This window comes from Phacochoerus africanus, chromosome 8 (genome assembly GCF_016906955.1).
Source record: "Phacochoerus africanus isolate WHEZ1 chromosome 8, ROS_Pafr_v1, whole genome shotgun sequence".
Classification (NCBI taxonomy): Eukaryota; Metazoa; Chordata; class Mammalia; order Artiodactyla; family Suidae; genus Phacochoerus; species Phacochoerus africanus.
In genome coordinates, this window is record NC_062551.1 from 2,230,654 (window position 1) to 2,372,201 (window position 141,548).

The following is a 141,548-nucleotide window of genomic DNA, read 5'->3' on the forward strand; positions in this document are numbered from 1 at the left end:
GCACGTGTCCCAAACCACAGGGAAGCCTTCTGGTAGTTTGACCCCCGGAACAGGAGTTTCTGGAGATATCAGCCGCCAGCCAAATGGGCAAGGCCACGAGTGGGCAGGAGGGGGCGCAAGAAAGAGAAGGAAAGGCCCGGCCCGGCCCCGGAGCCTCTCGGTCAGCGGGGCGCTGGGGTCGTGGGAGACAGCGCAGGAGGCAGGGCGAGTCCCAGCATGGGGAGCGTCACGGTCAGGAACCCTGCGGGGTCTGCAAGGCGGGCCGTGAATTGGGTTCTCAAGGAACCTCACAAGTGCAGTTTGAGCCAAAGGGTGAGATTCCTACCATCGTCGTCATTTTCGGAGCAGAGGCAATGGTGCCTGGCAGTACAAGCCCCAGGTCAGGCTGCCCACGAGTGGACAGGGGACAGCCCAGTTCCCCGTCTGTGAGGGACTTAAGAGAGCGCCTGCTTCGTGGATCTGTTATGCAAATTCACATGTTCAGCGTGTGTGATCTTGGGCAAGTTGCTTCATCACGCTGCCCGTTTCCTCGCGGGCGAAGTGGGGGTCACGAGGATAGACCTAGCTCCTGGGGTTCACTGAGGTCCTCCCTGCAAGGCCCGCGAGCACAGTGCCTGTGGAGTACTTGTTAGCACTTTGGCCCTAAACTTGGCACCTTAGGAAGTGTTTCTCTTATTGGACGTGGCCTCAGGTGGGGCACGAGGACCCGAAGCACAGACGCAGACCCAGCGCAGAGGACTCTTAGCATCTCCATCCCATCCAGGGGAGGAGGCAGGCAGGGCACTGGCCATCATCCCGTTTTCCAGGTGAGGGAGCCGAGGCTCACGGCAGGGGGAGATGCCGCTTCTCTCATGGGGCTCCTCAGTGTCCCATCTGTGAAATGAGTGTAAGACCTTGTCCTGGAGGTGCCGTGCAAGTTCCGGGAGCTGACTCACACGGACGGTTCATGCACAGTGCTGCCTGGTACACAGCAGGCGCTCGGTAAACAGAACCTGCTACTGGCTATTATGGGGCAGCAGGATAGAAGGAGGCTGAGCTGAGGAAGACCTGTTAATCCAGACTCACACAGGGGCCCTGAGCCATCAGCCCAGGGTCAGGGACCACCAGCATCACTAGGGGAGAGTGTGCCCCTGCGAGGGTCAGGACCCCTGCAGAATGGCCAGCCTGGGGGTGGCGGATGCCTCCACACCAAGACCTGGGAACTGGAGTCTTTCTCAGAAAAGCTCAGGTTCAAAAGTTCAAGCCTGCCGCTCTCCAGAAGGCAAAAGGGACGCCCAGACCTGCAGCCACTGCAGCTGCTGCCTTCCTAGGTTCTGACAACAGCAGATGCCACCGTTTCACAGAGAGGGCTCATTTTCCAGAGGGATGGCTGGAGAGGAACATTCTACTCTTGGGAGTTCCTGTCGTGGCTCAGTGGTTAACGAATCCGACTAGGAACCATGAGGTGCCGAGTTCGATCCCTGGCCTTGCTCAGTGGGTTAAGGATCCGGCGTTGCCATGAGCTGTGGTGTAGGTTGCAGATGCGGCTTGGATCTGGCATGGCTTTGGTGTAGGCCAGCAGCTACAGCTCCGATTACACTCCTAGCCTGGGTATCTGCATATACTGCAGGTGCAGCCCTGGAAAAGACAAAAAACAAACAGAATATTCTTCTCTTGCCTTTCTAGGCAGTGTTAGCAAGTGACTGAAATGACGTGAGAATCTTTTTGTTTGTAAGATTCTGAGAGTAACATGTGCTCGCAAAGTCGGTCACTTCCTTCTGAGCGTGGACACCAGGGCCACACCTCAGGGCTTGAAATAAGAGTGGGCCCATCACGTGCACTGCTCCCAAACTCGGTATTGACCCTCGACAGTACACAGGGGTGTCTCCTGTCAGTGCACGCGTTCACTCAGCATCTGTTGAGCACCTACTGTATACTTGACACTGTTCTAGAATCTGGGGACGTAGCCAGTCAATGGCCCATGACCCCTGCCCTGTGGAGCCCCTGGTATGATGATCAGTCCTATTAGTTCAGTGCCCGCAAAGGTCGAGTCGCGGGGATGCATCATAAAGGACATGGGCGCACAGCCCCAGAAGATAGTCTTAGGGTGCAGTGGACTCGAGTACGCGGATCATCAGAGCTTGTCTTGGGATAGATGCCGATCCCCGTTGTGTGCTCGGGGTGGGGTCTGCGTTTCCCATGGGCCGTCGATGCTGCCGTGCACAGACCACGCGGAGCAGCCCCCAGTCCACGGCGTTGTCCTCCTCGGGTGGCAAGGACACGGTGGCCTAGAAGAGGTTGTGTGGAGCCCATTCTGAGCGCAGGGTCTGGGGCCATGGAGACCCCATTTCCATACGCCTTGAAGAAGCAAGTGGGGACCCCTCCATGTTCCTGTGTACGCAGTGGGCTGATGCCAAGCTCTGCACGGCCTCAGGGTTTCAGAGACTTCCAGAAAGCCTCTGGGGAAAGAGCAAGCAACTGCTTTTGTGCAGCCGGCTAGGCCACCTCCTGGGGGCTTGCCCTTCAGGAACCAGCCCACATTCCAAAGGAAGGAGGTCTTTCTGCCCAAAGCGATTTATGGCTGAGCAATTTGTAACTAATTACCCGATGTGCAGTGCTTAGACGCTTGCATAATAATTGCAGGTAATTGCCTTTTGACACTGCGGAGGGATCCCCTGAGAATGTCTCAGAATGTCTTCTCAAATTAACATTGGCCACCTTGGGGGGCCCTGGGAGGGAGCCGCTCCATCCGGCTTCTCTGACACTTGCGGGTGAAGTCCCGCCTGGGGGATCGTCAAGTGGGTGCCAGGCTCTGACAGCGACTCCAGCCTTCCCTCAATTGGTTCCAGATGCAGCCATGCAGCGGTCCTCCAGGTCTATAAATAGCTTGTCCAGTCTGGGCCCGTCAGCGGAGACGGACAGCTCTGCCGTCCCGCGGGGCCTGCGCAGTGGGGGCCGTTGAACCCGTCAGGCATCCAGGGGCCACACACCCGGGGCCAGTCCTCCCCCGTTCCTTCTTCACGGAGCACACCTGAATGCTCACTGCGCTCTGTGCCCCAAGAAGCAGTTTGCCTTTCCGACAGCCTTTGGGGTGTTTTCTTTTGAGCTGGGAGGAGGAAGGAGTTGTAAACTCCAAGTGAAAAAACCACCGTGCCTTGTTGGGGACCGGGTCCCTGCATCCACGACAGAGCCCCACAAAGATGTCTTATTGAAGAACAACCCCTTGGAGGAAAAAGCAGGGGCAGCCCGCGTCTCCGGACACTGCTGGCTCTAGGGGTGACTCTGGGTGGTGGTCAGTGTTCTGGCACATTCTCTGCCCGGACTCCCCTGGGGACTCCAGCTGGCAGTCTGCGTGCCGTGTGGGCGAGGACAAACCGCCAGGAGCTGCGGCGTGGAGGCCGGAGCCGGGGCTGAGCACTGAGCTGTCAGACGGAGGCTCCTCAATCCTGGCCGGCTCTCCCCTGCTTTCTGGGCCGTGTTTTAAAGACAGCCGGGGTCTGAGTGGTACATGTGGCAAACATCAAGTCTGGAGCCTGCTTTTGTAGAAATCACTCCAAATGGGTGGTTTCCCTCATTTTCCTGCAGTGGTACCCAGAAGTGGCGGGGGGGCCCCCAGAATCTTTGAGCCGCCTCTACCTCTCCCGCCCATCGGATGCGTGGATCTATAAACACGTCAGGAGGACAGTTGTAAAAGAGATGGATTTTGCCTTCCAGCAGTATCCCCATCGGTCTGTCGCCAGATAATTCATGACTAGCTTTTATGGTCGAGCTCCCTGCTTGTATGTCCGGCACCGTGCGACCCAGGGCTGAGGGCACAGCCCAGAGCCAGGTCCGCTGGCCTGGACCCTGGCTCTGTCCCCATCAGCTCCACGGCCTGGAGCAGATTACTCTGTCTGTGCCGCCATCTCCCCACTAATAGTGGGAGGGAGGATAAAAACAGAAAGTTTAGAAGCGTGTGTGAGGTGTGAGGTGGGTAGTACACCCTCGGTAGTTCTTACTGTGGTCATTGTTAGGTGGGAACCTTCTGTAGACCACGCAGGGTCCATGCACAGTGGAGGCATCTGGGCCACACAGGGAACAAGCACGTGACTGGAAGTAGGTGGGGAGTAAATGCAGATCTTTTCAGTTCACCGCCTTGTAAATACTCGTATGAAAGTTAAAAGTTTGTCTAAGTCCATTGGGCTCTGGCGTGCCTTCTGGGGTAGAGCTGTTTCACTCTTTCCTGAGGCAGATGAACAGGAGACGGGCACCTGCCTTCTGCCTCTGCACGGACTGAATCCTGAGCCACTGCAGCTGCGGGCCTTCAGCACCCCCTGAAAGGAGCTCGGGCTGGAGGTCAGGAGTGAAGCCCTCTGTGCTCTGGGAAAGCTGGCAGAAGAAGCCTTCAGATACGGAGATGTTTTCAGGAGAAGATTTTATGAGCCCATTTTTCGCATCTGCTTGTAGCTACAAAGCACTAAAATCCCTCCTGGCGGCGCCTCCTCCGCGTGGCCATCGGAAACCAGCCTGAGACCAGCAGCGACCTTCTGGAAAAGGTGTGCTTGGGTGCGGGCACTGCCCCTTCAAGAAAATTGCCTCCGTGTGGACCGTCCTCCCTTTCTCTCCCGAGCAGCATTTCAGCGCCCTCTGAAATGTCGTCTCCCAGGGCTACAGTCCTCGTTTTGCCTCAGAGAGAACTTCCTCTCAACTCTCAGTTGTGCTGACTTGTTTGTAAGTTGATACCAAGTAACCACCGCCCAGGCCAACCCCTGGAGGTTTGCAGCCCCAGCGGGCGCCCTCCTGCCTGCTCCAGCCAGCACCTCCTCCTTCCACAGCGAGGAGACGTCCGTCTGATTCCACACTCTGGACCAGCCTTCTTGGTTCTTGCATTGCCTGGGATGGGGCTGCCCAGAATGTTCTCCTCGTGTCGGCTCCTTCGCTTTCGTGGCGGCCTGCGAGAATCACCCCGTTGGAGCACCACAGAAATTACTCATCTTTTACAGGCCTTCCTTGGGGCCTTTGTCAGCGTCTTCCCTAGCATTTCATTCCATGAAACTTGTAAGGGAGACGCCTTTACGAAATTCACTTGTAGGTGCCAGGAACAGTGTTAAGCGTCGACATCCCCCGGTTGTCCCGAATGTGCGTGTTTATAGTGCATCTCAAAGACGCGAGTCACCCAGCTGAGCTCTAACGTAAGGAAATGACACCAAGCCAAAGCACACTGGCTAACAGCAGGTGCCTCCGTGTGCAAGAGCCCTCGGCGGCACAGAAACCCGTCCTCAAAGGTGCTCAGGCCTGAAGGAGAATTGCCATCCACTTGTCAGCACTTGTTTATGGAGCACCTACGATTGCCAGGCAGTGTTTGGTCCTGAGGTCCTGTCAGCAAGCGAGTTTTCTCTGGGTAGTGGGCGAAGGGCCAGCTGCATCCAGTAGCAGGAAATAGTAACCTTGTGGCCCATCTCCCTTTCTCTCTTTCAGACACACACACACACACACACACACATTTATCCTTCTGTCTGTCCATCTACTTATCTATTTGAGAATCGGCTCCTGTGATTGACTGGGAAGCTGGCAGGTCCCCAGTTGGCAGGGGGGACTGGAGGCCCAGAGGAGAGTTAGTGCTGCAGCTGGAGTCTGAAGGACGTCTGCTGGCCGAATTCTCTCCTGCTTCGGGAAAGTGAGTGTCTTGTTCTCTTGGGCCTTCAGCTGGTTGGACATGGCCCATTCCCATTGTGTTGGGTAATCTGCTTTATTCAAAGTCTACTGATTTCAGTAGGAACCGATTTAAATTATCCAGACTAGGATTTGACCAGATGTCCGGGGACCATAATTTGGGTACCAGATATCTGGGTGTCAAGTGTGCACTTAAGGTTAAGCTTCCCAGCAGACCTGTCTCCCAGCACTTCACAAACTGCGCTGTGGACCCCAGAGATCCCATAAAGGGCCATGAGAAGGGCCAGGGGGGGGGGAGTCTGGGTGCAGCACCTGGGCCCCTCACCTTACCAGCTGAGAGCAGTTCAGTTCCTGAAACGGCTCCCTATGCATCTTCTGCTTGAGTCCTAGCCCACACCCTAAAGCCCCAGGGCTTTGCTCTCAGTCTCACTGCCCAACTCCTGCATCCTGCTGTCTGTCTTCTGGGCTTCTGGATGGCCACTGTCACAGCCTCATGCTTTTTGTAGTCACCTAACACTTGGAGGCACTTCTCTGCCTGCCGGGCCCCCCTTGTCTAGCCTGTTCCAGCTGCCTGGATTGAGTCCTCTGTGCTTGCTTCTATCTATGCCTCTAGCTGCCCTGGACCTGGAGAAAGGGTCTCAAGGTCCCTCAGGCCATGCTGCCCCCAACAGCCTCGGGGTGGACACCCCGAGTGGTTCATCTCAACTCTAGATCCCACTAGCCCACCTGCCCCTATAGTGACCCTTGCCTCACCCCTGGGCGTGGGTCTGGAAACCACAGTGGAGCCGTGTACAAGGGGTGGCTCGTCCCTAGTGCAGGCCGCTTAGGTCCCCGGTGACCGTCCCACCTGGAGCAGGTGAGGAACCTAAGCAGACCCTCCCTCTCGGAGACCTAGAGGGGACCGAGTACCACGTTGCCACTTGCGTGACAGATTCTTGTGCAATTCCTGAGGGCGCTCTGGGGACAGGCACGTGCAGAGGGAGGGTTTTACAGGTGTTATTCTTTAAACTTTCACTGACCTTGTATCTGTGTCTCTAGCTATGCGACCTCTGTATCTTTATATCTAGATTTACATAGAAGCCTCCCCATGCTGCACACTGCTGTGATCCAGAAAGGGAGCACCGTCCACTCCTAGGGCCCCCAGCCCGCCAGGAAGACTGCTCCCTGGCTTCCAGCCCCAGAGTGAGTCTCACCATTCGAACCCGGCGTGTACAAGCGGCCACACGACAGGCCCGCTCTTCTGGGCTTGGCCCCCATGGTGGGGGGAGCCGGGCTGTTTCCTGTCGTGACACGTTGTTCCTTCCTGCTGTCAAGCGTCTGTCACATGAGCATCACAGGTTGACCCGCCGCCTCTGCTGTGGGCATGCACTGGGTGCTTCCAGTCGAGGAGCCATTTGGAGGGTCGTGGGCTGTGTCTGGCAGGGAGCCTGCCCCTGGCCGGCGTGAGCCCAGGATGAGAGGTGTGCACAGGGCACACACAAGGTCTGAGATCTGTGTCACTAGAACATGTTACTGCGTTGAATCCTTCCACCAAGCCTGAGATGGGTTTCACGTTGTTATTGGGTGTTTGTTTACACAGAAGGACCTGCAATGCGGGCGAGTGAAAGCAATGGCCCACGTTTGCTCTAAAAAGTCAGGGAGCTGGGTTTGATCTCAGGCAGTCACATCTTGGACTCCGGGGCTGAACTTTTAACCATCTCAATACGCTGGGACAGACTGGCTGGCCCCACTTAAAGGGGAGGCCTGGGTCACTCTTGCTCTGAAAGCCTTGATCTGTATCTTAAACTCACAGTTTCCTCTCATGAAGGGGGTCAGTCTCTGAGGACACAGCCCTTTTGTAGGAAAAAAATATATTTTTAGCACACCCGGGATCAAATTTTGGCACGGGGACCCAGTAGCTGTGTGGCCCTGGACAGTTTCATGTGAGCAGGTAACTAGATAAACTGCGCATTGTGAGGCTTGTCGTGATATCCTTTGATATGTTCCTCAGATCCACAAATAAAGACATTTTCCTTATGATTCAGGAAACATTCCTAAGCCCCTGGGAGCAGGCCAAGGTTTCTTACCCATTTCTTTGCATGTGTTTGGGAAGATTGTTCTTGTGAGGCTGCGGATTAAAACCAGAGCATGACGTGCACGTAGTACAGCTTGGTGCTCACTGATCTGCTGCTGCGCGTGTTGCGTGTTCTTAATGTTTCGAGACCCTGAAACTGTCTCCCTTCTCCCTCACAAAAGAACTCTTATTTAAACCAATGAAAGATTAAATAAGACAACGTGAAATCCATTGCAGAAAAATTCGTTTTGCAGGTGACTTGTTCACGGGTGAGTCGTAAAGCTGTGTTGCTTGCAGGGAAGGCTGGCGCGGAGTCCACCTGCATCGGGGGCACCGTCTCTAAGGGCCTGGGCGAGAAAGGATGGATGCCGTCTAGTCTCACCAGAGGAGGCTCCCGACTTTGACTCTGGAGGTCAGGCAGGATGTGGGTAGCCAGACGTGAGTGAGGATAACCAGGTAGCCGGAGTAATGGTGGGGATCGCATGTCTGGATACAGCTCAGGGCTCCTCAGTCGCTTGCCGCTCGCCCCTCGCCCCTCCACGCATCCATCCGTCGTCCACCCAGCCCTCCTTCCTGCCTTCCTTCTGCCCGTCCGTTCGCAGGGCCCACGCCCTCATGCTTTTAGTAAAGAGCACCTCTCAGGAAGCCCTTCCCAGTCCACTCCATAGAATTTTCACCTCTCCCAGCCTCCACATTTCATATGTTCCTCCTCCTACTTTTTTTTTAATGAATTTTATTTTCTCCATCGTAGCTGGTTTACAGTATTCTGTCAATTTTCTGCTGGACAGCAAGGTGCCTCCTCGTATTCCTGTTTTCTTTTTTAATTGAAGTATAGTTGCCTTAAAATATGGTAGTATTTTCAGGTATACAACGTAGCGATTCAGTATTTTTATACAAGACACACCCTAGAAAGCTATTACGGTATTATTGTTTATACTCCCTGCGCGGTACCTTACAGCCTTGTGGCTCTTGTAGCTGGTCGTTTGGATCTCTTACCCCCTTCAGCTGGTTCACTCATTCCCCCCGCTCCCTTCCTGTCTGGCAACCACTAGTTTGTTCTCTGTATCTGTGGGTCTGTTTCTGTTTTGTTAGTTCATCTGTTTTATTTTTTAGATTCTGTATATAGGTGAAAACATACAGTACTTGCCTTTCTCTGTCTGACTTATTTTACCTAGCATAAAACCCTATAGGTCCATCCATGTTGTTGCAAATGGCAAGATTTCATTCTTTTTTATGGCTGCATAGCATTCCCTCCTTTTATCTCTATCTATCTGTCTATCCATCCATCCATCCATCCATCCATCCACCCATCTGTATCCCATTTTCCTTATCAATTCATCTGTCGTTGAACAAACACTGAGGTTATTTCCTTATCTTGGGTATTATAAAGAATGATGAAATAAACACAGGGGCACATATATCTTTTTGAATTGGTGTTTTCATTTTCTTCGTGTAAATACGCAGAAATGGAATCACGCTGGATCCTAGTCTCTTGAGGAGCCTCCGTGCTGTTTTCCCTAGTGCTGCGCTAAGGTCCATTCCCACTGCCAGTGCACGGGGTTCCCTCTTGTCCACGTCCTCGCCAACACCACTTCGTTGTTGTCTCTTGGGTAACAGACATTCTGACAGGTATGAGGTGGTAGTTCACTACGGTTTTGATTTGCCTTTCCCTGTTGATGACTGATGTTGAGCATCTTTTCATGTGCCTGTTGGTCATCTGTATGTCTTCTTTAGAAAAAAACCTATTCAGATCATATGCACATTTTAAAATTGGATTTTGGTTGTTTGATACTGTTTGAATGAGTTTTTTATATATTCTGAATATTAACTTCTTATCAGACATATCATTTGTAAATATCTTCTCCCATTCAGTCAGTGGCCTTTTCATTTTGTCCATGGTGTTCTTTGCTGTACAACAGCTTTTTAGTTTAATGCGATTCCAGTTGTTTATTTTTGCTTTTGTTGCCCTTGCCTGAGGAAGTGGATCCCCCAAAATATTGCCAAGAGCAATGTCAAAGAATGTACTGCCTGTTTTCTTCTAGGAGTATTATGGTTTCAGGTCTTAGATTTGTCTTTAATCTGTTTTGAGTTTACTTTTGGTACGGTTAGGAAAGTAGTCCAATTTGATTCTTTTGCATAGAGCTGTCCAGTTTCCTTGACACCGTTTTTGAAATGGCTGTCTTTTTGTCATTACATAGTCTTGCCTCCTTTGTCATAAATAGTTGACCATAAAAGTTTGGGTTTATTTCTGGGCTCTCTGTCCTGTTCCATGGGCCTGTGTGGCTCTTTGCGTACTCGCACCATACTGTTTTGATCACTGTGGCTTGGTAGTATAGTTTGAAGTCAGGGAGCATAACACCTCCAGTTCTGTTCTTCTTTCTCAAGATTGCTTTGGCTCTTTGGGTTTTTTGTTTGCTTGTTTGAAGTGGCCATGAATCTTCTCATTAATGTTCTTAGCACAGAGCATATGCTGTGAAACCTATTTCCTTGTTCACTGACTGCCTCCCCAACCAGAATGGGAGCCTGAGAGGTCAGGGCTCAGAATGGCCTGGCACACACAGTATGTACTCAGAATAATTTGTTGTCAAGTCCAGTCAAATCTGCACTCTTCACTCATTCACTGGGCACCTGCTGCGTGTCAGGCCCTCGAGCTGAGCCCTGGAGCTGCCGAGGAGATGAAGGAGCACATGCTGGGGAGGAGAAGGCCTCCCTGGGCAGGGGCATCTGAGCTGACCCTGGTGGCCGAGCCAAAGTCAGCAGGTGTGGAAGAGACTGAGGAGGGCTCTGGGAGGAAGTGGCCTGTGCTCGGGACCCTCGTCACCAAGAGGATCTCGAGCAGCGGCCTGGCTGGTGAAGGCGAAGCTGCCAGGGTGAGCAGAACCCAGACCAGAGACAACTGCACGGGGCTCTGGCCGACCTGGGTTGCTGCGGAAGCCCCGGCGGCTCTCAGAGGGCAGGGCACGTGTGTGTGGCGATGGCGGTGGGTGCTGGGAGGGGGACCTGGCTCAGCAGAGCTCCTGGACCTCGGCTCGCCCTCTCCCTGTCTGTCTTCAGAAGCAGGTGTGGCTCCAGGTGTTCTGGCCTCCTTGGCTGTGCTCCTCCACGAGGAGCCACCTCCAGCACCGCACACGCCCAGGACCCCTTTGGGAGGCCTCTCATTTTTGCCTCTTCCTGCTTCTGCTGGGCTTCCGGAGGCCTTCTGTCCTCAGTCCGGACTCCCCAGAGGCTGCCCAACAGCTGGGACATGGCTGCTGACAGCCAGAGCCAGAATCAAGCCTGCAGCAACGGCCTGTTCACTGTGTGCTTCTCTTGTGCTGAGATTGTGGCTCTTGTACCTGATATTGTCCGCTGGGGACAAAAGTAAGTATTCCTCCTTTTGAGGATGAGCAAATGCAGCTCTGAGGAGTTAAGTGCCTCCACCAAGCTCGCCCCCGTCAGTGGCAGAGGTCACCTTCTAGCGCAGTGGGGTGACCCTGGCGTGGCCGGGACCGCCTCGCCGTGTTGATTCCTCCCCTTTGTGGGGACTCGGGCCTGGCCTGTCGCTGCCGGCTGTTTCAGGCGGGGCCGGGTCCCTGTGAGTCTCGGCTTTGTGGTGAAGGCACTAAGTGCATCTGGAATCTGGACTCCTCAGCGGCGACGTGTTCCTGGGAGCAGATGAGTGGCAGTCAGGGGGCGTGCTGCCTGCTGTGCCGCTGGACTGGCCTGGACGCTTCAGCTTCCAGCTATAGAGGGAGTGCGTCCTGGCTCAAGCTCCATCTCCAGGCAAGGCGGCGGCCTTCCTGGGGAGGTGGGAAGGCTGATACCAAGAACCCTGCACACGAGAGAATGTGGGTGCCTGCCCCGCCCTCCTGTGCAAGTTACCGCTGCCTCCGGCGGGCCAGAGGCCTCCCGTGCGTCGTCTCTGCCTCTGCCGACGGGAAACGCACCACCTCGCGTGCCTGGAGAAAGGACGGGTGAAGGCCGTTTCATGGAGAGGCAGCTGCGGCCAGCGCTCCAGCCACCAGGGTTGACCCTTCCCTTCTCCTGAGAGCTGAGCCGGGCCAGTCCTTGGAGCGGACCCGTCCCGGTGGCATCCTGGGGCTGCCGTGGCAAAGACGCACACGGGGGCTTGAAACGACAGACATGATTGTCTCCCGACCCTGGAGGCCGCAAGTCTGAGGTCAGGGCGTCGCAGGTGCCGTTCCCTGTGGAGGCTCCTTCCTGCCTCTTCCAGCTTCTCGGGGCCCCCGTGTCCCTTGGTTTGCGGCCACTTCCTTCTGTCTCTGTCGTTGTGTGGCCTGTCATGATAGATGTAGGGGTATCGTGCTCCAGTTTGAGCTCCTCTTAACCGATTACTTAGGCAAAAGCCCCATTTCCAAATAAGGTCACATCCACAGAGACCAAAGCTTAGGACGCAGCCGTTTTGCGGGGGGCGGGCGGGGGGAGTGCTGTTTCACCCACTGACATTATCTTGGTGAAGCCGTGAGGCAGAGTCAATGCTCGGGGCCCGGTTGATAGCCCTCAAGAGGAGTCTGAGGCTCCTCTTCCCACGGTGGGGACGCAGCCTGTTGGCTCCCCTTCTTCCCACGGTGGGGACGCAGCCCGTCGGCTCCCCTTCGTGGGTGCTCTTGCTCCCTGTCCCGACGATGAGGAGGTTGGACCCGGCTCAGGGTTAGACTCCTGGATGTCCGTCGAAGCCCCTCAGAGAGCATTTGAAAAATACACACAGCTGGGCCCACCTCCTGCAGATCTGCAGAGTCAGAGCACCTTGGAGCCTGCCTGGGGCGAGGGGGACGGATCGTGCGTCCCTCAGACTGCGAGTTTCCCGGGTGACTCCAAACATCCACCTAGGGCTTGGTGTTGGAAAACTTCCAGTACGAGTCTTCTCCAGGGATTGTTCCCGCTTGGACCTTCTGGAATTCTGTGGCATGAATGTCTCTCCCACCGAGCAGTTTGCTGTGAGCCCCAAGTCTGAGACCTGGTTCCCTAGTACTGTCCAGTATCCTTAATCCAAAAATCTTTAGGGAAATGCTGGAATTTCAGTAGGAAACACATATCAAACACAACATCAAGGGATTTTTAATGTGAGCACAAAGTCAAAATTTGCTTTAAATTTCAGACAGTTTGGGATGGAAACTTGTCAATGACAAGATGTTAGACATATTTCTTAAACAATGTGAATATTGTGCTGATATTTTTTCTGGCGTTTGGGCAGAGGTCTTTTCTATGGCGATGGTCCCTACTCAGGATGTACAAAGGATGTCACGGAGGCTCCCAAAGTCTGAATTACATCGGGCCCTGCCGAAAAATAACAGCAGTTGACCTCAAGGTTACTGACAATGCGAAAGTATATTTTTTTGTTTTTCTGAACATTTCGAGTTTGTTGTTTATGACTATCTGGATGTTGCGGTGATGTTTCATTGCTTATTTTAAAGAAAGCAACACTCGAGATTGTGGCCATCGAGAAGAATCTGTGATGCACCATCAGGGCCGAGGTGTCCCAGTGCCTGGGGCTGCCGTCTGGCAGGGCCCCTGGGGCTGGCTCTCCGGCCCCGTCAGCGCCCCTCCTGCCCCGACATCTGTTTTAGCTCTGGCACCCACCTGTCTTCCTGAGTCAGCCCTCGTGATGGATTGTACCACGTGTCCACCCGTCAGTCACTAGGCGGCCAGTGGGCTCATGCGGGGCAACCCCTGCTGGGTCATCGTAAGGCCTCAAGTAGTTTACCATGTCTGGCTCTCTCCTCCATGAACACCGAGTGGAAAAACAGTTTGCGACGGGTTCCTTTGCTCCGTGGGCACCTCAGCGGACATCTGAGTGAGTCCACTTAGTGGAGAGGGCATCTCGAGGTGTGTTTAGAGTCCCTGCCTGTGGCCCCTGTGTCATCATCATCATGAAGTTTATTGTATTAAGTGGCAGAAGATCCACTTCTCACACCTTGTCTGGGCGTAATTTCTGGCGTTTCCTCTTTGGGCATCTCCATGGCTTTATGCTGATGCTGCCGGCCAACCCGTTCTCTGTGGACTGAACTCTGTCCACCCAGAGGCAAACGTTGACACCCTGACGTCCAAGGCGGTGGCATTTGGAGATGGGCCTTTGGAAGGAATGAGAGGAGTGGTCTTGCGGGGAGGCTCCCTTGATGGGATCAGTGCGCCTGTGAGGAGAGAGAGACACAGGAGAAGGCGGCCATCCGTGTGCCCGGAGGAGGGCTCTCGCCGGCACGCCACCTGTTGCCGCGCCGACCATGGCCGCCCACCCGCTGGAAGTGGAAGAAGACGCGTGTCTGGGGTTGAAGCCGCAGGCTCTGGCGTGTTGTCACGCAGCCCGAGCCTGAGCCTGAGCCGACCGAGCTGCCCTTCTTGATGCACAACTAGGCTGAGTGTGTGAGCAGCTGTCAGTCCTCCTGCCCAGGGGCCGACGCAGGCCTGGTGGCCCTGGCCTCGCACGGGCCAAGGAGCCACTGGCAGGCCTGCAGACTAGCCCCAGGGAGGTCATTGTGCGGCCAGGCGGAGTGCCTCGGACCGTCCGTGTGGGTGCGCGCCCTGCGCCCGTCCCTCCATCTGCAGGTCACATCCCTGGCTTTTGGTGGGACCTGGGCTCCGCCCGCCCTATCCAGCTGGCTGGGTTCTAGGGTGGATGAGTGGCTGGGGCAGCCCAGCCAGAAGATGCTTGGAGACCATGCAGGGAACACTGGGACAAAACACTTCCTCTTTCCTGCTGGACTGGAAGCTGAGCAGCGGCAGCCCTGGGAGCGGCGGGCTGCCGTGTGGGACTGGGACAGGCCGAGCACGGATCCCCAGGTGAGGCGCCGACGATCGGGCTTCAGCTGGCCCAGGTGTCCGTGAAGTGGCTCCACCCTGGGGCTGTGCGATTATGTGGCCCACTTAATTCTCTGGTTTCCGTAGGCAGGTGAAAGTTGGTGTTCCATCAGTCGTAATGGCTTCCTCATAGACGCATCCTTTGTTTACAGCAAAGGAAAAAAAAAAGAGGTGCAGAGAGGTTGATGAACTTCCCCAAGTTGCCGTTTAAAAAAATCCACAGCATCTTAACAAAAGAACACAGCTACCAGTTGTTGAACCGGGTATAGGACTGGCAAAGCCTGGCTGCCCTGTTCACCGGCTGGGGGCCTCTTTGGCTCTTAGCGTCCTCCTCACCAGCAGAGCAAAGGTTATCAGACCTGCCTTGTCAGATTCTCACGTGGATGGAATCTGCGGGTTGCATCAGTCGTATTAGGGCGGAGAAAAACGTCTCTCCTTCTCCACACGACCACTGTGTCTGGCTGCACGGAGGGATGCCTTAATGTGTGTCGAGTTAGTGAGTGCTGGAAAGGGTAGCCCCGGGGTGGCCTCTTGGGAGCACTCAGGTTTGTTAATGCATAGCATTCAAATTAGTTCCTCTTCCAGTGATGGCTTTTAGTAACAGGAGGCTGTCCTGAAAAGGGCTCCTGGCTCTGAAGTCAGATGGCATTCAGCTTAATCCCTACTCTGCCTTTGAGCAAATTAAGTAACTCTCTGAGTCTTAATTTTCCTCATCAGTAAAATGGGTATGTAGAACCCACTTTGGAAAGCAGGTAAGAGCCTCAAAGTAGATCAAAACAGGCATGAAGTAGGCACTTCATAAATAGTACTTATGATTATTCGTTAAATAAAGTTTCCAGACACAGGACTTCGAAAGCCAGAGGGCCAAAATCAAAATATTAATTTGTGTCCTTAGCTATAGTAGCCATTTTTGTTATTTGTGCCCATAGCATAGCATTTTGTGTGTGTGTGTGTGTGATATCCAGAAAAATTCCCCTTTCCCTGACAAAAGGTATCACAAGTCCTTGAGCTTGTGGTGTAGTCCAGAAATAGAGATGAGGTCAGTATCTGGAGACATTGTTTGAATCCTGGAGCAAGCCATGCCTGAAACCCTTAAATTACTCTTGGGCTGTTATATAAGCCAATAAGTTCCTTTTACAGAGGAACAGATAAAAATGTTATTGCCCCAAACCTGTGGTAAGACAGATCCCAGCGCATGGGATAGGGGCCCAGATATGGGGTCGGGGCTCCCACACCTCTTCATCCTCTACTTTGCTCACTCCTGTCACCCACCTCTGTGGAATCTTGCCCACTCTGGGGGTACCTGAGATGAGAATCAGCAGCAAAGCTGCTCTGGCTAAGACTGTCCTCTGGAGCCCAGGGTAGGGCCACAGGCATTGGCTTCCAATCCGATAAGGCGCGGGTGGGTGCAGACACCACCCTTCCACAGGGCACGGCGGGCCAGGTTCACAGGCCGGACACATTTATAACAGCACGGACTCTGTGAAGAGAGTAGAAGGAGGGCAGGCAAGGGCCAGCGAGAGATTTATCACCGTAATAGTGGCTCTGACAGGCCTTGGAGTGAGGTGTCCGTGGGGGTGCAGGCGGGGACAGGGTCAGGAGCTGATCTGAAACATAAATTTGGGGAGAGCAGCTGGTGGCAGCTGGGCCAGCTCTGTGGAGCCGCGGAAACGACAGAGCCGTTGTGTCTTGAGATGCCATGAGAGATGTGCTGTTGTTATATCAATATACTTTATCTCCCAGCAGCCCTAAGTAGTGGCTGCTGCTCTCACGCCTCTTTTACAGATGAAGTAGCTGAGGCCCAGAGAGGTTAAGTGACTTGCCCCAGGCTATACAGCTAGTAAGCAGCTGAGCTGGGACGGTCTTTCTCCTTCAGAGCTGTTCTTGAACTGACCATAGGAAGATTCGCAGCACTTGGTCAAGTGTGTTCCATAAGCTGTAACAGCCCGCCACCACCAGCCCTGGCTATCCTGGGCAGCGCTGGCTTTTCTGGGCAGCCCTGGCTATCCTGGGCAGCGCTGGCTTTTCTGGGCAGTGCTGGCTGGGGAACGTGTGAGTGCTGCGGAGTTGGGTGGGCCTGGGTGCGAACCCTCCATCCACCCACTCCCACTTGGCTTTGCAGCGTTGAGTAAGTGAATTTGCCTCTCTGAATGGTAGACCGTACTCCCACACACCAGTTAGGGTTGTGAGGCTAAAACCTAAAGAACCCGGAATCCTAATTTGGAAAACTGGTATAGCCAGCTTGGCCCTGGGCTCAGCCGTGGGTTCTTGCCCTCCGCCAGGCAGACTTGGGTACGGCACGACCCCGGCTTTGCAGACAGCCTGTTGCTGAGGGCGTGGCCGGACCCCCAGAGGGAGCTCAGTTGCAGGCTGCCCTTGCCAGCAGGTGACCTGGACCTCTCATTCCTTTTTTGGAGCCTCCGTCTCACCACATCCGACAGGCTGGGGCAGCCGTCCACGGAGCCTCCCCTTATGCACCCGCTTTAGTTGAGCAGGTAGGACAGGGCTTTGAGATCTTGTTTTAAATCAGGGGCTGAATTGTGTCCCCTCCAAAGGATGTTGAAGTCCTATCCCCCCCAATAAGGTCAGCTGTGAATGTGACCTTACTGGAAGTAGTCTCGATCAGCAGATGAAGATCAGGTCAAGGTTAAGATTGGAGTGGGCCGAATCCTGCACGACTCGTGTCCCTTTAAAAAGGGGACATTTGGACACAGAGTCGCAGGGAGATGCCACTTGAGGATGAAGGCAGAGATCAGGGTGGCCTACAAACCACCGAGCCCACGGTTCCACGGCAGACCCCCCCAGAGCTGGGGACGGACCTGGAGCAGAGCCTCCTCACAGACCCCAGGAGGAGCCGGCCCTGCTGACACCCTCACCTGAGGCTTCAGGCCTCCAGAAGCACCAAGCTCCTGCTGGTGTTTAAGCCGCCCGGCCTGTGGTCCTCTGCCATGGCTGGCCCAGGACGTCACACACCAGCTGGTTCTAATGCGCTGGCTTATTGTTTCCAGAAACAGCCAAGGTTCCTCCTCACTCGTAAATGCTCACGTCCCTGTGGCCCTTTTTTGGCAGTGACAGGGTTCTGGGGCACTCTGGGGACAGAGGCAAATTCTATCAGAGGACCGGTCTTTTGAGGGTGGCCCACTGCAAGGCCAGTGGAGGGAGGGGGCCTGGGACTCGGGTACAGACAGGTGGGCATGAGAAAGGTCACTGCGAGCTTCACCCCCTCAGCGGATGCTGTGGCTGCCTGTGATAACCACCGTAAGGGGACAGGGAACACAGGGGACGGGAGGTAATATTGGTGCAGGACACTCAGATAAGGCAGAGCAAACAGGCCTGGCTATCATTTCTGGCTGACCATCAAAGCCCGTCACCCACCGAGGTAGCTCGTGTTCCCGGAACCTGTCTTGGTTTGCAGCTGGTCACAGGGCCCAAACAGTCCTCTCGCCTCCCTCGTACCCACCATCCATGCTGCTGGACATGGGAGGGACCCAGAGGGGGCGTCAGGGATAGAGCTGGGAGGCGCAGGGGGCCTCAGACGTCAGGAAACCAAGGGTGGGAGGGGCCAGCCTGCACAACCAGCCCATTTCATCACTGGTTCCACCAACGGGCTGAGAAATCTGTGGGTCCCAGTGCAGGCCACTCGCCGAGGCCTCAGAGCCAGGTGGTCCCTGACGATGACCACCGGGGGGACGGGGATCTAGGAGCAGCTGGGGTTTCCTGGGTGCCAGGCCCTCTGGTCACCGGAGGCCAGGGAGGCCCTCTCAGCCCCACCAAGGTCTGAGGGCTGACGTGGGTGCAGGGAACAGGAGCCCTGTGCCATGCTATACCGTGCCGGCCACCCTCCTCCTCCCAGACGGGGGTTCTGACTGGGTGATGGCACCCAGAGGGGACACGTGGTGCCTGCAGGCAGTGTCAGTTGTCGTAGCTGGGGGGCTGCTGCTGGCATCTAGTGTGAGGGGTCAGGGATGCTGCTCAACACCCCACAATGCCTGGAACACCCCCCACAAAGAATCCTCTGGCCCCAGATGTCAGTCGTGCTGCGCAGGGAAACTGTTCTTGGCTCAAATTCCCATTTTATAAGATGCTCCAAGATGGGGTTCACAGGTTGTTTCAGGTGGTAGCAGCGATTTGGCACAAGGACAGAGGTGGGTAATTCCCAGTGACTCCTGAGTGGCCAAGTCAAGTCTGTGGGAGTCTCCATTCAGCCTCTCACCGTGCAGCTGAGGGTCCAGGGCCAGACACAGGTTCGAGCTTCGCCCAGGGCTGAGTCACAGGCCATGCCGCCCACCGCCCAGAGCCTCCCTGCAGCTCCCTGCTTATTCCACCTTGGACTCTACTGTCCACTCACCATCCAGAGTCACCCCCTTGAAGGCAAATCCAAGTCTGTTGCTTGTTGCTGGAAACCTTCCAGCAGCTTCTGTGCACAGTTAGAGAAAATTCCAAAACCCTCCCTGGGGCTCCCCAGCCCCTGCATGACCCTGCCCCACGGACCCCCTGGGGTCCTCACTCAGTTATATATATATTTTTTTGGTATTTACAACCATGCAATGTATTTATTTATCCATTTATTCTCATGTTCGTTTATGGCCTGTCTCCCCTATCAGCACAGGGACTCGGAGAGGGGCCGGGCCTCGGTCCCTGTGGTTCCTGCTGGGTCCTCATCTCTGAGAACAGGGAGGTGGTGTCGGGACCAGGATTGCCTGAGGGTGCAGACCTGGGGTGACACTGTGCCCCTGCCGCCCTCCAGCTCAGTTCCTCGCTGGGGGGCAGCTTGGGGAGGCGACTGTCCTTTGTGCACTTACTCGCAAGAAAACCCATGGTAGAGGGTGAGCAGCCCCTCCCTGAAGATACGTCCATCCCTAGAACCTGCGGACGTGACCTTATTTAGAGGTGGCATCTTTGCAGATGTGCTTAAGCTAAGCTTTTTTTTTTTTTTTTTTTTTGCTTTTTAGGGCCCCGCCTGTGGCATATGGAAGTTCCCAGGCTAGGGGTCCAATCAGAGCTACAGCTGCTGGCCTACACCACAGCCGTAGCAACTCAGGGTGCAAGCCATGGCTGCCACCTACACCACAGCTCGCAGCGATACTGGAGCTGGATCCCCAACCCACTGAGCAAGACCAGGGATCGAACCTGCGTCCTCATGGATGCTCCATTCACGTCTGTCACTGCTGAGCCATGACGGGAACTCCAAGCTAAGCATCTTAAGATGAAACTGTCTTGGATTACCTGGCCAGGCGGCAAATCCAATGGCAAGTTTCCTGTGTGAGACATAGAAGAGACACAGAAGAGGCCGTGTGAAGGCAGAGGCAGAGGGTGGAGGGTTGCAGCCATGAGCCAAAGATGCCTGGGGCCTCAGGGGCCGGAAGAGGCCAGAAGGACCCTCCGCTAGAGCCCTGCCCACACCCTGGTTTCAGACTGCTGGCCTCCAGACTGGGAAATAGTATGCTTCTGTTGCGGGTGTTTTCTGCAGCAGCCCTAGGAAACGCACACCTTAGCTCCTAGGTGCTCAGGATTCGACTGCTTCTCTGAGTTGCCCTGTAGTCCGTGAGGTGCACACGCTGGATGGGATCTTGGCTCTCAGCCTGGTGTCTGCGAGACACGAAGGAGTTGCCGAGAAATCAGCCAGCGCCACATTCCTGCAGCGGAGGGCAAGCAGAGTTGAGGGCTTGGGATGGGGAACAGACTTCCTTGTAATCAAATCCAGAAGCTGCCTTGTAAACCTTATTCCAAGAGCCCCTCTGGGTCCTGAGCATGGGCAGCGAGACGGGGGATGTGCTTCCTTCAAGCAGGCAGATCCCTGGGGCCTGGCTGTCCGGTGATTCCAGCTGAGGAACGTTCCAAAAGGGTCACTGAAGCAGCGCTGATCTCCCTGGGGCCAGAGCGAGCCGCTGGCTGCCGTCCTTCTCACCGAGCACCTTGGTGCTGGGCAGCCCCTGGGGCCAGAGCAGGCTGGGGGCTCTGACCAAAGGGCGGGGACCTGCTCCGCATGAGCCTGCAGGGAGAAACTGGAAAAGGGATGATGCCCACGAACCTGCTACCCAACAGTAACGTGACAGTAGGTGTCTCGGGACTCCCGGCCAGAATCCCCAGGTCTGGCGCCGCCCTGCTGGGTAGAGAGGATGGGCCCTGGAACAGGGCCCCCTGCTTGAGCCCCCTGCTGGTGTCTCGCAGGCTTGAGCGTGTCGTTTGTCCCCTCTGAGCCTCGGTTCCTCCAGCTCTCTGTGGAGCGGGTGCCAGGAAGGGCATGACAGGGACCTAAGGAAATCACAGCAGCGAGAGCGGGAGCCTGAGGCCAGGCCTGGGCTTGCATGGGCTCTGCCCACACTGTGCTCCGGGTGGCTCGGAGGAGCTCACCACCAAGAAGGAGGTGGCAGCGGGGCCTGCTGATACGGTTGTTGTAAGCTTCAAAGAGAACGTGTGTATCCGCTACACACTTAGCATCTCCGTGTAGCCTAAAAAAAGGAAAGACTTTTTACTGCCTGTGTTGCCAGAGTCTAAGTGTGGAATGATCTGAATTCTAATGAGTCGTTACTGCTGACAGCTGTGTGACCTTGGCGGGTTTACTTACCTCTCTGGTGTTCCATTTTCCTTTTCTGAGAAATGATGGTTAAAGGACCCATCTCGTGGGCTGACTGCAAGGATGAAGGGAGATTGTGACCTAGCACGGTGCTTGCACACTGGTAACGGCTGGTACCTGTCGTGTGTTGTCACAGTGGTGCTCCGCCCCCACTGACATGCCTTCTCTGCATGAGGGGTGTGCAGTCTGTGCAGGATGTAGCTCGACTTTGCAGAGTTAGGACATGAGGAGCAGCTGGCACGGTCACCATCAGCCATATCTGAAGTGATTTTAGCTACTCGTTTGCTAACTGCTCGTCTGTCTTCCTCCCTGGAATGTAAGCTTCGTAGGAGCCGCCCGGCTCTCAGTGGCGGCCTGAGTAAGAGTGGGAGAGACGGGGATGGAGGAATCTTCCCAGCCCCTCCCGAGGAGCCCGGTCGTGTGCATCCAGCCTCCTCGGAAGTCTTAGGAAGGGGGCAGTGGTATCATCCGCCATTTCACTTACGGGGAAGCAGAGGCACAGAGAGGTTAAGTCACCTTCCCAAGGTCGCATGGCAGAGGCAGGAGATGAACCAAGACAGCATGGTTGCAGAGCCCCGTCTTCTAATCATCTTGCTGTGTGGTGGTGTACGTGAGTGTGTGCTTGCGTGTGTGTGACTGTGCACATGTGCCCGTGTGTGTGTGCACAGCTGCGTGTATGTGCACACATGTGGGTATGACGCCGAGGGCACATCTTTAAAGCGTGCGACCGGAGGAGGCTTATCAGAAGAGTTGGCGTTTGGGCTAAAACGAAGTGAGACCAGCAGAGTGAGACATGGGAAGGTCTCAGACCAAGGACTGGCGAGGGCAAAGCCCTGGGGAATCAGCTGCTGGGCTTTGCAGAACCGAGAGTTGGTGGTGCCATAAGCCCGAGTGCCTGTGTGGACGACCCCATCCTCCCTTGTATGCGGGAACCCCGGCTGGGGGTGAAGCCCGGCTAGCGGGGTCTTTCACCACGCGGGCTTCCCTGATCCCTCGTGGTGGCCTAGGGCTGCTCCTGGCCACTAGGTATGTCTTTTCCGTGGCTCTGGACGTGGAACCCGCGTCCTGGCGCCTCCTGTCATAGGTGCTGTCAGCAGTGTCCCCACACCCAGCCTTCATGGCCTCTCCCCTCTCCACCGTGGGCACCCAGCTCCTGCCAGGCTGCGAGGCCTCCCCTCTGGGCACTCAGTGCTGGCCCCTGAAACCTCTCTGACTGTCCACCAGGATCCGCCCCCCCCGCCCCCCGGCTGCTAGACGGCCACCAAGGGACTGGTGTGTTTCACATCCTTGCTCCTTCTCAGCAGGGAGTGGCGGTCTCCAGACACTGAGCATGAGGCTCGTTTTTCAAATTCTTTGACAGAATGCTTTTTTCAGGGCCGAGGGCTGGTCAGCCTTCCCCCGTCCCGCCCGGCTGGGCCTCCGTGAAGTCTTGATGGGAACAAGTGGGCTGCGGGCAGCTCCCTTTCCTCCCCGAGCACGCGGGTGAGCTGGGAGTCGGGGGCGGAGGGCCGGGCCCTGCTCTCAGGAAAGGTGCGTTACCTCTCCGGAGTCTCTTGAAGGAGACCAGAAATCCTAGAGCAGGCCCAGAGGCTGGGGGCTGGGGAGCAGAGCTGGCCTGGCAGGCTTGCCCTTGGGGACTCCAGTCCAGCTGGGGGAGACAGACACTCAACTTATACTCCGTGGAAAACCGCGACTGCTTGTGGAAGCCCCCTGATGCCAGCTGGGCCCTTTCTGGGGGGCCGACTGCCCTGTAAAGAAGGCGGGCCGCCATGTGCAGGAATAGGCCTGGGGGGTAGGGGTGGAAGATGAAATCCATTCATGAGGCAGGACGAGCCCTGCCTCTGCCTTGTGCGCTTTAACTCCCTGTGGGCGCCGTCGCATGCACGCTTGGTGGGCAGAGAGGCAAGCTGTGCACTTTTGAAGGGTATGCCTTTCCCTATGTATGCACTGGGTAAAGAGTTCAGAAAGCGTTTGTCACCCGAAACGTCTGGAATCACACCAACCTTTTTAAAACGTGTGTTGCTTCTGGGTGTTGAGAGTCTCTAGAATCTGCCTGCTCCCCCAGCCCCTTGTTGCTCACCTCCGCTCCTGTGCTCTGTGTTGGCTGCCTTGATCATGAACGTGTGGTCTATGAAGTGTTTAAAGGTGTCCCACTCTCCTGGGTGAAGCCCATCTGCCTGCCACCCCTCGTGCCCCTGGGATTGGCATTCCTGGACGCAGGGTCTCTGGCAAATGCCGACAGACACCCTCACCTCCTTGAGCTCTGCAGCTGGGCCTGGAGGACCTTCCCAAGACAGTCTTGGGGAGGGACAGGCTGATGGCCGTGGCCAGGGAAGCCCGTCAGTGCAGAGGGGGATGGCGTTACCTGGCCGGCCCTTGCCTTTAGAACTCAAGATCAGCTGCTGCTCTGCCGCTCCATCGTTCACTCGTCCAGCAGGTGCCGGCTCTGCGTCTCCCGAGAGCCAGATCCTGCTCCAGGTGCTGGGAACATGGCCGTGAGTCAAGTCCTGCTTTCCGGGGGGCTGTAGCGGGGTGTGGGGTAAACGTTCTGAAACGTGGGGGCCGTAAGTTCTGCAAACACTGACAGGCCGAGGGAGGGGTGGAGAGAGATGGGATGTTCTTTTCGCCGCGCGGGGAGGCTGCCCTCTTTGACAAATTGAAGTTAGAGCAGAAACTTCAGGGAGGGAGAGGGGCCAGCCAAGCCAGGGCCCCGGGGCGGGGGTGTGCCTGTGCGCGGAGCCCGTGCACAGCTGAGCAGCTAGCGTGGCCTGAGTGGGGGGGGGTGGCCGGAGGGTGGCAGGGGCGGGGATGGCAGAGCAGATGGTCGTGGTTTTCTTCTGAATGCGATGGAGGCCACTGGGCCCTACAGGATGTCCCTATGTGGTGTTTCACACACAGCTGCCAACACCACGCCTTGCAGAGGCGGGCCCACGACCCTCCCCTGGAATCCGGCGGTGGGGACAGGAGAACGCAGTGGGAGTGATGCCTGTGTCTCCCAAGGCTGGGCACCAAAGGCCGCGCATCTGCCCCCTTGTTTGTGGAAATAAGTGTTCTCGCAGCCCCGCTGGCCACGAAGTCCAACCACTCTGAGGCCACCGTGCAGTCAGGAAGCTCCAGACGTGTGGAGTTCATAGGTTTACACTCTGGCACACTCCCAGGGGGTGTCCTCTTCCCAGTCATCCCAGGCTCGCGGCTAGGTGTGTGACTAAAGAAGCTTCCAGAAGATTCAAGTTCTTGGTGTCTGCATTTCCCCACCTCACTCCAGCCATCCGAGGTCCCCAAAGGTGTGCATCAAAGAGAAGTATTCCTGCTGTGGTCTAAGCACATTTCCCACCTGCAAAATCCAGGATCATCCCAGTTGTTTCGTGGCCCTGGGTTTTGGCGTGGCTTGAGACCCAGCTGTAAATGAACAGAACCCCTGTTTAGGGTAGGAAAGCCCTGGGCTGCAAAGCTCTTCTTGGGTTTTAATGGTGATCAAGCCCCGAGGCCTCAATGCGTGCCGAGGCTTTGGGTGCTCCCTCTGGGCCCCACGCTGCTGAGCCGAGTGTTTCGGATCCATCATCCTGTTTAACCTTCACAGCTCCCATGGGCGGTGGGCATCGTTACCGCGGTTCAGACGGAGAGAAGGAGGCCTGTGACAATGAAGTGGCTGCCTCGGGGCCACATGACGGCATGAAGATAGGTGAATGCACCCACGACCTGGCTCTCGACCGCCGCCCCTTGGCAGCTCTGTGTCTTCATGGCTTTCGGTTGCCTCCCTCTGGCTGGACGTATCTCCTCCCCGCTCCTCCTCCTTCCAGCTTGTTATGGGGTGAGGAGGCTTCAACCAGCCTCTCGACTTAGAAAGAACCATCGTCCCTTCTGTCTTGGTGCCTCGTTGCGCAGAAGAGGAAACTCAGGCTCAGAGACGTGACACAACTTGCTCAGGGAAGTGGGGCTGCAGCCAGGACTCTAAGCCACCCCTTTGCATGACAGGTCTGAGGCCACTGCTGGCACATTAGCTCTGTCTCCAGAAATGCTTGAGGGTTAAACATAGGCCTACACTGCGAGTGACTAGGCCCAGAGTGAGATGCCTGGGACTTCGCTTTGGTCCCCGACTTTGAGGTCCTGAGAGGCCTTTACTTTCGTAGTTGACCAGATTCCTGGAAGAAGGGGGTCGACGGCACTGTTCACAGCGAGGATGGTGGGAGCCACGATGCCCCCAGGGAAGGGAGCTCTCCCGGGCTCTTTGCGAGAGCGCCCGGTCGCCGAGTCCCAGCTTTAAGGAGCCGGCCCGAGAGTGTGCAGGGCTCCTCGCGGACAAAGCAGGCCCTGCGCCAGCTCCCAGCAAGGTCGGAAGCCACAGCCCAGGGTGGCCAGAAGGCCTAGGCCCAGGACAGCGGTCTAGCTCTTCCCCGTCAGGCCTCTGGTTCCCACCCCATCCCTTCATTTATGCCACATGAAGCTTCTGTCATGTTTCCAGAGTGTTCAATGGAAGAAAAAAATGCTGAGCTCCATGAGGGCAAATGCCAGCACTCTAATCTATATCCTGTTGGACTGGGAGACTCTGTACGTACCATTGTGGCTTATGGATCTGACAGTGTGCCCCCCACCCCGATTCCTCCTCCATGATTTTGTTATCGACAGAGAAAGCGAAATCGGACAGAGCCGGCTCTGGCAGCTATGGCTGTGGGCAGCCAGACTTCTAAGTGCTTTGCGTGCCTGACTCACGGGTCCACTGTATGATGAGCACATGGCAAAGAGTTCTGCGCTAAAGGAACAGCAGTTGCAAAGCCTCTGAGCTGGAAAGTGTTGCTTTGGTTTCTCTAAGACGGGAGTGCTCATCCCTCGTGGACCTTGCTGTTGGGTGAATGAGGTGAAACTGGGCACACCCCCTGCTCAGGGATGGGGGGACTCCCTCACCATGAAAGGCACACACTCCAGAGGAGAATTCTACATGGAGGGCAGCAGATGTGCACACAGCCCATCCGCACAGATGCCAGGCACTCCCTCAGAGCCCCGGGTCAGACTGGAATCTGGACGCGGGGACATGTGTCCCCACAGGGGGGCCTTTCTTCTGCCTCTTAACCCCAGAATTATGAATGGCTCCACTGTGCTTTTCCAACACCGAAAACAGCCCTCCACATGGCGCCCGTCAATAACGGTGTATTTTTAACAGCAGCCTGCTCTGGGGAAGCGGAAAACCTGCACTTGAAAGCGCAGGCATGGCCTCCCAGCTGCCGGGACAAGGACTTGGGGGCCTGGATTTGGGGGCGGGTCAAAGGGGAGATGAGTGAGCCGGAGGTCAGGGGACAGTCACCCTGTTTCTCAGGCCAGCCTCTGGGTAGCCTCTCTTGAGGAGGCAAGAGGCTGAGCTGTGGCCCTCATGCCTCTGCCCATCCATTGCCCAACCCGGGGCCCAGCCTGTGACTGTGAGGCCCGTGGGTTGCTTGTGGACGTGGCCGCCGGCTGCCGAGGTGTGGGCTCTCCGTGTGCGGGGTCCTGTCTGGTCTCGCGTCTGCTGCTTCCTGGACTCCATCAGGGCTGTGATTGCAAAGGAGGTTACAAGCCCCAGGGCAGGGGTCCCACCCCATTCCTCCCTCCAAGTAAGACCAGGAAGCATCTAGAACCCGCGGAAGGGGAGGGACCAAGAAGCTATCCCACCCACATGCCAGGCAGACCGGTGGGCAGGCCTACCCTTGCTCTTCCAGGTACCTTCTGCTTCTGGCTTCACTGCTTCACTGGCAGGCAACTTAGAGGAGATAATCAGCATTCCTCTTCTTAAATTAAGACAACTGTGATTTTTCTATAAGCAAGTGACAGATACTCATTAAACCTTTTCACCGAACAGTCTAAAGGAATAAAAGTGAGTTCTTCCCACTGATCGGAGAAGACCGCCTTTAGCCGTTTAGTGTTTACGGCTTCAGGCCTTTATGTATTTTCCTCAGTGTTTCTTCTGCTCTTCATGCGTATTTCCTTAACAGGCACAAGCTGGAACCCAGCCTGCGCTCTCCTTTTCTCGCTCTTCGCCTGTGCCCGGGTCCAGTTCTCCCCCCCACTCCAGTACCCCCCTCAGAATTTCGCTGAATTTCCCCGAGTGAGCCCTGGCCCAGAGGATGCTGGGAGAGGGAGGCAGCGGGGGAGGGGAGCTGCAGGACAATGGGGCCTTGTTTTCCCTGCGAGCGAAACCCTGCTGGACCCCACTGGCGAGCGCACGGGCTCCTTGCGGAGTCAGCATTCTGCCCAGAGTGAGTGAGAGGCTAATTAAGAGGGGCTTGCACTGGTGTGAGCGCTGGCTGCACATCAGAGGGCCCACGGCGATGACTGTTTTGGTCAGGAAGCTGGGGACATTGTCATGAGGGTGGACAAAGCAGGCCCTCCCCCCAGCCCCTGCCCTTTATCAGTTTCCTCCTCCCCCTGGCTGCAAACAAAAGGCCGCCAGTACCTGGGGGCCGGGGAGACACTGTGACACAGGATGTTCCCAGCATTTTGGATGTTTCCTCCGCCGTCTGACTGATATGTCCTAGAGAGAGCACTGGGATTCTCCAGGGAGCGCGGGGCTGTAAAAACTCCAAAACACAGTAATAACAAAGCCATAAATCTCGGCCTGCCACAGCAGCTCCTGACCGAGGACGTCCTGCCCAGGCCGCACGACGTGGCCTTGGGAGGCCCAGGGAGTCAGAAGTGGTCGGGGGCCAAGCGACGGAGCGTGGCCCAAGTGATGCTGTCCGTAGCTCGGGGTCGTGGTCGGGGCCGCCCCACCAGGCGCATGAACACGCGCACATCACCCCCCCTCGAGGCACAGACGGGCTGCGGAGCCTGGGCACTTGGGACAGCAGTGGGGTGGAGGGCCAGGAGCTCCAGGTTTGGTGCCCATAAGAGCAAGGTCTGGGTCTCATCTCTCTTCTCTGCCGACGAGCAAGTTGCTTGACCTTCCTCCTCATAAAACGGGGCTCATCGCACCCATTTATGGGGTTTCCTTGGAGGTGGAACGAGCTGACGTCAGGCAGGCATCTAGGGTGATGCCAAGGAGATGGTCTGTGCTTCCTGCGCCTCCACCTCCCAGGTTCTTCTTGTGAGCTCTGTTTCCCTTCCACAGTCAGCAGCCACTTCAGGTGTTGTGCAGAGAGGATTTAATTCAGGGATGTTGGTTTGTAGGCGATGACTGAGTGAAAACATCCAATAGGGGTGGTGAGGTGCCACGTGGATTAGCAAGAGGAGAAAGTCACCAGCACTCCTTGGGTTTGAGGGACAAAAGAGGAGTTGGTGTCATGGACCCCAGGAACGAGAGCCACGTGGTGAAAGCTGGCAACTTTGTAGTCCTGTCCAGTGGGAACAGGGACCATGGAGGGAGGGACTTCCCACAGGAGACAAGCCGAGAGAGAGAGAGAGAGAGAGAGAGAGAGAGAGAGAGAGAGGGACTGACTCAGAGAGAGAGAGACTCAGAGAGAGAGAGAGAGATACTCAGAGAGAGAGAGAAAGAAATACTCCAGCTTTTTCCTCTACTGGCTGCACCAGTGCCTCCCATTGACTGAGCTTAGCCGGATGTCTGAGAGCAAGGGAGCCTGGGAGATGTAGTTCACTGAGATCCAAAACAGCGAGAAGGGGTGGTGGTGGTGGGGTAGCCCAGCCCAGCCCAGATCAAAGATCCGGTGGCTAATGATGGGGTTCTGGGGAGAGATTTCCTAGCTTGAGTCCCAGCTTCCCACTTCTTAGCTGAGTGACTTTAAGTGACTTATATAACATCTTTTGGCCTGAGTTTGCTTGTCCACAAACAGGGGATGTTGAAAAGTTTTAACGTATTGGGTTGTTATGGAGAACAAACGCGACAGCATCCGTGAAGCCAGCAGCACACATCAATAAAAGTCAGCCAGCACAGATTTCAGAAAACTGGGTTCCAACAGAGATCAGATCAAGGCCTGTATATGACGGCAAATACTGTCCAGCTCTCAGCATGGCACTGGCACATTTGGGCTTGGGTCCCTCTTCAAAGAAGCAGGTATAACAACCACTTTCTTGGGAAAAGAAATTTCTTGGGAAGAAATCACTCATAAAAGTTCACCACATCCTCTGCCAAGAATGACCTAAGCTCCCTGCTGCAGGTGGCTTTGGAGGGAAGAAAACAGGCTGAGGGCATCTCCCCTGTCACCCACATTCTTCAGGGATTAGAAAACCATTAGCTGGAACCACGGTGGAGACATTCAGCAGTGGCCACCCATCATTGGAAACGCGGGCATATGCCTGCGTCTCATGTCCCTGTTCAGGGATCTGCACGTTCCTGACCCCCTGGCACAGCCTGTCGGCCTGGCTTCTCGTCCTCCCTGCGTACACGCTGAGCTCCCAAGTGGGAGCAAAACGTTCCGTTTCTGGACAGGAGCCTCTGCGGCGACTTCTTTACTTCCTGGGCAGGTCTTGAAGGAGGCCATGGAGTGAGTAATTCTCACCATGCCCTGCCTGGCCAGCCAGTGGGCATCTCTGCCATAGAGGGGGAGAGGGCGGTGTTGCTGAAACCACCCACCTGCTCCAGAGTACAAGGCAGGACCCCCAGGGATCAGAGCGTGTGAGGCACTGGCTCTTCTCTGGGCCTCCTGCCTTTCTCATGCTATTTAGCAAGTGCGTGAGCTAAATGGGACAAGCTGGGGAGCTGGGGACAGCCAGATTTCAGATGTGTTTTGGACTGCTTTTCAACTGGCTCTAGGCTGAGCCGCGATGGCTGATGTGCGGTGTGGCCTTTGTCTGAGCAAAGTGTCCGTTGAGGCGGTGGTGATGGGAGGAGGAGGATGTTGGTGACACCTGCCGTTTTCAGGGTGTTTGCCGTTAGCAGGTGCTGTGTCAAGTGCCCTGTATGGTCCATTTAATTCTCCCAAGAGCCCAGTGAGCTGGAGGCTCTTCGGTAAAGCCGTTCCCGTGGTGCAGGGGAGGAAACTAGGGCTCAGAGGTGTGCAGTAACCTGTCTGTGGCCACACCGCTGCTGGGTGGTCAGTATGGTCACAGCAGGTCTGCCTGGTGGCAAAGCCCACAGGCACCTGTACTGCTTGCTGGCCCCGTGCCAGGCACAGTGCTAGGCCCTGTGAGCATTAAGATGCAGGAAAATGAGATAGGGAACTTGAGGTCGTGGTGCAGTGAACTGAGACTTGCTGAGGGGCAGACTCTACTGTCCCACCAAAGCCACTAGGGCTCCCCAATTCCAGGGACCACCTCCACCCAAGAGCGGAGAGCACTGGCCGCCATCTTGGCAGAGGGTGGGAGGGTGTAGGCACCCTTTCCTCCCATCTCTCTCCACAAGAGTGGCTGGGAGATCAGTGGGAGGAGTGGGGGGACTGGCAGGGAAGAGGGCAGGAAAGACCCCAGTGTGGAGGTAGGTGTGTTGGGAGCTGCATTTGCTGGTTTGCAAGGTGCAGACAAAAAGCACTGAGCCATGGCTTTGCCAGCCTTGGAGGTGTGTGCTCAGACCTGTGTGATGTGGGCTTTGGGGACTCAGGATTTCAGAACCTCTTTCCTTTGTCCCAGGACTTCACCTGAGAGCCTGCACCACTCCCCGCTTCAGTTTCCTCTTCTGGACCCAGAAACTGATGGAGTCGCAGCTCCAAGAGTTATCACAGGTGCAAACGAGCCAGTGTACAGGATGCTCCTGACTTGCTGTCTGTGTGGGAGCTCGTCGGGGTTCCAGAGCCCTCCAGCTCCGTCAGGATGGGGGCCTTGCCCTCCTGTGACAGATCCAGAAACAGGCCTGGAGAGGCAGGGCTGGGCTCGTAACTCAAGACCTTGAGGCCTGGCCCAAGGCTTGGGCTCAGGCCTGAGCAGCCCTCCTGCCTCTGAGTCCTTGCTGCATGGTCACCTGTTGTTCCCAACTCCAGCATCACCTCCTTACTTTGTATGGGAAACACAGGCATCGTGGATTGATGATTTATTATAATGTCAAGGGAACTGAGTTTCGCTTTGGTCCAGGAACTGCACGATGCCCTCTGAGGTGGTTGGGACCCCCTGGTGAGTTGTGACACCGGGTAGGGACAGGCTGGCCCAGAGGCCCAAGTGTTCCTTGGTTTTAAGAGCGAGAAGGCAGCTGCCCTTAATCTCGAGAGCGCCCTAAAAGATAATCACAGTCTGGTAACAATAAAGAAAGTGGCAGGGGAGCAGCCCTTGGCTGTCCACCTTCGGAACCGCGGCAGGAAGAGCCAGCCCATGGCCGCCGGCGGGCTGGAGGACCTCAGGTCCCCTGTGTTGGGTCCTTCCTGCGACATCTGTGTGGGCAGACTGTGCTCGCTGTCTCCCTTTGCAGGTGAGACAAAGCAGCTCAGGTGGAGGCTTGGCCGGGGTCGCCGCTTGGGGTGCCGGGGTTCCCCTCCTGCTCCGCGTGCACGGCTCCTGGCCGGACTCCAGGCTGCCGCGCAAGAGATAAGACCGCTGAGCGCACATCCCGCTCATCCTGTGGGGGGTGGGATGCTGGGGGGAGGAAGGACTCCAGACATAATTAGAAGTGTTTCAGGGCGAGTGGAAAGTTCTCAGGAAATGTATTCTCATTAGAGCTGGCCTCTTTGCTCCCGGGAGAGCGCGCACGCGTGGTTACTGGGCCTCTGCTCGCTTCCCGGCCTCCTACATGAAATCCTGTTCTTCCAAAATGGAGCCAAAACTCAGGTTGCTCTCCCACATGAGCTTTTCTTTCTGCTGAATTTTGAAAAGAATCTGAGAGGCTTTCAGCCACCAAAGAGAAGACCTAGACACCCCTGGGCGAAGGGGAGCTCTGGCCACCTGTGGATTCCAAGACGTGGCCTGACTGCTCTGTGCTTCAGCTGCCCCGTCTGCAGACGGCCTGTGGACAGCGAGGAGGGTGTTGTCCGGAAGCCGTCCAGGGTCCTCTTCGGGCCTGGGACGCCAGCTCCTGGCAAGGAGGGCTGTGTGGCCTAGTGGCAGGAAGAAGGGGCCATAGAGCAGAACTGTGGCTCGCGGGTGCCGACCCCTGGTCTTGGGCAGATCAGAGCCACATGTCTCCTCTTCCCCCTCAAAGCCCTCCTTGTCACACTCGGATACCCACTTACATCTGGTGTCCTAGTGAGACTTGGAGTTTCACGGTGACACCGTTGTCCCCTGGCACCCTTTCCATCTGCTGATGGTGGAGCAGAGATGGACCTGGGCGCCTCCTGTGTCCTTTCTTTCCCTTGCTGGTCCGTGACCACATCCGGTCCTGGTGACAGCTTCCAGGGAGACCTGCCTCCTGTCATGGCTTCTCCTGAGAGGCTGTGCAGCTACACGCCAAGCAAGGCCAGTGCCATCCTGGCCCCGGGGCCCTTGGCGTCCTGCACTCCAGGTACGGCTGCAGCGCTGCCCCCCTCAAGGATACTCATGCAACTCGGGGAGGGGAAACCTTAAATAAACTGCAGGAAGAAAAAAATCCGTTCTCCCCACTTTCCCAGAACCCAGGGCTTCCACACTTTGGGAACATGTTGGTTTTGAATCTGAGCCCGTCGTGGACCTGGACGTGGATCAAAGAGGGTGTATTGTTTTTCCTAAAAATGTTGGGATAGATCAGATCAGCAGAATTTCAGGTGCTGTGACTCAGCGTTTCCTCTGCTGCTCCCCTTCCCTCCTGGGCCCCCCGCGAGGAGTGCAGTCCTTTTCCTCAGGGAGGCGCCCTGCGTGGTGCTTAAGGTCGTGGGACCTGGCATAGGGCACGAACAGGTGTAAATGTGCCTCTTACCAGCTGCTCAGGATGACCCCAGGCGAACTCCTGTGTCCGTGGGTCTCGGCACCGCTCATTTCCGGTGGGCTAAGAGTGAGCCCACGCTCCTCACCGCTGGCGTGGTCACGTGGGAAGAGAGAAAATGCACAGAGTTGCTCGCAGGGAACGTGGCAGAGTGAGTGCGGCAGCACTGCTGGTGACCCGTCATCCCATCGGCCCCTCCAGATGTCGCCAACACGCGGCGGGTCATCTGGAGCCCACTCCCAGCCTCCCTCTTTAAGCACCTGCTTCTCTCCACCGAGAGTTCGCTTGGCTCAGAGATCAGGGCCCTGCAGGGATTCTGTGCCCCCAGGGGCAGCCCCCACCAGAGGCCGGAGAAAGGGGCCAATACCCAGCTCTTTTGTTTCTCAGGCAGATAATTTTGCTTCTTTCACGTCCTCCACCAGGGTCCCCACCAGGACAGCACCCCAGTTGCTCCTCTCCATCATGCCCCCCGGGCTGGCTCCTCCCTCCCATCTGTTTTCTCCATCCTCCTCCTGCTGCCTCCCGAACTCACCTCCCAAATCACTCACCTTCTCCCACATCCTTGCCGCTCTCATCCCCGTGTGTGTTTGGGGGGACCCAACCAAGACAGTACTCACTAAATATTAGGTATCGTTTTTATTCAGATGGGCTGGGTACAGAATTGCAGTAACTTACTGGTCAGGTTTTGTCCTCTGGGTTACATTTCCCATCTTACCTCTGTGATGCCAGATGCCGATTTGGAAACACCCATACGCTTATTATGCAGACTTTTCTAGAGCAGCGAGTAGGTGTCTGGCGAGGGGGAGGTGGGCGGCGAGGGACCTGAAGGCCCACGGGCAGCACAGGACTCTGGACTTTACCTCGAATGTGGGCACTATGGGTATTTGGGATTCTGGAATCCAGAAACAGGGTGTTTCTCATCTTTCTGGAAGGAGAGCACATCACTTTTGTCATAAGAAGGAAATATTTGGAAGGTTCAAGAGTGATGCACAGGGTGCCTTGTGCAGGCTGACGGGGGTCGTGGAGTCAGGCCAGCTTAGGAGAGCCACGGGATCAAGCTTCGGGATTCCTGTGAGACTCCAGTAAAGCGGACGGACTGAAAGCGTGTGTTGGGGCTGGGCGAGGCCAGTGAGGAGGCCGCAGCCTCTGGGTGGACACGGGCAAGACCTTCGCCGCAGGCGAAGTAAGCTTTCCCGGGCACTGACGGCAGCATTGCAGGTTGCAGATTCGGAAAGAGCCTAGGAGCCTGGGGACGGTCGGAGTGGTTCTCAGAGAGGCCAGGCCCCCTCTTCCCCAGGCTGGTGCAGGGCTGCGGAGCTGGAGGTCTGTCCCTGTTCTGAGGACAGACACCGCATTACAAGCCGCGGCTGGGCTTGGCTCTGGTGATAGCCGGCATCTTATGCCCAGACGCTTGTAGGATTCCCAAGTCCGCTGTTGATTTTCAAGCTGCACACCAGAATGTATTCACCCTCTGGGCTTTGCCATAGCCTTACATTATCCACTTAGAGTCACGTTACAAAATAGCTTTGAAACGTTTTGCTTGAAGAGTTGGACACATCCACTCACAGGCAGGGAGGTTTCGTTGGGCCGTCTTGCCGGGCTTCGGGGCATAGCTCTTCATGCTGATGGCATACGCACCCATCACTTTGACACGAGAGGGGACGCTGGTTTTTATTATGCCCTCGAGAAAATGATGGGGGAACAGGAAGAACAAAAAGAATTCCCAGAGTGACCCGCGCCAAACCCTCAGCACATCCCTGTGGGCATAGACTTTTCCTTGGGCCCATCGACTCCTTTGGTTTGAGGGAAGAGTCCCTTTTCCAGCCCTGAAGGACGGGGCCCGTTATGTCTCCCTCTCTGATAGTCTGACCGACGGCAGCCAGGCCGAGGGGCCCTGCTCTGTGGGAGGAGGATGCGGCCGTCACACCTCGAAGCAGCAGCGTGATCAGCGATGTGTTTGGGGACTCACTTGCTAGGTGCCGCCTCACCCAAGGTGCCCCATCTCCCGCCTGGTGATCCCACTTCCTTCTTTATTTTTGTTTCCTGTGACTTTCAATTCAGTTTTATTACATGCCGTCGTGGGAGTCACAGAGGAACCCTGGTCCCCCACAGGGGGACCTAACCTTGCATCACTGCAGTACCGCAGTACCAACAGGAAGCCCACAGGGATGCGATCCATTGGCCTTATTCAGATTTCACCAGTTTTACATATACTTGTGTGCGTGTGTGAGTCTTTTTGTCCTGTGCAGTTTTATCGTGAGTCCACTCCTGTGACCACAGCCACACTCAGTGCAGTAGCCAGAGCAGCTCCGCCGCATGCCGAGGGATCCTGTGACCGTTTCCTAGCCTCTGCCACCGCCTCTGCTCCGGCAGCCACTAAGCCGTCCTCCCTCCATCTCTGTCATTTTGTCCTGTCAAGAGTCTCATATAAATGGGGTCGCACCACATGTAACCTCCGAGACAGGCTTTTTACACTTGGTGTAATTTCCGTGTTGTTTAACGTGCCTGCTCCCCTTTGCGGCTGCCCCGTACTTCCCTGGTGATGCGGGGCTCTCCGTGTGAGCTTTCCCCTGGGGAAGCGCCCCCGGGCTGTTTCCACCTTTGCTCGAATTTGAAATAAGCTGCTCTGAACATCTATGGACAAGTTTTTATGTGAACATCAATTTTCATGGAAGGAATCTCATGGATTTCAGTGAAAATTTATGTGAACCCCATCTTCTAGGTGGTCTTCCTGCTTGGCTTCTCATGCCTTAGAGCTCATTCTCCCCAGGCCGTTCCCTTAACGCAGACCTGAGCCTGCGCCGTCCTCAAGAACTTCTCCATACTCTTTTTTAAAACCTTTATTGGAGTATGGTTGATGTACAGTGTTGTGTTCATTCCTGCTGTACAGTGCAGTGTACATATCTATGTGTGTGTGTGTGTGTGTGTGTGTGTGTGTGTGTGTGTATCTCTATAGTCTTTCATATTCTTTTCCATTATGGTTTATCCCAGGATCTTGAATATAGTTCCCTGTGCTATATAGTAGGACCTTGCTGTTTATCCATCCTATACATACTTGTTTGCATTTGCTAATCCCAAACTCCCGATCCTTCCCTCTCCCCCTGCCCCTGCAACCACAGGTCTGTTTTCTACGTCTGTGAGTCTGTTTTTGTTTCGTTGGTATGTCGATTTGTGTTGTATTTTAGATTCCACATATAAGTGATATCATATGGTATTTGTCTTTCTCTTCCTGACCTATTTTGCTTAGCATGATAATCTCTAGGTGCCTCCATGTTGCTGCAGATGGCATTATTTCATTCTTTTTTATGAGTGAGTAATATTCCTTTGTATATGTGTACCACATCTTCTTTATCCATTCATCTACCAGTGGACATTTAGGTTGTTTCCAAGTCTTGGCTATTGTAAACAGTTCTGCTATGAATATAGGAGTGCATGTATCTTTTAGAGTTAGTTTTATCTGGATATATGCCCTGGAGGGTGATTGCTGGATCATATATGGCAACTTTATTTTTAGTTTTTTAAGGAACCTCCACACTGTTTTCCACAGCAGCCGTGTCATTACTTTTCTACCAACAGTGTAGAATGCCCTCGCCAGCATTTATTATTTGTAGACTTTTTAATGACAGGCATTCTGACTGGTGTGTGGTGGTACCTCATTGTGGTTTTGACTTGCATTTCTCTAATAATTGTAGCAATGTTTTGGCCATGCATGTGTATGTCTTCTTTGGAGAGAAGTATCTATTTTAGGTCTTCTGCCCATTTTTTGATTGAGTTGTTTGTTTTTGTTACTAAATTGTATTAGCTGTTTGTATATTTTAGAAATTAAGCCCTTGCCTGTCACGTCATTTGCAAATATTTTCTCCCAGTCCATAGGTTGTCTTTTCATTTTGGCTGTGCAAAACTTCTAAGTTTGATTAGGTCTCATTTATTTATTTTTGCTTTTATTTCTATTACTTGGGAGACTGATCTAAGAAAAAAACATTGCAATGAATGTTTTGCCCATGTTTTCTTTTAGGAGTTTTATTGTGTCTTGTCTTACATTTAAGTCTTTAAGCCATTTGGAGTTTATTTTTGTGTATGATGGGAGGGAGTGTTCTACCTTCATTGATTTACATGTGGCTGTCCAGTTTTCTCAACACCACTTGCTGAAGAGACTGTCTTTTTCCCGTTGTAAATTCTTGCTTCCTTTATCAAAGATTAATTGCCCAAGGCGTGTGGGTTTATCTCTGGTCTCCCAATTCTGTTGCAATGGTCCACATGTCTGTTTTTGTGCCAATACCTCACTGTTTTGATTACTGTAGTTTTGTAGTATTGTTTGAAGTCTGGGAGGGTTAATGCCTCCTGCTTTGTTCTGGGTCTTTTATGTTTCCATATAAATCCTAGGATTATTCGTTCTAGTTCTGTGAAAATTGTCATGGATAATTTGCTCGAGATTGCATTAAATCTGTGGATTGCTTTGGGTGGTATGGCTATTTTAACAATATTTATTCTTCCAATCCTAGAGCATGGGATAGCTTTTCACGTTTTGGAATCATCTTCAGTTTCCTTTATTAATGTTGTGAGTTCTCAGCATGTAAGTCTTTCACCTCCTTGGCAAAGTTTATTACTAAGTATTTTATTGGTTTGATGTGATTTTAGAAGAGGTTGTTTACATTCCCTCTCGGATATTTCGCTGTTAATGTAAAGAAATGGAACTGATTTCTGTAGGTAATCTTGTATCCTGCTACCTTGTTGAATTTGTTTATCAGTTCTAGGAGTTTTTGTGTGGAGTCTTCAGGGTTTTCTATATGTAGTGTCATGTCGTCTGCATATAATGACAATTTTATCTCTTCCCTACCAATCTGAATACATCTTATTTCTTTTTCTTTTCTGATTGCAGTAGCTGGGAATTCTAAAGCTATGTTGAAGAGAAGTGGTAAGAGTGGACATCCTTGTCTTGTTCCAGATTTTGGCAGTAAAGCTTTGAGCCTTTTTTTTTTTTTTAAAGGGCCGCACCCAGTGCATATGGAAGTTCCCAGGTTAGTGGTTAAATTGGAGCTGCAGCTGCAGGCTTACACCACAGCCACAGCCAGCCAGATCCAAGCTGCCTCTGCGACCTACCACAGTCTGTGGCCACACCAGATCCTTAATCCACTGAGCAAGGCCAGGGATTGAACCTGCATCCTCATGGATACTAGTTGGGGTCTTAACCCACTGAGCCATAATGAGAACCCCCAAGCTTTCACTTTTAACCATTTAGTATTAAGTTGGCTGTGGGTTTGTCATAAATAGCTTTTATTATGTTGAACTATGTTCCTTCTATACTCATTTTGGTAAGGGTTTTTTTTTTTTTTTATCATGAATGGATGTTGAAATTTATCAAATGTTTTTCCTGCATCTATTGAGTTGATCATGTGGCTTTTGGCCTTCCTTTTGTTTATGTGCTGTATTACAGTGATTGATTTATGTATGTTGAATCATCCTTGTGATCCTGGGATGGATACCACTTGGTTGTGGTATGATCTTTTTTTTTTTTTTTTTTGTCTTTTTAGGGCCCCACTCGAGGCATATGGAGGTTCCCAGGCTAGGGGCCAAATTGGAGCTAGAACCTCTGGCCTCCACCACAGCCACAGCGACACGGGATACGAGCCGTGTCTATGACCTACGCCACAGCTCATGGCAACACCGAATCCCTAGATGGGAACTAGTCAGATTCATTTCCAGTGAGCCATGCTTGGAACTCCAGAATATGATCTTTCTTATGTGTTCTTGGATTCGGTTGCTCATATTTTGCTGTGAGTTTTTACATCTGTATTCATCAAAGATAACGGCCTATAATTTTCTTTTTTGGTAGTGACTAGGGTTTTGGTATCAGGGCGAGGGTGGCTTCATACAGTATCTTTGGGAGTGTTCCTTCCCCTTCAGTCTACTGGAGGAGTTTGAGAAGGACCCATAGAGTAAAACTCGGGACTCTTAAGACAAAGTGAGACGTCCCTCCCGTGACTTCTGAGGCTGGCCTGGTCCCTGCCGGTCTCCCCTGCGTATGGGCAGCCACTTGGAGACCAGATTCAGTCGCCTGCCCACTGGGCAACTCTGTGCCCCTGGGCTGAGCACCCTGGGCAAGCTCATTCATCTCTCTGCGCTCAAACGTCCCCACTTGGAAAACACGAACAGTTGTAGAGCCTGACCCCTAGATTGCCCTGAGGATGCCATGACTGCTTTTGTGTAGGCTCTGGATTCCACAGCTGGCACCTGGGAAACATCCCGTGAGCAATAGCCGGCGCTCACCCCTCCCTCTCCAAGTCCCTTCCCGCTCCGAGCTCCCGTAACATCTGCTCTCCTTCTGTCCCTCGGCCTCGCTGTGCTCCCTCTGACCTTGGGGTTTGGCGCACACCATTCTCTCTTCATGGGGTGCTCTTCCTTTCCCTGGACCTTATCACTTCTGCCAGGAAGCCTTCCCTGACTCACTGGCCATCAGCGGTCCTTGAAATTTATTGGGACACCTACTTTGTTTTCAGGTCACTCACTACCACTGCTGACCATCTGTGTCTCTTTCCAGAAAACAGCTTCAGTGAGGGCAAGAATCAAGTCCTCCCGGTCCACTGAATGTGCCCACTTGTGTATAATAGGTGCTCAGTTAATGCTGCTTCAGGAATGAGTGAATCTCACCATTGGCAAAGTGAGCAGTGCCCTCATGCCATTGCCTTTCAGCCACCTTCCCCTTTGGGCAGGGCCGTGTGGTCCACACCCACATGCCAGGCCGTCGACACCTGGTGAGAACAAGCTTGGCCCCTTCTCTTGGCTCCTCAGTGACACCTTGAGTGCCCCTGAGCTGACCAGGACGCCCCCTCTGCTCAGACTGGCGTTGCCTCGTCCCCCCGCGGGGCCCTCCTCCCTTGCCTTCGGTGCGGAGGCGCTGCGGCCCTCCCTCCACCTCGGCTCTGTCCGCACGGCAACCTCTTAACCTCTCGCGCTGCTGTTTTCCATGGACGTGAAATTGACATCCTATCAGGTTAATGCTTTTCAGGCGCACGGTTCAGCGGCACTTAGTGCGTGCGCTGTGCCATGCCAGCGCTGCCATTTCTTGGTCTAAAACATTTTAGTCACCCCCACAGGAGACCCTGTGCCCGCTCTGCAGTCATCCCCCTCGCCTTCCCCGGCCCCTGGAAACCCCGTCTGCTCTCTGTGGATTTGCCTGATCTGGACACTTCATGTAAATGGCATCGTACAATGTGTGGTCTTTTGTGACGGGCTTCCTTCACTTGGCGTGACGTTCTCAGGACTCTTCCCCACTGTGACGTGTGTCCGGACTCCATCCCTTTGTCTGCTGTGTGGAGAGACCGCCTCTGTGCTTATCCACTCGTCCAGTGGTGGACGTTTGGGTTGTTTCCACCTTCCTGGCTACTCTGAATCGTGCAGCTGTGAACATGTGTCTGCACGTCTTTGAACACCTGCTCTGCGCCCTCAGGTCCACACCTAGGAGTGGAGCTGCTGGGTCATCTGCTCATTCTGCTTTAACGCTTCGATGAGCTGCCAGACTGTTTTCCCTGCAGCTGCCCCGCGTGACGGTCTCACCTCTTTGATTTGCGTTTCTCCCGCACGCAGCCGCTCCAGGTACCACCCCGGACCTCCAGCCCAGGCTGTGCTCCAGCCCTTCTCCCTGAAGTGCCCCCACCCCAGCCTCCCATCCTCTGCTTCATTCCCCACGTGGACACAGAGGGGCTGCTGGTCTTGGTTGGAATTCTGGCACTGCCACACACAAGTTGGATGCCTTTCTGGGCCTTGGCAGGGATGTCCACCCAGCATGGAGTGTCACGAGGGCTCAGGGAGACATTACGTGGAAAGCACTGGCACTGCGACGGCTCCTCCAGGCTCAATGACCATTGGCTTTCCTACTTTGTGCAGGCCCACTGTGGGCACAGAGGAAGTGTCAGCCTGGCCTTACCCCTGGGGTCTCAGAATGCACTGGGGAAGGAGGCTCAGCCTCGGGAGGCACCTGCTCATCACTTAGTGGCCCTGAGAATGACAGGAAACCACGTGATGGCACCATGCTGGACTTTCTGGTGCAGACTGAAAACGAGCCATTTGAAGAGGACTTATAGCTCATTAGGTTCCACTTTGGAAATGTTAACAATGGGAACACTTGGGGAACCGACTTACTCCTGTGCCTTAACTCACTTTACCTTCTCAGCATTCTTCCAAGGTAGCCATCATTATCCCATTTGGCCAGCAGGACAACTGAGGCTCCGCAGGGGAGGTATCTAGGTAAGCGGTGTCACCAGGAACAGGACCCAGGCTCACCCGGCCGCAGAAACCACTTTCCTTCCATTCTGAGTTTTTTCTTACAAACTCTTCCAGCCCTGAGACAGCCTCCCGTCTCTCCGTGTTTTGTGGGGAGCCTCTCGGGCAGATGGACGTGGTTAGAGCTGTGAAGCTCCTGGGTCCCAGCGCTCCCTTGGGCTGTTTGAAACAGCCTCTGCACAATATTTGTGTTTGCCCTTCTGTGAGTATTTCCATTTGCTTTGGATGGAAAAACAAGCCTTTCTGTTGTTGTGAACATTTCAAAGGGACCCGCCGGGCTGCAAGATATCCGTTTGGACGCCGTACCAGGAACCGCTCGTTGATTCAGATGTATTGATTTTTATCAGCTTTTGACCCTCTATTTATGAAAAATATCTAGCTTCCAAATATGGTTGCTTTGAAGGCACAAATGATAAGAGACTGAATGTGTCCCCAAAGTGATCAGGCGCTTCTGCGCCCACACTGGGTGTGGCAGGGCTGCTCCTGGAGCACAGACCTGCGGTCCCGGAGTCGGGTGGAATCCGCGCCTCCCGGGTCTGCGCCATGTCCCTGCAGAGGGAGCCGGGGTGTGGAAGCTGCCCCGGAGCCCGCGATGCCCAGGGTGCTAGCAAACAGAAGGAGTGAGAGGCCTGTGTCGGGACCACGGAAATGGACGTGAACTCAGTCTGGGTCCATCAGAACCCCAAGTGTAGAGCTGGTACCTGGACATTCCTAGTGAGGAAGTGGCCAGAAACCTGGGACCCTGCACAAGGACAACCCGAGCTGACAAGGGAGCCGTCAGGTCCAGGGAGGGAGGACGGCCAGCAGGGCGGCACCGTCAGACGGACGCTGAGGGGCGGGCGCGGCTGCTCTGCCCGCTGTACGGTGTTAGTGGAGGCTGAGGCCCTACATGCGGGAGACACCGTTCGTGTCAGCAGATGGGCCCCTCTGCCACCATCCTCAGACAGACCGCCCTCTGGAACATTGCCAGGCAGCGCACCCACCTCCTGGCCCCTGTCTGAGAGCACGTAGAAGATCACAGCACAGGGCAACAGTCTCCCCTCCAAACTAGCTTCTGTGTGAGAATAGCAAGTAGCACTGATTGCAGTGCAGAACCCACCAGAGAAAAGACACATGACACGGGGCCGGCCATACAGCGGGCTCTTCCTCAGCCGCAGGTGGGGTGAGGCACTGGCCCTGCCACGGCGCGGAGGGCGCTCGGAAGCCTTACACCCGGTGAGGCGGGCAGGTGCCAGAGACCACGTGTTGCAGGAATCCCCTGATAGGGACACGTCCATGACAAGAGAGAAAGCAGATTTGTGGCGGCCAAGGGCTGGGGAGACGGGGGATCTGGGGGTGATGGCTAAGGGGTACTGTCTCTGGGGGCGACAGAAATATTCTAAAATCGACTGTGGTGGTGGTGGCCAACTCTGTGAACAGACTTAACCCATCGCCTTGTTCGTTCAAGTGGGCGAATTGTCTGGTGTGTGGACGACAGCTCCATCAGACGCTTCGGGAGGCGGCGGGGAGGGCGTTCTCGAGATGACTTCCCGAGAGGACGGCGGTCGGCAGCCCCCCCCAAACTCAGACCGTGGATGTGTGTGCACGGACGTGTGCATGCATGTGTGCACACGTGCACGTGCATGCGCGTGGGGGGGTAGGAGCCTCGCCTGGGCCTGCTGTGCTGAGGCACACACTTTGGCGGACCTGGGCTAGGGAACTGGCTGGCAGCCTCTTTTCTGGGGGTTTTCGTGTGCGCTTGGCCCTCAGGTGTGCCTGGCCCTGAGCTCACACGGCTGCCGAGTTCTCTGTTTGCCGCGTGTCCCCGGGGCAGGCGCCCTTGTGGGGAGGGGGTCCCGCCGCTGCCCGCCTGGTCTGAGAAAATCTCTGCTGTTTCCTGGCCTCGCTCACAGACACCCGCATGGAACACGCCGCGTCCTTATCCCCTTGCTTGAAACCCAGCCTCTGAGAACCTGCGACCCGAGCACATCAGTCCGGGCGGCCAGCGAGCTCCCCGAAGGCCTCGTGTTTGCCTTAGACTCCCGTGGCCCTCGGAGGCTGACCGGGCCGAACGTGCCCCGCCTCTCCCAGCACACGTGTGGGGGCACTGGGGCTGCAGCCGCTCCCCGTTTCCCTCTTTTCAGGGCCCGTTTGCCGGTGGGGCCGCGAGCCCAGCCCTTGCCTCCCCTTTTCCCTTGGCAGCCCTCGGCCTCCTGCCCTCAGGTTCGTGGGCTCGGGCGGCGCAGGGGCTGAGGCGGGGGTGGGACAGGGTGGTCTGGAATGCCCAGTGAGGGCCCTCAAAGCACTCGGAGGTGGCACCTCCCCGTTAGAAGGGAGATAAGTCTCAGGAGGTGATGCGCGGCACAGGCAGCAGGGTCGCTCTGTTGCAGTAACTCTGTGTGGCGTGTCGTCTGGTTTGCTGTCCACCAGAAACTGGCACAATACTCTAAGCCGCCTACACCCGAACTGAAGCGTGTTTTCAATAAGTGGCTAGAATACACATATCTCCTACTGGGAAACATCTCCGTATCTAATTTTTAAAAATCATGAAATATATACTAAGTATCTTGAAAATAATACATAACAGAACATGCATATTTTTAAACTTTTTTGTAAAGTAAATTTTGTATTAAAATTGAAGAGGCAGTCTCAGCCGCTTGCAGATCCCAGGGGTGCCAGCTGAGGAACCACTTAAAGTGAGGACACCGTGTCACCCCGGTGGCCCCTGAGGCTGCACCCCCATCTCTCCCCACATGGGTGAGCCTCCCGTGTCTGAACCTTACAGAGCCTACACAAGCTCAGTCCAAGCAGTGGCCCTTAGGGCGGCTGTGTCCTTGTGTCCCGAGCGAGCTCACCATCCTGTCTGCTCTGGAGGGTGGCAGGAGGCCTCCCGGCTCTGTTGCAGTGGGTGCTGCAGGGAGGTCCCACAGGCGTCCTGTCTACACAGGCCCCCAGTTTTCCTGGCAGCACCCTCGGGTGGGGTTGCTGTGTGGAGGCCGCTAAACCACTCCCCAGGGGGTCTTGCTGCCCTGCGTCACCACACTTGGCTCACCTGGCAGGTGCGAGGCGGTGCAGGGACGTGGCCTTGCCACCGTCTCCTGGAAAGGGGACCCCTTTGCAGACACTCACTGTCTTTTGGATAAACCACCTCTGGGGTCTGTCCTTGTTGCCGCGTTGGCCACCGCCTCCCTCCCGCCCTCCCCAGGGAGCCTCCGTCACGCCCTTGCACGCGTGCCGCCCCCGCAGGAGGCGCCCGAACAGCGTGCATTCCTGTGCTTCGGCCGCGGTGCTCGCCGCGGTGTTCCCACCTGTCTAGGGCCCCCGCTTCCTGTCCGGGGAAGTGCCGCCCCCTTGTGTTCACCCCGCACTCCTGGCGTTTCCACACCTGCTCCCACCTGCCCCAGGCCCACGTCGGCCCATTTTGTTCCGTGGTGGAGGCGAGACTGGATAGGAGCTGCGACCGTCGAGTGTGGGCTGCTGTGGTCCCAACGCCTCTGTCCCCTGAAACGCACCTTGGCGTCCTAACGTCCAAGGTGATGGTGTTAGGAGGTGGGGCCTCTGGGGGGTCATGAGCCCAAGGGGCGGAGACTCGTGAAGGGGGTTCGTGCCCTCGTAAAAGAGACCCCATCGGCCTCTGTCCTGTGGGGCACAGCAAGGGTCTGTGGCCCGGAGAAGGGCTATCCCTTGAGCTGCGGGCGCCTCCAGAGCTATGGCAAACGAACTTGGGTGGTTTATAAGCACCACAGTCTGTGGTGTTTTGTGATAGCAGCGAAACAGGCTCCGCCTTAGCCCGCAGTCACAGGCCTCCAACCGCCTTCACAGAGGGTCACTGACCTCACCTAAGAGGCGTGTGAACGCGGCTGGGAGAGGCCACGTGTCTCGCCTGGGAGCACCCGGCTGCGAAGGAAGAGGGCCGAGGGCCGCAGCGTGGCCCCAGCGTGGCCCCAGCAGACCTCGAGCTCCTCCCTCCAGCGCTGAGGATGCACATGGGTCAGCTGGGAAGAGGGGCAGCCCCTGGACTGGCCGTTGTCCAGCCAACAAGCAGGGCAGGGCCGGGCGGCCGGACCCATAGCAAGCGTGTCCCCAGGCCCTTCCTCACAAGCGTGTCTGCTCGACGCCTGGAAAGCATGCTGCTCACCCCTTCGTGGGGGCCGGTGTGGAACTTGCCCCCTTGCTGGTGGGGGCTGCTGCTCAGTTTATCTCCGCGAGCACAGCCCTAGCCCCTCCAACGCTGCGTGAGAATCAGGATAGTTTCTGGCAGTTAACGACATGACTACCCCTTTGTTCCTACTCACTGTCGTGCTAGGAAACCCCTCCCAATGGGCCTCCGTGGGTTCGGGCAGAGGCCCCCAGTGACCCCCACACTGTGTGTCTGGTCACCTCTCGCCTGCCGGGGAGGTACACTTTGCAGCGTTTATCAGAACAGGCTGGTCTTTCCTGGAAGGAGCCCGGCTCGCCCAGCATTTCCTGGATTCATGGTTCTGGGATTCACCAGTACTCTCCCGCCCCTCTTTTCTCTCACTTTATTATTTTTGGATTAATGTAAATGAAGACTGCTTTGGGCTTACTGAAATGGGTGAAAGGCGTGCTAGGGCCGGAAGCCTCAAAGTCGGCTTTGATGGAGACAAACGAGTCGGCAGCATTGCCCTCACCCTGCCTTTGGTGTGAGACGAGGAGGCGGCGGCGCAGAGAAAGACAGACAGAGGAGGAGGAGGAGCCGCCGAGCTGCCGCATCGCCTCCGCACCCAGACAGCGGGAGGCGGGGAGGGGGACTCGTGGGCACGCGTCTGGAGCGGGCCGTCACTGCTCCCGTCCCATCGGCCGGAATCTAAACATGGAGTCACCCGTGCCTGGGCCCTGGCCCCTTTAGTAAGGCTGGCGTTGGGAATGGTGAGTCTTTGGAGAGGACCGCCGTGCCCAGGTACTGTTAGGACTGTCACCTGGGAACAGAACGGATAGTGGCTGGTTTTAGGGTGGGGACACATCACCTGAGACACGCAGATACTCCAGGCACTCGGTCAGCCGTCAGCGTGCAGCCGAGGCTGTCTCCCCACCCCATATTCTGTGCCCGCAGCTGTCATCTCCCATTGCCCCAGTTTGGAGACCAGGGTCAAGTCTGAGTTTGGGAGCAGGGGAGGAGAGAGGGGATGGAGGGAGCCAGTGGTGGCCGCATTCTGGGCCGATGGCCATGCCGGGGAGCTGGGTGGCTCGGGGACTGCATGGATCACCCTTTGCGGTTTCTCAGCTACTCAGCCAGGGAGCTGAGACGTTGCCCACCAGCTGGCACTGGCCCTGCTTGAGTTCTGCTCCCAAGGACAGTGACCTCTGGCAGTTCTGCCCTGCCCGTTGCGAGTGGGCCAAGTGCTCTCCCGTAGCAGAGAAAGCTCCCATAAAAGGCTGTGGGTCCTGGAGGAAGCCGTCACTGCGTCTGGGATGGTGCCTGCCAACAGGCACGGGCTAGACATGAACGGCGACGTTCCAGCCCTGTCCCCAGCTGACAGAACCTCCCCAGGTCTCCATGGAGCCACTCCCTGCCTTCCAGTTGTCCGCCGCTGACTCCATGGCTCTGTGGCCTGGACGACTCCAGGGAAGCCCTCTGCTGTCAGGACTCTGAGGGGCTTGTTATAATTTAGGGGCGGCGGCTGCTCTGAGGTCTCCGGCACTCATCCTCCAGGCTCTGTCCTTCAGGGAGGCGGGGTGTGTATGCGTTTGCTGGGGCACAGGGACAAAGCACCACGGGCGGGGGCTGCAGCAGCAGCACTGTCCTCTTCCTCCATCTGGAGGCCCCAGTCTGAGACCGAGGGGCGGGCGGGACCTGCTGCAGGCCTTCCCCAGCTCCGGGTCCCCGGCTGCCCTGGCTCCTTGACTTGTAGATGCAGCCCCACCATCTCCGCTGTCATCTTCATGTGGCGTCTCCCTGTGGGCCCCTCTGTGTCCACAGCCCCCCTTTGATCAGGACACAGTCAGATTGGAGGTCCACCCTCGCCAGTATGACCTCATCTTGACTAATTATATCTTTCAGGAGCCCATTTCCAAATAAGGGCACATTCCGAGGTACTGGGAGTTGAGACTCCAACGTGGGAAGTTGGGGAGGACACGGTTCAACCGTAAAGGGTGGGAGAAGGAGCGAGAGGGGCTACCGTGTCACGTGCGAGATGATTTGGCTCAGGTCCGGGTGGCCCGCCCAGTGGAGGTATGTGCCAGGGTCGCCTGCCCAGCAGGGCACGGTGTTCCACCTGAGACCTGGAGGTTCGAATGAATGGGCTTCCTTCTGTGCATCGTGTGGCTTCACCACTGCCCTTGGCTTTGAACGCAAGGGCCGGGCAGACCTTTCCAGCACCTTGGACTTCATCCAGTTCTGCCAGGGCAGCCCCGGGGGTCCTCCCTGAACCAAGGGCAGGGAGGTGGGGTGTGGAGCTCCCACTGGCCAGCGGGTGGGAGTGGCAGTTCTGTGCCACTTTCCACCGTCGGAATCCGGGGGTAGGTGGAGCGGGCAGAGCGTGAATGCCTTGCGGTCCCCACACAAACTCAGAATCGGATTGGAACGCAGTCCAGGATTTCGGCTTTGGAGTCCCCAGTGCTAGTCACTAGCCATCCTTCTCCCCCTGGAGAATAATCCATTTAAAACTTCTGAGCTGTCTAGACTTGTTATCTGGCCCCTAATTCCTGAGAGCCCAGAGCGGGCAGCAGCGGGACGGCCGAGATAGCAAGAGGGTGAAGTCATTGGCGTAAATCCTGAGGCAGGAAGTCGGTTCCAGGGACGATGGATGAGCGTGGGCTGGTGCCCGCACGGGGGGCAAGATAACGCGTCTAGACTCTGCCGGCCATTTCCTCCTCTTCCTCTAGGTGCCCTATCGGCCGCCCCGCTGCCTTCCTGCGCGCTCGTTGCGCGCCTCGCGGGAGAAGCCCTCGCAGGAAGATCTCATTTCATTTTCGGTGCAGGGGGCTCCTGGTGACTCTTGGCCTCAGCCAGGCGTGCGTGCCTTCTCTAAGCCAGGGCGACGGCAGGGGCCGGAGGCCTTTCTGGGAAGGCCGGGCTGGCCTCTGTCACTCTGTCGTTTCTGAGAGTTCAGTGGGTTAAACAGGGAGAAAATGACGTTTTTTCTCGCCAGTATCCAGAGGTCAATGGAAGGTCACTGGTGGGACTGCGAGGACACAAGCTGATGCCAAACAGACCCAGAGATTTCCCCAAGTCCTGGGGAAAAATGAGCCTGGAGCAAGTCTTATCTAAAAGCCCCTGGGAGCTGCAGAACGGCTGCAGAGCCTCGTATTTCCGGAAGGAGTGGCTAATTTCATCGGCCCCTGTGCATGCCGGGTGATCCTGAACCCTGGAGTTAGGGTTGGGAGTGAGGTCAAAAGGTCATTTGGTTCACTCCCCTGGCTCCAGGCAGGATTCTACCAGCAAAGAGTCATCGTGTGTGTTCCAACAGGCCACGGCGCAAGCGGGGGCTCGGGGAGGAAAGAGGCCTGCGAGCACCTGCGGAGAATGCGGACGGCCCCTGACGGCCATCCTTTCACCGTCTGCGTCTGCAAGCCCAGCTAGTGCTTTGCGTTTGAACAACTGCGCCAGGATCCGTGGGGACATCTGTGCAGAAGAGACCAGCCCCACGCTGGGGGAGCAGCCACCACCCCACATCCAGGACAACAATAAAAGCAAAAATGTCTTGAGAGCTCACCATTTGCTAGTTTATGTCAAGTGGCTAAATGTGTGCATTAATCTCATTTAATCCTCCCAGAAGCCTGTGAGCCCAGGAGGGAGGTCTTGTTGTCCTTGTCCAGACGGAGGTTCAGGAAGAAAGGTACCTGCCCAAGGTCACCTAGTGTATAAAGAAGCAGAGGTAGAATTTGGACCCAGATGGAGCTGACTTCAGATCCCAGGGTCGAATGGCTGGATGCTTCTGCCACGCGCACATACCACGGGTGTTCTGTCGGAGGGTGGGGTCGGGATGCCAGCGCAGGTCCTCAGATCCCAACTCCTCCCTTGCTCCCCTGGGCCCTCTGGCAAAACCAGGTGCTCTTTTATGACCCACGGGGCACGTGGAGCGAGGTCCCCCTACCAGGAGTGATCTTTCCTACCCTCCTTTAAGTGGGGGTGGTCCACCACCTACTGTGCACCTGCCGTCCATTGTAAGAGAAAGCTGTGCTGTGGGGGGGGAGGTCAAAATCAGGAAGAAGCATCCTGCTAAAGACGCAGAAGGGCCTTGAGTCTCCCCCAGCCACGATCAGAGCCTCACACTGGAGTTAGAGCCCACAGAGGGGGCTGCAGATATTGTGAGGAAGAAAGAGGAGGGATGGGACTGAGTGACTGGGAGTCCCAGGTGGCCATGGCTGGGATGCTGCCTAATACCTGAGTCTGTGGGAAAAGCGATGGTCATCGTTAAGGCCCTATCAATAGGGGACCGTTGATGAATACACAGGTGATGAATGGGCCATTCAAGGGAATAGCATGCAGCCAAGAAAAGGACCGAGGGGCTTTAGTACAGCAGCATGGAATGATCACCAAAACAGATGCGTGAAAAGCAACAGAATTTTATGTGCGTATGTGTATACTTACATGTGTTACAGGTATACATACTTACATGCCCAACACGCACGTGATTTATGCTGATATTCCTGACAAATCCCTGGGAATGGGCAGCCCTGGGGACTTGGCTGTGGGAAGTGGTGGGAGGGAGATGCTTCTTATGTCTTGAGTTTCGGATCATGGGAGTATGTGACCATGAGCATTGTCTTGAACAGTAAGTGACCCCTTTTGTGCCCAAGAGCTCTTGCTCCCCCGACCTTCGTGTCCAAGGTCAGTGAGGGGTACATTTGTGGGCAGTGGAAGCAAGCACCCCACAGCCGCTGACCCTGCTCAGCTTGGGCTGAGGATGCCCAAATGCAGAGGGAAGGGAAGTCTGAGGCTCTGAGGTCCTGGGACCCCTGCGGAAGCCCGTGTCCTCCGCCCCCCCCCCCCCCAGGGCCCAGGCGGCTTCCTACAGGCTTAGCAAAGTGTCCTTTTAAGAAGTTTAAATGCCTTCGCCCAGACAGCGGCCGGAATCCTGAGAGGGCAACACCCAAGGATTTATTGGCCTTCCCAGGGCTTGGACTTTTTGACGGCTCCATGAGAGAGGCAGGGGTCAGGGGTTATCTCTGGGTGGGCAGCTGGGGGCTCCCTGGGGCCCCTCCCTCCCCACAGCATCTGCTAGAACCGTTAGGGGTCCCTCCCTGCTTGTGCCCGGCTCGGGTTTCGACCTCTGAGCTGCCATACTCTCTGCAGACCCTGGGGGGTGGGGGGTGGGGATGGATATTTCCTGATTCAGATGGTGAAGGGCACTGAGCAAGAGGAACAGACGGGGAGACAGCGAGGGTGGGCAGTCCCCGCAGAGACCAGAACGTGGAGCCTGTGGAGGCCATGGGAGGGGGACATTTGTTCTTGCTGCTGAGGGCGGGAGTCAGTCCTAACAAATGGTCACCCGGGGGCCGTGTGGGAAGCCCTGGCATCGGCACATGAGAAGCCAGAGGGGGCTGCAGGACTTCCAATTCCCACTTCCAGCCACCAGGAGGCAGCACGGTGAGGGGAAGGCGGTCCCCACCGTGGGCTTTTGGAGTTCCGCCATGCTCTGGGCCTCCGTTTTCACATCTGCAAAATGGGACTAATAATAACTCCCCTCCCTCCGTCCTCTCTTCCTCACTCCTTTCTTTCTTTCTTAATGGCTGTGCCTGTGGCATATGGAGGTTCCCAGGCTAGGGGGTCGAGTCTGAGCTGCAGCTGCCAGTCTACACCACAGCCACAGCAACGCAGGATCGAAGCCACACCTGTGACCTACACTGCAACATATGGCAGTGATGGATCCTTAACCCACTGAGTGAGGCCAGGGATTGACCCCACATCTTCATGGAGACTATGCTGGGTTCTTAACCCACTGAGCCACAAGGGGAACGCCTGATTCTTCTTTTTTGAGAGTGTACGGTGATTACATGAGATACTGGAGGGCAAATGTGCCGCCGCAAGAGCCTTAACCCACGTCACCAGGCGGTCTCCACAAGAACACCACTGGGGGTGAGGGCAGGTTCCAGATGAAGCACCCAACGCCGAGGAAGCGAGGCCAGACCTCACCCGAGGTCTCAGGGCGGGCTTGCGGCGGGGTCTGCGTTCGAGCCCGAGCCCGCCTGGGGTGGTCTGCATTCATCGGCCGACCGTACCCGGGCCCCCTTTCCCAGCGTGTCCCTCACCCAAGGCCCTTTCGTCCCTCTTTTCAGGCCCGCGGGATGGCGAGGCTCCTCCGCCACCGGCTTCCTGTGCAGCTCGGACGCAGGTAAGCGTTGATGGCCTGTCCGGGGTGGTTTCTCAGACTCCAGGGAAGCTGGCGGATGCCCTTTCTCAAGGCCCAGCGAGGGAGGAGTCCGTCCTGTCCGCGGTCTCCAGAGAGATTTATGCCCTTGGTGGGCCGGCCGCGCGGGATTGCATTTCCTTCTCCTCCATCCATCACCCCCGCCCGCGTTCCTCCTGACAGCCCGGGGCGCGGTCCGCGGGCCGGGATCTCGCTGCCGCCGCCGCCGTTGGGGAGCACGCGGCCGGCCGAGGGGCCGGCGCTTGTCTCCAGGAGGGAGCTCGGAGCTGCGCCTCCGCTCCCCATCACCACCCTGCCGGCAGGAAGCCCACCCTCCCGGCAGCCAGGTGCCGAAGGCAGGGCTGAGCCCCGCGCAGGAGCCTCTGCTGATTCGCAGGGCGCGTGGTCCAGGCGCACGCTGGGGTGATAACCACCCCCTTCTTGCTGGCTTTTGTACAAGAAATCGTGCACTTGAGAAATACGCGTGTACTTGAGAAATCGTACACGGGTCTGGGTGCCGTGCCAAGCGCTTCACTGCCCTCACCTCATGTTTAATTGACTCCGCGTCCTCAGAGGGCACCCCGCTCATCGCCCTGCCTGCGTGAGGAAACCACGGCCGGCCCGGGAGGCGGGAGGGACCGGTGAGCAGCAGGTGGGGCGCCTGGCTGTCCTGCCCTCTGCTGCCTTCCGTCAGGACAGGCCATGGGATTCAGTTTTCAAGCTTTTTCTTGAATAGCTCCATGGAGGTACAGTTCCCGTGCCGTATGTTCACCCTCTTCAGGTGTACAATTCAGTGGGTTTTAGAATATTCACAGATGTGTGCAGCCACCCCACGGCCATTTCAGGACGGCTTCGTCTTCCTTCTCAGTGTCAGAAGATCTGAGTCCCTGGCAGGCACCAGAGCATGTGCCCTGCGTGGGCACACCCCCACTGCGCTCCCTCTTGCCCCTGACTCCAGGCCGCGGGTTCCTCTTCTCCCACTGGCCTGCCCCACTCACCCGTGTGTGTCACCTCCCAGGCTCAGAAGGCCTCGGAGCACCAGCGCTCTGTCCTTTATTTGAAAGTGTTCAGGGTGGACATTTGACCAGGTTCTTGCCCGCAAGATGGGGCCTTCGTGCAAAATACAAAGGGCAGCTTCTCTGGACAGACAGATGGCTCTAAGGTGCCCTCCCTGGGCAGATAGATTCCAAAAAACTGTGCCTTCCTTGGGGGCCGATGCAGGATGCAGAGCAGGGCCCCAGCCTCCTCAGTGCCCTTCTTGACCGGGTCGGGAAGGGGAGGAGCCTAGCTGAGACAGGACAAGCCAGCAGTGCTTATGACGCCCTATAGTTTGATGCCAGCACGAGGGCCAGGAGATGAGCATGGAGCTGGTTGCCTTTCAGCATTCCAGCGTGGACTGGGGAGAGGGAACGAATGCCTTCCCCCGGCCTCTTGCAGGCTGGATTTCCTGCCTGGCGCTGGGGAGCCCAGAGGGAGTAGGGTGGGCGGGTAAGGTTCCCTCTACCCCCCTCCCCCACGGGGTCCCAAGTCATCCATCAGCCCACGGCTCACCTGTGAAACCCAAGGCTGGGAACCACAGCGCTATTCCGTTACAAAATCAAGATTTATCGGAACATGACAGGCCTGCAGGGCTTTTATGATGTGCATGGCGCCAATCCCTTCTGTTAACCTGCTTGTCCCTGGCGGGGCCGGGGCGTTTTACGACTGCCGACACCACCCCATCTGCTCCTGAGCTGGTGGCGTTCCGACAGTGAGGACAAAATGTCCAGCTCTGTCCGGGCTCCGCGGGCTGGATTATCACTTCAGCGCTTGAGAGCTCAGCCCGCTTCCCCCTGGAGGGAGACCCCCGGGCTCCCTGTCCCTCCTCCCCAGCTCTGCCTGGTGTGAATGAAATTCAAATCGGGCTCTGACAGTCCCGTGAGTTATCTGTTTTCCAACCTGCCTCCCAGACTCTTTCATCTCCATAGCAGAAGCCACGTCAGGGTGTAAAGAGGGGGTTTCTCCTCGTGAAATACTCCATTGACATCTCTACAAAGGCCCCCGTGACACCCAAATTGCCCATGTTTCAGGGAAGAAAGACATGACTGGGGGACCATTTGGAACCTCTTAAAAAGGGAGGTCAGTGCCTCCCGGGGCTGCTGGCGAATCGTGGCTCCTGGGAGGGGGGAGGGAGTTCGGGCCCCGCACACTGAGCCAGGGCTTTTAATGATCTGGTTAAGAAGTTAAGCTGTGTTTGCATTAAATGGAGCCCATCAGGAAGTTGGAAACTCTTGAGTGTGCAGTGTGTCCTGGCTGGTCCAGTGCACCCCCGCTGGTCTCTGTCCAGAGCTCACAGCACCCAGGTCACCCAGCAGCTTGGAGACCACGTGGGACTGTGGGCAGAGCACTTAGTGAGGCATGCAGTGAGCACTTAAGAGGTGCGTGCCCCGGCGATGGGGAGGACCGCCGTCACCAATGGTCTTTTCTAGGTCTCGTCTCCCTCTCCCCACCTGCAACCCCCGGACAGGACCAACTGGGTCCTAGGTGCTAAGTGAGGCCCCACATGGCCCTGGCTGCCTCCACCTGGGCTTGGCAGGTGCTGCTGTGTCCCAGGCCCTGGCGGGGCCGGTTTACACGAAGGCCGCAGTGTGCAGCCAGGGAGAGACCCGCCCATCCGAGCAGCTGGGGAGGCAACCCTCTTGGTTGGCCTTGGATGGCCTGAGCGTTTTTATTTGCGAATGAGAAATAAGAAACACCCGCCCGGGCCAGACCAGCAGGACTCCATCCCCAGTGCCCCATCCAGCCTCGCCGTTGAGGGACCGGCAGGGTATGGGTGCCGGCGCTTCAAGTGCATGAGCTGCCCGTGACCTGGGCTAGAGTTGAGAGAGGGCCTGCTGCGGCGCTGCCGGGAGGCCTGGGGTGCCGTCTACACGGGAGCTTCTCTGCAAGCCTGTGTGGTCTGGGAGAGAACGGGGGTGTCAGTGGGGTTGGCATCACCCCGCTGGCCCCCAGGACAGGGATGGGGCCCGGACAGGCTCCCACAGAGGGGCCCCTGTGCACGGCAGGGCTGATCTTAGCTCCCGCCTGCACTGAGTACCACCTGTGTGCCAGCTCCTCCTCCTTGCCCTTCAAGATGGATTGGTGACAGTGTGGGGGCAGGAAGGCAGGTGGCACAGACATTTGGACGGCAGTCTGGCAGTTCCTTCCGGAGCTAAGTATACTCTTAGCATACGATCCAGCCATTGTGTGCCCCTGGGTATTTCGCCGCAGGATGGAAAACTTAAGTTGGCACAAAAACCTGCATGTGCAGCTCTGTTCAGAATGGCCAAAGTTTGGAGCAGCCCAGATGCCCTTTGGCAGGTGAATGGATAAGAGACAGTGGAATATTATTCAGCACTGGATAGAAATGAGCCGTCGAGCCCTGAAAAGACACAGAGGCGCCTCGAATGCTAGGGCACGGCGGAGCGCTTGGCATGTGGCTGAGGGCAAGGAACCCATTTGAAACGACTGTGTATGCTATGCCAGCCATCCGCAGCCCTTCCTCCGGGTCTGCCCTGCGGACTCGGGACTTCTCTGGCCAGTTCCACCATCACTAAGCCAGTTCTTGAAATAAATCTCTTAGCTGAATCTTACTGGTTCTGCTTCTCTGGCTTGTCATTGGCTGACATAGTCACATCACCAGTGTCATCTGGGGCCGGTTGTCTACTCTCTGCCCCAGTTTCCTCATCTCTCACACGGGGCTACTGAGAGCGCCTGTCTCATTCAATGGGGCTAAGTCACCTCATGGCCGGCACTTAGAATGGCTGGCGCAGAACAGGTGTAACTCCGGTAACTCCTGTTTGCTGTGGAAGAGATGAAAGCCCAGGAAAATTGTCTCACTCCCTTGGGCATCACAGCAGAGATGCGGCAGAGCCGACATGGAACGTGGCACCTGTGACCCCACCATGCTCACGCCGCCGCAGTGCACAAGCATTTCCAATGGCATTTGTGTCTGGAAGGGTCCGAATGGCCGTATATTCCACTCAAATCATGCTTTCTGCAAAAGGAGGAACTGAGGCTTGCAAACCGTAGGGCATTAAATAGTCAGGACCACCCTTTGGGGTCAGGGAAAGTGGCTGGTCCATCATGGCCACCACGTGGCCAGGCCAGGAGACGGAGGTTGGAGAAACCCAGCCACGCCAGCCACCCCCCTGCGCAGAGCTCTCCCGGGGCCCAGCGTTGGCGTCTTCCCGGGGGCAGCTAAGAGCATCCCGCGGGTTTTATTAGAAACAATTGGAGGATCCAGCTGCTCCTCCAACGTTCAAGTCGCACATTTCCCACATTCCTTCTTGGCCTGGCATGGCCAGGACACTGTCATTTAAAAAAACAATACATCTGGTATTTGAAATTTAAAAAAAAAAATCACAGCCTTCCTTTCCTTGACTCATTTCCTGTGGTGTTTCCCTGGCCTAATCGAAACCTGACAGGCTTCGTGGCAAAGGAAGCCAGACCCCCCTGCACCAGGGCAAAGTTCAGCGGGGAGAATGGTGTTTTTGTTCAGGGGAGTGGGAAGAGGTGATGGCGAGGGGGCTTCCCCAGCCGAAACCAAAAGGCAAAGCAAAGGACCAAAAGGAGAACACTCTGCATGGCGTTGGACTCAGCCCGCAGAGTCAGGACGGCGCTTTGAGCAGCGGCCCCGTGAGCGGGGTGCCTGTTCCCGGCCGCTCCCCAGCGCAGCGGGGACGTGAAGCCCTTGGAGAGAAGGAACCCGGGCCCCACAATTGCTTCTACCGGGGGACGGGAGCAGTGTTCTCACTAACACACACACGCACACACACACACACACACACACAGCCTGGAGCTGGAGGAGAGTAAGGAGCTCCGGGAGCACGAAGCTTTAAGACGTGCTTAGGTCACTGGTGACAGCCGTCGCTGGCTTATAGGGAGCATGGACTGTGCTGCTTGCCTGACGGACATCGCCCCTCCTTTTCTCCCAGGACAACCCTGGAAGGTGGAGAACTGCCGCTGCTCTGGGGAGGCAGGGTTTGAAGAAATGGGCCATCCGAGGCATCCCCAGCGGTGAAGGAAGCCACGGGAGCAGGCGGGAGCTTTGCACCGCTGTGCTCCCTCATTTCAGGGGCATCTGGCAGAAGGAGGAAGGCTCACATAGAAGTCACCTGGGTCGCCCAGCAAATGTGGACAAGTAGGCATTAAGGAGCCTTAGAGGGGAAGGAAGGTGCTGGTCTTAAACCCACAGGGATAGAGGGTGAAAGACAGCCGGGGGTGTGCTGTTCTAAGCCGCACGACCATTAGACACTTTGGAAACTGGGTGGCGGTGCCTTCTGCAGCTAAACATCCATCTGGTCTGTGACCCCGTGTATACACCCAGGAGCAGTGGGTCTGTGCACCCACCAGAGACGTGGGGTGAAGGAGAACACGCCTCGCAGGTCATTCACAATGACCCTGGGCTAGAAAACACCAAACGTGCATCACGGAGTGGATAAATAAAATGCAGCGCATGCGCAGAAGGGCTCACATTCACAGCAATCGGAAGGAACGGAACGCCGCGCCACACACGTGAGTGAACCCCACAGCTAACAGAGTGAAAGCAGTTGCGTCACAAGAGTTGTGCCATGCTGTGGCTTCCGTTCACATGAAGTTGAAAGCAGCCAGCACGGCTGGACGGTCTCCACGATGGTAGTGGCTCCCCTTGGGAGAGGGTGATGGGGACGAGGCCCGGGAGAGCCTTCGGGTGCACAGGAAATACTCCGTACCTTGGTCTGGGTGGCGGCTGCGCCAGGCTTTCTGTGTTTAAAAAGGTACTGAGCTGTCGTGCTCTTCGTATGTATTTGCAGTATTTCAGTTAAACTTAAGGAAAAAGCATAGGCGTTGCTCTGAACTGACTTCCAGCCTGGCTGGTGATCGGCTCCCTCCTAGGAGTGTAGAGAAGGGGTGTGGAGACTGGGATGGAGAGGCGACCTTGAAGCATCAGGTAGAGTCTCCTTCGCCCTTGTTGGTTCCGGGGGTCTCTCTGCCTCATGTGCAGAGAGGCCCCTGCGTCATTTCAAAGCCCACGTCAGTGCGTGTGCACACCTGGACTGCACTGTGTGTGTGTGAGAGAGAGAGAGAGATTTGCGCTTTTATATACTTGCACCAATTACAGAAAGTTCAGTCCAGCCACTGCACTGGCATTGTTACCACCCATGGTCTAAGTCCCTGAGGCGCTTACTCAGTGCTTCTTGTTTTTCCTAAACACTTGCACCTGCACTTGGGCCTCTGACCCCATCCGTGCATGTTTAGGCAGAGGGCAGAAAAGTGAACTTCCACCTGGCACGTGGTAGGGGTGGGAGTTTGTGGCGGCAGCGAGGGATGCTGTCACTTTAAAGTTCACAGACGTTGTCACACAGGTGACAGCCCTCTGTAAGAGTCCTGAGCACACCACTCCCGCAAGTCCCTCCTCCCAATTAGCCATCTCAGCAGCCCTTTACAAAATAAGAAACAAACTATGGCCCCAGAGAGCAGTAGGTTATGGATTGCTGGCTCACTGGGTTTGGGGTGATCAGTCCTTAACTGCTCGGAGCAAGTCAGGCAGGAAATGGAAGGCAATCAGGCGTGGGGGATGTGGGATAAAATAATAGCAGAGATGCATGCCTCTGTCCGCTGTCTCGCTAAGTCAAGGCTCTGCGCGTGTGTAAACCTAAGGTTGATTCTTGAGTGAAGATGGTCATTATTGGAGCGTCTGCCACAAACGCCCGTCTTTGCATTTGGGCTACAAAAAAGCCTCCAGTAAATTGCGTGGTCTGGTTAAGGAGAGTGGCCGCTTGGGACCTATATGGATAACTGATTTTCAAAGAACTCAGTCAAATCAAAGATTTTCAAAACAAATGTTTTGTGAGAACCTGCTCTGTCTCCCATTCGGTTGGTCAGAGTGAGAATGCCCCGGCCGTGCCCTCAAGGAGCTCCCCGTGTGTATCTTGGCCTGGAAGGGCGTGGTGGCCGACCGTCGGAGCAGTGGGCTGGCTGCTTGTTCTTCTGCGTCGTGACCGTGAACGCCAGCCTTTCATGCTCCGTACGCGCAGGAGCTTCCGATGGCAGGGCCATGGCACGTTCACACACGTGGCTTGTGAATGGGTGTCATGTTGGCGAAGGCTTGCTGAAGGGGCTGGAGCTCACATCCGTGACCCAGGGGATGTTTTAGGGGCAGGTGGCTGCTTGCTCCACTGTGCCCCAGGTGTACCTTCGGTCTGCGTGAAGTATGGTGACTGCAGAATTACGTTACATAAATGAATGTGCAGGACCCTCCAGCTGAATGACGAAGCTCCTGAAGCCACAGCCACGGCTCAGTCAGCTGCGGAACCCCAGTGCCTGATGCCTGGTGGATGTGTGCTTGAGAGGCAGCGAGGGAGTGCGGGTGAGGGAGTGAGCGTGCTCTTTGGGAAATGAGCATTGCCAAGCTTTCTTGTCTGCTTTGGAAAGTTAGACAGTGATGGCGCCTCCTCCCTGGGTCCCTGCGAGGGCCGGGTGAGGGTGATGGTGACAGTGACAGCAGCCCTGGAGGGGGTGGGGGGGGGAATGGACAGGAGCAAAGGAGGCCGCTTTGCTACTCGTCAGTAACACATCAGCGTTCAGGTGGGAATTCCTTGTCCAGCCCTCACGTGAGAGCCCTTTCTCTGGGAGCAGAAGACAAACGAGGGACCCAGGCTCCCGCCCTGGAGCTCCATATCAACTCCCCCGCACGGGCTGGGGTCAAACTCTGGGCAGAGGATTGGCTCATTAAACAAATGGCCTAATTTAGTACTTAAGACACCCCGAATTTACTAGACTAATTTGTCAAGTCATCCAGAACAACCAAACCACAAATGGTTGGCCCCGTAGTTTTAATGGAATTATAGACAAAATTCAGATTGACTGCTCAATAAAAGTTTCCGTTAAAGCAGGACTGACAGTTTAGTCTACGGAACACGGAGGAGACTTTTATGGGCCGGCGTAAATCTTTGGATGGACTCTTTCATCTTGTCCTTTCCACGCTTACCGCCTCTGAAGGAGAAGGGTTTCTGGAGCCGCGGGGCAGGAAGCAGGAAGTAAGAAGCAGGAAGTAGAAAAGTTCGATTTTGGACGTGGCCACGAGACGCACGTTAAGGCTTCGGGCACGGCGAGCAGCTCGGGGCGGGGGCTAAAGGAGCGAAGCGCACACGTGCCTCCCCCGGCGTCGGAGGTACCTATGCGGATAGGAGAGAACGGGGCCAGAGGATGCTTGGCACGGAAATCTCTGCCTCTAATTACGTCCTAAAACCCCAGCCTCTGTAATCTCACCTCTTACAACTGAGGCCACGTCTGTCGTTTTTCAGCAGAACAGCCAGAGAGGACGTGAACGGACCTTCTCTGTTCTGCTCTTCCCAGAAGGGCCGTGGAAGCGGTTACTAAAGGCCGTATTCTTGGGGGCCCTTCGCCCTCACATCATCTGGACAGCTGTCTGTTTACATGGTGAGAGTTGCAAAGCTTCCAATTTAAAATCCATCTGGCTCTTAGATCCAGCTGAGCCACGATCTTAAGGCATAAGCTCAAACGCACCGGGAGACGCGAAAATTTAGGAACGAGCGTGTTTATATTGTATTTGCATTAATGCTTCCTAGAGTTTATTTTCAAAGTGGAGAAAGAACAATGCATAGTAGACGATTAAACCCAACCATAATCGGTTTAAAGTTAGGGCCCTGCTCCTAGGCATCCCTCTCCTGTTTGGAAGGGCCCACGTGAGGGGGGACTGCGGGCAGGGGCGGGGGAGGGGCTGCTGTGACTTCTCGGCAGGGCCGGGCCTCCCCTGCGGCCGCGCTGTTTGTCATATGGAATGGATTAGGCCTTCTCTCTCACACTGTCAACTTGGGTGTTCTGTGCACAGCCTGTTTTTGCTGGGGTCTTGGTTTTGCTTTTTATAACGGCAGGAAGTGCCCCTCTCGGACCACATGTGAAACCGTGTGGGAACGGTTGGGAGGAGGGTGAGGGGGGTGCAGATGAACAGCCTCCCCTAAAATATATGGCGGGGTGGGGGGAGGCCTGGGAGGGGAGATGCGCGCCGGCCGATTTCACTTTATGGGACCTGGTTGGCAGGAGGATGAGGAGGTGGAGGCTTCCTTGATGAAACCCTCCTGTCCCTGATAGAGCTGCCTACCATTTTACAATACCGCACAGGACCGCGGAGGGACCATTAAAGCGCGAGGGATTGCAGCTGCTGTTTAATTTGTTCTAAATTTCCTGCCGGCCTCACCAGACGTGTACAGGAAATGGGCGGTAAATGTTTAATAGGTCATACCTAACCAGACAATTAACAGGTGCTGTCATTTAGAAAATCCCAACCTGTGTATGTGCATATCCAGAGCCGGATCAGGCCCCCTGGGTTTTGTTTTTCCTTCTGCACAAAGGCTCGGTGTAAGGTTATAGGGAGGGCCCCCAGGGGCCCTCGTAGAAAGAAGGCAGTTGGACAGTGGTGGCACCCCCTCCATTTCACCCGCAGCCCACCCAGCCCCGCAGCGTTGCGGAGGGCGAGCCTGGGGCTGACCCTGCGAGAGGAGGCCCGGGGCCGGCAGCTCTGGCTTCACGCAGAAGCTGCTTCCCCGCTGGTAGCTCTGTCACACCTGTTCCCTCGGCAGGAGGAGGAGGGCCAGACAGGAGCAAAGAGGGTCGGGCCCCTTGCTGTGGCACCCACTTCTCAGACGGGACCGGCGGCCGTCAAGGTTGAAGCCGCGTGTGCGCTCGTCGTTCCTGAGCAGCGGTGGGGGCGGGTGTCCGAAGCCCCCGGGCTTGTCTTTGTGACGGGTCCTCGCTGCTCCTCTTTAACTCCCAGGCCCGTTAGCTCCCACAGCCCTTTCCCCAAATGCGCCCTCCAACCCCAGGGTCAGTGGTATGGCTCCCGTTCTCATGGAGTTTGGGAAGCGGAGGCACCGCGGGTCAGGCCTGGGCTAGGGCCACAGGACCAGCTGCTGGTGGAGCTGGGATTTGAACCCAGAAATCTGCGTCCAGAGCCCCGTGTTTAACGATGCCACCGGAGGACAAACCAGAGGGGGAAACACGGTGAGCCCACCCCCAGCCTGGACCTGTTAAGACTTTGATACAGTTTCTCTGGAGCTTCCCTCTGCAGCTTGTTTTTTCCTACAAAGGCCACGTTCTGCTCCCTGTAGGTTTGCAACTTTGTATGTAAAGTTACTGTCATGAGGTGATTATTTCCTGTCCTTTATATGCAAAAATATGGTTCTAAAATAGTCCATCTAATACATATGCCTTAAATGAATCAATCCCTTTTGACATGTAGGCTAGTTCTGGCTTTTCTAACTTATAGACCAGGCCAGGTTGCATATCCATGTCTCTGATTATTTTGATGCTTTTCTCATTGACGTGAGGGAAACTTAGAAAGTTCTCGAGTCGCTGGGGAGGCGGGCACGTGGAGAAGGGGGGAGAACCAGGGACCCCCCCTGCCCCCGCCCCAGGGCCTGGTTGAGGAGGGAGGGGCCCGGCTGGGGAGGGCAGGGCTTGCCTCCCGCGTCCTTGCCTGTGCTGTCAGGTCTGCCCTGGGTCGGTTCCAGCCCCGTTTGGAAGACACACAGACACGCAGACGGGCTGAACAGGACCAGCCGGGTTAAACGGCCCTCGTGCATCTGCTCGTATCTGACGCGTTCCTCTGAGTGGGCTTGTCCCCGCGGATGCAGGAGTCAGATCCAGCCCCTGGCTCCTCCACGTGTGGTCCCCAGACCCGCCTCAGCGGCACTGGCGCTTGTTAGGACTGCCGGGGCCCGAACTGCAGTTCCCGGGAGCCCAGGGAGTCACGTTACACGCCGCACTGGCAGTGCCCAGGCTACCCATCGCCCCCGGGACCAGTCACACCCGCTGGTCCCTCTCCACCTCCTACAAAAGAGGCCTGAGGCTGCGTGGGAAACGACGGAGCTCGCACGGCGTGGCCGTGTCCCTGACGGCGCTGGGTCAGGTGGCTTCCGCTCAGCGGCCACCCCCCGCCGTCTGCGTAGCCAGGGTCTTGCCCATAGGAGGCCCCTCCATGGATGTGTGTGGAGGTCAGCTCGGCCCGAGAGGGAAACAGCGGTATTTTGTTCTCCCACCAAAAAACCTGCAAAGAAGCTCTTTTCAACCCACTTGAGGTGTCTTGAAAACTCGGAGTATTTAGGCCAAGAGAGGGTCTTGACAGAGGGACCAGCCCCTGTGGGGCTCTCTCAGACGCCCGAGTACTCGCAATGTGTCCACGCCTCCCTGGTGTTTATTGCTGAGCTTTGACGGTGAGAGGTGCCCTCACGTTTCTTGGACTGATGGGCATTTACAAATCAGAGCCAGGAGTTCCCGAATCTGACTAGCATCCATGAGGACCCAGGTTCCATCCCTGGTGTCGCTCCGTGGGTTAAGGATCCAGCATTGCTGTGAGCTGTGGTGTAGGTTGCAGACAAGGCTTGAGGCCTGCGTTGCTGTGGCTGTGGTGTAGGCCGGCAGCTGCAGCTCCAATTTGACCCCTAGCCTGGGAACCCCCATATGCCATGGGTGCGGCCCTAAAAAAAAAAAAAAAAAATCAGAGCTGAAAGTGAGGTGACCAAATGGGCTGGTGTGTCTGTGAGCTTTCCCGAGACTGTTCTCTCAGTGATGAGACCCGGGGATCCTGAGCAGACCCGGATGCTGGCACCTCACCCTGGCTAGAAGGCATCTTCAGAGCCCCCCAGGCCAGTGGCGCTTCGTGCAGAGGAGCTCAGTGATGCCTGGAGGTGCCTCGTGACTCCTTACGCTTCCATAGCTGGTTGGGGTTGCATTTAATGCACCCCAACAGGTCTCCAGACCCCTAGGCATGAGCCTCAAACAGCCCATGCAGCTGTCTGAACGGAAATTGTTGCACTGGCTGCCAGGCGACCCTCAGCTGCCCCCCTCCCTGATATTACCTGTGTGAAGTTCATGTCTAATGGTTTCAAAAGATGGTTTAAAAACAACATCTGAAACGTCTTCTAATAGTCCATGACTAATGGGCTGGACTTGGCTGTCCAATAAATTGTCTGCTCTATGGAGCAGTTACAGAGACGGTCCTCAGACACCCTTATCAGCACTCGATGCTCATGTAAACGGACTCTCGTTAATGACAGGACGAGGACGGTGACACTGTACAGGCCTCTGCCTGCTGGCCTCATCACACTGGGAAGCCCAGCTGCTACGAGCGGCGAAGACTGCTGACAAGAAAACGGGTGGCAGGTTGTACAGACATGCCTGATTTCAAACAGTGGATGTCAGTTGTCATTCCGGCCAGAAGGCTCCTTCTGCTATTCTTGGCCGTGACAGACTAGGCCCTGTGGGGCTGACATGCAGCTCAGGGGCGCACGGACATCCCTGCCTGCCTGAGAGGTTTTAATATTCTAAAGCAGAGGGTATAAGTGGTGGCTTGGGGGCTGAACCAGTCAGTAGATGTGTTTAAATTTTTAAGAAATTGCTTTATAACACTTAAAAACAGGATATTCCACTAAAAAACACCCCCCAGAGCTGCAGCTTTCCTTGACAAATTGGAAGATCCAGCTGCAGGTGGCTAGGACAGCCATGGCTGGGTGTGGCCGGGCCCGTCCCCTCTTTACAGGGCTGTGCCCCAGTCCCCACCCCTCCCTGTCACCTTGCCCCGGCCCACCCTGGCCATTTACATTCCCCGCCGCAGCGCTAGAGGCATTTACTTCTGTGATCCTCTTTCAGAATCTCCTTTCGCTCCTTTGACGCCCTTATCCTCGGAAGGGGATGGGTTATGAGGGCGGGAGAAGTGTGGAAGGGCGCCTGAGTGGCAGTCAGACCCCGTGGCTGGGGTCTGGTCGGGCCTCTGCGGACACGGAGCACGGGGCTGCGACCATCGGCTTGTGTGTAAGTGCGAGGGGATGGAGCCACCTCCAGCGTCCTGCTCACACTCAGGCCCTCCTTCTCTGCTGCCTCGTGTGGGTCTCCTGTCCCTGCCTCCCAGCGTGGGGAAGGTGAAGCCAAGGCAAAATGATGGAAGGAAAGACCACCTTGAGGGCTTCCGGACCTGGTGGTGGCTGGGACTCGAACGAGCCACCAAGCCTTCACGGCCCCAGTTTGCCGAGCAAGAGTGCTGGGAGCAGGTGATCTCTGAGGAAGCTTTTCTGACTTTCTGAGAATGTGACGTCCCTGGCGATGCCTGCCCCACTGTCCACGTGATGGGGCAAGTGCCCAGAGACCAGGAGGGAGAGGTGTGGTCCCAAGGCGGGGGGAAGAGACGGAGGCTGCAGCCTGCAACGCCGTGGGGGGCGGGAAGGGGAGCTGGGGCGCTCTCACTGGGGTTCCAGCTCAGGCCCTTCGCCTCCTGGCTCGGCGACCTCAGGCGAGCATTGTCACCTTTCTGGCGTCCAGCCTCTCTGTGTGTCACATGGGGAGAACAGTGCTAATCTTGGGAGAGTTCTTGTTGAAAGAAATACGGTCACGGACGTAAAGGACTTGTAGCCGTATCAGCGCTGGTCCTGATAAAGTAGCCATCGCTACCGTGGTAAACAGCAGGTCCCTGGCTGCCGCACAGTCCCTCCCAGAGGCCTGCGTGTGCTGCTGCTTGTGTGATAAACAGCCAGACAAGGAGAGCCCCACGCGGGTGCTCCCAGGTCCAGGGCGTTGGTGGGAGCCGTCGCTCACGCGCATTCCAGCCTCGGGCTCAGAGGAGTCTGCTCGCATCCACTCCACCAGAATTCCCTGCAGACCTACTGTGAGACCGACTGCGCAGCACTGCGTGGTCCGAGGAGTCTGCAGGGTCACAGTCTTCGGAGAGAGAACCCCGATTCTGGGGGCCACCTGGATTCTTGTGCTGACAAAGTCAGAACCTTGAGGGAGAAAGAAGAATAAAGAGGGGGGCAGAGGGGGGGAGGGGGGAAGGAGGAGGGAAGAGGGGGTTACGGGGCCAGGTGGATGCCCACGGAACCATCTCCTCTGTGAAGGAAGAAATGAGACAGGCTGCCCAGAGGGAGGGCACTTGAAGTCGGATGGACGTGCCTGTGTGGAAGATTGAAGCCGTCTCGGGGCTGCGTGGGCTGAGCTCGGCTGGTTTGAAAACATGGAGGAGGCCGACGAAGGAGGCTGAGTGGCAGCCAGAGTTGCTGTGTGGGAGGAGGAAGGCTGGTGCTGACGTAACCCCGCTGGGAGCAGGAGGCTCGGGTTGCGAAGGGGCGAGGAAGGTGCGTGTCAGCCCGTGATCCAGCCTGAGCCCCATCAGGTCCCCTTTGCAACCTCCGTTGACTTGGGTTTGCATTAAAAGACCTGACCCTCTCTGGATGGGATGCACTCAGTGTCTGCTGTGTAGCGAGTGGGGCAGAATGAAGCCTCCAGAGCAAAGGGACCCACAGCGGGGCCAGCAGGACATGGTACCGTGTTTGTTCCTCAGTGCCGGCTGCTCAGTAGATGCCGAGACCTAGCACCACGCTGGCCGTGTACATCGCCCTGGATGGCAGCAGGAAGAGCTGGGTTCATATTCTGGCAGCGTGTTTTAGTAAAGACGTCCGGCATGCAAGGATTTGACACAGACACCGGGGTGGGAAGAGGGGCGACGTTTCCTCTGCCGGAGCAGCTCCTCTTCTGTGTTTGCAGGGGGACGTTTGCTGGGACCCACGCTGGGCACGAGATACTCAAGCATCAGGGGTCTCACTCCCAGCTGCACGTTGAGTCACCTGGGGATCTTTTCAAACCAACCTTCCCCGCTAGGGGTGAACCTGGGATGGGGAGAAATTGCAGCCCTTAGGTAGTAGTGGTTGGTTTACTGGTCCGTATCCTCTGTCGGACCGTAAGCTCGGTCTTCTCCTCTGGGTCTCATAGGCGTGACTGGGGTCTCGCCCCGAGGAGGCCTCGGGCACACTGATGGGGTGCGAATGAGTGAATAAGTGCCCTGTGAACGGTGGGCCTGCTCTCGGCTCTTACCTGGGAAGCCGCACATGCGAGAAGACGAGTGGAAGAGATGATGCCGCTTCTAGTCCTGGTTCTGCCATTTTCTGGCCGCCTGGTTTGGGAACCAGCCATTCCCAGCACCAGGCCCCAGGCTCTCCTCGGCCCGTGCTTCTGTGTGCCCAGGTTGCTCTGGCTGCTCTTGCTTCCCTACAGCAGCTGCTGCCAGAGGGGGCTCGTCCTCCCAGGGCTGTGCTTGCGTCCTCCTGATTGTCCTTTGACTCCGACAGGCTTGGGGGACCTGCGGGGGGGGATGGGGGCTTAGAAGACAATTACTGGACCAAAGAGGGCCCCTGCTTGGGGCGTCCCTGCATGTTTGGAGCCCACCTTCAGGCGAGTGTGGCCTGACTGGTTTTAATTTTCAAGGGGTCCCCGCCCTGTCCTCCTCCCCCTACCCCAGCCTGGATGGACACATGGCCCCGTGGTGTGGTTTGGAGTGGGCTGCCAGTGCCAGCCTCACCCAAGGGGCAGCCTCCGCCCTCAGCTGGCCCCACGTGCTCCCTGCTCTGCCCTCCGAAGTCAATGGGGCTCTGTGTGCCGCTGAAAAGGCCTGGGCTGTGCAGGCGCAGACGCTGGCTCCGGTGATTCTGGCCAGGGTGGAGGAAAACTGGTGGATGGCAGCTTTGAGTAGTTGCTCCGACGCGAGAGGTTTGGAAAGGCTTCAGCGGAACCTCTGACACCCTGCCCCGGAGCTGGCTGGGCCGGACCTGGGCTGCCTGCTCGGGGAGGGCTTCCCAAGGCCGCGAGCGTCTGGGGTGAGTTGGTCCCCCTCCAGCTCGCTCAGGCCGGGCCTCAGGCCTCAGACGCACAGAGGGGTCGGCAGCCTTTTGGACGCTCACACCCTTCCGTGCCTTCCCGTTCAGAAGGGACGTGCAAGCGGCCGCTGATTGGCCTCGAGGTTGGACGCGTTCCTGTGGCCTCCAAGGACTGTGGAGTGAGGCCGCCTGGCCTGGGGCTGGCACGAAGCCTCCGTTTTTTGCCGGGCCCAGGGTTTGGGCAGGCGGATGATCCCATGCTCTGACATCTCGAGGGTGGATGGCTTGGGGGGTGAGGGGCAGGAAGCCCAGCTACCACGTTGCTGCAGAACCGGGCATCTGGCCAACGCCCTCATGGCAGGCAGGGCAGAGGGAAGCGGCTGTGAGGAAGGCAGCTTGTCCTTCAGCCAGAGCTGGGTGCACACAGCTGCCACCTGCGTGAGTGTGTCTCTAAGGGTGTCACTGTCCCACACCTGTAGAAGGAGAGAGGGAGTGGGACAGAGACAGAGAGGACGAGAACGGGGGGGACACAGGAACAGCGCGCAGAGGACACGGCTGCACATGGATTCATTCCTCAGCAGATGTGTTTGGAGCGTCTCACTTATTATACAGGAAGCCAGGCTAGGTCCACAGCAGATGGAAGAAAGGAGGGAGTCCTTCCTTCAGAACCGCTGCAAGGAGTTCCCATCGCGGCTCAGTGCGCTACGAACCCGACTAGTACCCGTGAGGATGCAGGGTCGATCCCTGACTCACTCTGTGGGTTAAGGATCCGGCGTTGTCATGAGCTGTGCTGCAGGCCGGCAGCTGCAGCTGTGATTCAGCCCTTAGCCTGGGAACCTCTGTATGCTGCAGGTGTGGCCCTAAAAAAAATTTTTTTTAAGTGCTGCAGAACAGGGTGTCAGGTATGGGGGTCCTGTATTAGCCGTTTATCTCCCCCTCCCCGTGCCCTCCCCCCGCCCCCCGCCTCCGTGGGACCTGAGGCAGGAGATACGACCTCTCTGAGGCTCAAGGAGCTGCTGTATGTGAAGCCTTTCGCAGGGGCTGGCCTGGGGTAGGCCCTGGCGACAAGGTCATGGCAGCAGTTGCTGTGTGCCCCTGTGTCCCTCTGGGCAGCCCCCTTGCCCCCTAAGAATATCCGGGAGCCAACTGGACAGGTTCCCTGTCCCCACAGCCCCTGTTCTCACCTGCATCTGCGCTCATCCCCCGTGACGCCTGGGGAAGAGCTGGGCCGTCTTGTCTGCAGGTCCTCATGCTGTTCCTGCTCTAACCCTTCGCTTCGAGCAGATGGCACCTGGCAGCTCCGCGGGCACCCCTCCCCGGCTCCCCCGACCCGTCCCGCCCCGTTTGCCAAGCACGGATGGAACGTGCTTGTCTTACGTCTCCCCAGCCGGATGGCCGCTCCAGGGGAGCAGGGCTCTTGTCCGGTTGTGTCCTCTGACTTAGCCCTGGCGCCCAGACACATCCTCTGTGTGCGACGACCTGCAGGGCCTGCGTGTAGCAGCAGCTCGATGAGTGCTCGAGTGGGTCAAGGCGTGGCTAAGCTGTCCTTGGTGACATGACTCAGCAGACGGGAGTTCCTGGGGCGTAGAGGCCCTGGGAGAACGCAGTGTTCCTGCCCTGAGGACAAGCCTTCCGGGAGCCCGGACACCCCCAGTACCCCTCGGTCCCTCCACCTCCCCTCTGTGGGCCTTTGCTCAGCCTCCACGGCAAAGGGGAGCGGCACCGGCGAGCGAGAATCGGAAAGGTGGCCGCGACGCAGCACCGGGCACGTGGGCCCCGAAGACGCCGGCCACCGCCGTTCCCGCCACACTGCCCACGGACGCCGAGCCGACAGGAGAGGAGCCGTGCACTTCTGCCGGAACAGCGTCCGCCTGCCCTCCTGTTACAACCTGCCTTGTTGTCTGAGTGACTTGGAGTGCAAGGCGGAAGCGTGGCCCACATTTGGTGACGACGGCAGACCCCAGGCCGGGGTGTATTTAGTCTGTTGCTTAGTCCCCGAGCAGCGTGTCTTCCATCGTCCCTGCACGGAGGCCCTCTGTGCCCCGCCCTGCCACCCCCAGGTGCCTGCCAGACTGCCGCTTGGGCCTGAGTTCAGGTCCCGAGATTCCGATGTCCACCGCCCAGGCCGTGTTGACAGAGGGCCCAGTGTTTGCACCCTGGCGTGGCTGCCTCTGTCCATCGTCCTCGGATCCAGGGCCGCTGGAGCAGCCCCCACCTCTACCTGGCCGCATCTGGGACTCATTGGTGCCGTCACGACAGTTTGTTTATGTGTAATTTCTGGCTGAGACTTGAAAGTTGAACTACCGCTCCGTTCTCCAAACAGCCACTACTGTTATACAGAAAGCAGGCCATCTCCCGGCTCAGATGTTGGACCAAAGCATCTGCTCCCAGTGCCCCTCGCGAGGGAAATCAAAGGGGCTTATTTACTCCCAAGTGGAAACTGCGCAGTTCAGGATCCCGTGGCACCGACAGTCTCGCGTGGAGAGGCTCGTGGGCCCACGGGTTTGTTTACGGAGACCGTGCTCCCCGCTTGGGAGTCATGTGTCTTGGAGGCGAGAGTCCTGGGGACCCGGGCGGGGGGTGGGAGGGGGCAGGGACAGGAGCCTGCGGAAGGCCGGGGTCCGCAGGTCTCCTCTGCAGCCTCGGTGGCTCCTTCTCCCACCCCCCCACCCCTCCCCGCCAGGGCGGCCCACTGGCCAGCGTTCAGAGAGAGTCTCCTTTCTTTCTCCTGCAGATGTTGTCATCAGGAAGGGGCTCCTGTGTGCATCCCGACCTCTCCGGGTTGTCAGGTTTCAGGACCAGGGTTTGGACAGCTGCGCATGCTGATCTGATCAGGGATCTGGGCGGGGCTCTGGCTAACCCCCTGGGGAGGCCCTGGGAGGCTGCCTCCCCCTCCGTGGCCCGCTGTCCATCAGAACAGGTCCTGCAGCCCTTGCGTGGGTGGCGGAACTACTCCGTGGCCCCAGCTCATAATTTGTTTAATTGTGCCCCCAAGGAGAGAAAGGAGGGGAGGGACTGGTGACCTTGGGGCTTCTGTTCCTTCCCCCTGTGGGACACTGGGGTCCAGAGCACGTCCATCTGACAGTTTTTGGGGCTGGGGGATGACGAGTTACGGGGGCTAACTAATAATGCGCTAACTACTTGTGTGCCGTGCTTCCGTCCATGCAGAGTCTACCTCTTTGCATGAGCTGGTGTAGGGTTCCTGGGGCTCCCCAAGATAAGTACCACAAACCTCTGGGCTTCAAACAACAGAAATTCGGTCTTGGAGTTCCCGCCGTGGTGCAGGGGGATCGGCAGTGTCTCTGGTGTGCTGGGCCTCAAGTTCAATCCCTGGCCTAGCCCAGTGGGTTAAGGATCCGGTGCTGCCGTAGCTGTGGCATAGGTTGCAACTATAGCTCAGATATGATCCCTGGTCCAGAAACTTCCATAGGCCACAGGGCAGCCAAAAGAGAAAAGAAAAGAAAAAAAGAAAAGAAATGTGGTTTCTCAAAGTCTGGAGGCCAGACGTTCAAGATCAAGGTGTTGGCAGGGTCATGCTCCCTCTAGAGGCTCCAGAGATGGTCCTTCTTGCCTCTCTTCTGCCTTCTGCTGTGCTGGCCACCCTCGGGGCTCCCGGGCTTGCGGATGTGTCACCCCAGCCTCTCTCTGCCTCTTCTTCATGTGTGCATCTTCCCTCTGTGTGTGTCTCTGTGCAAAGTCCCATCTTTATTAGGACCAGTCATGGGGTTAAGGGCCGTCCTAATCCAGCCCGGCCTCATCTTACCTTGATTACGTCTGTATAGAGCCTGTTTACAAATACAGTCACACTCAGAGGTTCTGGGGATTCGATCTTGAAGGTACCGTTCAACTGAGGACAGAGCTATTCTCTGAAAGGGCCCCTTTGGCTTTGACATCTTAGTTTTCTCATCTGTAAAACAGGGGTAACAGCCCCACCTTCTTCACTGGGCTGATCTGGAGATTCACGTGGCTCAGAGAGGCAGCGTTCCAAGGTGTGCTTGACACAGCAATGGGACATGAGAGCTCCTGTTCTCACTTCTATCCTCAGCCCCAGGCCTCCAAAAACACTGTGGAAGAAAGAGGGTCCGGGTGAAATGCATATCACACACTTTGCGGTCCCCAGTCACCCAGAGCATGGAGTCCCCATGGCCCCCAGGCCCCATCCTGCTTCCTGGGCCCAGTCGTTGGGCCTCCCTCCCTCCGTGCAGCCCCCTGGCTGCAGCCGGGGGTCTTCTCTAGTGCCGATCGGCCGTTCTGCTGCCTGGAAGGCTCCTCCCGGCTCGCTCATGGCCGGGCTTCTCCTCACCTCCGGGACTGCCCCATCCAACAGCGGCGGCCCAGCCTGGGTCAGCTCGGGCACAGCATCTTGTCATAGGGCTGTCACGTTGTCACTTTGCCGTCTTCACAGCCCTGGCACAGTCTATTGTTTTATGTATGTCGTTATCTGCACGCATCTAGAACGCAAACCCCACGAGGGCAGGAGCTGTCTGACTCGTCCCTATCGGTGTGCAGCTGCGGCCAGCGGGCGCTCCACAGCCTCGAATGATGACTCGACGGATGCGACCGGACGCCCAGTCAGGACAGCGAGCCCCTTCTAGCAGTGGTGCTTTCTTCTGGGGAGCCTCCTCGTGGGGGTTGACGATGAGGAGTGAGAAAGCTTGGTGTTTTCCTGTTTTCCTGTTCCAGGTATTTCTAGTGAGGGTTTTATTTTGGAAAAAAAAAAAAAAATAAAGAAATGGCCTGATATTATAATGAACCACATGTACCCATGAGCTAGATCTGCCCATTGTCAGTATTCAGCCTTATTTCTTTTTCACTCCTCTTCTCTCTCATGGTCAAAGTCATCATGCTCATGGCTTGTTTCTTTTATTTTTGCTGAATTCCTTGACAGTAACTTGTGGATGATGTGCCACTTTTTGCCCCTGAATGCTGCAGCACTGTCCCCTTAAGAAGAAGGACATTCTCCTGCAAAACCACGTACTCGTGCTGCCTTTGCAAATGTTCATATTCAGAGCTCACTGTCCAGGGCTCTGCTTTTTTTGGCAACTTTCAACTTTTCATCCAGGCTTCAACCTGGAGCCACACGTTACATCCAGGGTCATGTCTTGTTGGTCTCCTTTAATCTGGAATGTTCCTCCGCCGTTCTTTGCCTTTCATTTCATTGGCATTTGGGAAGAGTGCAGGCCTGACCTTTTGTGGCTTGTCCCTCTACGCGAGTTTGTTTGACAGGATTCACCTTGAGCTTATGCATTTCTGGAAACGCAGGGTTTTTAGAAATAAGAGAAATTTGTGTTTTATATATATATATATATATATAAAAGCCTTCTCCTTTTAAAAAATTAATAGATTTGGCACCATTGGGCCCAAATTCCACATGGCATGCTGTGCATAGTGTTCACCCCACAGTCTTCGGGCTCAGAAGCTGTGTGCGTAAGCCCGGCACGTGCCCCTGGACCTGCCCCACGCTGGCTCTGGGCCTCAGAGAGCAGTAACAGAAAGAACAGCTTCCAAGTGGCGGAGGCCAGAAGATTTGATCCTTTCCCTCTAAATCCAGAGAAAACTGTCAATAGAAGCTTCCACCGCTGGAGGAAGAAGTGTTGCAAAAAGGACAGCAGCATAAATGCGAGCAGCTAGCGTGTTGCAGGGATTTGTGCAAGAGCAGAAAGAATAGGTCATACGATGGCACTTCCAGGAAGCAACCCATCCACCAAGGGTTTATCAGCAGCTGTGATCTTTCTCAAGAGCTCAGATGCTGACGGCTCTCGGGGACGGGAACGTCAGCCTCAAGGAGAAGGAAGGTCGGCCCTGCGTGGGCTGCCGTGGGTCCTGGCTAGGAGGGGCCACCACCCCAACCACGTCTTGCTAGGATCTTTCCTGACCGCTCAGTCAGAGTGGTGGTTTCCCAAGTTCAGACGTGTTTGTGCTCAGTGCTAACCACCCAGCAGGTATGATGTTCACATGTGTTGACTAAATGCATAAATTATTGGGAAAATGCAAAGTAACGGCTTTTGTTCTTCTCGAATGATTCTTTGGCTCGTTCTCCAAATGCTTGCTTTCCCAGTCTTCTTAAATGAATATCCCCTTCTGAGGAGATACGTGCTGATTCGCTCGTATGCCCACTCCCTCTAAAGCTATGGAGAATAAGTTTTCATTAATTATCACAGTCCCGCCTAAAAATCTGCACAGACGAAAAGTATCCTCTGTATTTTCAAGTCACGTGGACAGCGTTCCATTCATAATTTTATAACACTGAAAAGTGGAATGTCCCTGTCCAGTCTCCATCAAAGCTGTCGTTTGTGGTTGCCCACCCCCCAAAGGGCTTGCCCGTGACACCCCTCCACACAGCGTCTCTGACCTGAAGCTTCAGATGGGGGCCTCGGAGGGAAACACCTGACTGCAAGTGAGTCAGCGCTGTGGCCACTGCTCTGGCGTCTTCCCCAGGAGGCTGGCCTCAAGGTCTAAAGGAGCTGCTCTTCTTGTAGGACGTCCCAGTGGCTCTGCGTTTCACATGCCCTCTCCCATGTAGAAGAAGTGCTGACCCACGGAAAGGGGAGACAGAAAACCGAGAGAGCCAGCCGCCCAGAATGCCCAGCTGCAAAGGAGACCATGCGTATTCTTAAAAACAAACAACACAAAAGACATCTGGGGTGAGCTGGGCTGTTTATCTCCGTCTCCGAAATGGGTCTGCTGATAAAGATCTTACTTGGAAACCTCCTTTCGCAGAGATTAGGACAAATTTTCCAGTTAATAATTACAGGTATTAGAAAACTGTCAGCCGATTTGGCTACGAGACAACACAGGAAGTGTTTCCTCTTCAATTTTAGCCATAGGAATAACAGCTTCGGCCAGTTTCAAACAAGATCAAATAGAATAGCTGATTTAGATTATCCAACATAATGGTCCAATGTGCTAAATTAACTGTGAAATCTTCTAATTTTATTCAGGAAGATAAATGAAGTTCTTATGCCTAAGTGTATCCAACAGCATGTTTTCAGCTAGTTTTAAATAGGCTTTCAGCCTAGTCAAGAGAGTTCAGAATGCAGGCTCCGGGGCCAGATGCTTGGGTTTAAGTCCTGCCTCTGCCACTTCCTGTCTGGGTCATCCTCAAGCGTCACTCACTCTCTGTGTCTCAGTTTGCTCCACTGAACAAAGGGAATAGTGACACGGTACCCACGGTATTAATTGGGAGACTAAGGGGGTTAATTTACAAAATCTCTTGGTTCACTTCTTGGCACGTGGAAAGCCTGGAGTGGAAGTTGGAGATGATGGTGCTGCTGATGCTGGTGATGATGGTGATGGATGCTGATGGTGACGGTGGTGCTGGCAGCAATGGATGGTGGTGGCGGCGGTGGCGGTGACGGTGGTGCTGGCAGCAATGGATGGTGGTGGCGGCGGTGGCGGTGATGGTGGTGCTGGCAGCAATGGATGGTGGCGGCGGCAGCGGCGGTGATGGTGGTGCTGGCAGCAATGGATGGTGGTGGCGGTGGCGGTGACGGTGGTGCTGGCAGCAATGGATGGTGGTGGCGGTGGCGGTGACGGTGGTGCTGGCAGCAATGGATGGTGGTGGCGGCGGTGGCGGTGATGGTGATGGATGATGACAGCGATGGCGGTGATGCTGACGGTGTTCATGATGGTGGTGGCGGTGGCGGTGATGCTCGTGGTGGTGGTGGTGATATTGGGCAAGTTGGTGATGGTGACGATTCCCTTATGTACACTGAGCACTCTGTACCTCTAGGTGCCCCGCAAGTGTAATGCACATAGATTTGGTTCATTCTCCTGGGACCATAATTGTCCCCGTCTTCTGATGAGAATATGAGAGGCTTAGGAAAGTTAAGAAACAGAAGAGGATCCAGACGCAGACCTCCCAGATGAACTGGAGCCTCTCGTGGCTGGCGTTGGAGATGCGAAGATGGACGGGACATGGTCCCTGCCTCAAGGGGCTCAGCCCTCTGACTGGCGGAAGGGTACCGTGTTCCAGCACTGGCATCAGGGAACAGCAGATGCCATTTGGTCCTCAGAGATGCCTGTTCCTCTTGGAGCAGATACTGCCCCATCCATTTAAAGGTAAATAGACATTCGGAGAGGTTACATGGCTCGCTCAAGGTCACCCAACTTGAGAAGGCCTCCTGACTTTGATGTTCTGGCTAATGCTGTCCATGGAGCCGTGTCTCTTCTACCCCTGCCTTGAGGGAGCTGCGCAGGCCCTGCTCAGCAGGACAGTCCCAAATGACCCATGCACCCAGAGCTGGAGTGGCTGCCATTCTAGGTTGACTTAAGAGGGCATTTTGACAGCTGGCCCGTTTGCTTGGTCTCTATGACACGCATAGTTAGCAGTCGTGTTTGAAGTGGTGTAGACCTAACTTCAGGCAGAAACCGAGGGGCAGTTTCTGTGTAAAGGAAAGAACACTGGACAGAGCGCTGGGGCCGAAGCCAGGGATTCTCCAGGCAGGCCCTGTGCTAGGCTCAAGGGCCTTGCCCCAGACCACACAGCCAGACTCCCTGCAGGCTTGTTGACTGCAAGGCTGTGCTCTTGACCCTGCCCCACGTGGCCCCTCCACCCCTCGCTTCCTGTGGCCTTGAGGGAAGCCCATGGCTTGAGGCACAACGTGCAGGTAAAACAGGTCCACTAACTTTAGAACCAATGGTGGTTGGGCGCCGGTGATTCACGCGGGCTCTGAGACGGCCCACTCTACACGGTGTCCGAACCAAAGTCTGTCCCCGGGGGAGTAACTGCTGAATTTCCCGGTGAGAGAAGCAGGCCTTGGGGACCACCTCCAGTCTCTTTAGCTGAGGGTCGCTGTCCTAAACCCTGGCTCTTAGCGCATTTTGCTTCATACGGCTAATTGTCCTTGGTCCTCCCGCGATGCTCTTTCATTATTCTATGTGTTCCTTCCTTATAAGATCAGGCAGTTTCTGTTATGTTTCTACCTATTTTCTCCCTCTTTCTCTCTCCCTTTCTCCCCAGCCTCCTTCTGCAAAGGATTGGGAGACACTTGTTGAATAGGCAGACGTCCCCAAAATGCAAAGACGCTGTCAACCTGAGACTGGTCCTTGACATTTGAGACTTGCAGATCTACCCGGGGTTATAGAGTCCAGTTGGGAAACTGGATTCAGTGCTTCCCTTGCAGGACAAGCCCGGCCTGTTAAAGCGCTGAATCACCGGGACTGGCTCTGAAAGATTTTTGGCTGCTCTCAAATTCAGTCAGGAGGTCCCGTTGTGGCTTGGCGGTCGATGAACCTGACGGGCATCCATGAGGACTCGGGTTCGATCCCTGGCCTCGCTCAGTGGGTTAAGGATCCGGCGTTGCTGTGAGCTGTGGGGTAGGCCACAGACATGGCTTGGATCCCAAGTTGCTGTGGCTGTGGTGCAGGCCGGCGGCTATGGCTCTGATTGGACCCCTAGCCTGAGAGCCTCCGTGTGCCGCAGGTGCGGGCCTAAAAAGACAAAAAATAAGATAAAATTCAAACCAACTTCCAGATGTCAAGATTTGCTATCCCTAGAGATGATCACACAAACATCTTGAAGAGGCAGTGAGCAGGCAGCGTCTGTTCAAAGACCCTTTCTAGAAGCATGTTGGGCACTCATAGTGTGGTTAAAGTGTGTAGCTAGGGAGTTCCCCTTTGTGGCTCAGTGGAAACAAATCCAACTGGTATCGGTGAAGATGTGGGTTCGCTCCCTGCCCTTACTCAGTGGGTTAAGGATCTGGCATTGCTGTGAGCTGTGGTGTAGGCCAGCAGCTGCAGCTCCAATGCGACCTCTAGCCTGCAGCCCTAAAAAGCAAATAAAATAAAGTGTGTGACTCGATTCCCTCTAAAGGGCCCACGCTTTAGTATCAATAATAGATATTTAAAAATTACTGTCTCTGGAGAGCAGGTTCTTCGTATTCAATCCACAGGGACTTACACAGATCGCCCACAGTCTTCACAGCCACACACAGGTGCGAAAGCAGGCGGAAAGCCTGCGGAGGTTTGCCCGGTTGAGTGCCGGAGTCAGCCTCTGAACCCCGATGCTGCAGTCTCCGACATCGGGGCCGCGTGTCATCTGCACCGTCCGTCCCCATCCTCTGCTGGATGCGGTCCCAATGGACGGGTGAGAGGTGCTCAGGTGGTGAGGGCGGGAGCTTCAGTGCGGCTGCAGGAGGGGGGTGCAGGGGGGGTGGAGGGGCCAAGGGTAAAGCTGGAAAGGCCCCAGCAGAGGCTGTGGGTTCTCCACTCTGCCACTGAATCTCAGTGGGGAGCCCTTCGGAAATGTAGGCGGTACAGTCAGACCCCCAAGTAAGCTTTTTGCTAAAGCTCCCCGAGGGGGGTCTAAGGTGCAGCTGGGCCCGAGACCCCCTCGGGTGGGCCGTGAAGGGCTGCGCGGGCCGTGATGACGAGGGTTCCTGACTTAGTCTGTTTTGAGACGCACTTCAGTTCACAGCTTTACTCCCATGGAATCGCCTTTGTCCCACTTCCCGGCTCAAGGTAGGGGCCTCCACCCAGAGGAGAGGCGAGTGGAGGGCCGCGGGCTGAGAGATGTCCGACAGGGTCTTCCTGGTCAGCTCAAGAAGCAGCGTAAACAAACCGTGCAGCTTTGCTTCTCCTCCGCCTAGGGACTCTTGGTCGGCTGCCACGGAATTGTCAGCCTCTTAGAAAGTGTCTGTCTGCTCCGGAGAGGCCATGGGAACACAAAAGGTCTCCAGCCTGGAGCACCTCACAGCAAAGCCAGAGCCCGGGACAGCCCAGCGCTCAGCCGCTCCCCCGCCACCTGGTCAACCAGGCCCTCCCTGTGAGCTCCGGCTCCAGCCTGGAGGTCGGGGAGGGATGGGGGGCGCAGTTAGAGTTGTGTTGGTGTTCTTTATGAGTTTCCCTGTCGGGGGGCGGGTAGTAATCCACGGGCTGGGGGACGTCCCACATTTCCAAAGCAGCTGGTTCCTGGACGCTAATCTTAGTCCTCTCCAACAAACGAGCCGACGCCAGGGAGAAGCTTCCGCCTGGAATTGCTGCCCCCAAAGAAATCTCATTCCCGTAGAAAAATAACCCCTTTCCTCTTCCCAGGAGCTTCTTTTCCCTGGAAGAGGATTTTTCACAATAAACCAAGGTGCTTGGGAATCTCTCTAAACCATAACTTCATCATTGAACTTTTGGGGAAGTAAAAACATCACCAAAATGTAAATCTGGTCACTAAATAGTGAAAGTAATGAAATTAAAGGAGCTCTCAAGTATCATTTCTCTGCTGCCCTGTTAAACTCTGACATTCTAAACATTGGCATTCGGTGCTTATTGGACTCTAATGAAACTGGAGTGTTTGCTGACTTTTCGTAGCCTGGTAAAGTGTGTACAGCACGACTGTAAAGTCAGGGAAATACCGAGTGTTGCCAAGAATGTTCATCCTCTTTGTCTGTAAGATTTTATACCGAGGAGAAGTGGCATCAAAAGTTGGAAGTCGCATGTACCAAGGGGGTCGTCTGCCAGCTTCTCTACCGGCCTATATCTGGCAAATACCTAACTGTCCTCGAACAGGCCTTGGGGAACCTTTTCTTGCAGGGCCAAGGAGGACATGTTTTCAGCTCTCCAGGTCGCATGCTTATGGTCTCTGTCACCACGGCCCAGACCTGCCGAGGTAGTACGGAGGCACCCGCAGGCAGTGTGTGATGAGAGAGTGTGGCTGTGTTCCAGTACTGCTTAATTTGCAGAATCAGGCGGCAGCAGGGTTGGCCCCCAAACCATCGACTGCTGACCCTGCTTCTATAATAAAAAATATGGGTATCTAAGACATTCTACGGAACTGGAGAAAATAGTTTCAAACGATGCTACTGACAAGGGCTTAATCTATAAAATATACAAACGTATGCAACTCAACAGTAAAAAAAACAAACAAAAAAAACCCTATAACCGCCCAATTGAAAAATGGGCAAAAGACCTGAATAGACATTTCTCCAAAGAAGATAGAGAGATGGCAACAGGCACATGAAACAATGGTCAACATCACTAATTATTAGGGAAATGCAAATCAGACCTGCTGTGAGGTATCACTTCACACCGGCCAGAATGGCCATCATTAGTAAGTCCACAGATAACAAGTGCTGGAGGGGGTGTGGAGAAAAGGGAACCCTCCCGCACTGTTGGTGGGAATGGAAATTGGTACAACCACTGCAGAGGACAGTATGGAGGTACCTTAGAAAACTAAATATAGAACGACCATATGACCCTGCAATCCCACTCCTGGGCATCTATCCAGACAAAACTTGCCTTGAAAAGAATACACGCACCTGTATGTTCCTTGCAGCACTGTTCACAATAGCCAGGATATGGAAACAACCTCAATGTCCATCAACAGATGACTGGGTTAAGCAGATGTGGTATATATACACAATGGAATACTACTCAGCCTTAAAAAAGAACAAATAATGTCATTTGCAGCCACATGGATGGAACTAGAGACTCTTATACTAAGTGAAGTAAGTCCGAAAGAGAAAGACAAATACCACATGATATCACATATGTGGAATCTAATATGCAGCACAGAGGAACCTTTCCACAGAAGAGAAACTCATGGATTTGGAGAACGGACCTGTGGTTGCCAAGGGGAGGGGGAGGGGGTGGGGTGGGTTGAGAACTTGGGGTTAATAGATGCAAACTATTGCATTTGGAATGGATAAGCAATGAGATCCTGCTGTGTAGCACAGGGAACTATACCTAGTCACTTATGTTGGAGCATGGGGGAGGATAATGTGAGAAAAAGAATGTATATAGGTATATGTGACTGGTTCACCTTGCCGTACAGTAGAAATTGACAGAGCACCGTCAACCAACTATAATGGAAAAAAATAAAAATCATTTAAAAATATGGTTATCTGATTCTGAATCAATAAAATATGATAGACTATTTAGCAGCTAATTTAAGATCCTGTAGAAAAGTGGAAAAATGTAAGTGATGGCATATTAATGTAAAAAAAGCTGAGAGACACGTGTTCCGTTGCGGACGGCAAGTGACTGAAAGGTGATGCCCCAGTGAACAAGGGACGGGGGCGGCAGGGTGACGGGGCCGTTGGGTCCATGTGAGCTCTGGGCGTCCTCTGTGCTGCAGACTTTGTCTTTGGAGCTCGGGAGGACAGACGGCGCTCAGCGCACTGCAGGGGCCCCAGACCTGGAGGCAGGTGGCGGCGGTCCATCCCCTCGTGCCCGCCTGGGCCAAACGGGCCCGCGTAAAGGAGGGAGAGAGCTGGGCGTGGTCTCAGCCGCCCAACCAAAGGACGGCGGTCACTGAGCACGAGAGCCTTGTGGCCCTCGCCTCCACGCTGCCAGCCTCCCTGCCGTGGAGATGTGGGGACGCTGCTGGACGGGCCTGACTCTCAGTAAAGCACAACAGGGGCCAGACCGGTCGTGCCAGAGCCTCGGGACGGGTTCAGATGTGTGTCCGCGAGCGAGCACGCACGCGGCGCCAGTTTAAAACTCCAGGTGTCTGCCCTGCAGATGTTTCCCGTGCAGTTTGGTAATTTGGGAATGTTCCGAATATCGTTTGGCCATAAAATTGCCTGAAATGCAGTCCAAATGTCCATAAAGAGGAACTGAATAACAATTTATTGTTACTAGTGCACATTCTTGGAGCTTCCACGCCGAGCGTGGATCTAATCAGGTGTGGCCACGTGGGAGGTGACCTCAGGGCTGCTTCCTGGGCACCTTGGGGTCTGCTTTAGAGTGAAGCCCACAGTCAGAGAGTCCTCCTCGGCCCCGACATCTGACCAGGACAAGTGGGGAAAGCCCCAGCGGGCCGTGCTCTGACATTTTCCTTGAGGTAAATTCTGGAAAACATTAACAAGGGTCCAAGCCTGGTCATAAATCTGCCAAGAGCAGGACAAAGGAGCCTCAGGAGAAGATACAGGTGCCACAGGGGAGCCTCCCAAGAGTCCCCCACTCCCCGCCTGGTAACACACACCCAGCGGAGGTCATTATTTTAACCGTGCTGAAGCGTGCTCTTCTGTGGCCTTTAGCACACGCACAGTGCTGGGTAGCCGTCTCTGCCATCTACCCCAGAAGGTTCCAGCAGCCCGACAGGAGACCTGTGCCCATGAGGGGCCACTGCCCAGCCCCTCCCCCAGCCCTCAGCAGCCACCCGTGTGCTTTTCTGTCCGTGGATTTGCCTGTTTGGGGCGGGTCCCGTGAATGGAATCACACATTCTGCAGCCCTTTCTTCCAACAAGCACATAAAAGATGCTCACTGCGTTCGTCACGCGGGAAATGCACAGCAAACCACGGGGAGATACTGCCTCGCACCCGTGGGGATGGCTTGAGTTTAGAAAGGGGGGGGTAGCAAGTGCCGGGAGGACGTGGAGGAATGGGAGCCCTCGTGCTCGGCTGGGGGCTGCGTGTGGAGGGGCGCAGCCACAGCAGATAACGGGGACTCCGGATTTAGGCCACAGGGTCTGTTCAGCGGGAAGGCACGGGGCTGTGTGGGGTCCCTGGGCTGTGTTCAAGCCCAGACCCTCCCCGTAGGAGCTGTGTGACCCTAAACTCCCCTGACCTCTTCGAGTTTGCATTCCTCATCCTTGACCTCCCAAGATTCCGCAAGGCCAAATAAATCCTGCAGGAGGACAGGCTGAGGGGGAGGAGAGCCCGCGCACGGCACGAGCAAGTTTCTGGCTGGCAAGTAGCCTGGGCCCTGGCTGCTGAAACGCGAGGGCCACTTAGGAGGACACCTGGATGGAGCCGGAGCCTGGAAGGGCTGGGACCAGGGGTCCCTCGCCCCCGTCCCCACCTCTTCGCTCTCCCTCTCGTGTCTTCTGCCTCCCTGGCCATCTCCTCTGCTCCTGGACACATGCTGTTATGACAGTGAACCTGCCTAAAGCTGGACCACTTCTCTCTTGGTCCCCGTCGTCATCGTCATCGGTTCTCAGGGAGAGGGCTCTGTCTTCTTGTTACCCCAGTTTGAGTCAGTCTGCTCCCCGAGCCCCTGCCTTTGGCTTGGGGACGTGTCGTGGGGGGGTTGGCACACTGTGTAAATGGCTTTAGAGGCGGGACTCTGAGGATGACAGGGTGGTTTTGGGAGGCAGCTGTGAGTGGAAGAAGCTCCCCGACAGGTCACTCGGCTCCTCCTTTGTGCACACTTTCGTCCACGCTCACTGCGGTCCTGCCATGTGCCAGGCACTGCTCTAGGGCCTGGAGATTCATCTGTGGACAAGACACATAGAAATTGCTACCTTCCACGAGCCTGCAACCCGGTGGAGGAAAGGGCTCTGCAAATGCGCAGACAGATCTGTTCATTGACATTGGGGGGCGGGGGGGGGGGGGCTACCGAGAATCCAGCCAGGCGAGGAGACAGGCTGGGGGCAGCGGGCAGTGTGGCTGTAGCTCAGGTGGACGGGGAAGGGCCCTCTGAGCGGGGACACTGGGCATGCACGTGTGTGAGTGCAGTAGGCCAGCATCTACAGAGGTCCTGTGACACGCCGGTCTGGGGTGTTTGAGGACAAGGAAGCCGGTGGAACTGAAGTGGGGGCAGGAGCGAGGGGCCTGTAGCTTTCCGACCCCTTCATGGGTGTGTCCACACTCTGTGCCTGGGTCGGTTGTCCCTTGAGGACACAGGGGCTTCTTAGGGGTCTCCGTGTCCCCACTGAGGGGGTGCCGGGTGCCCCTCCCAGCCTGGCTGTGGGTGCCTGAGGTCCCCAGTGGCTGGTGCCTGGCGGGAGCTCGCAGCTAGCAGCCTGTCTCCACTGCTAGGGCACTGCGATGAAGACAGGGGCATTCTAGGGGTGGTGCGTGTGCTCAGCCGAAGGACAGAGGCGGCTTGGGGACTAATCTCCTGTGGCTACATGGGTGGATGGGCCCCTCTGCCGCACTCCCAGTAGGAGGCAGGCTCCTTGTCAGGAAAACCTGCAAGATGGGTCCCCCCAGGGAACATCCGATAATCTGCTGGGGGCTTCTAAGCCCCCGAAAAGCCCATGGCCCTGTCAGGGGCCGCATCGCTCAGGCCGAGGCAGGGGCATGGGCCAGGCCAGGCTCGCTGTAACGAAAGCCCCGTGTTTTTAAGGCAGCCCGTTTGCAACCTGAGTTTCTGCAGCTAGGCTGTGTGGCCATGCGGCCAATTTAGCATTTGCTGGAGCTTCGCGGGACCAGCGTGAGGAATAGCCCCCCGGGGACTTAGGTAGCCTGCGGTCCTGCCCAGGGGAGCCCGGGGGAGGGGAAGGGGCGCATTTTTCTCCCATATTTGGTGACGCGGTGGGCTTCAAGTTCTTGTGCTCTCATTTGTCAGGACTTAATGAGAAACCCCAAAAGGATTTAGAAATTTCCCTTTCCCAAGGACAGGAAATAAATGGGAAAGTTGTAGGGAATTAGGGGAAAACCCATCACAGGGAGAAACAGTAGCTTTTGTTGTCCGTGTGTGAGAGTAAGAGTAAGGGTGTGAGTGTGGACGAGTGAGGACGCGTGTGAGTCTGGCCATAAGAGTGTGAGTGTGTACGAGTGTGGATGTGAGACAGTCTGGCTGTAAGGGTGTGAGTGAACGTACGTGTGGCTGTGTGCGAGCCTGGCCACAAGGGTGTGAGTGTGCAAGAGGGCGGCCCTGTGTGAGCCTGGCCGGGAGGGCACCCGTGTGTGACATGGGCAGCCCCCGCCCCGGGCCGTGCCTGCCGGCTCTGAGCCGCGCCGTTCGGAGAAGGTCCGTGTTTCGGGCTGTTCGGAACCGCGCTCGTGGGGCGGTGCAGGAGTTGAAGGTCTGCTCTCTGGTCAGGCGTTTGGGGGGGAGAGTAAGCAGAGCGTTTCAAGCCAGTGTAAATGCTGGCTAGACAGCAAGGACAGAAGGAATAAACAGGTCCTGGGGGCGCCGTCAGTACCCCAATTCGTTTTCTCCGCGTGACACGCAGACCTGCGCGGGGAGGAGGGCTCGGAGGCCAAAGGGGACGAAGCTGGGCCTTGGCCTGAGCCTGCGCGTCTGTCCTGTGGCGGCTCGAGGTCGGGCCGGGGCCCGGGAGCAGGAGGCCTTCGCATCTGCCTGCGGGGCGTTCACCGCTGGCTCAGGGCAGAGAGGTGGGCCCAGAGCAGCGGCCGTCGTGTGAAACAGGACAGTGCGTCCATCGCCTTGTCGGGATGGAGCGGCTCCTTTGGGGGGCAGGAGGGGCTCCCCAGGATGCGGGGGAGATAGGACGAAGGGCTCGGAGGCTCGCCCTGTTCCGGCTCACATGGCAATGAGAGCGGTGGCCGCAGCAAGCTGCGGTCCCCGGAGAAGCCGGAGCAGAGGCGCAGTGGGGGTGCCGGGCTCTGGGACAGGCCCACCGCCCAGGCGGGGCCTCCAGTGCCCGGGATGGCCGTCCTCCCTCCGCCCACACCATCGGCAGCTGCCCTCCCCAGGCGGTGCCCCTGCCCCTGGGGCTCAGCCGTCTCTCCCGGAGTCTGCTGCCGGCCCCGGCCGCGGAGCACGCGCATGCGGACGAGCCACGGCGTAGGTAACCCCGTGGTCTCCTGCCACCAGAGGTCTGCCTGCTTTCCAATATCTGGTGGCTACAAACAATGCGTCAGAACAATACTTTTATCTCCTTGTGCAGGTGCCTGAGTAGATCCGTGACGTACATCCCAAGCGGAGTTTATCGGTAGAGTCTTGGGTTTTTAAGTATTTGATAAATATTATCTAAGTGCTTTTAAAAAGACCAAAAAAAAAAAAATTGACACCTGAGAAGGTAGCCCACAGGTGGGCATGGCTTGGATCTCCTTGCCGGAGAGACCTCGCCAGAGAATGGGAGCTGGCAGCCTCCTGCCGTGGGCAGCTGCAGAGTCTGCCTCAACTTTCCAGCCAAGGCTGCAGGCCTCCTGGCCAGCAGGGATGTCCCCAGGGCCCTCTGTCACCTGGGACTCCCCATCGACCTGGCAGAGAGTGTCACGGAGCTGCATGAAGGAGGAGACCTTGGGGCTTGCCCCATGCTCCTTCTGTCCCTGGGGCAAGGCGCTCTCGCCTCCTCCCACTCCTCCTCTGGCCCTTCACCTTGGCTCTGCCCTCAACACGTCTCTCCCGTGCCCGCTTCCACCCTGGCCCCACAGGGACGCACCTCAGCATGTGAGGTTGTGGTCAGTGAGCAGGCGCCACGGCCGAAGGTTTCTCCCCCTGCCCCCAAGCTTGTCCAGGCCTCTCATTTCATAGCCAGAGAATGGAGGCCCGGAGAAGGGAAGGAACTTTCCCAAGGCCACACCCCAGTGTCTCCCAACCCTGGGCCGCAGCTGGCTTTGCCCAGTTCCATCCTCTGTCAAGCTCGAGCCAGGAGCAGACACACGTGGCCTGTGCCATCTTTTCTCAGACTTCCCTAAAAAGACACAGGGGGATGGTGTGCCAGTCTTTGGACGGCCAGTCCTTGCCAGGGGACCTGGAACGTTCTGTGCTGCAGGGTCACCGGGCATCAGCTCTCTGTCACCATTCCTGGCCATGCTCGGCTCTTAGTCGGTAGCGATCCTCGGGCTTGGCTTGCACACCAGAGACGAAAGCCAGGAGGGCTTGGCACTGCCGCAGGGAGCCTGCAACAGCAGTGAAAGGATGCGCCCTTGTCGGCGCGACTCAGGACTGGGATCTGCTGACATTTGGGAACAGGGAACCGAAGGGCACTAACCTGCACCCAAGCGGTCCTCGCGAGCGCTCTCTCTGGACCGCTGTCCGCAGTCACCACGCAGTGACTGGGGGTCGCGGAGGTGGGCCGGGGATGGGGCTGCCCATGCCTCTGGGCGCAGGGCCAGCGCCGACTCATCTCGCATTCACCTGCGGCCTCTGTCCAGTACACAGCAGCTCCTGCTCGTTTGCTGTTTGTTGACCGAGTCAGTGAGGGAGATGGAGCTGGGAGGGCGGGCAGGGAACCGAGTCCCTCTTGCCCCTCTCCTTGCTCACAGGTTCGGCAGTGCTTGCTCTAAAATCGTGCCTGGCTCAACCTTCTGCCCAACTCTGGGCCCTCTTGCCTGGCTGGGCAAGCACTGACCGAGCGCCTGCTGGGTGGCCGTGGCCATGGCCAAAGGCAGGCTTTCCTCGGAGGTCAGCAGCCAGCAGGGACCCCAAGGTTACCCCCGTGGAGGGTGGGGCCTCGGTCTCTGTGCTGACCCTTCTCTGGCACTGGCATGGAGGTGGACACGTCCAGGTCCTGGCCTCGGCTGGACAGGTGCCATTCCCTCCACAGTGTGCAAGTGCAGGGAGCTGAGGGGGCCATGCCTGTGCGAACACGCGAGTGTGTGCAGGGGGTCTGCCGAGGGCCGTCGGCCGTGTGGGCCCTCAGGGGAGACAACCAGCCCTCTGGGGTTCCTGCCACCTCTGGCCCAAGGTTCTGTCTTGCCAGGGGACAGTGAGGGACATTTTGACTCTGGGCCTCTCTGCTGGAGGTGACAGTGAGGGGGCGGGAGAGAACCTGGCACCATGTGCTGCAGGCCGACCGCCTCCTCCTCCCAGGTCTGACGTGCTCTTTACGGGGTTGGGGTCCTTCGGGCCTGCCCGCGCCTGGCCCCTGAGGCGGGGCTGCTCAGGGGACGAGGGACACCAGATTCTAGAGTGTGTAGCCCAGGGGCTGGGCGGCTGGACGCAGAAGCTGGGCGGAAAATTCAGGTTTAATACCGTTCGGCGGAGTGGCCACTTCAGTGGGATGTAAGTTCTAACATCAGCACGTAAGCCTGCGAGTCAGAGCAGCACAGAAAGAAGAATCCTTGCCGGAGCCGTCAGTCTCCCGGAGGCAGAGCTGCTTCCACGCTGGAGACCCGCGCACACGGCCGGCTCGGAACGCTCAGCTCGGTCGTCTGTAAGCGGTGACCGGGGCTCGCCTTCGCCGCGCCCTTGCAGTGGGCTGACCGTGCTCCAGATGCACTGGATGCCACCAGCCTGTCGGTGGCAGTGGCCCAGTGGCCTTGGAACCGGCGACACATGGTCTGTGAGGAGCCGTGAAGGAGGCCATTGTCTCTCGGCCAGACGCTGTCAGATCTGCTTAGGTTTTGCAAGGAGCACTCCTGTGACCGGGCTGAGGAGGAGAAAGCGGAGCAGGCGACAGGTGGGAGGCCGATGCCCTGCTCCAGGCAGGTCCAGGCCAGGCGGCCCGGGGCCCCGGGCTCAGGGAGGGGTGGCTCTGCCGGCGGAGGACGTGGAAGCCCTCCCCCGAGGCAAGGCCACTCTTGCGGTGGACGACGGGCGGGGTGGAGTCCGGACGGCCGGTGGGAAGTCAGGGCAGAGGGCCTAGTGCTGGGCGTGCAGACGGTCAGCTGGGAGGTGCTTGGTGGGAGTCAGGGCGCGACGAGACCCCAACCCGTCTGTGGGGTAGGAAGAGGGCTCATCCAGGCCCTGGGGAGCCCTGCTGTTTGGGATCCACCCCAGAGGGAAGCTTGGGGGTTGGGAGGGAACAAGTAGAGCCACCCTAGCTCCGAGACCGTCGGGGGGTCGCGGGTCTGCTCTCTTGCTAGTCGGAAAGACCCGCGGAGACAGGGCAGGTCCATCTCGTCCACGGCTATGTCCCCAGAGCATAAGCGCGTATTCGAGGGGCAGCAGGCATCTGCGGAATGAGCGCCAGGGCGGCTGACCCAGCGGAGAAGGCGGTGATGCCCTCCAAGACCCTGGGCTGCTCAGTGTGCCATGGCGCCTTCAGGGAGCTGTGCGTCTCTGCCCTGCATGCCAGGGACTCCGCCACCCCACACCCAGCACGCGTCTCGGTGGCGACAGAAGGAAAGAAATTCAAGACCTTGCTGGGTGGTCCCAGCACCCCTCTGCCCTCTACAGACGCAGCTCAGCGGGGACCGGGGGTGGTCTGCTTTACATGTGCTGTCCCCTTGTGTGAAAATTGCTTCTGTCTTGTCATCAAAGAGACACAGTCGCACCTCCGTGTCAGCGCAGATAGAGCTTCCTCTCAGATCCCATGTCGGCGCTGGTCACAAACCAGGCTAAGTTAAAAAGGCAAACTGTGTCCAGCCCCATAGCCGACCTCGTGTGCCGTGGAAAAAGCCAAGAATAAACACTGAGAGTGGACGACATCTGTACCATCTGTGGGCATGGTGCCCAGATGGGGCGCGAACCAGAGAAGGGTCCATGTCCCGGCCTTGCACACAAGCAGCAGTGGGTCCCTGCAGCAGCCAGAGGCTGCTTCCACCAGAAGGCGTGGCTCTGCTGTAGAAACTGCCCTCCCAGGCACGGGGGACCTCAGTGCCCAGGGCAGACCACATGCCTGTCACCCAGGCCTCCGAGTTCTTGGAGGACGTCCGCCACCTGCTTCTGTCTGCTTGTCCGGGAACCAGCGCCCACCGGGCAGCCTGCGTCCCCCGATTTCCATTTCCTCTGCTGTTTTACCTCGGGTGACCAGTCTCACGCATATGCTCTGCGGCGTGAGTTTTGAAATCGGCTTTGGTTTGACAATGAGCTGTCCCTGCCGTGCTGATGGGATGCGGTCCCCTGGTGACCGCCCTTCTGCACACCAGCACTGCCTCCTGACGGGCTGTGACGAGGGCTCCTGCCATGTCTTGATGACGCTCTTGATTAATATTTTCTTGGAATCAACTTTAAATTGGCACCCTCCTCTTTGTTTTTCATTCAACTTCATTCTAAACAATACAATTATTTGTTGTTATCTAACCTTTTTCTTAAAATACAGTATTATAAGTATAGGCCAGTCAATGGGTTTCAGAACATCGCCCACACTGTGGAGCGTGCCTGGAGGACCCCTGGGCCAGCACGGCTGTCTGGGAGCCGCTGCCCGAGGCAGCAGAGGGCTGGGAGGCCAGGAACCCCAGGTTCTGAGGTGCTGCGCCTGTTCTGCTGCCCGGAGGGACTGTCCCCGGATGCGCTGTCGGACCTCGATCTGGAGTGCGGGTCAGTCGAGCAGAAAAGAATCCAAACCACCCACGTGCCCCCCATCCCCACGTGAGTCTATGCATGCGAGTTCCCCGAGGACCGGGGGCTGGGTCTGCCTGCTGCCCACTGTGCCTTCAGTGCCTGGAACAGTGCCTGGCACACGGCAGGGCCTCAGCACAGGCCGATGGGCCGAGTGTGTGAACAAGCGAAAGGCGGATGGTTTCTCCTTCCAGGCTGTTGCTCCTTTCGACTCCAGGCCGCGCTGGGCTGACGTGGTCGCTTAACATGCCCAGAGCACCTGCGTGACTCTCGCTGTAGACCCGTGACCCCGCCACGGCACTCAGCTTCGTGGGTAATTCCCAGCTTGTCGAAGCCCCAGCCCCGATGTGGTGGTGTCTGGACTCCAGGGGCCTTAGGTTTAGGGGCAGTTGCGAGGGTGAGGCCCTCGTGATGGAATTGGTGGCCTCATAAGAGGAGGCAGAGCGCACAGGGAGAGGCGACTGTCTGTGAACCAGGGAGAGAAATCGCGCCAGGACCCACATCTGCCAGCACCGTGAGCTCCTGCTTCCAGCCTCCAGATGCGAGAGAAACGCGTCTGTGGGTTCATGCCCCTCGCCCGCCTGCAGTGCTTCGTTACGCAGCCTAAGCTGAGACCACGACCTTGGCAGGATCTTCAGGGTCCCAGCTCGCTTCACCTGCAGGCTGCACCTGCAGCCCTCTCCCTTCCTGCAGGACCTGCATTTCCCTGGATGAGCCCCGTTCTCTCCTCGTCAGCATTTCCGCATATGCTGCCCTCTGCCCAAGCGCTCTTCCTCCGTGTGTCACCCAGACAGCGCCTTCCAGGCTCAGGTCCAGGAGAAGCCTCTGCTGCCCGTCATCTCTACACTCTCCGCCCCGTGCCTCCAAACCCCGTGTGATCGCTCCTTTGTATCGGCCAGGACAACCTTACACTTCACGCAGCGAAGCCCGGCTTCTCAATTGGCTCCTGTGTTCACAGATGTTCACCGGGGCCCCGGCCCCCCGGCACCGGTGAGGGACCCAGGCGGATGGGTGGAGAGAGCCCTGCCCTGACTGCCTCTGGCCCGGAGTGCCAGGGGTCCCTGCTCGCAGTCCATTGGCCAGAACTAAGCCCCTGGTCCAGGCTACCTGGGAAGGGAGATGGCGAACGCTGCCTGGGCGTTTACGAAAAGGAACACGCAGCGGAACGGGCTCTGCTGTAGCACATCGGAGAATGTTCCACACGGCATGGAACTCCTGTTTATTTTCTGCTCATTTCCTGTCTCAGCCTGAAGTTCCTCTGGCCCCTGGATTTCAGCTTCCCCCCAGTTCTACCCTGGGCACCTGGCCTGCTGCCCTCCCGAAGGGCCGTGAAGGCTGGAGAAGAATCCACCTGGAGCCCCACACAGTCCGGGGCTCCCTAGGGGGCGCCCCCGTTTCTCAGCTGCTCTGCGTTGTGTGCTGCTGATTGCTTTACCCGGCTCCTCTCCTGCTCCCACGTCATGAGAGAACATCAGGCACCTGTGGGAAATCCTGATCCAATCCGTCTGTCTGTCTGTTTTTCATTTAGTATTTGTGCTGTTTTTTGGGTACAGTAAACAAGGTGAAAAGCAATGGAGTAAACAGTGTGAGGTTTGAAGGGTTTTAACGAAGGAACAATACCTAACTGTTCTGTTTTGAGAATGCGAATCCTTAGTTTACACTGATAGCTGGAAAATACAGCATTTGGATGGCAGCCAGTTTTCCAGGGTGAATAAACACCTCGAAAGGGACAAATATTTTTCACAGACTGTCCGTGAAATGCAGGCTCAAATACTTAAAAATAAATACATAGCAAAGGATGAAAGAAAGAAGAGGCAGGGAGACCCTGCCGACCTTCAGACTCTAAATGAGCTAAAAACAAGTCGTTACACTTATGCTCTGTGCTTCCAAGGAAACAGATTTTTTACTTTAACTCCTCTGTGCGGCGACTCCCAGAATGAGTTTCTCTAAAAGTAACTTTTGAAATCCAACAAGGCACTTTGCTCTGTAGGCCTCAGTTTCCTGATGTGTGAAATGGGGTGATTATAACTCCTAGTCCACAGGCTAATTAGGACAACTTAAGAGGTTAATATACACAAAGGGCTCATTCAGGTCCTGGCACCTCAAGGTTCCACATAAGTGTGACTCATGCCCACGCTCACCTCATCCTCATTCCCACCACCATGTAGTCACTTTCACCCCCACTCACCTCATCCTCATTCTCATCACCATCTAATCAATATCACACCCCCCCTCACCTCATCCTCATTCTCACCACCATCTAATCCTCATTCTCACAACCAACAAATCATTATCTACCCACTCTCACCTCATTTTAATTCTCACCACCATGTAAACATTATCACCCCCACTCTCACCTCATCCTCATTCACACCACCAACTAATCATTATCACCCCCACTCTCACCCCATCCTCATTCTTACCATCTAATCATCACCTGTACCCTTACCACCATCCTCATTCTCATCACCATCTAATCATTATCACCCCCACTCTCACCTCATCCTCATTCTCACCCCCATCTAATCATCATCACCTCCACTCACCTCATCCTCATTCTCACCCCCATCTAATCATCATCACCCCCACTCACCTCATCCTCATTCTCACCCCCATCTAATCATCATCACCCCCACTCACCTCATCCTCATTCTCACCATCTAATTCTTATCACCCCCACTCTCACCTCACCCTCATTCTCACCCCCATCTAATCATTATCACCCCCACTCTCACCTCATCCTCATTCTGATCACCATCTAATCATCATCACCCCCACTCACCTCATCCTCATTCTCACCCCCATCTAATCATCATCACCCCCACTCACCTCATCCTCATTCTCACCATCTAATTCTTATCACCCCCACTCTCACCTCGACCTCATTCTCACCCCCATCTAATCATTATCACCCCCACTCTCACCCCATCCTCATTCTTACCATCTAATCATCACCTGTACTCTTACCACCATCCTCATTCTCACCACCATCTAATCATCATCACCCCCACTCACCTCATCCTCATTCTCACCATCTAATTCTTATCACCCCCCACTCTCACCTCACCCTCATTCTCACCCCATCTAATCATTATCACCCCCACTCTCACCTCACCCTCATTCTCACCCCCATCTAATCATTATCACCCCCACTCTCACCTCATCCTCATTCTCACCCCCATCTAATCATCATCACCCCCACTCACCTCATCCTCATTCTCACCATCTAATTCTTATCACCCCCACTCTCACCTCGACCTCATTCTCACCCCCATCTAATCATCATCACCCCCACTCACCTCATCCTCATTCTCACCCCCATCTAATTATCACCCACTCTCACCTCATCCTCATTCTCACCCCCATCTAATCATCATCACCCCCACTCACCTCATCCTCATTCTCACCCCCCATCTAATTATCACCCACTCTCACCTCATCCTCATTCTCACCCCCATCTAATCATCATCAACCCCACTCACCTCATCCTCATTCTCACCCCCATCTAATTATCACCCACTCTCACCTCATCTTAATTCTCACCACCATCTAATCATTATCACCCCCACTCTTCACCTCATCCTCATTCTCACCATCTAATCATCAATCACACCACCCACATCACCTCATCCTCATTCTCACCCCCATCTAATCATTATCATCCCCACTTCACCTCAGCCTCATTTTCACCACCATCTAATCATCATCACCCCCATTCTCACCTCATTCTCATTCTCACCCCCATCTAATTATCACCCACTCTCACCTCATCTTAAATCTCACCACCATCTAATCATTATCACCCCCACTCTCACCTCATCCTCATTCTCACCACCATCTAATCCTTATCACACCCACTCATCCCATCCTCATTCTCACCATCTAATCATCACCCCCGCTCTCACCTCATCCTCATTCTCACCATATAATCATCATCACCTACCCACATCACCTCATCCTCATTCTCACCCCCATCTAATTATCACCCACTCTCGAGCCGTCATCTTAATTCTCACCACCATCTAATCATTATCACCCCCACTCTCACCTCATCCTCATTCTCACCCCCATCTAATTATCACCCACTCTCACCTCATCTTAAATCTCACCACCATCTAATCATTATCACCCCCACTCACCTCATCCTCATTCTCACCACCATCTAATTCTTATCACCCCCACTCTCACGTCGAACTCATTCTGATCACCATCTAATCATCATCACCCCCACTCACCTCATCCTCATTCTCACCCCCATCTAATTATCACCCACTCTCACCTCATCCTCATTCTCACCACCATCTAATCATTATCACCCCCACCCTCACCTCATCCTCTTTTTCATCACCATCTAATCATCACCCCCATTCTCACCTCATACTCATTCTCACCATCTAATTCTTATCACCCCCACTCTCACCTCGTCCTCATTCTGATCACCATCTAATCAATTTCACCCCCACTCTCACCTCATCCTCAATTTCATCACCATCTAATTATCACCCCCAATCTCACCTCATCCTCATTCTCACCGTCTAATCATTATCACTCCCACTCTCACCTCATCTTCATTCTCATCACCATAAGCATTATCACCCCCACTCACCTCATCCTCATTCTCACCACCATCTAATCACTGTCACCCCCACTCTCCTCACCCTCACCCCCTTCTAATCACTGTCACCCCCACTCTCCTCACCCCCATGTAATCACTGTCGCCCCGCCCTCTCCTCACCCTCACCCCATCATCCTGGTGGCCGTCACATCCTCACCAGCCGCCGTCAACATCATCGCCGTCTCATCATCGTCTTTAGTCTTTACAGACTTCATCTGATGGGGGCGGTGACCGTGGGTCTGAGGAGCCCCCCGTCTGGGTAGCTCTAGACAGTGGCCGGCCCATGGGCTGGAAGCCTGACTGTTGGGCATAGACCTCAAATGGGAGGGTGTTGCTGTGTCCCCTGCTTTCCCCGCAGCGAGGCTCAGGCACGGTGTCCGCTTCGTAGGCCCAGGCACTCGCCTCTTTTCTGAGAATTCTCTATTCTGCTCCTGCTCTACCTGAAGATGGGTCATAGAGGCAGCTGCTTGGTGGGGCGACGCTCCCGAACGTAAGCAGTCGCTCAGAATGCGTCCTCGTGGTCCCCCCGCTGCTAGGGCTGCAGGAGAGCCTGCTCCACGCTGTCACCCCGAGCTGCGTTAGAAACAGGGTGCCCACAGGTGCCCGGTTTACGCCCGGCCTGCCCGTGTCACTGTTCACGGTGCCAAAGTTATGAAGTATAGGATCACTGTAGTTTTGAGTGATTCCGTGTTCTTGTGGCTCGTTTCTGTTTTCTCAGCTTTCAGTGGGGACCTTCTGTGATAAAGAGTAACATAACACAAGCAACAAAGCACCAGCTTAGGTGACACTTGCTCCAGAGCCGTTCTCTGCTCCCCCGTGTGAACGATCGAGGCCGAAACTTAGTCCAGCCTCCCCCGTGGGAGGCTGGCCTTAAGGACTGGCCGTCCAGCCCCGCGTTGAACAGCCCCACTCCGCCCCGCAGCTGCCCGTGTGAGGACGGGCCTAACAGCAGTGACAGAAGCAAAGACACTCCCGTGGTACATGTAACACACAAAGGCCTCCACCCAGGACCAGCTCCCATTTGCAGGGGAGGGTAAGGCAGGGCTTACACAGGAGAACCGTGGCTCCGTCTGCTTGGTACTTCTGTGCAGTTAAGTCTCCCCATGTGGGAGCAGGAAGAAGTAAACTCAAGAACCACGCCCAGGATGGAATTGCTGTGTATGCACCTTTATACTCATTAGAGTTTTAATAAACTCCTGCCTGTTTTTATAGGGACTTTTTCCACCACCTTTGAACTACCTTAAAACAATAAATTGCCCTCTTCACGCGGGTTGGCCCGGTGGGAAGATGGAAAAGCGACAGTGCAGCCGAGCACTGCTTCTGGGGGGGGGGCGCTCTGGCCAGATGAGAGACAGAGCTCAGCCTCTGCAGCGACCCCTGGGAGAGGAGGCACACGGACAGGACGCTTCCTCTGCACGTCTTCTTTTTGAAAAGGTGCAAGCGAGGAACTGTACCGTTTTTCCTTCTTGGAGTGCCAGGAAAACTTCCTTTTTTTGGTCTTTTGTCTTTTGGGGCTGCGCCTGCAGCATATGGAGGTTCCCAGGCTAGGGATCGAACCGGAGCTGTAGTCGCCAGCCTACACCACAGCCACAGCCGCAGCAATGCCAGATCCGAGCCGCGTCTGTGACCTACACCACAGCTCAGGGCAATACCGGATCCTTAACCCACTGAGCAAGGCCAGGGACTGAACCTGCATCCTCATGGATCTTAGTCGGCTTTGTTAACCACTGTGCCATGACGGGAACGCCAGCTTTCTGAGTTTAAGGGAAATGGAGAAAAAGCCTGCGTTATGAAATTTTAATGAATAATCATATTCAAACCAAGCAAAGTGCTGGATGACACCCCCAGCCCCCCATCTGTTGTGAGGCTGCAACTGTACTCACTCCTAAAGGCCTGAGCACGCTGTGGGGACAGACTTCAGATAAGCTGATGCTCCTGCCTGACACCCTGGGTGGTCCCCGTTCCCGGAGCGGTGGCTCCCTGCGTTGGGGCACTTGCCGATTCCTGGAATGCGCCTCCCAACTCTTCCCCGAGGCTTGGTTCCATTGGGAATTCCCAGAGACACCCCCCCCCCCGGTGGCCCTGCAAGGCGGTCTGCTTCTTCACACGTCTGTCCTGCTGGTTTACTTACTAATGTTGTGTTTTTCTCACCTGGAGGGTAAGCTCCACGAGGGCAGGGACTCCTGACTGCAGCCTCCTTTCTGAAGGGAGGCAGGGAGGGAAAAGGAAAGACTGGTGCATAAAAGGCCCCCGTTCTTAAAGGTGGGGTGCCTCCTGCGGTTGCAGGAGCCCAAGCTGGGAGGTCTCGAGGAGTCTTCCTTTGCTCTGATCCCGACACTCGGGTCCAGGTCTCCTTTGCAGCAACCCTGTCTTTCCTTCCGGACAGAATCCGCAATACCAGGCTCAAATCCGCTCCCTCAGAAAACCTCCCTGGGCCTCGCCCGCCACCCTCCCTGATTGTGCTTGCAGTGCACAAACACACACTGAGCACCAGCTGCACGCTAACCCCGTCCTGAGCCATCTCTGTGCCATCGCAGACGAGCACGCTGGCCCCTGTGGACCAGATGCCAGCTGCAGAGGGAGGGGCACGGAGCGCTTCGTGGGTGAGGAAGCTTCCCTCCCTTCACCGTCTCCTGTCCTGACCGAGTCAGGGTCTTCTGAGTGGTGCCCAGGGCGTCCAGTGCTGCTGCTCCCCAGCCATTCCTTGGTGCTTAGGACACTGTCCTTCATGCCAGCTGGGACCCCACAGAGCTTCTCCCAGGCCAGAGCGCTTCTGTAGGGGGCTTGCTTTACTCCAGATACAAGGCATGCTGCTTGAAGAGCTGAGTCCCATCCAGCTCAAGGGCAGGGGAGGTCGTGGGTCCCAGCTGCCTCCAGAGGGTGGCTGATGAGCACACGGAAGGTAGATGTTGGCGGGAGGGGCCCCGTTAACAGAATGAGGGAGGAAACGACCCCGTTGTATGTTTCTTCTTAGATTCACGGTCTGTTTAACCACACGCGCTGACAGGGATTATTTGGGTAGAGATATTGGATGCTCTGAACTTGGTGCCCGATGCCCTCCAGAGGGACCCCGCTTCTGACCTCGCACACTGTGTGCACCCACAGTCACGTACACTTTATAAACCCACCCCTACTCATGCACACACTTACACACACAGGCACACACTCCAAGAGATACTATCAACCTTAGTCACCCCCCATTTTTTTCAATCTCTAAAGAGCTACATTTACCAGAAGAAGCAAAACATGAGGTATGGAATCCACCTTGTTGAAGGGCTGGGTTTCATTGGTCAGGCGGTAAATCAAAACACATGGCAAAGTGCGACACTGAGGAACACGCTGCGACCGCGTTACTCCTCGTTTTACTGGCTCATCTCTAATCAGGACCAGCTGGTGATAAAGAATAGAGTTCATGGGAATCCACCCTTTGTTGAAAGCTGGGCAGGGGTGGATGCTGGAAGCCGACGAGCACAATGAAAACAGCTGTAATTGACTTGCGAGGTCAGGCTCTGGGTAGAACCAGGGGACAGAGGTGACGCTCCAGCTGCTGCATAAAATACCGGGCTCCTGGTTACCTGTAACTGTGTACAGAGGAGCCAAAGAGAAAGGCGCCCGTTTAGGAGGCTCCCCCCCCCCGCCCCCCGCGCCAGGGTCCGCCCGGCAGACTCGGTCAGGCAGCTTTAGAATCTCGCAGTTGCTCGGGGCCGTTTGTTGCCGTTCACCACAGTAATTGTCATGACGGCGCTCGCCATGGGGATGGTGACAGTGAGGGCGGGGGTGATGGCGGCCGTGGGGAGGAGTGTAAAGATGATGGCGATGAGCACGGCGGAGATGGTGGGGGTGATGGTCACGGTGATGAGGAGGCGGGCGATCCTGGCAATGATGGTGGCCGTGGCGGTGCTGATGCTGAGGGTCATAAAGATGGCGGTGCTGAGGGTGGCACTGGGGGGTTAGGATGATGGTGGAGATGAGGATGGCACTGGGGGGATTAGGATGATGGCGGTGATGGTGGCACTGGGGGATTAGGATGATGGCGGGGATGAGGGTGGCACTGGGGGATTAGGATGATGGCGGGGATGAGGATGGCACTGGGGGATTAGGATGATGGCGGGTGATGAGGGTGGCACTGGGGGATTAGGATGATGGCGGAGATGAGGGTGGCACTGGGGGATTAGGATGATGGCGGGGATGAGGGTGGCACTGGGGGATTAGGATGATGGCGGCGATGAGGGTGGCACTGGGGGATTAGGATGATGGCGGAGATGAGGATGGCACTGGGGGGATTAGGATGATGGCGGAGATGAGGGTGGCACTGGGGGGTTAGGATGATGGCGGGGATGAGGGTGGCACTGGGGGATTAGGATGATGGCGGGGATGAGGGTGGCACTGGGGGATTAGGATGATGGCGAGGTTGAGGATGGCACTGGGGATTAGGATGATGGCGGAGATGAGGGTGGCACTGGGGGATTAGGATGATGCTGGGGATGAGGATGGCACTGGGGGATTAGGATGATGGCAAGTGATGAGGTGGCACTGGGGGTTAGGATGATGGCGGATGAGGATGGCACTGGGGGATTAGGATGATGGCGGGATGAGGGTGGCACTGGGGGATTAGGATGATGGCGGGGAGGATGGGTGGCACTGGGGGGATTGGATGATGGCGGTGATGAGGGTGGCACTGGGGGATTAGGATGATGGCGGGGATGGTGGCACTGGGGGTTAGATGGCGGTGATGAGGGTGGCACTGGGGGATTAGGATGATGGCGGGGATGAGGATGGCACTGGGGGATGAGGATGGCACTGGGGGTTAGGATGATGGCGGTGATGAGGATGGCACTGGGGGGATTATGATGGCGGGGATGAGGGTGGCACTGGGGGGATTAGGATGATGGCGGGGATGAGGGTGGCACTGGGGGATTAGGATGATGGCGGTGATGAGGGTGGCACTGGGGGGATTAGGATGATGGCGGTGATGAGGGTGGCACTGGGTGGATTAGGATGATGGCGGGATGAGGATGGCACTGGGGGATTAGGATGATGGCGGTGATGAGGGTGGCACTGGGGGGATTAGGATGATGGCGGAGATGAGGGTGGCACTGGGGATAGTGATGATGGCGGGGATGAGGATGGCACTGGGGGATTAGGATGATGGCAGTGATGAGGGTGGCACTGGGGGATTAGGATGATGCGGTGATGAGGATGGCACTGGGGGATTAGGATGATGGCGGGGATGAGGGTGGCACTGGGGGATTAGGATGATGGCGGTGATGAGGGTGGCACTGGGGGGATTAGGATGATGGCGGTGATGAGGGTGGCACTGGGGGATTAGGATGATGGCGGTGATGAGGGTGGCACTGGGGGATTAGGATGATGGCGGGGATGAGGATGGCACTGGGGGATTAGGATGATGGCGGGGATGGTGGCACTGGGGGGTTAGGATGATGGCGGTGATGAGGGTGGCACTGGGGGATTAGGATGATGGCGGGGATGAGGATGGCACTGGGGGATGAGGATGGCACTGGGGGATTAGGATGATGGCGGGGATGAGGATGGCACTGGGGGATTAGGATGATGGCGGTGGTGATGGTGGCACTGGGGGATTAGGATGATGGCGGTGATGAGGGTGGCACTGGGGGATTAGGATGATGGCGGGGATGAGGGTGGCACTGGGGGATTAGGATGATGGCGGGTATGAGGATGGCACTGGGGGATTAGGATGATGGCGGTGGTGAGGATGGCACTGGGGGATTAGGATGATGGCGGTGGTGAGGATGGCACTGGTGGATTAGGATGATGGCGGTGATGAGGGTGGCACTGGGGGATTAGGATGATGGCGGGGATGAGGGTGGCACTGGGGGATTAGGATGATGGCGGTGGTGATGGTGGCACTGGGGGATTAGGATGATGGTGGTGATGGTGGCACTGGGGGATTAGGATGATGGCGGGTATGAGGGTGGCACTGGGGGATTAGGATGATGGCGGTGGTGAGGATGGCACTGGGGGATTAGGATGATGGCGGTGGTGATGGTGGCACTGGGGGATTAGGATGATGGCGGGTATGAGGGTGGCACTGGGGGATTAGGATGATGGCGGGGATGAGGGTGGCACTGGGGGGTTAGGATGATGGCGGTGATGAGGGTGGCACTGGGGGATTAGGATGATGGCGGGGATGAGGATGGCACTGGGGGATGAGGATGGCACTGGGGGATTAGGATGATGGCGGGGATGAGGATGGCACTGGGGTATTAGGATGATGGCGGTGATGAGGATGGCACTGGGGGGGTTAGGATGATGGCGGTGATGAGGGTGGCACTGGGGGGATTAGGATGATGGCGGGTATGAGGATGGCACTGGGGGATTAGGATGATGGCGGGGATGAGGATGGCACTGGGGGGATTAGGATGATGGCGGTGGTGAGGATGGCACTGGGGGATTAGGATGATGGCGGTGATGAGGATGGCACTGGGGGGATTAGGATGATGGCGGGGATGAGGGTGGGCACTGGGGGGGTTAGGATGATGGCGGTGATGAGGGTGGCACTGGGGGGTTAGGATGATGGCGGGGATGAGGGTGGCACTGGGGGATTAGGATGATGGCGGTGATGAGGGTGGCACTGGGGGGTTAGGATGATGGCGGGGATGAGGGTGGCACTGGGGGGTTAGGATGATGGCGGAGATGAGGATGGCATTGGGGGGATTAGGATGATGGCGGAGATGAGGGGTGGCACTGGGGGATTAGGATGATGGCAGAGATGAGGGTGGCATTGGGGGGATTAGGATGATGGCGGAGATGAGGGTGGCACTGGGGGATTAGGATGATGGCGGGGATGAGGGTGGCACTGGGGGGATTAGGATGATGGCGGGGATGAGGGTGGCACTGGGGGATTAGGATGATGGCGGTGATGAGGGTGGCACTGGGGGGTTAGGATGATGGCGGTGATGAGGGTGGCACTGGGGGGATTAGGATGATGGCGGCACTGGGGGATTAGGATGATGGCGGGGATGAGGGTGGCACTGGGGGGATTAGGATGATGGCGGAGATGAGGATGGCATTGGGGGGATTAGGATGATGGCGGAGATGAGGGTGGCACTGGGGGATTAGGATGATGGCGGGGATGAGGATGGCACTGGGGGATTAGGATGATGGCGGGGATGAGGTGGCACTGGGGGGATTAGGATGATGGCGGGGATGAGGGTGGCACTGGGGGATTAGGATGATGGCGGGGATGAGGGTGGCACTGGGGGATTAGGATGATGGCGGGGATGAGGATGGCACTGGGGGATTAGGATGATGGCGGTGATGAGGGTGGCACTGGGGTATCAGGATGATGGCGGTGATGAGGATGGCACTGGGGGATCAGGATGATGGCGGTGATGGTGGCACTGGGGGGATCAGGATGATGGGCGGGGATGAGGGTGGCACTGGGGGATTAGGATGATGGTGGTGATGAGGGTGGCACTGGGGGGTTAGGATGATGGCGGTGATGAGGGTGGCACTGGGGGATTAGGATGATGGCGGGGATGAGGGTGGCACTGGGGGTTAGGATGATGGCGGTGATGAGGGTGGCACTGGGGGGATTAGGATGATGGCGGTGATGAGGGTGGCACTGGGGGGATTAGGATGATGGCGGGGATGAGGGTGGCACTGGGGGATTAGGATGATGGCGGGGATGAGGGTGGCACTGGGGGATTAGGATGATGGTGGTGATGAGGGTGGCACTGGGGGGATTAGGATGATGGCGGTGATGAGGGTGGCACTGGGGGATTAGGATGATGGCGGGGATGAGGGTGGCACTGGGGGATTAGGATGATGGCGGTGATGAGGGTGGCACTGGGGGATTAGGATGATGGCGGGGATGAGGGTGGCACTGGGGGGTTAGGATGATGGCGGTGATGAGGATGGCACTGGGGGATTAGGATGATGGCAGTGAGGATGGCACTAGGGGATTAGGATGATGGCGGTGATATGGGTGGCACTGGGGTGTTAGGATGATCACGGTGATGGTGGCATTGGGGGGATTAGGATGATGGCGGGGATGAGGATGGCACTGGGAGATTAGGATGATGGCGGTGATGGTGGCACTGGGGGGATTAGGATGATGGCGGTGATGAGGGTGGCACTGGGGGATTAGGATCATGGCGGTGATGGTGGCACTGGGGGGTTAGGATGATGGATCGTGGTCAGGGTCCTACTGATAGTGACGACAGTGGTGGCGGCAGCAGTCAGAAATGTCAACCAGGCTGCACAGAGCGCTGGGGCACCTCCACATCAGAGGGTTGCAGTGATAACTCTGTGAACCTTGTAACCGTGACAACATTAATTGAACAACTTTCCTTTTTCCCTGTGATGTATCTGTTTTAAACATTTTTCCCCCAAACAAGGAAACTGGCATCTGAGTTCTAGAGATGGAACATACACTCCGGCCACCCCACTCCCCTTCCTGTCTGTAATCAGCTCAGTGGGTCCACCCTTTGGAAAATCATGATACATTAGGAGGGTCTGTAGGGTATTTTTAGGACCAAACACCCTCCTACCTCTTCCTCTCCCTGCAGGGTTGTGTGATGTGTACCTTGTTTAATAAACAGACTTTCATTAATTTTACGGGGAGATTTTTCCTGCAAGTCCGCAGAGGGTTCCGTGTCCGAGTCGGGACTGTGCACATGGGCCGGGGCTAGGGCCGCTCAGCACACGCGCCGCTCTTCCCCCGGCCCAGCCCCGGCCCAGCAAGCGCGTGACTCTCCCACACGGGGTGCGCAGCCGGAGCCCCACTTCTCCTCAGCACAGATTCAGGGCTGGGGTTCAGGACCAGTTGCTGGAGGCTGGCGAGATGAAATTGACCCGTCATCCCTGGAGAGGTTGTGGCAAAAGCACTACCCAGTCTTTTCATTTCAGACTTGATCCCTTGGCTTCCACTGGCCCTGGAGGGAGCGTACGGGGCTGATGAGAGCGCATCTCCTTGCTACGTCTCGAACAGAGAGAGATTTCACCGTTTGGGTGGTCAGCACTCTGTACCCTGCTCATTAAATCTGCTTATGCAGTGAGTGGGTTCCCTTCTCCCTGGTGAACATGGTGAGGCCGTTTGCTCAGCAGGCCTGTGAGGCCCACGGGTTGCCCTGCTCCCCGCCCCCCACCTTCCTGCCGAGGAAACACCCCCTGGAGAGCACCCCTCCGCCCCCGCCCCCCCGGCCTTGGCTCTGTGCCACTTGGCACTCGAGTGTGAGCTTCACAAGGGCAGAGACTGCCTCATTCCCTGCCCCACCTCCCTGCTGTGGGGGTGCCCGGGACGCCTAGAAAATGCATAGTATGCTTAGCAAGTCAGTGAGTGAGGGGTCGTCCAGGTTTCGGAGTCCTGGGTGGAAGGAAGGGAGTCCCTCAGGGAATTCGTCCACCTGCGGTGTCCCGCAGCTGATGCGCTGCGCATGGAGGGGACAGCCAGGAAAGGATGCCCCAGCCTGCACTTCCAGTAAAAATGCTGATTTTTCTTCTTTGACCCTGGGGGGCCCCTCGTGGGTCACCGTGCTGGTGGAGGAGCAGTGCAGGCCAGGGTGCCCCCCACATTTGCAACCTGTGCCGAGAAGAGGAGGCCCGAGGGCTCCCACGGTTGCGCCGGGCCTGACTTGCACTGGTGGCCTTTTCCCCTCTCCCCTTTCCCCGGGCTGAGTCCATGACCAGGCTGGACCTCCTGTCTCAACAGTCAGACCGCTCGACCCTTCCCAGCTCCACCCTCGGCACGGTCTCCCGGCCCGACCCCGAGGCGGCCTGGGAAGGGAGGCACAGAGCTGTGTGTGTCTTGGAGGCAGCGTGACAGGGACGTGAGGGTCGGAGGCTTCCAGAGGGAAGAACACAGTTATACTCGGGGCAGACATGTCTCTGGCTGCTGGACAATCACACTGGACCTGCTTCACAGTCTACTTGGCAGGCCTGTCCACGGGGCCTGAGAATGGAGTGTCTGATGGATTCCAAAGCTGGAACTTGGCTGGTGGAATGTTCTCTGAAGTGACCCAGCTATCTTCTCTGGATGTATAGGACATTTCCTTCAAGGAAATTCCTGAGAGCATCCATGTTGGAGGGGGAATTTAGAGGGAGAACGGCCCCCCAGGAATTCTAATGAATGGATGCCATCTCTCCCACCCCCCAGTCCCACGCGAGCAGGGAGAGGTGTGGCCCGGATCACTGCAAAGAACTGGGCTCTCGTTCCGGAAGGAATCGCAGGCCCAGAGATGTTCCTGCCCTCAGAAAGGAGCACAGCCCCTCTTGCGCTATGCCTGGGCTCCCCTCCAGACCCACCCCTTAGTATCGTGTTCCCCAGAGGGACTATGGGACCACGACCCAGCTCCCGAAGGCCCTCGGTGGGGAAGGTGGGGCCGTGGTGGTGTTAGACAGCGCAGACCAGGGGGGCACTGTGAGTGGCAGGAGGAGTCCTGGTGCACAGCTCCCGCCCCTTCTTTCTTCCTGGGAGAACCCAGGTTTTATGCAGAGGGGCCTGGGGCCCAGCTAACGGGCCCCCGCTTCCAGCTTCCCCAGCACGGTGGGCTCTGGTGCCATCACCACCATCCCCCCTTGACGTGGGGCATCACGTCGCCTCAGGCCAGCCGGGGGCACTGAAGCTGGTATAGACACTCCATGCCGAGAGGGTCGGCTGTGGAGTCTGGGTTCAAACCTCAGCATGGTCAGGATGTGGAGGCCAGGCCAGACTTCGCCCTGTGCTGGTGCTTCCTCCCTGACTGCACCGTGGAGGCAGCCTGCTCCCTGCGGGGGCTGAGAGCTTAAGTGACCAGGTGGCGATGGCGCCGAAGGCTTCGTGGTCATAGTGACCAGTCATCGCCAGGAACGGCACAGTGGCTCCTCTGCAGTTACACGGGTGCGAATGGCTGGCAGTCAGCTAATTCTTCTTTCTAGAGTGCTTGCGTCCTTACCCTAAATCCAAGAAGATGCCAAAGAGAGACCCTTGCCCGACACTGATCAGAGTGGGTCCAGGGAGCACGTCTGGTTGTTCTAGGAAGGAGGCCAGGCCGCGGAAGCTGTGAGAGATGCCAGCACTCAGAGGTCACAGAGCGCCGCCATCCGCTTAGTTGAAGCGCCTTACTTACCTGCCGCCTGGCCTGGCCTTGGCCTTCCTTTCTCCTGAAATGCCCTCTGCCCTGTCTGCCAAATTCTCCAGGGTTAAATTAGGTACAGGGGCGCCAAGCTGCCACCACATGCCTGGACAGTGTTGCATTTAATCCTCAGAGTAACTCTAAAAGCAGGCTAAGTTGGCACTTTTTTTTTTTTTTTTCGTCTTCTTAGGGCCGCACCCGCGGCATATGGAGGTTCCCAGGCTAGGGGCCAAATTGGAGCTGTGGCCACTGGCCTACACCAGAGCCACAGCAACACAGGATCCGAGCCGCATCTGCGACCTACACCACAGCTCACGGCAACACCCATCCCTAACCCACTGAGCGAGGCCAGGGATGGAACCCGCATCCTCAAGGCTGCTCGTCACATTTGTTTCCGCTGAGCCACGACGGGAACTCCTTTTTTTTTCCCCCCAGTCAACACTATTACCTCCATTTTCCAGATGAGGAAAGTGAGGCCAGAGAAGGGAACTCTGCCCCGGGTCGCCCTTGGCAGTGGTGAAGGTCAGGAGACTCCTGCCCCTTCTCACTGGCTTCTGGAGGCACCTCGGGCTTCCACGGAACCCACTTTGGAACTCTCCTGGGCCTTCCCAGGCAGCCGTGTGGCTCCGTATGTGACTTCGCTCGTCCTTTGTGTTCCTGAGGCCGTGAGACAAGGGTGAAATTTGGTTCCTGGGAGGAGTGAGACGTGGCCGAAGTGCAGCTTGCACTCCGGCCAGTGGGCTCACCAGGTGTCTTGACAGCAAGATGTTTTCTTTCCTAAATCTGGAAATGGCTGGTCTCCACCGCAGGCACATTCTTGCCCACCCATGAAGGCCGAGGCCTACGACTCCCCGATGAACAAGCCACTGCAGGCAGCCAAGCGGGCCGTGCCCGGAGCCCAATGAGAACTTTCCGCTGGATCGTCCAAAGGGGCAGCTTGGCTTGGTGTCCAACACGAGAGCATCAACAGGAAATGGAGCTCGGGCCTCTGCTGTCCTCGGCAGGACAGGTCCCCGCTTCCCTCCAGGGCTGGCTCAGCCTCACCAATGGAATAAAAACGGAACATGGGATATAATTACACTTGCCGAGTTAGCAGCTGAAAAGCTCACGTGTTTGCTTACATGTGCACAAAATGAAATCTCGGCTTGCAAGTGGGGTTTTATGATTAAATGTGTGTTGGTGGAAGGTGTGGCAGCTCTCTGGTCCCAGGCATGGAGCTAGAATTTGACTGAGTCCCAAGTGACAGCTCCACGCTTGCCCATCCATGTCTGTGGGTGGTGATGGACGGCTGTCTGGAGGAAGCGGTCCCCTCCTGCAGCGGGAGGGCACAGAGGAGACCTCGGCAAGAAGCCAGTGGAGGTGGTTGGTGCGCTGGGCTCCCCTGTGCTCACATGCGGGGGGAGTAGGCCTTGACCCACGTTCTGACTGTCCCCTGCGTCACCCACATCCGGGGAGGGCCGTGGGAGCGATGGAGCTTATCTGAACGGCTGTCGTGTGAGGTCGCTGGTTACCACGCCTCCGTGAGCTCAAGAAGCACCTGGGAAGCTGTTTGTAAAACGTGCCCCCACCTCCCAACTCTTGATACGGGAGCCCCTCTCTGCCAGGCTCCGAGTGCCTGGCACTGAGAAGGGGTTCCGGCCTCTCTGTGTCCCCTACCGCTGGCGTTTCTGATGGGGTTGTGGGTGAGGCGCAGGTTGGCAGACGAGTTCTAGAGCAGAGGTTCCAGCCTGTTCAGGATGCCCGGGAGGTCGCGATAAGGCCAGCCCCTCCCTGCAGCTTCTGATGCAGCAGTTCATGGACCAAGCCCCAGAATCTGCCCTGCATCCCACAGGGTCTCCGGCGAGGCCTTGCTGCTGCTCCTGGGACCCCACTTTGAGAACTGCTCTCTTCCTGAGTGGGAGAAAAAAATCAGCTCGTGCACGTCAGTGACGGGAAGGAAGGGAAACCAGCAAAGCTCAGCATTTATTCCGAGGCACGGTGGGCTCCCACTTGGCTCGTTCGCCTCGCAGTCTTTTAGAGTCTTCCAGTGGTGTTCTTTTCTTTAACTGGAGTAGCTGTGGTCGATGTACAGTATTATATAGTTCAAATGTATGGCCTCGAGATTCACAGTTTCTGAGACGATACTGCGTGTATAGTTATTGTACCATATTGGCTGTGTTCCCAGTGCTGTATACTCTATCCTGTAGCTTGTTTACTGTACACAGAGCAGTTTGTATCTTTTAATTCCCCCACCCCCATCTTGCCCCTCCCCTTTGCTTCACCCCACTTTGTTCTCTATATCTGAGTCGGTTTCCTTTTTGTTATATTCACTAGTTGGCTTTATGTTTTAGATTTCACATGTAAGTGATAACATACAGTATTTGTCCTTCTCTGTCACTTAGCATAATATCTTCCAAGTCCATCCACATTTTTGCAAAAGGCAAAATTTCACTCTTTTATATGGCTAAGTAGTATTCCAGGTATTAGGATAGATAGATAGACTGTCTGCCTGTCTGTCTCCATCCTTCTGTTGATGGACACTAAGGTGGCTTTTATATCTTGGCTCTTGGAAATGGAGCTGCTATGAACATTGGATGCATATATCTTTTCAAATTAGTGTTTTTGTTTTCTTTGGATAAATACCCAGGAATGGAATTGCTGAGTTACGTAGTGGTTCTATTTTTAGTTTTTTGAAGAACCTTGATGATGCTCTAATCTGGGCGGGGTTTCCTGATGAGCCACCCTCCCCCAGGTGCAGCTGGAGCTGGGAACCATCGCCCCGCCTCCTTGGCACAGAGCCGGTAACCAGTTTCTATTTCTCTGTTAGTATTTGTTGAGCACCTATAATATGCTTTCATTCAGTAATTGCCAAGTGCCTGTTGTCTTCCAAGTGCCATGTCAGAGGCAGTGGGGACAAGAGGAAGGCGGCCATCCCGTTCTCAAGTGGCTCACAGCCAATTGGAGGTGACAGGCGTGCAGCTCGCCCAGGTGGGAGCTGCTCCAGGTGGGAGCTGCCAGTGGAGGACGTGCAGGTGCTGCAGAACACGAAGCACAGGGTTGTTTTTGCTCGAGTTGGGGCAGGGTGTAAAAAACTGCCAAAAGAAGGCGGGATCTGAGCCGGGTTTTAACCAATGGCAAGGAAGAAGGCGAAAAAGCTCACTCCAGGCTGATGCGCCAGCCTTCTGAAGCAGCAGGGAGTAGTCAGGAAAGTCTTAGCAGGTTGGGGCGGCAGGGGTGGAGCGTGAGGGCAGGGGTGATACAGGGCCAGAAAGGAGCAGTCTGCTGAGGGGCGCCATGTTTAGAAGATGGCTTTGGAGCATCGGATCATAATTCGTTCCCGCCCAGTCCAGAGATGGGGCTTTGGCCATCAGCCCTGGGTGGCCACGTGGTGGGAGGGACTCTCACCCCTGCCAGTGGGAAAGCACAGCCCTTTGAGTCTGCGTTCCCTTAAAAAGCACTGATTCTAATTTTTTCCTACATGCTTTTGGTGCCAGGATTCCTGCCAGAGTGCCAGCATCCTCTCCTTGCAGGAGTGAGCAGGAGGGCGGGGTGGGTCCAGGCTGCATGTCGGGGGAGCTGGCTCCTGGGCCTGTTCCTGCCGGTCATTCCTGGGCCCCTTCTCACGGCTGCCCCTCTGAAGTCAAGGGGGACAAAAAAGTCTGAAGGCCAGTCTAGCCCTGACTTTGGAAAGTTGTCTCCTGGTGACCAGCGAGCCAGTGGAGATGACACAGGAAGGACCCTCAGCCCCCTGGCTCTCTCTGGACACCCAGGCTCCCTGATGGGCCTCGCTTGCAAATCTTGTCCCCATGCATCCCGGGACGAGCCCAGGACACCTTCCCGTCGTCTGTCACCTCCACCCCCAGCTGAGAGGGATCCCGAGGTCACCAGTCCCTGAGGAGAGACTGCTTTGTTCAGCAGTGTCTCGGAAATTAAAACCAGGGCCACACTCTTGTATTTGGCAAGAATAACGGGAAAAGCCGGACATGAAGGAAGAAACTGGGACATCCTGGGTGTGGGCTCTCGGGGGCTGCTCCAGATGGACCCACCGAGCCCAGCCTCACCGGTCCCCTGCACTCCTGATCTCTGGACGCCGGAGCAGGGGTGCTGGGGCCCTGCCAGGGCGGCACATCCCCTCCAGGCAGAGGTGCTGAACGGGGTGGGAGGGAAGCACGACAGTGGGCGTTGTGGTTTTGACTGTGGCTGGGGTGACCATTTAATGTATTGTCCAGACTGAAGGGGAGCTGCTGGTAATGCCGCTGGGACGCGGGTGTGACCCAGAGCTGTCCAGAGCGGGCAGGGGGATGGTAAGACCGCCCGCAAGGTGGAGTTGAAGGAACTGGGATGTTTAGGCAAAGAAAAGATGAACTGGGGGGGAGCATAAAGCCTGCATTTTCTGGAGGCAGAGTTCCTGACATGAAATCCTGGCTTTGTCACTAACCATCTGTGTGACCTTGGGCAAGTGCCTTCCCTTCTTCAGGCATCGATTTCTTCATGGACCGTGACCGCGGATCATGGTACCTGCCTCACTGGGCCGCTGGCCGGAGGAGTTAGTATATAGGAAGCACTTAGAGCCTGGTGTTTATCCGGTCCTCCGTAGGTTTCCGTGGCTGTGGCCATTGTTGGTATTCCTTGCAGTGGCCCGGGCACCTCTCCCAACCCCCAGTCCTTTGTCTCCTCTGCTGAGAGGTGAGAAAACTTCTTTCCTACTTAGTCCTTGGCAGAACTGGGAAAAACAAATGGGAAAACTGATGTGGGGGCGTGGAAAACTCTGGGCGACCCAGGCCAGGTGAAGATCAGACCCACGAGAAGGGAGCCAGAATAAAGTGCTCGTAGGATGTGTGACCCTCCGCGGGTAGCTTTGGTCTCTGACAGGAGGTTCAGATGATATAAGCAGTCAGATAAATATGCCAAGTTGCCCTGTTCCTTTGGTTGAGTAGCAATGCCATGAAGAAGGGAAGGATCCTTTTGTGGTCCTAGCATCCACTGCTTCCCTAACCATATAACCTCTCGTCCCCTGTTAGTCCGCGAGTTCAGTGGGATTGACCCCATCTCCCGGCTCCAGACCTGGCCAGTCAAAATCTGCTGCTACTTGGGTCGTAGTCACTGGTTCCAGTATTGACAAGTGGTCCAAGCAGACCAGTAAGGCTCAAGTCCAAGGCTTTGACTGTAGCTAGTGGCAGAGAGCTACCTCTTCCACCAAGGTTTCTGCAGCCATCGTCTTGCTCACCCTGAGACTGGAACCTACACAGAGGAAAGCACGGCTGAGAGCCAGTAAGGTCCACAGGGTAGTCCCCTTTCTTTGTCTGGGTCCCTGGATCCAGCCCTACCTGAATCCCAAAACCGGAGTTTTCAATTAGGCAACCCAGTATTTCTTTCTTTGCTTAGGTAAGTTTCTGTCCCTTGTATCAGTAGCGCTTTGAAAAATAGATGCAGAGGATGAAACGAGAGAAGTACAGATTTGGAGCGAAGCATCCCTGAGCAGACCTTGAGTCTGAGGTGGGGGCGTCACCCTGTGTCTGTTGGCCCTCAGACATTCCCTGGGCCTCCCCTGTCCTGCTTTGTCTCATGGACGGCTGCATCCCCGGGCCCCCTAGCCAGATTCCTGCACTGGCTGACTTCCAGCTGGTGCAGCAAGTGTGGCAGGGATGGTTCGCTGGAGGGGAAGCCAGCCTGGTTCCCTCCCACGTGCCTGCCTTGGGTGGCATCTCCAGCAGCGTCTCTCTCCTTCCTCCTCCGCGGTTCCTGCTTCTGCCGGGCGACCATCCCTCCAGCCAGCGCGAGGCTCGAGGCCCCTGCTCTTGTTCACCCGTGGGCAGCCCCGGCGTCCTCTGGCTGGCTTCTGACCCTTCCATCACTCGTGCAGCCAATTCCCGCTATAACTTCTCTCTGTTTTCGATGCTTAGAGCTTTTTCTATGCTCCTGCTTGGACCCTAGCTGACACAGATGGCAAATAGCTTTCTTCTCATGTCATGGCGGTACGAGAGCACAGGGACGTGCAAGAAATGACAATAAATTGAGAGTCATTGGCATGAATAGTGGGGGCATGGCTGGACCAGGCAGGGCCTTATGAGCTCATGGAGGAGTGTGGCTGTAACCTGAGGGCAGCGGGAGCTCCGGGGGGCACTTTGAGAAGGAGAAAGCTGGCATGGCATGACCAGAATGTCCCCATGAGACTCCAAGGCCCCAGCAGACTCTGGGTCACATCCCAAAACGAGGACTTGGCTTCTACAGGCCAACACGTGCCAGGGGCCCAGAGAAATGTGATCTGAAACTTCCAGGAGCTCCTTCTCACTCCCTCGCACATTTCAAAGGCCCATCTCTTTGAGGGCTCTTCTTGCCCGAGTGAAACGGAATACTGTATTAGGGCTCGGGCCTAGAGGGGAGTGGACTCCGGGAGCCAGTGAGGCGGAGGGGGCCGTGGGCTTTGGCGAAGCCGGCAACAAAGAGCCCAGTGACCCAGCAAAGCCTGAAGCAGCCCAGACATGAAAGGAATATGCTGGAAAAATTAACTCAGTGTTTGCTTTGGGAACCAGTCTGACGGCTCTTAATCCAGTGGGCGTGTGTGCACTGCAGCTCACGGGACGCCCCAGATCCCGGCGGGGCGACAAAGAGCCGTTTGTGAGGTTTCCATCGGCACCGCGGAGGGTGCCTGCCGCCCGGCCCGGCCCTGGCCTCGAAGCAGTGGTCCTGCCGTCGGGGGCTCCAGCCTCCCCTGGCAGCTCGCTCCAGGCTGGCTGCTTGCTGACTTTTCCTTCTCTTCCCACCTTGATGTTCCCGCTTAAAAGACGAATGGCACGGAGAATTCGCCAAGCCCCAAGGCTGGGATGCATGGAGGGTCTGTTTCTTAAAAGTGCATCTGTCAGACCGAGTGATCAAGGAGAAGGACACCCTTGGCTCCTGGAACGAGGTCTGGGGCAGGGAGGGCAGGCCTAACTTGCGGGCAGAGTGCCCTCCTCCGTGAGACACATTCAGTGGACTCGGCGTGCAGACACAGACAGTTCTCCGCGCAGACTGGATCAGATGTGCTTGAAACGAAGTCATGTTTTAAATTCCTTTCCTCCTGTTTTAACTAGACCAGCCTCGGGGAAAGGGGATCCATGGCCAAAATTCACAGACAAGTGAAATAGCCACTCCTTAGACTCTTGGTCGTCCTAAGGGCTCAGGTCCCGCCGTTCCGGGGGGTTGAGTAACTCTCAAGGGCACCGTTGACTCCTGCGGGTTCTGCCGTACTGACTGGATTTAGACGTGACCCCACTCTCCGTGTGACCCACAGACGCACCATGTACAGAGCCATCACCCCTGTGGCCCGTCTCAGGGCAGTGCAGTCGCCAGAAAAGCTGAGTCTGGTGACCAGAGCAAGTTTAAAAATAGCCCACCGTGAAGGGCAGCAGCAGACCACAGCATCTATTTTTAAGTTTCCTTTTGCGTTGCAGCTGCTCCCCAATTCTCTCCAGAAACAGAAACAAGACCTGCCCCTCTTTTCTTGTGTGACCAAAGTGACAGTCCGGGGGTGAGGTCAGCTGAGCAAAGGGGCCGTGGCCATGCTGTGTGCTGCTTCTGTCATTGGTTTTTTTTTTTTTTTTGTCTTTTTGCTATTTCTTTGGGCCGCTCCCACAGCATATGGAGGTTCCCAGGCCAGGGGTCGAATCGGAGCTGTAGCCACCGGCCTACGCCAGAGCCACAGCAACGCGGGATCCGAGCCGTGTCTGCAACCTACACCACAGCTCACGGCAACGCCGGATCCTTAACCCACTGAGCAAGGGCAGGGACCGAACCCGCAACCTCATGGTTCCTAGTCGGATTCGTTAACCACTGCGCCATGACGGGAACTCTGCTTCTGTCATTGTTGTTGCAGGAGGGGTGGGGGTGGGAAAGCACCTGCCCTGTGCCCCGTCCCTAAACCTCAGTCTGGAGAGGACACGCCTTGTGCAGCCACCGTCACTGGTTGACCCTCCACCCCGTCTCCAGTCTAACATCCCATGTGACCGTTTGGTCTCTTCCCTCCGGCCACGCAGGACACTTCCTTGCCCCCAGGTCTCCACAACGTCCTCCCGTCCCTCTAAGCATGGGGAGGCACTGGCCCAGGTGCTCAGAGCCCGGATATCAGTATCACGAGCCACCACGACTCTTCTTTTCTGTGACAAGAGGAGACCCTGTAATTTCGCTCAAGCCCCTTTCTCATCAGGACTAGCAGCTAAATGCAATTCTGAGACGATCAGTGCGATTATGGCTTTAATGTAAAAATAGCATTTGCGGCGGCTTCCCCTGGCGTGTTCCGGAGATGAGGGCTCTCACTCGTCCAGGAGTCCTGTCCCCTGCCCACCATGTCCCTCGTGGCCCGCATGGCCCAGGGTGCGAAGCCAGGTGTGGTGGGCACCGTGGCACACGTGTCCTCCATTCAGCCGCCTCCCCTCTCTAACCTCTGCTCTTCGGAAGGAATGGGTGGCCCAGGCACCGTCCGAGCTCCGAGCCTGGCTCAGAGTGGAGGTCAGCCGGGTGCGGGGGCCGATCCTGGCAGTGCCCGGGGTCCTCCCAGGCTCCTGGCTGCTGCCGGACTGTGCGCACGTCCTGGGGCCGCGCCGGGTCCCTCCTCGATGTGTCACACACCCTCCCACGAGGGGCTCGGGCTTATGGGCAGAGAGCGTTCGGGGCCTGACGGTGTCGTCTGCTTGCCGTCTGAACTCGGGGAAGGAGCATCGGTGCAGTTTCTCTCTCGCTCTGCACCCGTGGAATGTGGTAGTAAAGGCAAGTGCCTCAGACCGCGGGGGCGAGACCAGTTCCCCAGGGCTGCCAGGACACAGTGCCCCAGCCCCGGGGCTTCAGTGATAGCAGTTTACCCCCTCCCAGATCTGGGGAGCACAGATCCGAGATCGAGGGGTCAGCAGGGTGGCTTCCTTCCGAGTGTTGCGAGGGAGTCTGCTCCAGGCCTCTCTCCTGGCTTGTGGTGGCCTGTGTCCCCTGCCTTGTAGGTGGCATTCAGCCTGTCTTCACAGCGTCTGCACAAAGAGTGCCTGTCTCTGTGTCCAGTCCACCTCTTTTAAAAGACGCCTGTCATATCAGACCAGGGCTTCCCTGACCTCTCATCTTAACGTGACCTTCTGTAAAGACCCCATTTCCAGATCAGATCACATCCGCATGTCCTGGACTCCCCGGCGTCTTTGGGGGACACACGTCGACCATGAGCTGATGGATAAAAGTTGTGTGAACAAGGTCCTTTCCCGCAAGTGCTCCTGAGGAGCAGCGTTCAGTGTTGCTGGGTTTTCGCTGATTTGTTGTAGTTACAACCTTTGCATGAGCCGCGAGGCCAGGGCCCCAGGTTTGACAGTGACGAGAGCCAAAAGACTGTACATCTATGTTAATTCAGCTCCGGGGGTCTCAGTTGGTGGCAAGCCCCTCCAATTTGGTCGGCGTGTCCTTGGATCTAAACCGGCTGACTGGGAGCCTGAGCTGACCTCATGGCCACCAGTTGGACAGACAGACGCAGCCACGGGACCAAAAGTTTCAAATCTCCCCACATTCCTCCAGCCTTAAGATTGGATTTTACCACGGAATGAAATTCATTCAAAGGCTTCTTCATTTTCCATAGGCCTTGCCAGCCGCAGCGAGGCGAGGCGGGAAGCGTGGCTGGAACCGCCAGCGCTCTCTTCCCACTTTGCCTTTCTGGAAACGGGTCCCTCATCTTCATTCTCACTCCTCTCCTCCCAGCTGTGAACAAGAAGTGAGAACAGTCGCTGCTTCCTGCCATTTACCCTGCTCCAAGCGCGGCACTGCCCGCGAGGCGACACAGGTTTCCCGGGGCGAAGGCGGCAGGTGGCTGTTTGGCAACTGGCGGACAAGCAGGTAATTGTCCTTCTATGTGCAAACAGCGGGGTTCTGCCAGCGGGCAAGCGCCTCGTCCAACCCGCTGAGCTTCTCACCACGCCCTTGATAAGGAAAATCATCTTTAAATGAAACAATCTCCAAATAGCTGAGCGGTGACCTAAAAAATTAACGCTAATAGGAAATGGGAAACACATCCGCCTCTGAGTAAGTGGTTCTTTTTTTCATATATGAGTTGAATCTGTGTGAAATTCCTTCCCCCCAATTATAAATAGAAACCAATGTGCTTTTTGGTTGGGCTTTTCTTTTTTTATGAGGTTTTTCCCACAGACAAAGGGGATTTTCACTTTCAGGAGAAACGACTGCCAAAGGCAAGAGGCTTTGAGCTGGATGTGGATCGGGGCCACCCGCTTCCCCGCCAAACGCAGCTGTGGGGCACTGTCCTCGGCCTCACACGCTGGGCTGTTTTCTTTCGGAGAGAGGAGCGTGGGGAGCAGGAGTTGGAAGGAGCGCGTGTCCCCGTTTGCTCCTCTGGGGCTGATCCTGAGTCGGCAGCTAAAATGGCCTTTGCACTCAGAGTCTGGACGTTGCAGGATGTGCAGAGGGGAAAAGCCGTCCAGTCTCAGAACCCTGGCTGGAAAGGTCAGCGAGGAGAGAAGGAGAACAGAGGAGGCTCCTGGGCCCGGAGGAGACGCCAGGGGGCCGTGCCGCCTGGCAGAGAGAAACAGGCCGGGGAAACTAGAGGCGCGGATTCGCTGGGCTCTGCAGCGAGACTAAAACACCCTGGCAACTCAGGTCCATGATACCTACCTTCTCAGCAGCTCCAACATCCCAGAGCCAGGGACCAAAATTCAGGCGCCTCAGCTGGTGACAGCATCTGTCCTTAATCAAAAGCTCAACCACTGACTACAGAGCAGTTTGAAGATGCCGGGCAGCCCCAAACACGCGGGGAAGGGACAGGATGTAGGCTGCAGTCACTCCATCCCTTCCTAATATCCAGAACAGTTCTGAATTTCGTATCCTCTGGCCCCAGCGGTTTCCAGTAAGGGCTTCGGAAGTGAAATAGCCTCGTTTAGAGGCTACTGGGGCCAGCAAGCAGGTTCCCCCCGCCCCCCGGCGGCGTGTCGGAGCTTGTGGACGGGTGGCCCCCGGGAAGACCAGCAGGTGTGTTTTACTTAGTGGCCACTGTATTTTAAACACCCGGCTTTTCCAAAGCCTTTGATGGGGAGCAGAGTGACGCCTGAGTCCCTCCTGCTCCTTTCCTGTGGACCACCTGCCTGCCGCCCAGGCGGGCGCACCGACAACCTGCCACATCCTCCTCCCCGCGGAAGCGGCCTTGTAAGAAGGGGCCCGACGGCTGAGGGGGCGCCTCAGATCGCTGGCCCTGCGTTCACCCACTCACGCGCACGTTCACTCGACGAGCAACGGTAGGGCCACGCTGCCTACAGTGTCAGTTGACAGCTGTGGTTAAGCGTTAAAGTCTCCAGAGAAGCAAAAGCAGCAGGAGATTAATATGCATATATTGTATTAACTCTAGGAATTGGTTATGGAAGCTGAGAAGGCCTATGACCTGCTGTCTGCCCACTGAGGAACCGGGGAAGATGGGTGCAATTCAGTCCAAGTCTGATGGCCTTAGAATCTGAGAATTGCGGGGTGATGGGGGCGGCTGAGTCCGGAAGCCTGAGAACCAGGAGGAGGTGACCGTCTCAGCTCAGGTGGGCCCTTCCTCCCCGTTTTCGTTCTGCTCAGGTCCTCAGTGGGCTGGAAGATGCCCACAGCATTGGTGAGGGTGGCCTGCCTTACTCGGGCCACTGATTCCAGTGCTGATCTCATCTGGAAGCACCTCCTAGACACACCCAGGCAGCCTGTGTCACCGGCTCCCTGAGCTCCCCTGAGCCCACGTAGAATCAGCTCCGGGGTGGGTGTCTGATAGCTCCGGGGCTTGGTACCTGGTTTTGTCCCTCAGCTGCGTTTCCTGAGCACTTCCTCTGGGGCAGGCCCTGGGTTACGTCCGGGTTTGCATTTAGTGTTCAGGGCTGCCCAGCGATAGGGCACGGCTCTCTGACCATTTTACAGATGAAGAGGCGGAGGCACAACAGTGTCTCTCGTCCCAGCTGCTACAGCGAAAAAGAGCATCGATTCCAAGCTGCCGTCTGTTCGCGCCCCTGTGAGGCGCCGTGTGGGCGGGTGTGCCCGTCTCCGCACGAGACGGGCGGGCGGCATCCTCCACCTCTGCTCCTGTAACTCTGCTGGAGGGAGATGGATGGTGGGGAAAGACGCGCTTAGACGGGAGTGTCCTGTCCTCCTGGAGCTTAGAATCCACTGGGCGAGCCAGACGTTCTACGAAGCAACAGAAGAAACGCAGGAAGCGCCCCGTGGGAATAATCGAGGGGAAATGAGGAAGGCGACTGTAACCGCCAGGCCCAGGGAGGCCCCTGGGGGGCACGGAGGCAGCGCTGGGTGGCGGGAGGGGCTGCTGCGGAGGCCTGGCCGAGCTCCAGGGCCTCGCAGGGTGTGGCGTCCCGCTGGACACGGACCTTTCATCTCATTCTACACCTAAGGCAGGTCTTTCCCCCAGAACCCAGCCTGCCTTCTCCATAGCATCAGGGCAGGAAAGCGGAGAGGAGGCACCGAGAGATGCCCAGGGTATCAGAAGCGGGGCCCTGAGGCCAGGTTCCCGCCCGCGCCTGGCCCCTGGCGCACTGACCTGACTCCAACGAGCGCCTTAGCCTTTCTGTTTTTGAGCCTGTGTTCCCGCCTGTAAAATGGAAAACCAATACCACCTGATGGGTTTCCTATGAGAATGTTATGAAATGACGCAGAATAAAGATGTTGGTGAGCTGTAAAGCACAGCTGGGAGGGACTATTAGTTTTGCTGCTGCGGCTGCTGTTGTTACAAATGATGAGAGGCCCCCAAAGTGGTGCCTTAAAACGTGAGCTTAATGAAGACTGCGGAAGTCTCCCAAGAGCCTCGTAGGTGGCCCGGCAGAGAGCGAGAGCCGGCGGAAAAATCGGAACACTGTGTGTCCTGTCGACCTGCTGAATAAAATTCTAAAGTTTCCTGCGGCAAAGTTTCAGAGTGACTTCAGGCAAGATGCATCGGCTCCTGGGTTTTGGTGGTTTCCCTCCGGACGTGGGGGAAGCATTTGGCATGCATCGTTCCCGAGGTCCGGCCGGCTCTCAGAGCTGATGGCCTGCAGCTTGGGGCTCTCCCAGCGGTACCGCATTTCCTGCTCCCCGACCCCTGGCCGAGCGAGCCCTCGCACCATCGCTGAGCCCTGAGCCTGCCTCGCTCCCGGGAGCTGACTCGCAAGGCCAGGCCCTTGTCACCGCTGTGGACGCAAAGGCAGACCGGCCTGTCCGTCCGGCCCAGGGCGGCGCACAGGGCGAAAGCACACGTCCCGAGTAGGACTCTTCCTCCCGAAGGCTCTGCCGAGTCTCCGTAAATGCAGCACCTTCTTTCCTGACCCTCTGCCCTTCTTCAAACGAGCCTTTAAACCTTTGGAAAACATGCGGTTTCGCTCTCAACTGCATCCACGCTTAGTGCGTGTTATTTTGGCTCTGGGACAGAGCGCCGGGCGGGAGGCGTGGGCTTCACAGACTCGAGCCGGGTAATGTTCATGAGCGGACGGCCTGCGAGGGCCCCAGAGCTGCGAAGCCGCCGTCAGAGCGGTGTTAGTTCAGCTGGAGTCCCTGCAGGCTCCGAGCCCGAGCTCGGCGGCCGGGCCGCGGCACATCCGTCTCGCCCCCGGTCACCTCCAGCCGGTCCGAAGTTCGTACAGGTAGTCCTGGCCCCACCGGCAGAGCCAGGTTTTCTGGGCTCAAGCAGGGTATGATCTCAAGGTCCTTCTCTGGGAAGATTAATTCAACATCCAGATATAAAAGCAGTTACAAAAGTGAAGATTCAGAAGGGAAACCATAGCAAATGGCACTTAAGAAACCTGACGAACGGGCCGCACAGCCCTGAAGCCACGAGTTAAGATGGCATGCTTACCAGTGAGTCACCTGACCCACGTCGGTAACACTTTCTTCCCTGCCTTTTTTGGAACTGCATGTGCTTTGATCTCCTTTTTGTATGATACGGATCTGGCCACACTGTTTTCTGCAGAGAGACTAGGAAGATAGTCGTGTATTTCCCAAGATGCATCTTTTAGACACCTTCCAGCCTGCCCAGCACCTCCACCAGGAAGCCTCTCCTGATTCCCCCCCACCTCCGGCCCTTCGTTGACACCCCTTTTGGTTTGCTTCTCTTGGATCCATGCTTCTCCGGGAGGCATCTGGCCAAACTGTTCTTGCATTTCATCTCTTTGGGTCTCTGCCATTCCCTTCCTGGGTGAGGCACGAGAGACAGAGGAACAGAACGTGGGCCCCGCCCTGCTGGAGCTCTGGAAGGAATGGAAGAGACAGGTGTATACCAGCTGGGAACACAGCTCTGGGCAGAGGACAAGACGTCCGGGTTGCAGTGACCCTCCAAAGAGCCCAGGCGTGTCCTGGGTTGGAGAGAGGGGTCAGGGCAGGCGGATTGCACACAGGGGAGTGGACCCCAGGCCTGCAGAGGTGCCGGGGGGCTCCCGGCAGGGAGGCAGGGAGGGCAGGAAGCTGCAGAGGTTGCCTGGGGTCAGCTGGGACTGGGGCCAGCCTACAGGGGCGCCATTGAAAAATGCACAGCAAAGCGGGAAGTGGCAAGGTCACATTTGCATGTTGGAAAGATGTCCCTGGCAGCAGAGAGTGGCCTGGAGCAGGGGTGGGGGTAGAGGAGCGGCTGGAAGGCCAATTAAGAGGCTGTCAAAATATTGTAATTCCAAACCGATTTGTCACACGCCGAGCACAGAGGAATCTCGGTGGTGAGAAGAGAGGGGAAGTGAGGTTGCAAAGCCCAAGTTCTCCAGAAGGGTGCTTTTCCCACATTCTATCTGTTTTTGCAGTTTCATCTTTTTTTCCACCTTTTTCTTCTCCTTTCCATCCTTCTGCTGTTCCGTCATCTCGTCCTCTCTTTCTTTCGCTTGCCGGACATTCTTTGCATCCCTTGTTTCCAATTTTAAAATTTAAAATTTTTCTTTTCACTGCGAAGGGAACAACTCCACTTCCCAGAGGCTGGAGAGCCCTGGGTCCCAGCGCCGGCTCTGCCATCTGCGCCCTGCTCAGGGGTCTCAGGGGAGCCCCGTCCTGGTCTGAGAAAGGAGAGTCACATGACGCGGGATAAGGCTTGGAACACCTTCATGAGAAGGCTGGTGCTCAGTAGCTGTGACTGTTGTTGTTAATGTTTCCTTGGGGCGGGGGGCGGGGGGTGCCGTTTTAGTGGTGTAAACTAGCCAGGCCGAGGTGGGGGTGCTGAACCCACCAGCAGGAGAGAGACGCGTGCAGGGAGTCGCTCTAAGCACTTCAAGCCGTGACAGCACCTCCAGGAGGCGATTGCCCATTGTGGGTGACACACGCGTTTCCCAGATGTCACCTTGTCTCTACTTGGCTGTGGACAGATGGCATTCGCCCCGCCTGCTCCCCGCTTCGGGACCCAGTCTCTCCCCAGGCATGGCCACTGTGTGGTTTTAAATCTCCCGCGGGAGAAAAGGCCTGAAAACATGAGCTAAAGCAGGGATCACAGTGGACGCCTGCTGGGGGTGCGCTTGGGCTCACTCACTCTCGTACACTCTGGGTGGGTGCAGGCTTCGCTCCCAAAACCTCCGCCGTCGAGTCTCCCCCAGCTCCGTTTCAGCGTGCTGTTTACATGCGCTTAATATCTCTTCTTCAAATCAGGTCTTCTGTTTTCCACTTTACTTTGTTTCGAAAGAACAATTTGCCACATAGCCATCAATGGAAATGGTTATGTCTCATCACCTTTGAAAGCTAGTGTAAGAACAAATGCAATAAACCCTAACACGGTTATTAAATTTGTGCTAGACGCTGGAGCTTGCCAAAGGCTTCAAGCCAAAGCCTACTGCAGCTTGTCGAACGGGCGACCTGCGCGTGTGCGGGGCGGAGAGACGTCTCCACTGCTGGAGGCTTCCTCCCACGTCGTCAGGTGCCAGGAGGGGCATCACCAGGGGGCTTCCAGTGGCCCTGAATGTCCCACCTGAAGACATCTCCCGGTGGGCTGCGGCCCAGGCGGGGGAGCAGCACTGGCCGCAGCTCCTCGAGCCTTTGCCGGGGGCTCGCAGGCCACCTTCCTCTCCCATGTCCTGTGATGGCAGAGGGCCCTCCACCCCCTGTGGGTTGTTGGTCGGCTACATCCTCAGCCACACTGTGCTCCTCCGTCTGCTTAGGGACCGCCTGGCACCCCTCTTGTGCTGCAGCACGGCCTGCTGGTAAAAACGCAGTGGGGGATTGAGCACGGGGGACAGCCCCCTGCTCTGTCTTGTTAGCAGCTTGTGTCGGATGTAGAGTATGCTCTCACAGCAAAAGGTGTCTGGTTCTGATTCTTTTTTTGTGTCCTTTTGTCTTTCTAGGGCCGCACCCGTGGCATGTGGAGGTTCCCAGGCTAGTGGTCTAATTGGAGCTGGAGCCACCGACCTACGCGAGAGCCCCAGCAACACGGGATCCGAGCTGCATCTGCAACCTACACCTCAGCTCACGGCAACGCTGGATCCTTAACCCACTGAGCAAGGCCAGGGATCAAACCCACAGCCTCATGGTTCCTAGTGGGATTCGTTAACCACTGCGCCACGACGGGGAACTCCTGCTTCAGATTCTTAAATGATTGTTCAGTGCTATTCTTAGTGGGGTTTGGTTCAGCAGGAGGGTTTTTCCTTCTTCTTTCATAGAAGACAGAGAAATGATCAAGCCAGCCAGCCGTCCCCGCCGTGGCATGTGAGTCTCATGGCTACCACGTTTCCGCACCCACTGCCCTGGGCACAGGGCCACCTTCTCCTCACTGGCACCAGGCTGGGGCTCTCTTGGCGAGCAGGTCACGGCTCTTGCGTGCTGCTTTGTTGGGCATCAGGAAAAGTTATCGTTAGAATCTTCAGTTATGGCATCACGAGTTAAGATATATAACCATCCACCGGGAGGTAATCCGCCAATGCCTATGGCAAACTTAAATTCATTCAGAGGGGAACCGAAGCCCTGCTAATGTGCAGAAAGCCCTCATCCGCTTGCAGCCAGCTGTCCCGCTAGTCGCCCCGATCTTACAACAGCAGCCAGGGCTGTGCTGACTTAATGTCATGTCATCCCCACCTGACGGGCAGGGAAGGGGCTGTGCCCAAGATGCTTCCATAGCAGAGAGGATGGAGGGAGGCCCTGCGTCCAGCCCTAGACATGCCTCCCCGGGCCCCATGCGGCAACTCCGCCACGGTCCAGGGTGCCCAGGGGCCAGCTGGACCCAGGAGGCTGAGGACAGGCTGGGAAGGAGCCGCTGGCTGGGGGGAGCTGTTGGCGGACCTGAGAGCCTGGGACGGTGCAGCGACAGAGGAGGAGGCGGTAGGTCTAGACGTTTGTCCGCCTCCCTGGCTGTGAAAATTCCCCGGGAACGTGCTCCCGCATGTGAGACCTGGGCCATGCCGCCGGGGACCTGGGTGGCGGCGCTTGTTTACTTTGTCAGTGTGTTTGAACCTCCCAGGGGCTAGGTTGGTCGTCCAGAGGACCCGCCGCCTGTCGCGAGCTTTTGCCGAGCTGTGGCTTCTCTGAGACGTTGAAACAGGGCTCCTCTTTGTCGTGTCTCCTGAGGCCATTTCCCCCCCTCCCCACAGGAAGGCTGGAGGCGGGAGGGAAGCCACACGAGGCATGCTTGGGCGAGGGCCCCGGGTGGGGAGGCAGGGCTGAGCCTTCCATCCCGCTGCCCAGGGCTGCCTCCAGGCTGTGGTGTCACCTCCCGGGGGCCTCAGCCGTGAGTGAGTGTCACTCCTGGCTGCAGTGCCTCCAGGCCTGAGTCTGGCCCCAAGAGTCTGGCACTGAAATCCCTAAAGAGTCCCCGGCTGCGTAACCTTGATAAGGCCTGACTCAGGCCCTGTCTCACGGGCATGTCTCCAAGATGAAACGAGACGACTGTACCTTGCCTTGCACAGTATCCAGCACATAGTAGGTCCTTAATCTAGAATGGTGGAGCGAACCGAAGAATAAATTCATGAACCGCATGTGGAGAGGGGTTTGGAACCTAATAACTGAATATAGTATCACGACCATGACTGTTATCATAAAATAATAATGCAGCCTAGAAAATAGCCATAGCCTGTGAGCGTCTGGGTGCCCCCCAGTGACGGTAACTGGGTGATCAGTGGGGCTGATCCCCAGCTTCCAGGCCCCTGTAGAACCGCACCTCTGTGCCTTTGCGAAGAGGCCCGTTACATGTGCATTAAGTAACGTATCTTCCGATGGGAGGTTTCAGAACCCAGGGCGCAGTGTGCCCTGACTCGTGCCTGTGCTTGGAGGCTGGTCGGACGTGGATGGAGGCGGAGAGCGCCGGGCCAGCCGGCGGCGATGACCGTGCGTGAACGAGAAATGAGCTTTTGTATCTGGGCTGCCGAGTTTAGTTTTGCGGCCGACCTCACCTGCCCTGACTGGTGGAAAGAGAATCACGGGGGAGCGAACGGTCTGTCTTCCACCGGAACACAGCCCCTCACGGCAGCACAAGCCGAGGAGGGTCTTCCTGGGGGCCTCTGCCCGCTATGTACCATCTTGGGAAGGCGTTGGCCTGAAACATCTCCAGGCACGGGGGCTCGCTCTCTGAAGTCATCTCCAACTTCAGGAAAACCTCTGTTGCTTTCAGTTCCACTAGAATTTTCCAGCCTTCAACTTGACTCACTGCCTCCAGCTCGAGCCTCAGAGCTCCTGGGTCACAGCAGCCCTGGGACAGCTCTGGGCCCGGAAAGGGTGTCCTCTCTCTCTGCTTTACACGTGAGGACATGGAGGTGCCGACTGCGAGCTTGAGATCTCCAGGCGGTAATTCAGTGTTCGTTCTGCCTAGACCATAGAGGACAAGTCCAAAACCGCACCCTGCCCCTTCCTAGACGTGAATGCCCTAGCAGAGCGGGGTCTGAGTGCAAGTTCTTGGCACATGCACACTCACTGTACCCTCCTGCGGTCCCGCCCAGGGCCTGGCATGAGGCTGCAGAGATGAGAGACACAGGTCCTGCCCTCACAGGGTTCTCAGCCTGGTTGGAGAGGTTAATGGGTGTGGAAGTCTTGGAGGGCTTCCTGGAGCTGGTGATAAGCAGTGTCCTCTGCCTCCCCTGATGGATAGGCTGACGCTCCATGCTTCCGACCGAGGATTCACCTCCTTTGTGTATCTCTGTACAACCTTCAGGCCCCTGATCTCCCAGCAGGTGGCCCTGGCCTTGGCGTGAAGAAGGGGCCTGAGATAGCAGCCTCAGGGGTGATGCGGTGGTGTAACCCCGGAGAGCAGGTGTGGCCTACAACTCTGGGAAGACACTAACAGCCACTGATGGTGCACTGGCAGTGGGCGAATCGTTCGGCATGTGATTCTACCTGGTGAAGATGGTTTAGGAAAACATCTCATCATGAGCGTTTCCTCCCCGACCCACATCTGGTGCTTCCCACAAAACCCAGCCTGTTCAGCCCGAGGGTGTCTGCCGAAGAGGGGCGCTGTCCCTTCTGCCACTGCGGTGCCCCAGCTACAGGCTCTGCTCTTCTCTTCGGGGTCAGTAGCCAGTGGACTGCACCCTGTCCGCAGAGGAGAAGCCCTCCGCCCGCCCACTTGGGTGAGCGTCAGGGAGTGTTGGGGACATTGCTGGAGGCCTTTGGACAGCGGTCAGCTGGGCTCGTTACCCAGCATGGGGTCCCCAGACCAGCAGCATCGACATCCCCAGGGAACTGTCAGAAATGCCGAGAGGCCCTGATTTGGAATCTGACTCTTAACCAGACCCTCACGGCCATAATGTCCTTGAGAGTTTGAGTGGCATTAATTTAGGGCAGGTGTCTCACACTTGGCTGCGTCGCTGACGCCCAAGTGCCACCCCCAGAGGTTCGAGGTTCCTTGCCTGGTGTGGCCCGGGGACGTGAGGTGCGCCAGTGATTGTGTCACGGTCGAAAAGCCCAGGTCCTTGCACATACAGGTGTGGCTTCGTGAGCTTGTTTTGCCTGAAGCCAAACGGGCTCACTCACCCTCACCGTGTCCCTCACTGTCCAGCCAGGCTGACGGGCCCTGCAGTGGCTCTCCCTGGCACATAGCACTCGTTTCATCCTGTTTCATCTTTGCCGAACAATCACTGCCATCTCCGTGGTCACTGTTAAACTTGGCCCCGACCGCACTGGGCCTCACTGCGATTGTCCAAATCCCGGACTTCAAACAAACAGAGAGAAAATAACATTGGCTACTCCTTTGTGATAAGCCACTTTTATCAGCCCCCATTGCACCCAGCTGGCATCAGCTGGTCAGATGGTCTCTTTTACATGCTGTAAATAAACATCACCTGTTTGTCCAGGATGACACGGGGGCAGCTCCTGCTGCTGGTGTTATCACAGAGGAAGCACTAGGTTGGGTGTGAGTGTTTGGACGTGAACGAGAGAGGACAACAGCAGGGCCTTGGCTGAGCCCCAGGGCAACCAGGTCACAGCCTCGGGAGCTTTGCTGAGACCTGTGTGGTTATTGCTTCCTGGACGGCGCAGCGCAGAGAAGGGGACTTTCACTTCTTCCTGCCTCAGTGGCTCCCTCTCCAGCGTCTAGACTTGGCGTTCACAATGGCCAGCGCCTTCCGGATTCCATTCTCTGGCTGTTGCCAGTTTCCGAAGCCGCGTATCTAAATTGGGATTTCCTGGATTCCCAGAGTCTTAGGGTTGGATGGGGCCCTGGAGGAGAGTGAGGCCAACCCCTCTCTCTCCAGGAGGACCAAAGAGCCGAGAGAGGAGAGCGAGGGTCCCCACCGGCTGGGACGTTCCAGGAGAGAACACGCTAAAGCGAGCTGCCCCTTCTGCCCTCATATCAGCGGGAAACATCTCCTGGGAGCAGAGAAGTTGGGTCCGACCCCAGGGTGCACTGTAGGAGGACTGCTGTTCGTTCGGGGGCGCGTGGCTTGGTCTGGCAACTCTGGTCTCCTTGTGCGCCCTGTTTGCCCGTCCTCTGAGAGATGGCCGCCGCCAGAGCGGGGCTTCTCAGGGCTACGGTGCATTAGCGTCCCTCGATTCTGGTTCACCAGGTCTGGGGTGGGCCTGGGAGTCTCTTTTCTAAGCAGTTTTCAGGATGAGGATGCTCCTGGTGCAGGGGACGCTAAGCAGGGAGATCCCCGAATTCATTTCCTTGAGGCCAAAGAAGTAAAAGGTGGGACTGGTGAGTCCTTCCCCCCCAGACACTCGCACCCCCGGGAGGAGATGCCCACGGTCTGTTTGGGCTCCAGCCAGGAGGCGCGTGGGTTACCTCGATGGTTCTCTACCGGGGGGCCTGTCACGGAGCCACACCTGCAGAGGCTCGCAGTCCCCGCCCCTCCAGCCGAGGATAGGGCTGTCACCACCTTAACTAAGAGGAGGCTTTACAGGTCCCCGCAGCTTCTGCTCTTGCCCTGGTGGGAGCCCTGAGCTGCCACATAGGAAGTCTGGCCACCTGCTGGAGAGGGAGTAGCCCTAAGGGGACACGGGAAGAGAATGGTCCCATTGTCCAGGTGACAGAGCCCACCAGCCTGCACAGATGACCACGCAGAAGAACTGCCAAGTGGAGCCCAGCCCATTCCGCAGAATGGTGTGTAGATCAGAGTATGGTTGTTCTTAGCCGCTAAGGTTAGGGAGGCTCGTTACATGGCAGCAGAGAACCAAGGCAGCAGCTGTATACGTGATCATCTCCCCAAGAGGTTTTGAGAAGGAAGGGGGTATAGTTAGTAACGGGTAACACCAGAACCACAGCTTAAGCCAGGACTGCCCCAGAAGCATGAGGGCCTGTGTTGGCCCTAGTGATGAATAGCTCTGTGACCAATCATTGAACGTTTCCTACTGAGAGTCTTTTGTTCCCAATGGATAGAAACCAAACTCTAATTGGTTTAAGCCACAGAGATTGCTCTGGACTCAGAATTAGAAAACCCAGAAGCAGTACTGCTTCAGGCACGTTTTGATCCAGGAGCTGACATTATGTCACTGGGGCTCAGTCTCTCCCCATCTCTGCTTTTTTTTAGTGGGTTTCATTCTTTTTCCAGCTGTCCTTTGAAGCAGCCAGGTAATACCCCGGCAACATCAAGCTTATGGGACATTCGAATTCCACAAAAGTCCTAGAACTGAGTCCGTGGCACTGATCGGCTGCATTGGGCCACATGCCGTGAACCAGTCACTCTGGCAGGAGTAGGTCCTAATCCAACGGGCAGACCTAGGACCTAGGTCCGCTGAGCTGTGAGGACCTAGGCCCCAGGGTGGGGTCTGGCCCAGCGTTTCTTTTAGGGCAGGGAGAGGGTCCCCAGGGAGAGCCTGAGCGCTGCTCCTGAACGTGGGAATGGAGGCGGTATGGGCACAGAGGCAGCTTTGCAGCAGCACACACGGCCCCCCCGTGCCTGAGCCAAGCGAGTCTGCGTGTCGCAAAGGGTAAATGGTGACGACAAACTCCTCGAGGAGTCGCCCGCAGAGGCCAGAGATGGTGCTGCTGAGGGTCTGGACTGAAGTCCTGGGCGGCTCAGAAGCAGCTGACGGGAGCTGCTGCTTGGAGGAGCAGGTGTCGTCCCTGGTGTGCCACCGAGCTGTAGATGGAACCCTCAACAGGGCAGTGAGAGGGCGGCCTCCGGAAGCCCTGTCCTGAGCCCTCCAGACAGAGTGACCCCAGCCTCTGAGCCCAAGCCCCGGGGAGCAGTGGCTCCGTTCTCCGCGCAGGGTCCTCGGGGGGAGGGCGTGGGGGGGCTGGAGCTGGAGCTGTGCCGCCGCCGTCTTAGGTTTCCGTCCCTTTTCCTAAGCGTTTGCTGCAGCCGCCGTGTGGAAACATGGGAAGGGCCCACCTCCTCGCTGTGTTGGTTTCTGAGTGGAGTGAGTGGTGTTCTGCTCGCAGAAGGACTTCTCCCCAAACCCTGCCCTCCAGGTACGCGGGTGCCTGGCAGCCCACGGAGGAGCCGGCCCTCGCCCGCCTCCCCTGTGGCCTGGGGGCTCCTGACGTCCCCTCACTTGGTGCCTCGGCTTGCTGTCGCCCCTCACTCGGTTGCCTGCTGCTCGTAGCGCCCGGATTAGCTCAGCGCTTGGAGCAGCTCTTTCCCAGTCCCGCCTCCGGTGCTGAGCCGGGGCCGGGCGGGCGCAGTGAGAGCGCGGCACCTCCGGAAGGCTCCACGTGCTGGCCTCGGGGCCCAGGGACGGCTAAGTGCGCGTGGCCTCAAGGTGTGGCCTGGGCCTCCCTGTGACGGCGGCCGGAGCATCCCGGGAGAGAGAGCCAGCACCTGGACGCTGCTGTTGCACTCTGGGAAGTGCCGTCTACCACACTAGGAACCACGGGGTTGCGGGTTCGATCCCTGGCCTCGCTCAGTGGGTTAAGGATCCGGCGTTGCCATGAGCTGTGGTGTAGGTCGCAGATGTGGCTCGGATCCCAAGTTGCTGTGGCTGTGGTGCAGGCTGTCAGCTACAGCTCAGATTAAACCCCCTAGCCTGGGAACCTCCATGTGCCACGGGGGCAGCCCTAAAAAGGAAAAAAAAAAAAAAGCAAAGAAAAAGGAAAAACAGGAAAAGATGAATGGTTAAAGAAAATAAAATTATGGCAGGAGGGGGAGCCCGGGGAAGGATTGTTGCTGTCGGGCAGGAAGGGAAGTGAAAGCCCACTCCGGGGCCTCAAGAACGCCTGGGGCCACCTCTGAACCCGGCGAGCTTTAAAGAGGCCAACTCCGGAGAAGGCCCTCGGAGGGTTCTCTTCCCTTACAGTGTCATTTAGGGTTCAAAGGCAAACTCAAAAAAAATCTATGCCCAACAAAATTTTTTCTACTAATTTAGTACACAGTTTAAAATGCTTTAAGTTGCTTCAGGATATTTTCTTCCTGAATTGACTGTGCGAGCCTTGGGCTGCGTTTCTGTAGGTGAGTGCGGCGTGTACAGACACACACACAGGCGCCCATGTGCACGGAGTCAGCCAAGGTGGAAAGCTAATCCGGAGAGAAGTCTCTAGTGGCCTGCCACAGGGCCCGGCGTTTGACCTGTCCTGCTCGCTGGCGGGTTTTCTTTCTTTTTTAAATCAGTGATTAAAAAATACATTCCAGCTTTCTCGTTGTGGCACCGTGGAAATGAATCGGACTCGTATCCCTGGCCTCACTCCTTGGGTTAAGGATCCTGCGTTGCCGTGAGCTGTGGTGTAGGTCCAGACGCAGCTCGGATCCCACGTGGCTGTGGCCATGGTGTAGGCTGGCAGCTACAGCTCTGAGCCAACCCTAGGCTGGGAACCTCCATAGGTCGCGGGTACAGCCCTCAACAGCAAACATAAACCTCAAAAAAACCCAAACATACCATAAAATGAACCCTTTTCCCTACTTTCGAATGTACAGCACCAGAGTGTTAACTGTGTGTACGCTGTTGGGCAGCCGACCTAATCACTATTTTTATGAGTAGTTGGCTGAAAACAAAACCACTTCATCAAATAGCAGAATTCCCAAAGCCAGAAGTACGTCTCGCGAGAGGAGTGAAAAGCAGTGATTTGCAGGAGAGCAGACAGGCCCCTCTCGAGTCCCACAACGTAGGTCCTGACATTTAAAAGGTGCTTTCCTGAACATTTAGCCAGTTGGAATGAAGGGCCCAAAGAGATGACATTTAGCTGTATGTAAAATCCTTCATTTAGATCTAAAATCAGAAATATCTGAAGTCCAGCTCAGTAAGAAAGAAATGCTGTCTGTCCTTTTAAAGATTTGAAAACCGCCGAGCGTGCAGATGAGTACAGAGAATGAAGTAGCCGGTAACCCTTCACTCCCACCCGGATTTAACCAGCATAACACCCATCACCGTTGATGCAGATATTATCTCATGAACGAAAACGTTGCAGAGGCACTGGGAACCCTCTCCGCGCCCCCTGGTCCCGTCGGCCCTTCTTCCTTCTGCAGAGTTGGCTGCTGTCCTGACTGTGACGTCTGTTATTCCCATGCGTGTTTTTGTATTTTGCCCACATGTCGATTCTCCCAAAAGCAATGTGAGGGGCTGGTTTGCGTGTCCCTCTGCTGTGCGTGAATGGTTTCTGATGCTCATGTCATCCTGCAGGTGGCTCAGCTGGCTTCACCCAAAGCGTGGAGGTTCAGCTGCGGTGGTAGGGTGGCCCTGCCCTTCCACCTGGCCGCTCTGGGGTGCGCTGCGGAATGAGTCCCCCCGCAGCTCTCTCTGGTTGACGCACGCCTGCAATGTTCCAGAGTGTGTGTTGCAGCTCACGTGGTGGAAGTGGCCTGCCCCACGTGTGGTGGCACTTCCTCCCGTGGACGCAGGCAGACGTCCCATCCTGGGTGAGGCGCACAGCCTGGGCTTCAGGAGAGCCTCGTGTTCTCTGCAGTGGCAGAGCCGCCTTCCCACCCTCACAGACAGCACCAGCGCCCCCCGTTTCCTTTCTCCAGACGGATGAGGGGCACTGGCTCTTCCTTCGGCTCTCCCTGGCGTTCCCCTACAACGGGTCAGCAGGGTTTCTCGTCTGTGAATCCCCTGCTCATGACCTCGGCTCCTTTTCCCCAGGACATTTTGTTTCCTTTCTTAATGATTCCTAGCTGCTCTTCATGGGTAGCTGCAAAGCAGTTCTTGGCCGCATGCGTGCATCGCAAACAGATTCCCAGCACGCGGGTTATCTTCCCGTGGCCTCCAGCAGCGTTTAACCGCGTCACATTGGACAATGGGTTCATTTACAGTGTGTGAATTTGCGATCCCGTCTAGGAAAGTCTTCCCCTGACTTAGCATCATACGGTCTCTACGTTTTCTTCTAGAGGTTTTCCAACTTTGTTTTACCCATTTATAGCTCTTTTAACCATCTAGAAATTATTTTTGTAAATGCTCTGAAGTAAGAATGTAATTTACTTTTCCTGTTGGTAGCCAGTTCCCCCAGGACTGTTTATGAAAAAGCCCACCTTTCACCCACTGATTTATAAAGCTACCTCTCCGACGTGTAGAATTTCTCACTCTCTCCAAACCTGCTTCTGCGCTGAGGCCCGCGCTTCTCGTAACGATGGAGACGCGCCTCAGCCCTTTGCCCTCAGAGTCTCCGCCGCGGCTCTCGCGGGCTCTTCTCCACCCTCCCGGGGCCCCGGGGCCGGCTCGTGGCGCACGGCCGGTAACTGTCTGCCCTCTTCAGTCCTAGCATCTCGTCGCCAGCCCCCGTCTCTAGTGTTTCCACCTCGTTCCCTTCTTCCAACAATTCTTGGGTTCCAGAGCCTTCCAGTCCTTTCTCCCTCCTGCTTCTTCGGTGGCCGGGCACATACGGCAGCTACAGGCAGCTGGCATCATCCAAACCAGGCTTTGCATTTCGATGCTCCCGAACCTGCCCTCCCGGTGGAAAAGCCAATTCCAAGCCCCGGGGTCAGGAGCTTGGGCGTCAGGCTCGACGTTTCCCTTCACCTCCGACGACGTCCCGCAGCGGCCGTGCCAGCGCTGGCGCGTCAGCCCAGTCCGCGACTCCAGGCGGATGCTCCTCATCTCCCACAGCAGCGTCACCGGGACACAACTCCACGGGCATCAGGAAGCTGGTGGTGAACGCGAGGCGACGCTGCTGTGTGACCTCGTGTGGATCACCAAACATCTCTGACCCCGGAGCTCTCTACAGAGAAGGGTTATAAGACACTCCCCACTTCAGAGACCTGCGGACGTGGTCAGACGAGGGAACGCATGTCCGGTTCTCAGCAGAAGGCTTGGCACAAAGGAGATGCCCTGTAGTATAGCAGAAATACTTTTGTGTTCCTGGAACGCTTCCCCATCTGAAGACAAGGGCAAGTCCTAATCGATACATCCTCGTGACAGCACGGCCGCTGCGCAAGAAAGCCTCCACCACGGCCAGGACGACCCGCGCCCGCGGGGTATGGGTCCTGGCAGAACTCATCAGAGAGACAGCCAAACCGCAAGGGGTTAAAGGAGCTCGGGGCCATCGGCTCGAGCAGGTGACCTCGGGCGACAAGACCAACCGGGCTGTCCCAGCGAGTCCCCCCGCTGGAGTCCCCTCCGTTGGGACCAGTCACGGTTGTCTTTGATCTGTGTGGGTCAAGCTCCATGTTGCTCTGGGTAAACATTTTGTTATTGGTTTGGTTAGAAAATGATTTTTGTCAAACAACTGATTTGGTCGATTTATTTATTTCTCAGCAACTGGAACCGGCAAGTTGGTGACCTGGGCAGTGGGGTCAGCCGGCTGGTTCTCACCCCTGGCAGCAGGTTCCAACCACTTGGGCGCTGTCAGCAAATGCCAGTGCCCAGACCCCAACGCTGGACACTCCACCCCAGCGTCTCTGGGGGGAAACTTCCCGGGGAGCCGGGGGAGGGCGGATGAGAGGAGACAGGGTCGAGACCACTGCCCTGAACCCGCAGGGGCAGGGACCGCTGTTGCCACCTGCGGTTCACAGCTGCGGAGCTTTGGCATGCATGCTGGGGCGGGGGTTGGCTCAACCATTTGACGGCCATTTGGCCTTTTCAGGGAGGAAGAGGACCCGCTGAGGCCATTGTCTGGTGTGTTGCAGGAGAAGCCACTGATTGATGGGGACCCTTTGCGTTGGGTCCAGGATCCAGATGCCCCTGTCCAGGGGTGGGGGGGCCCTCCTTGGGAACAATGACAAAAGAGCAGGAAGGGCAGAGTGGCTGTGATGCTGGGTAAAGCCCCAGGACACGTGCCCCACCCGCAAACGGGAGCCTTTACAAAGGTGGAACTCTGCGTAGCCTTGACAATGTGTGCAGCCCTGAACAGCTTGCAGGCGCTTCTCTCGACTCCTCGTTGAGTTTTTTTCACCCTGAGGAATGGGCAGGGAGGTCGGAATTCTCTCACAACGTTTTGCAAAGGAACAGAACTGAAATTCAGGTGCAAGGGGTTCCAGCACCCTCACACGGTTAGCCAACAGCAGACGAGAGATCCGTTAAGTGTCCCTCATACTGGACACTCGACTCCATCTCCCTAGGCAGCTTAGGAACCAGAGTCAACCCTGGGCTGTCCTCACCCTGGGCGCGCTCTGGAGCCCAGCCTCACCACGGCCGCCTCTCCCCTGGGGCAGCTCTGCAGGGAGAGCAGAAGGAGCCACGCAGAGAAGAGGACGGCGCGCCTCTCTGATCCGCCTCTGCCGCTCCCATCAGCAGGGGCTCCGGGGGCAGGCACGCCCGCCCTGCGCCGCGTAATCAGGTCCGGCCGGCGCGGCAGGCGTCCCAGGCTGCCCCGTCCACCTTCCTTGTCAACAGCTGACCCTTCACCAGCGACTGATCTTTAGCATGTTTGATATGAAGTGGGGCAGCAGAAATTATCACCTGTCAAGGAGTCCGTCTTCATAAAAGACACAGTAATGATCGGGTTTCAGACTGCGTGGGCGGCGTCCACCCCTGGAGAGCTCGCCCTTCCAACAGGGCGTTGATCTTCCGCCGGCCACCTGGGATGGCCCACATCGCGCGCAGCTCATGTTTCCTGGACCTTCGCAGGAGGCTGACAGGTGTGAAGATAGTGCAGGGCCCCGCCCGCTGTCAGGTGTTCAAGAAGCAGCCACACGGGTGACATTCGGGCGTCTTTCCCAGTGCCAGGCACCACACTCGGCACCCTGTCTGCACCCCGATTTCCTCCTTTGGATTCTTGGGCTTGGAGATTTCTCATGTTCACACCTGAACTCTTGGTCCCCCAGCCACTCGAGAGGTCTGCTCTCCTGCATTCCTGCCAGGCCCTGGTGGTGGTCTCCTGCATAGCTGGCTCTGTGCCTCCTGCCCCCTCCAGGCCCTTAGCAAATCCACCTTAAACACCCACCTGCTCGCGCCTGGGCTGGTACCACCCTGGACCGAACCCGGCCCCTCTCCCACCTGGATTACTGCTTTCGTCTCATAACTGGCTTCCTGGCTTCCGCCTCACTCCTCCAATCTGCTTTACCCAGCAGCCGGGGAGACTGCAAAGCCCTAAGTCAGGTGCGGTCCTTCTGCACACAGACCCTCCCAGCTGCCCAGATCCAGGGCCCAGCCTTACAGCAGGGCACGCATACCGCCCCCTCCAGCCTCCTCAGCTCTGTCTGCACCCCTGCTGCTTTCCTTAGAGATGTCTCTTCATAGCTGCCCTGCTGGATTATTTCATCTCTTCGTCAGTGTTTGTTTTGCTCTTCTGGCTCCTATTTGTAACGTCTTTTGTTCTTTGCTGAAGCCCCAGTGCAAAGCACAGTGCCAGGTCCTCAGTTATGATCTGGGAATGAATGGAGGGGGTGTGGCTCTAGGGCAGGTGACTTGGGTTTGAATTCCAGCTCTGCCACCCACTTCCTGGCTGTGTGATCATAGCTGAAAGTTTTGTTGCTGTTTATGCCGAAGGCTGGCTAGCTCTCCAGCCTCCAGTATCTATAATGTCTCTGTCCCAGGGCACCACTGGACCTCTAAGGGGGCCGTGGGGGTCAGCCGATGGGATGTGGGCAGAAGTGAGGGGACCCCCTCTTGCCGAGCCTGAGGCTGGGCTCGCAGTGTTTATCAGCATGATGCTAGAGACTTGGTCCCTGGGAGATCCAGGGGGACCCCTGAAATGCAGCCTCCCAACCTCAGCCTCCCCAGCAGCCAGATTCCGAGGCTGGGAAATGCAATGTGAGAATGAATGACGAGACTCAAGGAGAGCAAAGCTCGCCGGTCCGGGGCGTGCACCTCCCCTGCTTACAGCTGCCAGTCTGCGTGGAGAAACGCAGGGCTCTCGCCCGGCTCCTGGGTGTGAAGCAACCGGAGACAAGGGCTGTGCACAAGAGTGCTTGCCGCTTGTCACGACAGTTTAAACAAGAGGACAGACTCGGAGTAATGCCAGCGTCCAAATGACCTGTCAAAGCACGGCTTCCCCACTATCAACCGAACTGTGTCCCGGCCCCAGGTCATGTGTTAAGGCCTCCATCTGCAGATGAGCCCTCTAAGGATGAAATTAAGGTCAGGCCAGGCCATAGTGGTGGGGCCCTGGTCCCACAGGGTTAGTGTTGTTTTAAAAAGAGGAAGAGACATCAGAGCCCTGTGTGTGTACGTGCGTGCGTGCGTGCGTGTGTGTGTGTGTGTGTGTGTGTACACACCGAGGAAAAACCTTGTGAGAACACAGAAGAGGGTAGTTCTACAAGCCAAGGAGAGCGGCCTCCCAGACACTGGCCTTGCCCACACCCTGACCTTGGACCTGAGGCCTCCAGACCGTGAGAAGGAAATGTCTGTGGTCCCAGCCCCGCTCTCTGGTACTCTGTGGTACTTTTTTTTTTTTAATTTAAATTTTTTTAATTGTTATTTCCCTAGTACAATTTTTTTTTCTACTGTACAGCATGGTGACACAGTTACACATACGCGAACACATTCTGTTTTCGCACAGGATCAGGCTCCATCGTAAGTGACTAGACACGGTTGCCAGGGCTACACAGTAGGATCTCGTTGCTTATCCATTCCAACGGCAATAGTTTGCTTTTATGACGCCTGAGCAGACGGACGCATCCCTATGGCCAACATGCGGGCACGTCACTCACCCACGTGGCTCCACCCCCAGCAGGCCCTGCCCCCTTGGAATTTGAATCCAGTGTCGACTGACCCAAAGGCCAGGATGGCTGACGTTCAACTCATTCTGACGGTGGCCCCTGGAGACAAACTGCCACCAGGATCCTAGAGCCGTCCAGCTTCCCAACCATTCCAAGACCCGGATCTGAAATTTTCCTTTCAAACCTATGTACTGTCTTGGAACAAACCATGGCTTTCTCTTTTTCTGAAGTTACGAATGTTTCCACAGCCATGAAAAATCCCCAAGTAGTGGAACTTTGTTTTTCTCCTTCTTGGTAGCGTAACATCAGTTAACAGTATTATTTGAACGGCCCCCAGTGTAGCAGAATCCTTTTCCTCTTAACGTGTCTGCACGAGCCGAAGCCATTGTGCTCGGGATTCCCTTAGGGTTACTTTTCATCTCCTTTTTTTTGGACTTTTTGTCTTTTTTTTTTTTTTAGGGCTGCACCCATGGCATATGGAAGTTCCCAGGCTAGGGGTCCAATCGGGGCTGTAGCTGCTGGCCTCCACCGCGCCACAGCAACGCAGGATCCGAGCCGCGTCTGCGACCTATGTCACAGCTCACGGCAACACCAGATCCTTACCCCACTGAGCAAGGCCAGGGTTCAAACCCGAGTCCTCGTGGATGCTAGTCAGGTTTGCTAACCGCTGAGTCACGACAGCAGCTCCCCTCGTCTCGTTCTGTGTCCTCACCTCCACTCATGGCGACAGGGAGAGAGACGGCTGGGAATGACCCAGGCTCCAGCTCAGCCTGGCTCTAGCCTCATGGTAAATACACAGATTCTGTCCAAAGCTCGCTGGACACTATGGCCTCATATTTGGGATGAAGCCAGAAACACCCTTGGAAAAGGCCTGTTCTGTCCCTGTCACGGGGACGCAGGGAAATGTCCAGAACTTTGACTAAATGCCGAGGGGTGATCACCGATCTTGAGGGGCTGGGGGCCAAGCGGAGTTCATTCCTCGGCGCTGTTTTGCTTTGAGGCGCTAAACGAGGACCGGAGCCGCCTGGCCCGCGAGCTTTCCTCCCAGACTTTAATGAAAGGCACAGGTGCGGCTCCGGGCGGTAAGGAGAGCTGGTTCCAAGAGCTGCTATCTACGTGGAATCAGTCCTGTTCTGATTTAAGACAAGCTCGTTGCCAAGTAGAAAATACAAGGAACCCTTTTCTTTTCTAGGTGGGATGCTTTTTTGGGCTGCGCATGTGTGTGGCTTTTTAAGGAAGGTCAAGTTGAACCCTTGCTCCAAAACCGTTGGCCAAATCTAAGGAAGTGTTGGACTTGAAAAAAGCAAAAGTGGGCATGGTGTTGGCATCTATTCATTCCCCTCAGGGTGGTGGAAGGGCTGCTGGAGGGTGGACGCGCGTGACGGAAGCAGTCTGGTGCTGAGAGCGGCTCCAGGAGCCGTCCTCACTGACAGCTCCGTCCTCGTCCTCCTCGCCGTCATCGCTGTCGCCGGGCTCCTCGCCATCACCGTCACCATTGTCACCACCCGCACATCGCAGACGTGACTGCACCGCTGGGCGTGTGCCGGGCACCCTCCAAAACTCGACACGTGGGAACGCCTCCCTCCTGCTCTTCTCCCACCCTCTGCTCCGTTTTTCCTCTCGGCCCTCAGCTCTGCAGGGCGTGACGTCGTGTCTTCATCTGCTTATCGCTCTGCTCTTTCCTCCTTCCTGCTCCTGCTTGGAAGGGAAGCTCTGCAACCTCGCCCCGCGCCTGTGACGTAGTAGGTGACTGATAAAGAGTAGCTGAGAGAAAGGGGGCCGTGGAAGGGAGCCCACTGGGAAGATACCCCGACCATGAGAGGAGTGAGTGAAGCCCCGCGGCGAAATAGTTTGCTTGAGGTTGTTGGGAGTCAAAACTCTGAGTCAAGCGGTTAACACACATCTCAGACCTTAACCTCTCGACTAAGTTGTGCCTTCATCTTTGCCCCCGAATTAACAAGACGTAAATGCTTCAAGACTTTTAAATCTCCACATCTCTGGCTATTTTTCTGAAGCAGATGGAATGCATGTCCACTTTCCAAAAGGGGAAAAAAAACTTCTGTGAGAGTGAAAACCACCCACATCTGCTTCTCGGCTCGACACACAAACCTGAGCTTGTGTTCTCCAAAACTCTTAATTAATGACTTGCCAAAGTAGGAACCATTTGCCCAAACCAAGGCAGGGATAAAAGTTGATTGACAAGGCTCTAATTAAACCGCAATATATACTCGAACGGCCTGAGATCTTTCAGGTCAAAAAGGACTTTGATGCCAGAAATTGTGCTAATGTGAGTTCCCCCACCCCCAGCTCCATCGGCTCTGCTTGGCTTTCCTGATTTTAGGATGGCTGCGCGGTGGCCAGGGCTGTAGCCCTGTTGAAAAGAAATTAGTTCCCCGCAGTGGCTGAATGAGCTGTCTTTAAAAATAACAACAACCCAGCATGGGGTCTTGAGATAGCAATCTGGTGTGGGCCCCCCAGTGAAGCCCTTTGCATAGTGATGCAGGCCAGATGGTTCTGAGACAAATTCCAGTATCTGTGACGCTGGGGGACCTGCCCGGGGTGGGGGAGGGCTGGGAAAGTGCCGATGTCCGGGTGGGGTGCTGCTCTCCTGCGACTCCAGGGAACTGACCTCCTCTAAAGATTTGCAGGGAGGACGATCCAAGTTAAAACCGAGTAAGAGGCGACACTGTTTCGGAAATAATAAATAATAATGCCACACCACAGGAGGCATGGGCGGGTCTGAGCGTGGCATCCTGTCGGGCGGCCAGGAGGCTGATCCCCAGGGGCTTCTTTCCCTAGTCCGCTGGAGAGGTCCGCGTAAGTAGTCCCAGATCTGGGGATTTAAACAATTTGGGAACTTTAAGAAATACCAGGTGGATTGGCATAGGCTCACCAACTTTTGTTGTGGCAATTAAGTACTTGAAAAATAACAAGCAAACAAACAGATCGACAAAAATAACATATCACTGTTATCTACTCTTAGAACCAATTAATTTATTTTAAGGCGACCCCTCGAGTACCCACACACAGTACAAGAACAGCACCGCAGATGAGGGATGGACCTCCTCCAGAAAGGGTCGTGAGGACGGTGGGCGTATTTGTACACACGTACGTCGTCCTTGTCTTTCTCCCTTCTCCTTTGCTGTAACAATTAGTTATACATCATCTGAGCCCAGGATCTGATAGTGGTAGGATCGTCCTAAGGCACCACTGGGCTGGGACGGTTAAGTTGGGGTGAGTGTTATTTAATTAACATCCACCGGTTGGTTCCAATGTTTCCTTTTATTCTCCAGTGGGCACCACTTTGGACAGCTGAGTGTATGGTCACCCTCAGAGCCGGGGAAGCCTTAGTGCCGCCGTGCTCCAGGCGGGTTTTACTCCGTGACCCTGTGGACGCCTTCGCAGTGCTCTTCCCGGGTGCTTTCATTGTAGAGCTCAGTGGAAGGACATGGGCAGGTGACACTCTGAGATTTGCTTCTCCCTCTGCCGCCACCCTTCTCCCCTCCCTCTCTCCCCGTCTCTCTTTTAACAGCCGTGCTGACGTGTCCTTGACGTTTCAAAGTTACATATATTCCAGGGCTATAACCTGACGTTTGGACGCGTGCGTACGTGGTAGCCCCCCCCCCGCTTCCTTTTCCTGTTCCCCGGGATGGTCCAGAACGTCTCCATGTGGACGAGCAGGAAGGGGGGGCACGAGCGGGAAGCGGGGGCCGCGGGGGGGGGGGCAGTCGCGGTGTGGATGTGATTCTGTCAACGGGGGTCATGTCGGCTTAGGGAAAAAAAGGGAGACACCGCAGCTCCCCCCACCCGCCCCCGCACCCCTGCCCCCACCTGCCGCTGGGCGGGAGATCCGCAGGCTCCCCAGCAACTCCAAGAGAGGGCTTCTCTGCCTCCTCAGCCGCATATCCTGCGGCTCGCCCGCTGCATCTTGCCTGCAGAATTCCCCTTCCGTGACAAAACTGACCCCTCGCTCTATGACATGACCCACGCTGCAAACTGCACTCGGGTGCTGGTGGAGAAGGACAAGGAATGGGATGCCGTGTGGCAGGATGAAAACCCAAACGGGCAACATAAAGGACCATTGGTGTGTTGCCCTGGTGAGAGACAGCGCGTCGCGTCGCCTCTAGAAAGACGGCTCACTCCCCCTGCCCATCCCGACACGCTGGGGGGCAACGACGGTGATGGCCACAGGCAGGAGCAGCCCTGGAGCGGCCACCGGAGGCCCCACTGGCCGGCCCAGCACAGTCGGGGCAGCCTGTGCGCGTGAGCCTTGCAGACTGTCGTGGGATGCGAGGGAGGTCCACGTGGTTTGGCGGCGGTTCCTCCAGGTAACCAACTGGGTCTAAGAACAGTAGACTCAATGGGAGCGTTCAGGATCGTCTGGTCAATCCCCATGACAGGGAGAGGCCACCAAAAGGCTGGAAGGAATGCGCCGCTGTCTATGTTGCTGTCCAGGACTGTTGGTGTTTAGCACTTTTCTTAACCTGTGGGGAGGGTGGTTCTTGCGCTTGGCCAATCAGATGAGCTCTCCCGCCACGTGGCCTTCCTCCTCCTCTGACCTGCTCTGTCCTGAACGGGGTGGAGGCTCCGTCCATCAGCACCAGGCTGGGCTGAGCCCGTCCTCTGCCAGAACGTTACGTGGACGGCCCTCGTGTGGCACCCCCATGGCAGCTGGGGGCAGGCGCTGTGGGGCTGGTGGAGCCAGCCCCTCCTCAAGGGGAACATTGGGGTTTGCAGACCCAAGTTCTCATTTCTGAGTAACCAGACCACTGAACAAAAACAAGTACCTGCTTCGTGTATATTTCTTTCCTTTTTTTGGGAGGGGGGGTGTGGTCAAGAAGAACGGATGTTGGAGACACAGTCAAAGACACTGCCAAAGCAGTCAGAAGCCCTCTGAAGGAAACAAGAGCCAATTGCCAGCATGCAAAGCAGCAGCCAAGATTTAGGAAGCTTCAGCACCTGACTTGCCTTGATTTAGAACCTTCTCGGCTGACGTTTGATGTGGGACTGGCCTGGTGGGCAGGCCTCTTGCAGCGTTTGGGGAAGGCTACGTAGGACTGGAGCAGCACTGACCTCATCGGCCCGGGCACTCTTCGCATCTGGTGCCGTTCCTGAGCTCCGAGCAGCTCCATCTCTGTGGCTCCACACCCCTGTGGGACTTGGAAAGCCCAGTGTTTATCCCGGGGAGGAAGAGGTGGTTTTTGGTGCGGGATTTCGGGCCCATCCAGGGAAACCTGTGCAGACCACAGAGCAACCTCGGGCCGTATTGTGAAAAAGACCCACGGCAGAGTTAGCTCAGCAAGAAGGCAGGTAGATGTGCGACAATGGGCTGGGCGATCTGGAGCGTCTGGTTCGGTGCGGCAGAGCAGTCTGAGACGAGGCCAGCTGTCCAGAACGGGTCTGTGTCAGCAGTTTGCGATGATGAGACCAGCCTGAGGAAAGGGCTGTTCTGCTCGGAGTTCCCGTCGTGGCGCAGGGGTTAACGAATCCGACTAGGAACCGTGAGGTTTCGGGTTCGATCCCTGGCCTTGCTCCGTGGGTTAAGGATCCGGTGTTGCCGTGAGCTGTGGTGTGGGTCGCAGACGCGGCTCGGATCCCGTGTGGCTGTAGCATAGGCCAGCGGCCACAGCTCCGACTGGACCCCTAGCCTGGGAACCTCCATATGCTGCGGGAGCGGCCCTAGAAAAGGCAAAAAGACCAAAAAAAAAAAAAAAAGGAAGAAAGGAGTTGTTCTGTTCTGCCCGGAAATTATTCAGAAAGTGTAGAGGCCATTCGGTTGAGGACGTCGTTGACGAGTTTCGGACGCTGGGTTGGGGGAGGTGGAGGGGTTAGAGCTGAGGTCTCCGAGTTGGTCAGTCCACAGCAAGGCCGGCACCGTCACTGTTTAAGGGTCTCTGGTAAACAGGACACGTCCCTTGACTGGGGCTTCAAACGTCAGGCCCCCTCAACAGCTGAGAAAGAACCAAGGAGCAGCAAGGACGTAGACAGTGACGCTGCGAGCTCGGAAGTGAGGCCGTGGCGGCCAAGGCTTTAAGAGAGACCGCGTGTTCTCCCTCGAGACCCAGGGACGCCCCTGCAGACACAGGTCCAGCCGAGAGGGACCTGCTGCAGAAAAGCACATTTAGCCCCTCGGGGGAGAATGCTACATTTTTAACACGTTAGTACCAGGAATACAGGTACATAGTAGAGCACTCAAGGGAAAGCCAGAGTAACAGCCTGCGGGGAAGTCCTAACCGTGGCACGTGGAGGCCATCTAAGGAGAGGGCCAACGGCCGCACAGGCTTTGGGAGCCCTGGCAGGAGGGCCGGGTTGTGACCGTTGATAAGGAGTTAAATCGTGTTCAGTGGTTTCTGTAAAATAAGGCAGAATGATACGCAATACGTTTTACACAAATTTGTAATAAAAAGATTGAAAGACAATTACATGGGAATTTGCAATGCATATGGCAGGCGTACGATTAACATGCCTGTTTTAAAATGGGAGTTTCTGTCGTGGCTCAGTGGTTAACAGACCCGACTCGTAACCACGAGGTTTCAGGTTCGATCCCTGGCCTCGATCAGTGGGTTAAGGATCCGGCATTGCCGTGAGCTGTGGTGGAGGCCGGCAGCAACTGCTGCGATCAGACCCCTAGCCGGGGAACCTCCATATGCCGTGGGTGTGGCCCTAAAAAGACAAAAAAAAAAAAAGATTCATATTTTAAGATAACGTCTAAACAAACGTGAAACAAACAACTAAAATGAAAAATGGGCAAAGGACAGGATATAGACATTTCTCAAAGGTACTGTGTGTTGTT